The sequence below is a fragment of the Camelus bactrianus genome, chromosome 22 (genome assembly GCF_048773025.1).
Source record: "Camelus bactrianus isolate YW-2024 breed Bactrian camel chromosome 22, ASM4877302v1, whole genome shotgun sequence".
Classification (NCBI taxonomy): domain Eukaryota; kingdom Metazoa; phylum Chordata; class Mammalia; order Artiodactyla; family Camelidae; genus Camelus; species Camelus bactrianus.
In genome coordinates, this window is record NC_133560.1 from 5,834,921 (window position 1) to 5,938,400 (window position 103,480).

A 103,480-nucleotide genomic window follows, 5' to 3' on the forward strand; every position below is an offset into this window, starting at 1 on the left:
AAAGGCAAAGCCACTGCCCAAGGACACCCAGCTCACAGGGACATGCCTGCTTCTGAGGGTTCCAAGGAGCTAAGGGGCGGTCCAGCTGGCCTCTGGGTCTTCCCACAGCACGGACACGTGACACTCATCTTTCCTCCACCCTGGCCCTGTGAAGCCATCTGGTCCTGGACTTTTTTTTGCTGGGAGTTTGTTTATTACTGGTTCAATTTCAATACCAGTAATTGGTCTGGTCAGGCTAGCTATTTATTCCTGATTCAGTTTTGGAAGGTTTCATGTTTCCAGAACTTTTTCCATTTCTTCCAGCTTGCCCGATTTGTTGACAGACAACTCTTCATACCATTCTCTTATGATTGTGTCCCTGTGACGTCAGCTGTATGTCTCCTGTTTCATTTCTTATTTTGTTTATTTGGGTCTTCTCTCTTTTTCCCTTAATGAGCCAGGCTAAAGGCTTAACCATTTTATATTCTCAAAAAAAAAAAAAAAAAAAACGAGCTCTTGGTTTCTTTGATCTTTTTCTTTTCTTGGTCTCTTTTATTCATTTCTGCTCTGATCTTTATTATTTCCTTCCTGCTCTGCACCTCTGTGTACTATTCCCACACTGCCCCCTCACAGTCAATCCCCAGGTTCTGTCCAATCCACTTCCTTAACACTGTCTGTTCCTATCACTTCTCCTGCCAATCATCCATCATCCAGCCATCCACCTAGTCGTGTCTCCCTCCCTCCCTTCTTACCATCTTCCCCAGTTCCTTGCTGGTCTCCTTGTCCTCGGGACACCCCAGGAGGAGCATGAGAGTGCCCTTCTGTGATGCTATGGCCAGCACCACAGGCTTTTGCTCTCCAATTTTGCCAAATTTCCAACAAAACTGTATTGAAAAAAACACAGGTGGCCAGTTCACAGGCAGTGGCTTCCTGGTTTAATTTTTTTAAATACTGAATTAAAATATTTATCTTATTTACTAAATTTTTTGGTGCCCCCTTAAAATCTGTCCCTGGGTTGCAGCCCTGTTGAGTTATCCACCTGGAATTTCACAGAGGTCAAGGCTGGAGCTGGTGCTGCATGGAGGCACCAGGGATGTACCCTCCTTCTCGCACCCCTAACCCAGCTCAGGCATGAATCTGCAGAGCAGGCAGTTCCAGCCACCCCAACCCTAAAGCCACGCTGGGCCTCCTGCACAATGAGTGCGAGGTGTCAGATGCGTCACTGGATGGTAAAGTCCCTCTGCCACCTTCCCCCGACCAGTTGCTCATAGATCTGTGTCCCTTTCTCCTCCATGATGCCTGGGATCTATCCCTTCCTCTCCATAAAGCAGCCGGCCCTAGGGACTGGCCTCAGCCCCGCTCACCGGGGGTTCTGAAGGGCGTCAAGGAAACCGTGACCTCTCAGCTTAAGAGTTTCCCTATAATCAAAGTTGCCCAGATACCCACTGCTCAAAACAACCCCTTCCTGCAGCCAGACATGAGCTTCCTTCAGCCTGCTGCGTGGGCTGGGGGTGGAGCACCCACAATGCTTACACTCTGGAGGGGGACTAGGGCAAGGGCACACTCTACCCCCACACAAAATGTGAGATAGCGCCTCAAAATTCAGTCATCAAGATGAATAATATTTTAATGCAGTATTTTAAAAAAATCAAAACTAAGGCAAAAAATCCATAGTGAACAAAATATCAACATATGAAAGACAGGATTTGATGTTCCCTTTTGCCTCAGAGCAGCAGAAGATTCCATCTTTGATTTTTTTTAAATATTACATTAAAAATGTTGTTTATGCTGACAGCTGAGGTTTGGGATCTCCTTCTTCTATTTGGTAACTGAAGTAAGTACTTCACTCGCTTTACCCTAGCCCTGGCCCTGGCGGGTACAATCAATAAATAAGCACAGTAATAATTTCAGAAAGTGATCAGAGCTCCAAGTGATAAGAACAGAAAGTGATAAGAACTTTCATTTCCAAGAGAAACAAAAATAGACATCCACGCAAGAACACGTACGTGAACATTTACAGCAGTGTACTCATAACAGCCAAAGAGCAAAAACAACCCAAAAGTCCATCAACTGACGAATGGATGAACAAAATGCAGTCAGTTCATACAATGGAATATTATTCAGCCATTAAAAAAGATTGAGGTATTGCTAGATGCTACAACATGGATGAACCTAGAAAATAATTCTCTCAGTGAAAAAAGTCAAACACAAAGGGCCACTGATTGTATGATTCCATTTATATGAAATGTCCAGAACAGGCAAATCCACAGAGAAAGGAAGGAGATTAATGGTTGCAGGGCTGGGGAGGGGGGTGAGGAGAGAATATGAATGAGCTTGGGATTCCTTTTTGGAGTGGTGGGTGTTATGGGACTGAGCAGTGACGGTGGCTGCAGAATTTTGTGAATACTCAAAAGCACTAACTGTATACTTTTTACATGGTGAATTTTATGTGATATTTTATATTATATTAATTATATCTCAAGTTACAGAAAAATTAAAGAAAGCAGGATGATGAAAAGATTCTGAATGGTAGGGTATTAGGGCAACAGAGATGTCCTCTCTGAAGTGAGGACACTCGATGGGTCCTGAGTAACAAGGAGTCAACCTTGAGTGTTCCCGACAAAGGCACCAATTCAGACCAGGGTCCTGAGGCAGAAACAACTTGCAGTGGGGTCATTCATTCATTCATTCCACAAACAGTTGTTCAGCACCCACTCTGTGCTAGGCCCTGCTCCCTGGGGAAACAGCAGGGAGTAAAGCCCCCTATAAGGTGATGTCAGAATGTGAAAGCAGGGACAGTAGGGAAGCGGGGAGAGTTTGGGGTGGGAAGGGCTACATTGTATAGGGTGGTCAGAGGAAGTCTCACTGAGAAAGCGACATTTGAGCAGAGTGGCAGGTGGAATGATGGAGAGTGACAGCAGAGAGGTGGAGGGACCCAGACTGTGAGGGCCTGAGGCCATGAGAGGACTGGGGACTGGACTGTGAATGCACGGGAGCCGCTGGAGGGTGTTCGCAAAGGACATGGGTGGATTCGTCTCCAAAACATCAAGATTGCTCTGCCTGCCTCGGATTCCATGCTCCCAGCCCCCACATCAGCAAAGCTAGACAGCAAACTTTATTTAGCTGGTGGGTTTATTTTCTAAAGGAACCCTTCTGTCCCCAAGGTCCCAAATATGACACTGATTGGAGCTAAGCTGCTTTGGGTGTGGGGATGCCTCAAAACCCTGTGATGGACTGTGGCCAGGGTTCTCAAGCCCAGCAGCTTGGTTTTTTTAATAGAAGGATAGTCAGTTTACAATGTTGTGTCAGTTTCTGGCGTACAACGTAATAGTTCGGTCATACATATACATATATGTATTCCTTTTCGTATTCTTTTTCATTATGGGTTACTACAAAATATTGAATATAGTTCCCTGTGCTGTACAGTAGAAACTTGTTATTTATCTATTTTATAGATAGTAGTTAGTATCTGCAAATCTCGAACTCCCAATTTATTCCTTCCCACTCCCTCCCCACCACCTTTAACCATAAGTTTGTTTTCTATGTCTGTGAGTTTATTTGTGTTTTTTGAATAAGTTCATTTGTGTTATTTTTTTTAGATTCCACATATAAGTGATATCATACGGTATTTTTCTTCCTCTTTCTGGCTTACTTCACTTAGAATGACATTCTCCAGGTCCATCTATGTTGCTGCAAATGGCATTATTTTATTATTTTTTATGGCTAAGTAGTATTCCATCATAAAATATACCATACCTTCTTTATCCAGTCATCTGTTGATGGACATTTAGGTTGTTTCCATGTCTTAGCTATTGTAAGTAGTCCTGCTATGAACATTGGGGTGCAGGTGTCTTTTTGAATTAAGGTTCCCTCTGGATATATGTCCAGGAGTGGGATTGCTGGATCATATGGTAAGTCTATCAAATATTTATTTTTCACTCTACCACATCCTCCATTCTCAGTCCATGGGGTTGGGTCAAGGGGACTCCACGTCTGCCTCCATGGGTGAGCATGTGGAAGGTGTGGCCAGTCAGAGCATTTATCCACTTGGTCACAATGGTTGGCTCAGTGGTGAACTCAGACCAATGAGACTCAGAATATGGAATGGAAAGTCCATTGAGAAAGACAAGAATTTCCTCTCCTACTATGCCCTTCTGAATCGTGGGATTCTGAGAAGACAGAATGGACCCCCTGGACCTGCTGGAGGTCATCTTGCATCCATACAAGGAGAGCCCACCTAAGAATGAATGAAGGCAATCAGGAAGAGAAGGCTGAGAGGGGGCCAGAGGAAGCCCCGCTCTGATGATGTCAATTTACTACTGCAGTCACTTGTGCCTGAGCTTAGACCAACCCCCATACTTTCCATAAGTGACCAGATAAATTTTTCTCCACATTGAGCTGGATTTCTGATACCTGCCACTAACATGGCCCCAGTCAGTACATAGCACGCTATGCCTGCGGGGCTACCGGCCTGTTGAAGGGCCCTCCCCAAACGCCCTCTTCACTCATATCCCAAAGCTCAATTCCTTCTTCATTCTTAGAGTTGAGTCCTCTTAGTCAAGAGGCCTAATGTGGAAGTCTTTAAAAATGAGCAGGACAGGAGAGATGTCAGGATGCTGAGGCACCTAGAGGCTAGGCGCAGAGTGTTTCTGTCCCCACTTTCTCTATTTATGTCAGTTAGAGCTGCTGCCAAATGCAAATAATGGGACGTCTTCCAGCCGTGGTTTGAACAGAGAAGCATTAAAGAATTAAAGGACATGGGCGCTTTCACCCTTGTTTTTCCACCACCCTTCGTGTGTGGCTTCCATCCTCATGACCCCATGTGGGCGGGAGAAAGAGGAAGATGTGGCAGCAGCAGACCTTCCCTCCCAACACACTAGCCAGAAAAGCATCTTGGCTAGAATGTGCCCTGAGGAAGGGATCTTTGATTGTGTGCTTGTGTATTCCAAGTTCCTAGAATTGCTGCTCAGTAAACATGAACAGAATGAATGAGTGAATGGATGGATGGATGGATGGGTGGATGGATGCCCCTACAGGAAAACTGAGTTTTTATCTCCTATAGCCCCTAGAGTGGAGTCAGACAAGAGGGGAGGGGTTGGAATGGTCAGCGGGTGATACCTTACAGCATCTGCCACCCATTCCCCACACTGGAGTGGTCTCCTGGCATTCCCTATGAGCCTTTATCCTCCACAGGTAGAATCTCTTGGCAAATTCCTTTTTTTCTGAAAGCAGATCTGAGCAGATATGTGAGCAGATCTGGATACCCCAACCCCAAACTTTCTTAGGAGATTTTTACCCACCATGGGACATATGTCTCACTGAGAGATGCGTTCTCCACGTTAAGGCAACATCTCCTAGGGCAAAAATGATTGGCAGGAAAGAGATGTAACTATGACTCCAGCAGGGGGACCGGGCTGGCCTCTTCTGCCTTCAATAACGACATTAAAAACCAAGCTGGCACAATTTTTAAACAAGGACTTATAGGAGTATTGCCAGCGTGTCCAATGCTGCCGCAATATCCCATATGCTGCAATGATGTGAGATTTATCTTTAGCAAAGACGCACACAGTCAATAGACCAGATTTATGTCTATTTTTCTCCCGAGGGCTGGGGACAGAATCACTAAATGCATGGAGAGTACTAGGCCTATAAAGGAGAGTTTGACTGAGGGTCGCCTGGAGCAAGCACCCCCAGCTCTCCCAGTCTCCCTACACTTGGCTCCACCTGCCACAATCCCACTATTGCTAGTAAGTTCCTCAGTGGTTTCTTAATGGCTCATAAGAGATAGCTTTTTGATCGAGAACACATTTTGCAAATAGAAAAAAATGGAAAGTAAAACCAATCACCCATCATCCTCCCAAACAAACCAAACTATTTTCATTTTGCCTGTTCCCTTCCAGGCCTTGTTCACACACGTGGACTTATGTCACAGACGACCAGAGATTTATTTTGTATTCTGCATCTGCACTCAACAATACATCATAAGCATTCCTCACATTGCTGCAGCTTATTTGATAGATTAATAGCTGCAGAATCATCCTCAAATGTATTGTACCATCATTTGCTTGACAAATACATGAGTTTATTTCCAACTTTTTGCCCCTATAATTAACGCTGTAATAAACATCCTTGTGCACAGTAGTTCTGTTTTACTCTTCTTGCCTTGAATGCTGGTTTAAAAGCAGCATGCAGGCTGGGGTCAGCTCTGGGCGGGCGGCTTGCACTGCGCTGCTCCACCTGAATCCGCAGACTGCTGGTCGGAGAAAAGTCGCTCCAGTCTCTCGGGTGACCACAGATGCGCTGGAGGCAGCACGGCCTCCCGGCTGGATGACATGTCTGAGAAGAGAGACTTGGAACCCCACTTTCTCCTTCTGGGAGAAACCAGCGCTGTTTACCTGGCAGGAAGCGGGACCAAGCAGCCTGCGTGGTTTTCCTGCAGCAGACAGAGCCCCCCTTGTCTCCGGGGCCACTGGGCCGTGCCAGCTCTTGGGACCATTCCTCCTCCACAGATGCCCACTGGGCAGACTGACGGTCAAGGTATCCAGCATTTCTAGGGTCGAGGTGTAGCCTCCTGACTCAAACTAGACCAGTCAGATGCTTTCTCCCAGGGGGATGCAATGCGGACTTAGCCCCACAGCCATTCCCTGATGAAGCCACCCCTCTGTTCCTGCTGCCCAGACTCCCAGAGCCACCTGCGTGCTGTCCTTTCTGGGCAGGCCTGGCCCTGCTGCCTCGCCTTCACCAGACTGAGCTGCCCTGCAGCCTTCCAAGAGTCTCTATCTGTATACATCTCTCCTGCTTGTGAACAGAGGTTCACTCCGGATACAGTGATGCCCCCTGTCAGGAGGGCCCTGAGTATCCCAGAGACCACCACTCCAGGTCAGCCCAAGGACCAGGAGGCAGACAGGAGGGCCGGCCTGCCCAGGCCAGCTCAGCCCAGCTGCCATCTCCTCTCTCAGCTCCTTCTGGCTCAGTCATTCGTCACTCTGACCAAATAAATCTTGACAAAAGTTGAGGCAGTGCCTTCGATCCTGATAAAAGACTTCTACCCCAGCAGCCTCAGCCCACTCAGCATTGGCCCCAGGCCTCACCCAAATTCCTGGACAGAGCCTCTGGCTTCCTGGCCTGGGCCACGTACCAGGAAATCCAGGTATCATCTGAATCCTTAGCCTGGCATCAACGTGCAGGAGTGAAATGAGTGAGGGTCCTGGAGCCCCCGGGCCCGGACTTCCACTCTGGTGATGCCAATCACTCCTCATTAGTTGGGGCAACTTCACTGGGCAAAGAGCTCCCTTCTCTGAGTATCAGTTTCCTCATCTGCAAAGTGGGCCTACAATCCCTATGTTTGAAAGTCCTCAGGAGAATTAAATTCCCGTCCCTGGACCATGACAGATTCCAAACCTGAGCGGTAGTGTCTCTCATCACGCCTCTGTCCATAGGAGTTCTCACAGCATCACTTCACATGACCCCAAGCCCACTCCCACAGACGGAGGACGGCCAGTGCTGCAGGCCCCTTCTCCCCACGTCCCATTACTTCCCTAACACCGTGCCACCAGGAAAGGGGGGGGGAACAGCTGCTTCCATCCTATAGTGGACCTCTCAAGGTAAGAGGAGCTGGGGACACTTCCATTTTTTGAGGTTCCTGGCGCATTAAAAATGAGGAAAGTTTCAGTAATTGTGGTATAATTTAAGTATCTACACCAAAAAGTATGATACAATAGAATTCATGTTATTGATACAATAATTGTAGAAAATCCAACACATTTTCTGGTGAACTCCAAGTGGTACATTCTGTGGCAGGACACCAGCTCAAAGGTGCAGGACGAGCATCTACTTCTTAGATCTGCCGGAGCTGGGGCTGTAACCTCAAAGTCTGAATTTCTAGAAAAAGACATAACCAACTCCAATGCAGAAACATCATTGGATCCCATTCAGAGAAAACGGGGTAGGGCGGCATTTTTAGATATTAGAGAGCATTTGAATAGGGTGGGATATGGGCTGATTTTACAGAATTACTGTTCACTGTCTTGGTCATAGTAATATCACAGAACAGCTCAAAGAGATAAAAATGGTTCAGGAAAACCAATTAAAAATAAAAGGAATGGGTAAGCATTTATGACAAAGTGTGAACCATGGTTCAGCCCAAGTGGTGGGGTACAGGGGCTTCACTGTGTTGTCTTCTAACTTTTGTTTTACTTGAAGTTTTCAGTTAAGAAAGGCTAAAAGTTTTGGATTACCGACACAAATGTATTGTACATTTTTCTAAATAAAATGCTGTTAAGCTGTGCCCCTGCTTGCTGTAGGGTTCCTGGTGCCTGAGTGTGCAGGACACTGGCCAGCCTAAAGGTCTACCCCTTCGGGGACGACCTGTTCTGGGTGATGCCTGTGAGAGGGCAGCCACTGGAACTCTTCACAAGTCCCTGTGCCTCCAGCAAGAAGTCAGAGGGAAATGGGGGTGGCTGCAGTAGCTACAGCCTCCAGGTACCTATCATCCAGTTTGCATCTGTCAGAGCTAGAGAGGGAGAGGTCGTTAGGAACACTGCACACTGGGAAACTGACCCCAGAGGGGACAGGAGCTTGCTGAGGTCACACAGCTGACATGTAGTCAAGCAGGGATTTGAATCAGTGGCATTCTGGTAAACCACGCTCTGAAAAATAAGAAAAAGAAAGACAGAGGGAGGAAGGAAGACAGGGAAGGAGCCCTCATTTATAACGTCTACCAATTTCTGTGGTGTAAATATTACTCTACCATGGCTAATTTCAAGTTATTAATGGTTTGACAAATGGCTCTCAAAATTCCTGAACATTTCACAATCAATGCCATTGATTTCAGCCCAGTCCTGGGCATCTGTCTCTGAAGCCCCTATTCTTTTCTCTGTCAGCATTTCCTACACTTTGGTCCTTTGCACATCACTTTTAAAATTTTGCCACATCTGTGTTTCACATGACTACTATTTATTAAATATTTCTCTCTCCAATGCCTCAGTTTTTAAAGACAGGTGACATTACTAACATTGAAAGTGATAGCACTTGCTATCTAACGAAGAGTAATGTTAAAATGAACATTTAATTATTAAAATAAAAACATTCTTTGCACTTCCTAAAATAGTGCAAAGAATGTTGCATGTACTGGCCCAAATAACCCAAAGGCTGCACTCTGGGAACCTGGGGGCTGTCCTTCCCCCTGTCTTCTGTAAAGGCCATCATGTGAAAGGAGCATGGCATGTCACTGGCCCTTCAAAAGGAGGAGACAGCAAATCTGATGTGAATGTAAAAATGTGCGGCCAGTATTTGGAAATGTCTCTTGTACAGTCTTTTTTTTTTTTAAAGTATTTACAACAGCTTTATATGTAATAGCTGTAATAGGAAACCACTCAAACATCTATCAACAGATGAATGGATAAACAAGTTGTGGTACGCCCCTACAATGAAATGCAGTAAAAGGAAATGTGCTATTGACACAACAATATGGATTGGTTCTCAAGATCATTGTGCAGAATTTTAAAATTAAGCAAAAAAAAAAAACCTACTGTATGATTCCATTTTTTTTCCCTTTTCAGTTCTCTTAGGTAGAATTATCACAGTCCAACCGCACACACACATTACAGTGCATGTAAGTACATGCAGACTGTACACTGCAACTTTTTTAGTTTACATATGTGTACTGATCATTGTTTCTAAGAACAGATTTGAGCTTTTGCTTTTTATACTTACATAGTTATCAAAGGAATAATGATTTCATTTATATTAAATTCTAGAAAATGCAAACTAATCTATAGAGAATGACAAAAAGAGGATGAATGTCTGAGAATGGGGGTGCAGAGAAGTTTGGATTAACAAGAGATGAGGCACTTTTGGAGTGATGGAGATATATGTTATCTTTTTTACGATTTAGTTTCACTTTATTTTATTTTGGGGGGTAGGTAATTAGGTTTACTTATTTATTTGTTTGTTTACATATTTTTGAGGAGGTACTGGGGATTGAACCCCAGAACTCATGCATGCTAAGCATTTGAGCTATACCCTCCCCCAATCTTCTTTTAAACACCTTTACTGTGGTATGTTTCCTGTAAAGTAAACTACACATATAATCGTTTCTCATGCCAGGGGGCATGGGCACCCCACACTTTGACAGACCCTTGTAAGGACAGGGGAGCAGGGAGCATGAGCTTCTCTAGGAGGGTCAGGCCAGGGCGTGTTAAGTGAGAGGAGCAGAATAAGGAGACCCCCACCAGGGAAGAGCCCTGTGGGACCTAAGTAGCCCAGGGCTGTTTGGAACGGGAATTCCAGGGCCTCAAGTGCCTGAGCATGAGTACCTTGGTTTCAAGGACTCCCTGCCCTATGGGAGGGGTCCAGCTGTGAGAGGGCCAGAGCAGAGCCCGCGTTAAGTACAGGGCCTAGGGAGGTGGCCTGGTTGCTTCCTGGATCCAAGTAAATAAAATCCAGTCTCAGTGAGCCACGACATGGACTGGCAGACTAGGGTAGTGGGGATGGAAGGGAAGGAGCTGGAGGGAGAAATCGTGAAGACTGTCGCTAAGAAGGCGGCAGTGGACATCGGATGTGTTGGCCGCACTGCATCCATACCCCTTCCCTGGAAACAGCGCCTCGGCTTTCCTTTGGGAGACAGCCTCTCTCTGGGATCCTCGGTACATTTGGTTGGGCAAGGCTGACTCCACCCCCTTTCCACTTTGGGAAGCAGGAGATCCAGGCCTCGCTGGTCAGCAGATGCCGTCCTTCTCCCCACCTCGTGGCAACAATCAGTATACCGCCCAGTATCACGGAAGCTTCTGAATTCAGCCGCACCCAAAGCTGCAATCATCCTTCCCTTTCATTTGTGCTTTAGAAGGGCGCACAGCCTGCCACGCTGTGTGTGTGTGTGTGGTGGGGCGACGCGGAGTCTCGCCACTATCTCCACCTCGTCCAGGGCCTCTGTAGGTTCCATCTAGTCTACAGAGATCTTCCCTAATTACTCAGAGGCCCTTAAAGATTCGGGTCTAGGGAGCCCCTGATATTTTTATACGCACAGAATTCTACCCCGTCCCCCCGACTCCGTGATATCAATTACATGACTTGGACTTGATCAGCTGAAATGTGAACTCACACAGATATTTAATTTTAAAACTGATTTCCAAGTTTTAGCCTTTTTTCTTTTGCATTCTCGTCTAAAACTTCTCCACAGGCCCTTGGAAAGCCTCCAGGCTCCGGCCCCTTGCGCATCACGCCTGACGTACAAACATGGCCGGACGCGGCGCTGGAGAGTGACCGGGAGAGCCCTCGTGCAGGCGGGCGGGAGCGGGCACGGCCTCGCACGCATGCGCACGTGGGCGGGGCTGCGCCCAGGCCTGCGCGCAGCCACTCGGTGGCAGGGGGCGGGGCGGCGGCGAGCGCGCGCCTGAGGCGGCAGCCCGGCCAGCGGGACTTTTTGCGCCCAAGACCTTCTTGTGGGCGCATCTCCCACCCGCGTCGCGGCCCCGCGAAGTGTGCCCAGCTCGGTGGGACCGGCCCCGGGGTATGGAGAGGGCCCGCCCCCACAGCCGTGGAAGGACCTGGAGGAGACGAGCGCGCGAGGCCTGACCCGCCGTTCTCGCTGAGGGGCCCATGGGCGCGTCCCCGCGGCCGAGCCACCGACGTGAGAGCGCCGAGCGCCGCGGCCTCGGCGCCGAGAACGGCCGTGCTCGAGCCCGGCCCCGCGCCGGCCGCGCGCGCGCGCTCCCGCCGCAGCGCCGGCCGCGCCCGCCCCGCCTCTCGGCGCCGGCCCGGGAGCCCGGTCCGCGAGCGGCGGCGGCGGCTGCCGGAGGGACGATGCGCGGTTTGGCGCGGGCGGGCCCGGCGCGGGCGGGCCCGGCCCGGCTCGCCGCGCTCGCGCTGCTGACCTGCAGCCTGTGGCCGGCGCGGGCTGACAACGCGAGCCAGGAATACTACACGGCGCTCATCAACGTGACGGTGCAGGAGCCCGGCCGGGGCTCCCCGCTCACGTTCCGCATCGACCGCGGGCGCTACGGGCTCGACTCGCCCAAGGCCGAGGTCCGCGGTCAGGTGCTGGCGCCGCTGCCTATCCACGGAGGTGAGTGCCCGGCGGGGCGGGGAGGGCGAGGCCGCGGCGGCGGCGGCGGGGCGGAGGTCCCCGGGCCCGGGAGCCGCAGCCTGGGGTGCGGGGGCGGCGGTCTCCCGCTGGTCGGCCCGCTCCGCGCCGCTTGGCCGCGGCCCCAGCTGGGGTCCAGCGCCCCGCCAGGAGCTCCCCTACCGGCCCGCTCCCGGAACGAGGCCCCCGACGCGCTCCTGGGTCCTGCCTGTCTTTTCGGAAAGTCTCGGAACGCTCCTTTCGGTCTCGGCAGCTTGTTTACGGGAAGGCGCCGAGCTGCGAGTGTGCAGGGGCGGCTCAGACAAAGGAGGTGGCGGGGAGCGCAGAACCGGCCCACGACGGATGAGGTCTTAACCTGCGTTCGGAACCCGCAGGATAGTTGCCGAAATCCCAGACCTAACGCGGCGTTGACTCTCGGATGGGGAGGCCGTTTTCTAACGTGGAAACGCGCCGTTTTCCCTCAGTGGCTAGTGGACGGGGATGGGAGAGGAAAACGGGCATCTTCCCTGCTGCTTTTGGCTCCTGTTCTGCCCTAGTCGCTTTACCGTAATTTGACGCCTGAAAATCTCACGCTGTGAAGAATCAAATACCAATTGGAACCTGTAGCCAAGTCTTCAGGTCAGCGGAGTCTACCGAAGGGAAAATTGGTTAAATTTTGAAGAGTTGTTTTTGAAGCCGTTTGATTTATCCACATGTCTTCCTATAAAGGCAGACTCTGTTTAACTATTTAATGTTAGACATGTATTTGTATGGATTTCTGGTCATATTTTAAAGGAAACTTTTCCCACCCTGGAGGATGATTTTGTTTGTTAGCCCACTGCGAACTTTTTGGGAAATATCTACCGACTTCTTCACCCCCACTCACCCTAAGAATGCTGAGAGGGGATTTTTTTTTAAACTACTATTCGTATTGAGATGACCTAAACTAGGCAACCTAAATAAGGCAACGGTGTTTGTTTTTATGCTCTAAAATATTGAAACATCATGCCCCTTCTGAGATCTGCATTGGAATGCTCAAGTGCTCAGCTGTTTTCTTCTTTAGGGCATTCTAGCTGAGGAAGAAGAATCAGATAAGGCTTTCACGGCAGCCTGTCCCCAGTTTACACCTGCCTTTTAAAAGTTCATTTTTATACCAGTAATCAGGTGCTTAGAGTACATTTCTCACCTCTACTTCGTTAAAAACGGCAGTTTGGGTCTCAACTTCCCCACAGAAATAACTTTGGCCTCTGGTTCATTCAGTAAATATTTGCCTGTTCTGTGCCAGTCACTGTGGTTGGGACACATAATGTTGCCAAACTAAGGCACTGACAATGGTAGTCTATTTTCTGGTGCGGAGATCTGTGAGGGTCACATGAAAGAGGAGGAAGAGGAAGAGAGAGAGGCAAGCTGTTCTGGAGCAAGAGCTGGCCCTGTGCAGTATTTTGAAATCTGTGGTTTGTCTTTGGGGCTTGGTTTCCCCTAGGCACCCCAAGGCCACCACCCTCACTTTAGGTATTTCCCTCCCAAGTGGTCCATGTTGTGCAACTACTTGTTGCTTTGCCTGTCACTTCAGACAAAAGCCCCAACTGTCAGAGAGCTTGTTTTAGGTGTTTGGACAGAAGGGTGTTGGGAACTATGACGTGTGGGTGAAGGTTAGTTCTATTCCCCTGTCAGTGGTGAGGTAGCATTAAAGGATTGATTAAAGGTTCTGGTCATAAACTGACACTAGGAAAGTAATTCAGCCTCTTAGATTCATCTGCAGAATGGAGGGATGAAATGTTTACCCCATAAGGTTGCTGAGAGGCTTAAATGGTTCCTGCATTCTTAAAAGAGGAGACTTGTTAACCTGCGTGAATCTCTAAGTTGGTGGCGTTTTAGACATGGCATCAAGTGTGGACACACTGGGGCGGTGTGTGGGGACTGAGTCTGTGGTCCGTTCCCCGAGCGCCTGTCTTGTCTTCCTCTCCTCTGTTCTCTCGGAACTCATTTTGTATCGGCACAAACATGAGATTGCCCCAGATTTTCTCATGGTGTTGGTGATGAGATCCTACAGGTGGTTTGAGTCTGGCTTTGTGCTAAGGGGTCTGCACACATAGGTTCTTTTAGTCCAGCAAATACTAATTGAAAACCTGCGTACCAGCCACCATCCAAGGTACTGAGGAAGAGGGAGGGGCTCCAGCAGTGAACAAAACAGATAAAAATCTCTCCTCTTCCTGAAGCTCACATTCTAGTGGGGGGTTTTTTTTGAGTCAGTTTTACCTGTAAATTGTTTCTCAGCCTATGAATTAACATGAAATCCAAGACATTTTTTTTTTGCTTTTGTAGCAGGAACTTAGGAAAGTATTTTAAAAACAAGAATGGTGGTAGAAATCTGCTAAAATCTTTCATGTTTAAGAAAATGGCTATGTCAATTATACCTCAATAAAAAAAGAAAGTGGCTTAAAACTGGAATATTTAGGTATTTCACCCTATATATTCTTGATTTAGTCAGTCTTAAGTGTTTGTATTTTTAGAAAGAATAATGCATTCCTCATGACTTTTGTGCTCTTATAATTTTAAATAGAAGGGAATTCTTAACATGTTTATTGAAGATTTCCTGTGTGTTGAAACTAAACAAAGTGATGTTCAAATTAACCAAAAAAAAGTTATGAGACAGAATTCTTGGCAAAAAAACAGCTATGGTCAGTAGGTGGGAAATTAATGAAAATTCATTTTGAGGACAAGTGTTTGGTAGAAATGAATGTAAAGACAAAATTACAGTTTTCTGAGAGCTTAACATGATGACTCATTTTAAATCCATGACTTGGTTTGTGAGAGTGAAAACCTTTCTTGTTATTTTGCGTTGTTACTATCAATTAGGCATGTATGAATCACTGAGCAAGATTTATTTGTCCTATACCTTTAAAGGATAAATTGGCAATATTTTCCTTAGATGCTGTGGTATTTTAAAAGTATGTTTTAGAAAGTGTTAAACTTTATAAAATATTTCATGAACAGGTGTTATATTTTGAAAATATATTCTTTGTCATTAAATAGAATGCATGTGTAAATGGAGATTTGTTTGTTTGGTGGTAACAAATTTCATATTTTTACTGACAAAGAATTCATTTTTAGAATGGGCTTTTGAAGGAACATGTATTTATGCACAGATCAGGGTTGCTTTCTTATTACTAGCTTACTCAAAGCATGAGCTTAGATCTGGAAACAAAAGTAAGCTGGTTAGTATTTACTGTGGAGCAGACTTTGTAAATGTGCTCTATGTGTGTGCACACTGACTTTTTGTTTGAGCCTAGGGTGGGGGTTGGGAGAGGAGAAGGCCGCGTGTTGATGATGTCATTTTGTATGCAGATGTGCTGGTGGGAAGAATTTGGTAACAGCCATTTTTTTGCTTTGCGTAGAAATTTTCAGGATTGGATATTTACAGCCTTGGAGAACAACTTAACCAAATAATAAACTTTTTTTGACCATCTTGCTGACTGTAGAGATGCAATAACATTTTTTTTAAGTCTTAGGTTTTTATGTTTAAAGAAGTGATTCTATCAAATGAATCCAATTAAACCTGAACTTGGTTTTTTTAATTCTGATAAAGAGTGAAGGCAATTGATGTGGAAACAAGACCTTGGATGAAAGGGGCCATGTAATGTTAGATATCATGGTGGTGAAGACGGGGCTACTGGATATAATTAGAGGTTTCAGAATATTCAGAGAAAAAGTAGATGTGATCCTGGAAGCAGAGAGTCTGAAAGGAAAAAGAATTCAGAAGGAGTTGGAGGCTCTAAAAACCAAATTTTGACATAAATTAGATAACCAAGCAAGAAGGTAAAGGAGATATATACAATAAATTATGTTTGTATTAAATTTTGACCGTTTAGAATTTAACAATTTAGAAAACGTTTTTGCATACTGTATTTTCCTTTGCTTTTAGACGTCCATTAGCATATAAATACTTGAATGTATTTTTTTAAATGTTTGATCTCCCCACCAAATCCTCATCCTGCTGTCATCCTATTTCTCTGTTTCTCTTTATGGCGAAGTGTTGGCTATACTCGCTGCCTTCAGTTTTTCCTCCTGCTATTCTTCACATTGTGAGGGTCTTTGCTGTGCCAGTGATTTTGATAAAGGCACGGCATATTTAACTGAAATATTGGACTACAGGATCCTTAGGATCTCAATGTGAGGAATGGTGGGCAGCAACAACCTAAATAGTTAATAGGAATGAATATGTAGTATTGAATTTGGGTAAAAAAAATCAGCTGCCATGAAGGGGGTTGAGGAGGGATAAGGCTTAGAGCTGCATGTCACAGGACAGAGCCTGACCGGCTCAGTCTAATCTTGCGTGCGTTTGAGCGTCTGGATCCTTGACAGCACTTGTCCCACTTCACAGAAGTCACGCGCACACGTGCACCTTTCGTTCACGTTTAATTCTGAATATGAGTTTTAAGAGATGAGCAAATTGCAGTGCATTGTCTTGAATATTATAAAAGAGAAATCCTTCCTTTGAAGGAACATTAGATGGCTTCTAAGATCCCTGCATCTGAACAAGGTGTGACTGTAAAGTCCTAAGACACATCATTTTAAACAAACCTCTAGAATGTAACTATTAATGAGACTGACAAGGGTTTAACTTCCAGAATACAGAAACAGCTCGTGCAGCTCAATAACAAAAAAGGAACACTCAATCAAAAACTGGGCAGAAGACCTAAATAGACATTTTTTCCACGAAGACATACAGTTGGCCAACAGGCACATGTAAAGATGCTCGGTATTGCTAATTATCAGACAAATGCAAATCAGAATTACCCATTAAGAAGATTGTTCTTTTCACATCAGTCACATGGGTATGTGTGTGTGTACATAGGATATATACACACATATTGTGCAACAATGAAAACATAAATTTAAACACTTAAAATTTGTTTTGTGAGATTATCTTTTTGATTGAACAATTTAAAAATATGCAATGTAAACTGACTATAGCTCAATTTAAAAAATAATTTTTTAAATGTGCAATGTATCAAATCTTTGTCTTTTCTAAATAGATTTGAATTTTGACAATTGAAATTTTTTTTTTTTGAGGCAGTATTCTTTTTTTAAGTGCTTGTGAACTTCCTTTGTGGATAATGCTCAAAGAAGTCCAGTAGTGTTTTGGGCCACATCCACATCAGGGGGATGCGTGGGTAGTCCTCAGAGCTAGTTCTTTTAAGTATAGCAGTCTTGACTTATTTACAAAATGAAACTCTTTTTCAAGATCATCAACGTTTGTTTTACCATCCTTAGAGTAATTTTACGCACTAGACAGTCATTATTTCCCATAAATCGGACTAAGTATGGCTTTCTTTACTGTTGGAGGCAATTTTGAATAAAATAAAGGGGACCCTTCAAATGTCAAATGAAATAAGTTAAAAAGTCCTTAATAAGCACCTACTTTGTGCTTGTGTTATGCACTTTCTGTGGTGCGTGTGAAAGAGTTGGTATGTAATTCCTACCTGAGAGAACTTGGTCTTGTTGAAGAGCTCAGCCTTGTCTGGATGGCACAAATAAGACACACCGTTGTAGAAGATAGTTCAGGCTGTCTGCAGGCTCCAGCCAGGGGGCCAGCCACCCGTTACTGTAAACAGAGTTCATTGCAACACAGCCATGCCCATTCATTCCCATGTCTGTGGCTACTTTCAAGCTACGCCGGCAGAGTTGAGCGATTATTACAGAAGCCTTCTAAGCCTAAGCTCCTTTAAGAAAACTTTTGACAACCCCTGCTCTAAAGTTTCATTTATTACCTTAGTTTTTCCCATGAAAACTACATTATGGATTTATGGGTGAGAATTTAACTCCCAAGTTGTCCCAAACTCTGAGCTCCTGGAAATTAGGGACAATGTCTTCTTTGTTTCAGCTAAACACCTAGGACTGCCTGGCACTAGCAGGCCGCTGTAATATGTGATTTAATCCTGTGGTGCTTAGTCTGGTAGTGAAACTGATGGCAGGCGTCGTTGGAAGCTGTATGGTAGGATAGGGGATGGTGGGGTGTCGGTGGACAGAATGTACTATAGGGCCTCTGTTGTTATGCTCAATCGCAAGTGGTACAGAGACAGAGAAATGAAAAGTTACTTGGACTTGGAGTCTAGAGAGGTTCATTGAAAATGTGGAAGTTGAAGTCAAACTTGATTAGTTTTATTTCCAGCCATAATGGAGTAACAGACAGCAGCTTTACCTTCTTACCTCAAGTGCCTGGAAAACCTGACAGTTATGAAATGGCAACTTTAGAAATCGGCCAAAAAACAGCACAGGACAGTGTTCCCTGAGAGAAAGGGAGCAAACAGGAGCTCTGTGACTGCCTCGGCTTACCACCTGGAGAGCTGCTGCGGCAGCACAGGGAGGGGGAAATCCAGAAAGAGTCTGCTGGTCTCCCTGAAGCTGATGAGACAGAGTTCAGAGCTCAGGGAGGCCAGCGCAGCTGAATGGGCTTGAATGTGTGAGGAGGTAACATCGGAGAGGAGGGAACTGCACAGAGAGCTGTAAGGGGTCCCCTCAGGCCTTTGGTTCGAGTACTGATCTGCACATTTGGCGAAGAACTGTCAGAAATTAGCAGGTGGAAGAATTCTTGGAGTTCACACAAAGCTGAGAATGGTTCATATTCTCACTAATCAGAGTAGGAAGACCTAATGCACAGGACGTGAAGCGAGGCCAAGTTAGCCCTGGAGGAAAACCTGTTCTGGACCCATCTCCCAAAGCTTAGCAGCAAACCTGAAAAGGATTGGATTGATGCCAAGTAACTGGTCCTGAAAAAAACCCCAACAGTCTTTGAAGGAATACAACAAAATCTAGCTCCCAGAACATGAAACCCAAGACTAACATTCAATCAAAAATTACCAGGCAAGCTAAGAAACAAAAAAATATGACCCATAACCAGACAGAAGACATCGGTAGAAGCAGGCCTGGAGGTGGGGCAAATGATGGAATTGCAGGTAAGGATGTTAAAACATATTATAAGTATACTCAGTTTGTTCAAGGAAGTAAAGAACATAAACACGTTAAGGAGAGAAATGGATCTGAAGAAGACCCACATCAAACTTCTAGCAATAAACTCAAACCTGAAGGAGTGTAGGATTTGTATCGACAGAGGAAAGAGGAGAAAAGGACACTGAAAGGAAGTTTCCTGCTGTGGAGCTCTTTGTTCATCCCCGGCAGTGATGTAGTTAACACGTAATTGGGTACATACTGTGTACCAAGAGTGATGCCAAGTACGGGGCGTGGATTATCATGTAACCCTCGTAGCAGCTCCAGGTGGTACTCTATCCTTGTTCTGTGGGTGAGGTTTAAGGCACTCCAGTCTCTCACTTGGTGCTTCTTTTCTTTATAGCACCACACGTGATTGGAAGTTATGTATCTGATTCTGTTTGTTTCTGCAGGCAAAGATGCTTCTCTGTGTCCACTCTTGTATATTCAGTGCTTAGTGTGGAACCTGAAACATAGGAGGGTGGCACTGGGTAACTAGTGTAGGATGAATTGAAGAAAGTGAGGTGACCCACAAGCAGTGAGCCCGTGGGGATTCAGTCCCTCTGGGGCTTGATGTAGGTCTGTGGCTGCAGAGTCAGATTTCAACCACTTCTTTGTACTGCTTCCCGTGTGGGTTTAATGAATTCTGATCTATCCACCCAGTGGGATGTTACACAGCCGTTAAAAGGGGTCGTTGTGATTCTGTCCTACGGAAGTAAATACATAGTGATCGAACTGTGACTGTGTTAAATACGCTTACAGTGGGTAGGGACTCCAGGTAGTATGCAGGAGTAAAAACGATTGTGTTATGTTGATTGGATCGTGGGTGACGTTTCTCGTTTTCTTTTCTCTCTCTCTTTTTTTTTTTTTGAATTGTTCATTTTTAATATGAAACTTTCTTCATAGGGGAAAAGTCATACTCTCTAAAGGGTATGTTCTCTACCCTTATACTCTGAAGGGTAAAGTAAGTCTCTGCAGGTTGATTTTTTTTTTTTTAAGTTTATTTCCTAGTGTCAAGAAGAATGGAATGAATGCCAAGCAGTGGTTAGGATAAGTAGAAAACTGGAAGATACTAGGAATATATTGAAAAGGCATGTTTTCCCCCAGTACGAACAGAGGACTCTGAGACCAAGAATACTTGGTCCAAATGTGAAACGAGTGGAAACGTGGTGTGGTTTTGAGCAGCTAGTGGACGCTAGAGTGGGAAATGGAGTCCTGACTCGGCTTTTCTATAATATTTTTATGATGATGATACTGTTGCTTGTATTGGTTTTGCTGATTTTCACCGTTTGAAATCAATCCATAGTTAAAGCGTGAAAACTTAATCACGGGCAGCCCCGGCTTTTCCAAAGTTCCCTTTTGCCACTTTGCTTTTATAAAACACCTACATTACTACCTATTTTTGCTAGCCGGAGGAAGTCTGAAGAGGATTTTCGCTTTTATGAAGAAAGGCAGGAAGCAAAAATAGCGTTCAGTGTTTGTCTTGTAGCCAGACGAGCTGGCATAGAGGCAGCGGCACCCAGACCCGTGAGTGCGGCCCCACCAAGCTCCTTCCCCGGGAACGACACTCACAGCTCAGCATCGAACTGCCGTGGCTGTGAACCTTGTCTGTGAGCATCTGTGTGCTATCTCGATTTATTTTGTGCATCCTTCAGGAGGATGTGGCCTAAGGTAATGGCTTCTTTCCTTTTCACCGTTTTGGTTTACAGGAGGTTTCACAGGAACACTCTACTTTTGTGTAGCAGGGAAACCTGTATAGTTGCAGAACAGAAAGGAAATATTATCAACCTTAAGATTATATAATTAAAAATAGATGACAAAGCTGGAGAAATGGAAGAGAGAAAAGAGATGTTAGGGACAGGTGAGGGCTGGTATCTTTGTCTCATCTCACAGGTGAAGAGTCAAGAGATAGTCTAATTGCAGAAACTAGAAAAGTTTAACCACAGTGGAAAGTAAATCAGGAGAGAGGAAGGATGGAGATGTGTCAGTGAGCAGAATCCTAATTTGTGACATAAATTCACAGGGAATGGCTAAAGTTGAAAAGCCAGGAAATGATGGCTTTAAGCCTTTTCGGAACTGGTGGAAGGTGACCACTGGAAGAACTGTAAAACAGATCGTTGAAAGTGATTGCTTCTTCACAGCTACAGAAACAGTAAAAAGAGCGCGGTTGCCAGGGGTTTGGGGAGAGGGAGGGAAGGAGGGGTGAGTAGATGGAGCACAAGGGATTTTTAGAGCAAATGAAATTACTCTGTAGGACACTGTAGTGGCGGCTACATGTCATTGTGCATTTGTCAAAACCCATAGAATGTACAACATCAAGAGTGAGCCCTAATGTAAACTAATGATAATAATGTGCCCATGTTGGTTCATCGATTGTACCAAATACGCCACACTGATGAGGGATGTTGAGGGTAGGGGAGTATAATATAAATGTGCGGGTGGGGAGGGCTGTGTGGGAACTCTCTATATTTTCTGCTCAGTTCTGCCTGTGAACCTGAAACTTCTCTGAAAAAATAGTCTTATTAATTAAAGTAATTAATTAATTAATTTTTTAAAAAACCTAAGATGGTTGACATTCTTCCATTAACCAGCACTTTTTGGGGAGGGGGGTGGGCATTTCAGTTTTCTGATTTACTTAATTGACTGCATTTAGCACATAATTCTTTGTCTTATCATAAAAGATATAATCATTTCTTTGGTGGAAAAAAGCAAATATATTGTGTTTACTTTGTTCCTGATTTGGTAGGTTGAGAACCTTGGCAAGGAAGGAGAAGAAGCAAATCTTTATGGCTTGGCCATATTGTGTTAGTCTTCTGTTGACACTGTAGTCAGTTACCTCACACTAAGAGGCTTAAAGCAACACAAATTATCTTACAGTCCTGGAAGTGGGAAGTCCTAAATGGGTCTCACCCGGCTAGAATCAAGGTGTTGGCAAGACTGCGTTCCTTCTGGAGGGTGTAAGGGAGAATCCGTTGCCTTGCTTTTTCTAGTTTCTAGGAGCCACCTACATTCCTCGGCTCACAGCCCTTTACTCTGTCTTCAGAATGAGCAGTGAGGCATCTTCAGAGCTTTCTGTGACTCTGACCTTCTACCTCTCCCTTCCACAATTAGAAGACCCTGTGATTATATTGGGCCCAGTCGCATAGTCCGAGTTATTGTCTTTATTTTAAAGTCAACTGATTACCGACCTTAATTCCCTCTTGTCATGTAACCTAATATATTCACAGGTCCCAGGGATTAGGATGGGGACATCCTGGGCGGAGGGCATTCTTCCTCCTCCCATACACAGTGAGCCCGTGCAAGCATCCCACGATTACAGCGTTTTCTTCTGAGTGTCTACAAATTGTTCCTTTAATAATCATTCCTGAAATTTTGCTAAGGATTAATAGTACCCTAGCTAGTCCATAATTTGCACAGTCCATCTCTATCATTTTATAAATATTGGTGTGCTGTTTACACAGGTTAGTTTTCTAATCTCTGTTCTGTGATTCCTCAAAGATCATTATCAGTGATGCAGTTTCTCATTTGCATGTTGTCACCAGACTAATTCATCTGCATCAGAAATCCTAAACTCATGAGGGGCAACTGCTTCAGATGCCCATTCAGCAAATGATTATTAAACACCTGCTGTATGGCAGGCAGGACAGGAATGCATGCTGCGTGGTGCGGGAAGCAGGGTGAGTCAGCACCTATGTGTTGTCGCGTGGTGAAAACAGACCTTAAGCTGATAATGACAGCAGCAAATATTTAATTATTATTATTGGGGAGAGTATCAGGACGCTGAGTGCGTGAGAGCATTAGCCCGGTCCAGGGCGGTCGGGGAAGGCTTCTCCTGAGGGATGAAGTTTAACCTGAGACTGAAACCTGAGCAGATACTAGGTTAAGAGGGGCGCAGAAAGGAAGGCCATTCCAGGCCACAGGAACATACGTGAAGACCACAGGCACAGAAGACCCTTGGTGTGCGTGAGGAACTGAAAGGAGCTCAGAGAATAAGGGGGAGAGGTGAAAGGTGGGTCAGTACTTCCCAGGCTGTGATGGGACTTTGGACTTCACCTCAAGAGGAACAGAAAACTGTCGCAGGGTTGGTTGGCTTGTTTGTTTAATTTTTAATTATAGTAAAATATATTTAACACACAGTTTACCATCTTAACCACTTTTAAGTGTATGGTGCAGTGGTGCTGAGTGGATTCCCATGGTTGTACAGCCTCCAGAACACTTCTCACGCTGCAAACCGAAACCCCTTACACAACTCTGCGTTTCCTTCGCCCTCCAGCCCCTGGCAGCCACCCTGCTGTCTGTCTCTGTGAATCTGAGTACTCTAGAAACCTCATGTAAGTGGAATCATACAGTACTTGTCTTTTTACAACTGACTTACTTCATTTAGCGTAACGTCCTCAAGGTTCATCCATGTTGTAGCATGCTCCCCCAAACTGACTTACAGACTCAGTGTAACCCCAAGAAAATACCAGCTGGCTTTTTGCAGAAATTGACAGGCTGATCTGAAAATGTATATAGACCCAGAATATTCAAAACAGTCCTGAAAAAGAACAGAATTAGAGGGCTCATATTTCTTGATTTCAAAACTTACTACGAGACAGTGTGGTACTAGCTAAGATAGACATACGGATCAGTGGAACAGAACTGAGATCCAGAAATAAACCCTAATATTTATGGTCAGTTGGTTTTCAACAAAGGTACCAATACAGTTCAGTGGGGAAAAGAATTGCCTTTCAACAGAGGGTGCTGGGACAGCTGGATAGCCAAGAAGACTGAGGGAAAGGGAGGAGACAGAGAAGTGTATATTACCTGAGAAGTTAAGCGGTTCCCTGCCTCTACCAGTGCTGAGGAGGATGGGACGCTGAGGGCTGGAAAGTATTCTTTGCATTTGGTGATGTAAACCAAAGTCACTGGAAATTTGGAAGAAAGCAACTATGGCATTTTAAAATTTGCAAATCCCAGGGCAAAGAAAGCTGGGTAATTACAAATTATTTTAATGGGATGATAGAGTATTTGAAGAACCCAACATGAATACACTAAATGTAAACAGCAGTTTTGCTGAGATGAACTGAGAGTACGTAACAGGGAGACCTATCCTAAGGATATATTTGTTTTCTTATAATCTCTGCACCCATTTTCAGTGTCCTTTTAGCCTTGCTCTGATTGTCTTGAGTTCTCGGGTTATTCTCCTTTATAGGGAGAACAAAAGCAAAAAGGTTTTGAGAAATGTTTTCCTCCGTTGTCTTGTTAACCCCGAGTAGTGGACCTGTTTCTTTCCTATTCTTGCTCTGAAAAAACTTAAAAAAAAAAAATCTTTTGGACAGGGGATAAGAGAAGCCCCTTTTCTTGTTCTTGTCATTATTGGCAACCTTCAGCTCTTTCTGAGCTTTTTAAAAGATTTTGGGAAAAAAAATTGTGGAGGGGGAAATTTCTGTAAGTCTATACTGTCACCCTGCATTTGCCTTTACTTTGTATAAGTCTTCCTTAAAGTTGAATTTATCTTGTGCATTCTTGTTGGTTTCTTCTTTTCTTTCTCATCAAGATTATTTGTAATTACCCAGCTTTCTTTTGCCCCGGGTTTTGCAAACTCTAAAATGTTAGGTTGCTTTCTTCCCAGGTCACTTCACAATCTGGGTCTGTGTTAGGTTCTGGGTAGCTAGACTGTGTTAGTGTCCTCTGGTTATCCCTAGCAGTTATCCTATGGAAGATGAACAGTAAAGCAGATCAGGAACTTGCTAGACATTTGGCTTTTAGCTGAGTGAGATTTTTGCAGTTTTGGAACCCCTGTCAGGACTCTTATCTTGTCTGCCAGTTTTGTGATCTGTTAAGAACTTTCCTATTCACTCTGTTTGGCCAGTTGACCTTCATGTGTTGCCCCATCAAAGTCTCATTTCCTTCTCTCAGATATGTTCTTGAGTTCTTCTTTTCACTTGGATTTTCTTGAAGAACATACCTTATCTTGATGTAAAATAACTGCTTTAACACTTTCCCCTCCAAATAGTAGTTTCTTAGGTAAAGTATACTTTTCCATTATTACAGGCCAATCTTGAGACCCACTTCAACACATCTCATTGATTATTTTATATACTTAGGGTAAACTTTAAAGGTTTTTCTTATTTTTTATTGGTTTATGGACGTCTCGGATTATGAAAACTTTAAACTTCTGGTTCTCATTTGTTTTCTCATGTGAATAGACTCTCACTGTGTTATTTTTTTTCTAGTTGTCCTCCATAGGGACTGATTTCATGGCTTTTTTTTCATGTTCTCCTCTCTCCTTCAGTTTTGCTTGAAGTCCTTTGATCAGTGGTCAGTCAGCCTTTGGACAAATACTTCTGTTAGTGTGAGCTCCACTATTCCTAGCCCAATTTTTTTTTTCCCCATGAAAATGAGTCATCTCTTTTAACTTGCATCTCATTAACAACACTTAACTACCACCTGGGAAATGTAAGGGCTAGTGGGGAACTATGAAATAGAATTATGCATAAAACAAGGACCCTAAGATGAAAAAAAATGCTTTTGCTATTGAGTTGTATGAGTTCTTTATATATGTTGCATATGAACTCCTTAGCAGATGTATGAATTGCAAATATTTTCTCTCGTTCCATTGGTTGCTTTTTTATTTTGTTGACGGTATCATTTGCTGAATAGAAGCTTTTTAGTTTGATGTAGTCTCACTTGTGTGTTTTGGTTTTTGTTGCCTTTGTTTTTGATGTCAAATCAAAAAAATCATATCCAAGACGAATGTAATGGAGCTTCCTGCCTATGCTTTCTTCTAGGAGTTCTGTGGTTTCAGGTCTGGCATTCAAGTCTTTCATCCATTTTGAGTTGGTTTTTGTGCATGGTGTATGAGAGTGGTCCGGTTTTGTTCTTTTGCATGGGGTTGTCCAGTTTTCCCCCACCATTTATTGAAGAGGCTGTTTCCTTCCCCCATTGTATATTCTTGGCTCCTTTTTAGTAAATTAACTGACCATGTACGTGTGGATTATCTCTGGGGTCTCTGTTCTGTTCCATCAATCTGTGTGTGTGTTTTTATGCCGGTATCCTAATGTTCTGATTACATACTTTGTAATGTAGTTTGAAATCAGAAGCATGGATGCCTCTAGCCTTGTTCTTCTTTTTCAAGATTACTTTGGCTATTTGGGATCTTTTGTGGTTCCATACAAATTTTAATGTTATTGATTCTGTGAAAAATGTGGTTGGAATTTTTATAGGATTGCATTGAATCTGTAGATTGCTTTGGGTAGTGTGGACATTTTAACAATATTAACTCTTCCAATCCATGAACACAGAATACCTTTCCATTTATTTGTGTCTTTTTCAGTTTCTTTCATCAGTGTCTTAATAGTTTTAATTGTATAGGTGTTTCATCTCCTTGGTTAAGTTTATTCCTAGGTGTTTCATTCTTTTTGTTGCAATTGTAAATGGGATTGTTTCCTTAATTTCTCTCTCTGATAGTTTGTTATTAGTATATAGAAATGCAGCAGATTTTTTTTGTATGTTGAATTTTTATCCTGCAACTTTACTGAACTTGTTTATTCTAACAGCTTTTTGGTGGAGTCTTTGGGGTTTTCTATATATAATATCATGTTATCTACAAATAGAGACAGTTTTACTTCCTCCTTTCAGATTTGGATGCCTGTTTTTTTCCTTTTTCTTGACTAATTGCTACGACTATTACTTTCAGTACTATGTTGAATAAAAGTAGCAAGAGTGGGCATCCTTGTCTTGTTCCTGATCTTAAAGGAGAAGCTTTTAGTTTTTCACTGTTTATTATGTTAGCTGTGGGCTTGTCATTATGTTGAAATACATTACCTCTCTACCCACTTTACTTTGTGGAGGGTTTTTATCATAAGTAGATACTGGGTTTTATCATATGCTTTTTCTGCATCTGTGGAAATGATCATGTGATTTTGATCCTTCTTTTTGTTGATGTGGTGCATCGCATTGATTTGTGGATGATGGACCATCTCTGCATCCCTGATCACAGTGCACGTTCCTTTTAATATATTGTTGAATCCATCGTTCTTACATCTGAAATTACTTTCCAGGTAACCCGATCTTTGTCAACACTGTCTTTTTGTCAGAGTCATTAGTACTAAAAGTAGTAGTACCAGAAACAGGAAGTGATAAACAAATTAGAAGTGCTCCCACGCCTTTTACTTTTCTGCCCAAGAATTAATAATGCTTTCTGAAGTTGCAAACCCTCAGTTATAAAATGAAGAAGTTTTGGAGGTCTCGTGTATAGCATGGTGACTCATTAATAATGCTGTATCGTACACTTGAAATTGGGTATAATAGTAGATCGTAAGTGCTTGTGTGTCCACACACACACGGAAAGGTAACTGTATGGAGTGCTGGATGTGTTAATTGGCTTCAGTGTGTGTTCACTTCACAGTGTGTAGGTGTAACAGATGACTGTGCTGTACACCTTAGATGTGTACAGGTTTTGTTTGTTAATCATACCTCAGTAAAGCTAGAAGGGAAATAATGCCTTCAGGTGCTCCCCTGGGCCTTCGATGGGGCTCAGACATTTTTCTATACACCAACAGAGTGGAGTCACAGTCAGTGGCTTTGCTCTGTTTGGGTGGGCTCTTGGTGACAGCCAAGAAAATGAACACTACTGACTGAGCTGAGTCTCTTTCTATCACTTCCCTGTTTTCAGGAATTTCAGCCTAACGGATTTAGGTAGATGATGACGCTAGCAGTAAGGAATTCCACACAGATCACCTTTTGGGCGGGTGGGGGGAGGATAATGACTCCGAGATACTCAGTATTCATGGAGAAGTACCTAGCAGTTGAAAATTCAATACTGAAGCTCAAGAGAGGTTTAGATTTAGACGTCATCTACATATAGGTGATGGTTGAAGCCACGTGAGTGGGTGAGATTGCCCACTGAGAAAAGAAGGCCTGGGGCAGAGCCTCAGTGAGCGCCTCGAGCAGAGAGGCCAGCAGTGGGAAAACGAGAGTGATCAGAGCCGTGGGAGGAAAGCCTGATGGGTGGGAGCCAGCGGAAAAGAGAGCCTCAAAAAGAGGTGTGCTCGGTGCCGTGATGCTTCTATGGAACGGGGAGGGAAGTGGGTTAAATAATTAGCACCTGCAAATGTCATGCTCTGATACCATGACTGTATGAGGACCTAGCAGTGATTTTTTAAGTTACTTTGATTTTTAGCATCTCTCTTGAATGGAGTATTTGTTACATCCATTGTAATAGAAATTATTTCTGAACATGACTTTTCAAGTTAAGTGATTTGTATTAGCCATCATTTAAAATTACTCTTAAGATGCTTTTTATTATGTCTTGGAGAACATCCAACAGATAAATATATATAAATTCTAAGGATGTAAAAAATAATCAAAATCCATTTGAGATCTACAGTAACTGAGTATAGAAGACAAATGATAATGGAGAGCTATTGACAGTTAAACTTGCTGACAATTCAGCTTTGTGTGACTCTTCTTGCAATGTTGATTGATATATCCAGCATTTTAGGTATACAGAATATATTTTATTGTTCCCTTCTTCCTTAAAATTCTATATTAAAAGGTAATTTATTGTAAAAGTTTCTTTCTTTAGAATATACCTGAAGAAGTAAAAATTTCCAATTAATAGAAAATTTTAAAAAACACTTATTTTACTTTTTTTAAGTCAGAAGTAAAAAGTATACACAGTAACATTTGAGCCTACACAATTAAAATGTTTCATTGAGCTGCTTCTCAACATAAGAAGCAGAAGATAATGGAACAATATCTTCAGCGTGCTGTCAGAAAAATAACCATCTGGATTTTTTTTAACCTCATTAAGCTATCATTCAAGAATGAGAGCAAGTTAAAGAAGTTTTCAGATATGTAAAGACAAGCGTAACCTAAAAAGTAAGTTTACCCTGAAATCTTAAATGAAAGAACTTCTAAAGGATGTAGAATAAGTAAGAAGGAGGAAACACAGAGGGGAAAAGTGGAATGTGAAGTGTGCTGTGATGGTTAATTTTATGTGTCACCTTGGCTGGGCAGCAGAGGTCCCAGGTATTTGGTTAGACATCATTCTGGGTGTTTCTGTGAGGGTGCTTTTAGGCGAGATTGACATATAAATTGGTAGACCGAATAAAGCTGATTTCCCACTCCCACCCCCATTGTGGGTGGGCCTCAACCAATCAGTTGAAGGCCTGAATAGAACAAAAGGGCCGATTCTCCTCCAACCTGACTGCCTTCAAACTGGACATTGATGTTTTCCTGCCTTCAGCCTCAACTGAAACATCATCTCATCCTGAGTCTCACTCCTGCCAACCTTTGGGCTGGAACTCCACCATCGGCCCTCCAGTGTGCTGACTTCCGATCCTAGGACCCGTCAGCCTCCATAATCACATGAGCCCGTTCCTTAATAAATCTCTTTATACACACACTTATCTTACTGGTCTGTTTCTCTGGAGAACCTTGACTGAAATAAGGACTGAGAAGCATCTGTAGGCAAAGTTTAACAAGCACTGGCTATGTGAAACATTGAGTATTAGGGAGGGGATAATTAGATGTAAGGTGCAACTGCGTAGCGGGCAATTACACATCAGAGGGAAGGAGATGGTCAGAGCTGCATTCTGAAGAGGGGTGAATGGTGGCCTGCCAGAAGACAGGTCCATGTCCTAATGCCTGGAACCTGTAGTTACACCTTGCAGGTGTAATTAAATTAGAGATCTTGAGATGAGATCATCCTTGATTATGTGGGTGGGTCCTAAATCCAATGATAAGTGTCTTTATAAGTGATGGAAGTGAAGAGGCAGACACAGAGGAGGCCATGTGAAGGCAGAGGCAGGAGTGATGCAGCCACAAGCCAAGGTCACCTGAAACTGCCAGAAGCTGGAAGAGGGAAGGAAGGATTCTCCACTGGGACCTGCATAGGGAACATGATCCTGCCAGCACCTTGGTTTCAGACTTCTAGCCTTCAGAACTATGAGAGAATTAATTTCTGTTGTTCAAGACCCCAAGTTTCTAGTACTTTGTTTTGATAGCTGTTTTAAGAGCCTTGTGTTCGTCAGGAAGAGGACAAAGATAGTGATTAAATGTCAACTTTTTATCAGGTATGCATGTTAGTATTTAAAAGGTACCTTCAAAAAAATAGAACTTGAGTATATTGATGGAAGAAGAGAGGGAAATAAAGACAGTTTGATCCATACATGCGTTCAGAAGCAGAGAAGAGGAGAAGTATAAAGGAGCTTGAGAATAGTAAGAACAAACTAAAGTAGTGACAACTGATCTGAATGTGTACGTTAAACAAACTAAACCAGGCAGGTGAGACTCCCTTCTGCAGTCTAGTGAAAAAGAAACCTGTTGGCTGCTTCTCAGAATAGTGATGAGTACAAAAGTAAATGGGATTAAAGGAAACCAGGTATCCTGAAACACAAGTATCAGTGTATTCAAAATATTCGTAACATAGTAAAATGTGGGCTTTTTTTTTTTAACATATAAAGTAACAAGCTCTAGGGCTGGATTAAATAACTTTAATTACTAGTATTTTGTGATACATGCAAAAATCAATGCAATTGCTATTAATTACAAATTATAGATGTCTTTTTGTCTCCATTGATAGATGAAGAAAATGCTAGATTTCAGTTAGTGTTTAGTGAAAGTAAAGACGATTTCCCTGGCGTCCTGGATTCTAGCCGTGGATCCTTGTCACGAACCCTTGCTCTGGATGTTAGTCTTCAAGTGAAGCTGTCCTCTCCTGGAAAACTACCACTCTGCTCAGGTGTGGGAGGGAGGCAAAGCACTGGCGTCGCAGCTGCCTCCCTGTGTCAGGGGACTTTCCCAGGAAGCTTTCCCCTTAGGTCCGACCGTCCTGCTGGGCTTGAGTTGCCAGTTGTGGATCCTGGTGGGCTGAGTGCCCCTCAGCTGGGAGAAAGCCCCAGTTCGAGCATTGCCGCTTGACTCTCACGAGAGCATGGGTGCTCCAAGTAACAAATCCCTGCTTAGACTGATTGCAAGTAAGGAGGACGTTAATCCCATCTCAGAACTGGAAGCGCCAAGGCAGGGCCACCTCCAGGCTTCAAGGATTCAACAGTTGGCGTGTTACCAACGATCTTGTCCCTTCCATCAGAGTTTCAACTTTACCCAGAGATTGAGCCCCCGTTTATCATAAAATGGCTGCCAGCAGCAGCTGGAGTCACAGGTTTCCTGATTCACATCCTGTGGCTTCTCCTTCATATGTTACTTTTGTGTGGCTCATTTTGGTCTGTCTGCCTTCACCCTCCTAGGCTCAAGTAGGTGTCACTTGAGGCATATGACTGTGTAGAAGTGATGCCCGAATTAAATAAGGTCTTTGGTTTGGGGGTGGGGTTTTTTGGGGGGCAGCTAGTAGAATCTACCTCGAACCCCAAGTTGATCCCATGGCCTTGCCTGGAAATGGGGCAGAGCAGGCAGAAAACACATACATTGGAGAGTGACTGCCTTACCCTTGCCTGTGCCTCCCATGCCTCCTTCCACGTGAACCAGGAAAGACATTCCAGAATATCTGTGAGCTCACCAAGGCCAAGACCTGTCTCTGCGCAGAACGGGAGGGAGTGACTCTCCTCCCTGTGTGGAACTTTCCGTATTTCTCTCTTGAGTCTTAGCATTCTGATTTAGTTGTATGTTTTGGAAACTGTGGATTTATATAAGTAAAGTTTGAAGAATAGTTTCTCAGAAAAGGGCTGATTGGTATGAGAAGTTAGTAAGCATCGTTGTTCCAGTAAGTAAAAAAGTCTGCCCTCCACGTAGAGAGAATTCTAGCTCTGGAGAGTCTCAGGCCTGCGTCCAGATGGTTTGAGGGCTCAGGAGCATCAGCGGTGAAGAATCTGGTGGAGGGAGAGGAGTCAGTCAGGAAGACTAGGAAGGAGGGCCGTTGAGGAGGAGGAGGAGGAAAGCCAGGAGGATGAGGGCTCTGGGAGCCAAGAGAGGAGGGTGTTCAGCTGGGACAGAGGTTGCGGAGAGGTCAATTTGGAGGAGGGTTAAGATTTTTTAGCGTCCTGGGATGTAGCAACACTGAGGTTATTGGTGCCTCTTACAGCTCTTTCAGTGGAGAGGCTGAATGCAGAGATTAAAATGGGATGAGTATAAAAAAGACTAAAATAATGCCATTTGCAGCAGCATGGATGGACCTAGAGAGCGTCATTCTAAGTGAAAGAAACCAGAAAGAGAAAGAAAAATACCATGTGATATCACTCATGTGTGGTATCCAAAAAAAAAAAGGACACTGTAAACTCATCTACAAAACAGAAACAGACTTGCAGACTTAGTAAACAATCTTATTGTTAACAGGGAAAGGGGGTGGGAGGGTATAAATTTGGGAGTTTGAGATTTACAAATGTTAGCCACTGTATATAAAAATAGATTTTTTTAAAAAGTTTCTTTTGTATAGCACAGAGAACTATGTTCAATATCTTGTAATAACCTTTAATGAAAAAAATATGAAAATGATTATTTGTATATCCATGACTGGGATGTTGTGCTGTACACCAGAGATAGACACACTGTAATTGACTGTACTTCAATTAAAAAAAAATATGACGAGTAATGGGTGGACACCGAGGAGATGAGAATAATGAATACAGGCAACTTATGACAACAGCAGAGTAAAGGGGGTCTTCTGAGAGATCTTTTTCCTTGTGTATTTTTAAGATGGAGGAAACGACCATGTTAAAATGAGAGGGAAAGAAAAATAGGGAATGATCATGAAAACAGGTCCTGAGAAATCAGGACAGTCTAGATCATTTTTGCAGGTGATAATGATAATAAATCCTGCCATTAAAAAATGTAACAAATATCTGGGGTGGGGAGAGGGATTAAAAAATGGAACAAAGTTAAGAGGGAAATTGAAATTTACAAATAGGTTAACAGAAAATTAAGAGGAAGAGTAAACATTTTCAACAAGATGAAATAACTGATGATGGTAAAGTAATAAAAAGAAATCAGATGTTTAGATTTAAGTGAAAATGTAGAAATAGTAAGAGAATCAAGTTTATCCATGGAACTAGATGAAGGGATGAAAGCTGGACACTTAAGTCCAGTGGCTGAACATATAAAATTAAGAAGTTGGAAACAAAAATAAAGAATTGTATTTTTTTCTTTGAATCATTAAATTAAAATGTAATGAACAGAAAATAAAGACAAGGTGGAAGCAAGAAATCTAAAGATGAAAGAGATTACAATTTAATGTGAAAATAGGAAAGCAAGTATCAGAATGTACTTGACAATGGAAACATCTAAATTTAGGGTAACTAGTTAGGCCCATTTTTATTTTTACTTCTTTTGTAAGAAACAGCTGACAGAACATTACGTGTCAGAACATTACCACAGGAAACAGAGGTCCCTGGCACAAGCCTTTTCTGTATATCAATTCTTGCTTAATCTCCCACTATGTCACTCTCTTACTCCCTTCAGCAGGTAAATTAAGCACCTACTGTATGTCAGAGATGTTGGAGGACATGCTAGGTCTCACGCCCTAGCAGAGACTCAGAGCAAACAACCAGTTACAAATATAGTATGATAAATGCTAAAATAGATGTAATCTCAAGGTACCATGGAAACACAAGTAAAGCACCCAACTCAGCCTTAGGAGACCGGGAAGGCGTTCCAGAAAAGATAGTTTGGCATAACTCTGAGGCTTAGGAGGTAGTCAACAAAGGAGTGGTAGGATTGGCATTTCAAGTGGAGGAAGCGAGATACACAGCCTCTGGGAACAAGAGTCACACTAGGGCAACTACACTGTGTGCCTAGAGAAGCCACTGACCTTCTGTCAGTGCCCCAGCCCCATGTGGCTGAGGGCATGGAAGGAAACATTACCCACACCACAACATATGGGGATCACTGCTTACTAGATGGGGTGTTGGCATTTTTAAGAAATGGGGTCTTATTAAGTGAAATGAATCAGAGAGCTTCACACTGTTTACAATAGCCAAGTCATGGAAACAGCCTAATGTCCGTCAACTGACTGGATAAAGAAGTTATGGTGTGTTTATACAATGGAATACTACTCAGCCATTAAAAATGTTAAAATAATGCCATTTGCTGCAACATGGATGGGCCTGGAGATCATCATTCTAAGTGAAGTAAACCAGGAGAAAGAAAAATACCATATGATACCACTTGTATGTGGAATCTTAACCAAAAAAAGGACACAAATAAACCTGTTTACAAAATAGAGACTCAACAGACATAGAAAACAAACTTATGGTTACCAAGGTAGGGTGGGAAGGGATAAATTGGGAGTTCGAGATTTGCAGATACTTAGTATATATATGAAATAGGTAAATGACAAGTTTCTACTGTATAGCACAAGAAACTGTGTTGAATATCTTGTAGTCACCTATAATGGAAAAGAATATGAAAAGAAATATATGTATGACTGAAGCATTATGCCGTACACCAGAAATTAACATTGTAAACTGACTACTTCAATTAAAAAATTTTTTTTAATAAAAAATAACAAAATGGAGCGCTTCAGGCTGCTTTGGGGTGAGGAAGGGAGGTTTTATTTACTCATTTACTTACAGAACCCTTTAAACATTTGCCTTTCCTTTGTGCCAGAGTATTCTTCCTCTTTTCCCATTACAGATGGGATCTTCTTTTAAGAGCTTGGTTATTTTGAATTTGTATAGTGTTTTAGTTTCAATCATGTATCATTTTATTTGATTTTCACAAGAATTTGAGAGAAGTGCTTTATCTTTGTTCTGTTTTCTTATGCTAGTCACTTCTGCACCCCCTCCTTTCTGCCTGAGCAGTTTTCAAGGGCTTTAACTGCCAACTTCCACTAAATCTTTACCATTATGTTGCTCTTTTCCTTTCCTAAATTTCTCTTAAACTATAGTATCCTCTTTTTAATTTATATTTTTAAGTTTTTTTGGGGGGGAGGAGTGGTAATTAGGCTTATTTATTTACTTTTAGAGGAGGTAACTGGGGATTGAACCCAGGACCTTGTGCATACTAAGCATGTGCTTTTACCACTTGAGCTATATATATACCCTTCCCCTTCCTTTTGTAAATTCTAAGCACTCTTCATGTTGGCACTTGAAACTACCTTGTTGCTATTTAATTTCTGTGCTAGGCATGCCCCATTGATACATGTAGAGGTTCTTGAAGATTCAAGACCAAGGTTTTTGGTTCCATTGTATTTCTCTGGTATTCAGTATGTTGCTGGGCATGGAGGTTAATATTCATTCAGATGAGGATTCCATAATTGTTCCTGTACAGAATTATTTGGTTCTTGTCAAGGAGTAAATAAAAGTCCCATTACTATTTCTGGACTCATCAAGAAAGGCCATATAGAAAGAAATTGAAGTTAAGTTTTTCTGTAATATACAATGTTTTCAGAATTACTGAGGTATAATTGACAAATAAAATTGTAAAATACTTTAATATTTTATATCACCTATAATTTCACATTTTCATTGTGGTTTTTAATGAAAAAAATTTTAGTGGTTCATAATTACACAGATCTTTTATGCCATACTACTGTCTTCACTGAATAAATTGCTTCAAGTATAAGCAACTGGTATTAAATTTTGAAGTAGTACCACTTAATCACAGTTATCAGTCCTCTTGGAAAGTTGTTTTAGAGCTGTTAACATTATTTTCATTGTTCAAGTTTTTCTTAATTATGGGAAAGAATAGATAAATAAAATAGCATATCATGGTATTGGTTATGAAAACCCCTTATTTTCTTTTTCTGAAAAATGAAAACTACCTCCTTGAGCAGGAGCTTGAATTTCTTTTATTGCGTATAATGTTCTTACTGATACACATGTTTCAGAGACCTGTGAACGATGATTTGGGTCAGTTGAGGGGAACAGGAACATTCTTTTGCTCATGCAGTCTGTTGTTGGAATTTGCTTTGATGATGCAGTTGCTCTCAGAATCTGTTCTTAGTGGGTGGGGATTCCTTTAGGAGAATTTTAAAGTCAGCTTTCAGTGTGTTTGATTTTGCTTTGTGGTTGCACCCCGTGATGTGTCTTTTCAGTCTCAGACATTGTGTGTTAGCGAACTGTTGTTCGTCTAAGTGGACAGGGATACTGTCACAGCAGCAGAGGGAGAATGAACCTTGGGAGTGGTAGCTGTCAGGAGCCAGGGGTGTGGGGCGGGGGTGTGCTGCTGGGCTGCGGGTAGATGTCACACACATGCCTGCAGAAGTCCCCATGGCACCAAACTGGATCACTCGGACAAGGTGGGACGACACTGCAAAAACTAAGGGCAGGAGAGTTCATTTTTCATGCTCTCCAAGGGTAGAGGAATATTGTAGACTTTTTAACGTTTATAGCCCTGGTTAGGTAAGAACTGTATTTCAGTCTTTATAAATTAGTCAAAAAAATTGAAGATCAGAAAAATGACAGTTGCTCGGATGGTCTAGAATTTGAATTCCAGGTCTTGCTGATTCCGTTAACTGTGTTGTCTTCTCTTTACTATATACCATGAACGTGTAGGGAATCATGGGGGGACAGGATAAGTCACAGGAAAATGAGTGAGTGTTTCACAGAAGACAAGTGTACAGATCTCTTTATATATTCTTGAAAGTTTTCCCAAGGCAGTGAGGTTATCATATCACATTGCCTAAATGCTTATGTTTTCAAACAGCATAATTATCTGTGAAACAGATACTATTGAAAGTAAACAGTCTGTTTCAGGATTTCAAAGTTTCGTTATGCCGTGTCTGTCAATAGTTGACTACTAAAATCATGACATAGGCTTTTTTTCTCTGTTTAATTCGACTGAGAAAGGACTAAAGTTTCAGAGTGCAGAAACTGTTTAAGGAAAAGAATGAGTCAGAGTTGCCAACAATCATGACAAATTGTGAAATCGTTTATCCCCCACTTGCTATGTATTAGCAGACCTCTGGTAGCAAGTACACTTTCATTGCCATCCATCCGTCACCACGATAGTAAGAGAATTGGGGGAAAGGTATTATTGAAGTGGAAACGATAGATGTAACATTTCTCTGAAGTTAGGGGCACCTCTGTGTTTTATAGTTTAAGTAGTCTAAATGTTTCATTTCTTTTGCCAAGCAGTGTGCTTCCAGGGGTGTAAAAGGCAACCATTGCCCCACTGGTGTTATCTTTTCATATACTTTATTATTGATTAGTATTTATTTAATATTTTCGTTGTTTATTTACATCTAGTAACACCCTTTTGTGGAGTGTTCCTCTTCCTCCCTCCGGCTCAGCCCTGGAAGTACTGGCAGTGACGGGCTCCAGGAGGCTCGGGCCCACCGTCCTCTGGCACCACGTACTCACAGTCTTCAGACTAACATTTTGACTTTCGTCCCCCTTCTGAACCGCCCTTCCCTTTTCATTTTAACCTGTTACAATTGTGAGGATGGGGAGTGGAAAGAGCAGCCAGGGGCAGCTTCCTAAGACTTGCTGAGTGCCGGAGCTACGGTTACCAAATTTGCAGAATCAAAAATCGAGGCGCTTGCCCTGACAAATTTAAGTGTACTTGAAACAAACTGTCCCTCCAAATATAGGATGGTGACCATGGAATTTGTTGTCCCAAGGGATAGTTTTGGTGTCTTTGTGTGTCTGGTTAGACAAGTGGATATAGTTAAATATGTATCCTAAAGTAGAATTGTAGAGTAATATGTGTCAGTAAATATAAATTAGAGGAGTAATCTGTTGATTCTAGGTTCATGTTATTCTGGCTAATTTAAGCTTCCAGACAGCGATCTGAACTTCTCTAATTTCCTTAGACTCTTAGAAGTTTGTTCAATCATATCTGAATTTCAACAATACCGCTTGACAACTGAACCGAAGATGAGTTTGCCTTCCTTGTTTACCCCAAGCAGAATCAGTCTCCTTGTGGTAATGGTGGGAGGTGGGGATCAAGAGATGAGTAAGTGCAAATGAGTGAGCAGAAGTCAGGGAACGTCAGTCACTTGGGTTTCTGGGCAGTTCTCCATGCTTGCCTTCTCTTCCTCGTCTCCACCAGCCTACACTGGATTTTATCACTCTTTGATATTTTTGTAAATCTATAAAGTCAGACAGTTTTTCACTCTTCCAGTTTGCATTGCAGGTAACATTTTAATGGAGCATCTCTCTCCTTGTGCAGATATGGATTCAGAGTCACTGCACTGTCCTCTGTGGATGTATTTTATCGCTCTGCTGGCAGTGAGCAGCGGGAAGTGCTTGAGAGCTGTGTAGTATGCAGAGAGCAGTAGAGCGCTTTGATGAAGGCTTGATTGATTTTTTTATCTTTACTTGAGAAAAAACTAATGTCTGTGTTTTTTACCCCCCTTTTCATCTGTTTAGTTGCTGATCATCTGGGCTGTGATCCTCAAACACGGTTCTTTGTCCCTCCCAACATCAAACAGTGGATTGCCTTGCTGCAGAGGGGAAACTGCACGTTTAAAGAGAAAATATCGCGGGCTGCTTTCCACAATGCGGTGGCTGTAGTCATCTACAATAATAAATCCAAAGAGGAGCCAGTCACCATGACTCATCCAGGTAAACCGGAAAAGGAGATGCTACATTTTGTTTCTCCTCCTAGAAATCATTGCTTTATAGGTAGGCATTCTACCTCTGCTGAAACCGTATCATTTCCAACATTATTCTATGATTGTATTTGTTTTTGGTATTACTGTTTGTTGAGTCTCATATATTTTTCCCTTTCGTTGTGCTTTTTTATCTTTTTTTTTTTTTTTGAGTAATGACCATAAGAGCCTGTAAAACTTGAACTAATTAACTGGCTGTGATTGAATCCTTACTCATTTTACATTTCTGTATTTCACTTGATAACTTTGAAAAATAATATAGATTTAGAGTCACTCATCCAAGGTGTGTCGTGGGTTCTTAGGGACTGCCTGCTTGAGAGGGGTGCTTTTCATCTTGTCAGGGTAGATGTTGAAACTGACTTAGTAATTATTATTATAAGAGTAGTAATATTTCTTCATTTCTTTTGGAAGCATTTAGGATATTTCCAATATAACTTTTAATAACAATAGTTAGAGTTTATTGAGCACTTATTGTATATACGGCAGGCTCTGTGCTGTGAGCATTTTTGGTTTTTAATAGACTTTTTTTAAGACCAATTTTAGGTTCCCAGCAGAACCTGGGCCTTTTTCAGGCTGGCTTTTTTCACTTAGTATACATTTAGGTTTCCTCCCTGTCTTTTCCATGACTGATGGCTCATTTCTTTTGAGTGCTGTTTGTCTGGATGTACCAGTTTATTTATCCCATCGTCTACTTAAGGACACCTTGCTTGCTTCCAGGTTTTGGCAGTTATGAATAAAGCTGCTGTAAACATCCATGTGCAGGTTTTGTGTGGACATACATTTTTGACTCTTTTGGGTAAATACCAAGGAGCACGTTTGCCGAGTTGTATGGTAAGAGGATGTTTAATTTTGTAAGAAACTGTCAAACTGTCTTCCAGAGTGGCTGTACCATTCTGCACTCCCACCAGCAGTGAGCGAGAGTTCCTGTTGCTCCACATCCTCACCAGCATTTGGTGATGTCAGCTTTTGTATTGTGGCCATTGTAATAGGTTGTTTTAACTTGTGTTTCCCTGGTGACATGTGATGTGCAGGGGCCCCTTGTTTATGTATTTTCTTAGACAGTCCTCACCATGACTGTGTATGGGGTGGATGCTCTCCCACCTTGGCAGATTGGGAGACTGCAGCAGGTAGGGGCCAGGAGGAGAGAGGCTTAGATGCAGGGTTTTTGATACTCTTTCAGTTCAACAGTCTGTTTCTTAAGTTGAAACCTGGATAAAGTTTAATTCTGCATTCATAAAAATTTTAAGATTAATGAAATTTATCTTTAATGAATTAACTTTGTAATCATATAGTTAATATTTCAATAATCAATCTTAGACAGTTATCTTGCAAAGATCTGCTCACCCTAATTGAGGGTTATTGATACCCTTGTATTTTGATAGAATAATAGACAGATTTATATTTTATTGATCTGTGACTTTTTTTTTCTTCCCTTCAAATTAAGCCTTTTAGAACTCAAATATGTTTCCCAAATTGCAGAAGTAACACATGCTCATTGTAGACAGACCGAAACTAAAGAAAAGCACAAAGAATAAAATAGAAAGATTTTCAGTATCCAGAGATTACTTTTTATTTCTTCAGGGAAACCAGAAGGAAATCAAGGGGCAGTCTGATTTTGCAGAACCTCGATGTGAAACACTGGATTCTAGACAGTGGTTTGCTGCTTAGGTCTCAGAGCGGGTGCCAGTCTGCTCTCCTCAGTTGTGTTAGAGGGGAGAAAAAACTTTTTGAAATTTTGGACCTAATCATTCCTTACTGATTTCTTCCTACTGAAAACATGAGGGAAAATGAACTCAAGGCCCCTGCAGTCTTCACAGTGCCTTTTTGTACCTCTTTGACAGTGCTGTCCCTTTTGCTTTTATGTTGTCATTGTTTGCATGCTTAACTGGCAGCAGAGAGAAGACTGCACATTTCTGGAAGTTAAAATTTTTGCCTCATCTTTCTATCCTCTGCGGTAGTCATAGAGCAGAATACCTTGAACAAAATAAGTATGTGCTGCATGGAAATGATTTTGTGCAGACACTTAGCTTTGTTAAGCTTTCTTTGCATATAAGGATATATTTTATAACTAATTTTTAAATTCCACATTGTTAGTTGTAGGTATTTTATTTTCTTGCTTTGTCAACGAGGCTTCAGGAGCCTGCTCCTGTTTGTTCTAATGAATGCCCTTCATCTGGTGACTGAAGGACATGTTTTCCCGGCGCAATGTCCGTGACATCATTGACAGGAAAGACCGCTCAATTTGTGGTTTTATTTGTTACCTCTAGTTAGCAGAATACATTCTTTGTAATGTAGTCAGCGGATATGTGGTAGTATAAAGGGGAAGTTATGGGCTCTTGCATAGTTTAAAATAATGCACATTTGTCTGAAAGTTAAGGATTTATTTTTCTGGTTTTTAAAAATTGATAAAGACTTTACTGTTTAACAGTCATAAATTGTGTCAGATCATTGTCAAGTTGGAGATCTCTTCTATAGTTTTATTTGTATGTCTGTGGACATCCTTTTCATTCTTAATAGGACAATGAGGTAATTTAGATAAACATGTAACCAAATAATAATGTTGCTTTTCTATCTTTATGTCAGTTAGCAGTGTCAAATGTTTCTTACTATTCCTTTAGCTGGTTGAATAGAATTAGTTAAATAACTTCACCGTTTTTCCACTGTATTCTCTTTTTTAAAAAACATATAGCTCTGTATTTATTATCTAACAATCAAAAGAAAAATATCACACTTCTGTAAAATACAGAATATTCACTTTGTGAATATTAAAAAGTCCCACTATGAAAACAAAGATGCATCACATTGCAAAATATCTTTAAATGTCCGTACTTTGGGCCACTTAATGCAAATCTGTTATTTCATTCCAAAAGCCCATCAGGAAAATGAATAATATAATAGTCATACTATTGTTATAACTGTTTAAAGTTTTTAGGTTCTGATTAAATATGGATTTAATCACCTCGGCAAAGATTGAGCCTGCAGTTTAAATGTACTGCCGTGGCAGGAAATAGAGTTTTAATTGTATGTATCTTTTTGCCTGAGTTTGTAAATCTCTCTTCTGTATCTTCCATATGATCCATACACTTTTTCAGAAATTCATGATTATCAAGAAAAGGCTAAAACTGAAACAAGTAAGCAGTAGCTTTTCTTAAATAATAGCTTTTAAAAAAAAATGACTGCTGATGATTCTGATTTAAAACTTTTCCGTATGCTTAAATGTTTTCTTTCCTTCTCTGAACCCTAAGTGGAAGTGGGGAGCCCTCCCTGTGCCGGACACTTGGGGCAGGCCGCCTCCCAGCCTTGCTGTCTCACTCAGCCGTTGCAGGCTCAGTGCCCTGAGCAGGTTGCTTGGACTCAGCAATCGATTTGCCTTTCTGTCTTGCTTGTGCTTATCCCTTCTCTCCAGCAGCAGAAGAGGAGGACGCTAAAGTCATGTAAAGGGTCTGCATGGGTTTAGAATACTGGCTTAGAACTCAGTTCCGTCGGTTACAGGACGGAAGACATTCTTTACTTGATAGCTGTTCTTACTTTGATGACCTGGATTCACAGTTGCAAGCTCAGAGCTCGTCCCAGGAGCACAGCTGCTGAGGGAGATGATACAGCCTGGCTGTGCGTGTGAGAGGCCCGGGGAGGCTCCATGAGGCCTCCTGAGGTTCTTGAGTTGAGGGTTTTCAAGGGGGAGGGTGTGAGGGACATTGGGGCAGGGTCATTCTTTGCTCTGCAGGACTGTCTTCTGTGTTACGGAATACTTAGCCCCCAGGCCCATGCCTGCTAAATGCCAGGGGCTCCCTCCATGTTTGCAGCACTGTGAAATCCTTCCCCAGAGTTTGTAGGCAGACTGCCTAGGAGGGCTTTTCTGCCCCTATTAAGACCCACTGTCAGACTCGAAGTCCATGGATCCTTTATAAGAGGCATGAGAAGAGACCCTTTGTTGGCGAAGGTAATGGGAACAGCAAAACCGATGAAGGAAAAGGTGATAGGCTTTTGCATTTACCCACAGATCAGCATTTCTGGTGTTCTTTATTTCTTTCTATAGTTCCAAGTTCCATCTGGTGTCATTTCCCTTTCAATTCAGATCTTTTTTTTTTTTTTATCATTTCTTGCAGTGCAGATCTGCTGGTGATGAATTCTCTCATCATTCACTTATCTGAAAGTGTCTTTTTTTTGCCATCATTTTTCAAGGACATTGATATGGAATTCTGGGTTTCAGCACTTTAAAAGTGTTGTTTCTTTGTTATCTAGACTCTTTTTTTTTCTGATGAGTTATTTCCATTTGTGGAATGAGTTGTTCCCTTTTGTAGCGTGAGTCTTTTTTTAATGAACTTTTTTTAGACCAGATTTACATTTACAGAAAAATTTCAAAGATAGTACAAAAAGTTCCATAGACCCTACACTTAGTCTCCCCTGTTGTTAACATCCTGTATTAGTATGGTCGGTTTGTTAGAATTAATGAACCCACATTGATGCAGTATTATTAAGTCCATACTCTATTCAGATTTCCTTAGTCTTTATCTGACATCTTTCTTCAGTGCTAGGATCCCATCCAGGATAGTCCAGGACAGTGAGTCATTCCATCTCCTTAGGCTCCTCTTGACTATGACAGTTTTGAGGACTTCTGTTCAGGTATTTTGTAGTGTCCTTCAGTGGGATTTGTTTGATGTGGTGTTCCCGATCAGACTGAGGATGTGGGTTTTGGAGAGGAAGACCAGACAGGTAAAGTGTCATTCTCATTGCATCACATCAGAGATGTGTGCCGTCACCTCGAATGACCACTGTTGACGTTAACCTTGGCCACCTGGCGGCTTGTCAGGCTCCTGCACTGTGAAGTTCCTCCTCTCTCCTCCACACAGCTTTCTGCAGGAGGAGGTCTCTGTGCACAGCCCGCACTTCAGGAGTGAGGAGTCAGGCTTCCCCTTCTCAGGATGGAGTATTACACGTTGACTTGGAATTATTCTGCATGGATGATTTGTCTCTTCTCTGTTAATGTGTTCAGTCATTTATATGTAGCAATACGAACTCATGGATATTTATTTTATACTTTGTCTTGAAATATGATACAACTTTGCTTATTTTTTTTTGCTCAAATTATTCCAGCTTTGGCCTTTGGGAACTCTTTCAATGGACTTCTGTGTCCTTTGACATATTACCATGGGTGTTGGGCTTTTGGTTTCTTGTTTGTTTTGCTTTTTGAGCACTTCCTTCCTTTCTGGTGCTCTGAGGTGCTCCAGGCTCGTCTCTTACGTATTTCCTATCCTAGCTCTAGGATCAGCCATTTCTCCAAGGAGCCTGTTGGGAGAATGATACGAGAAACCAAGCTCTGGGTATTAGGTGTACTTGTTACTATTGAGGTTTTGTTGCTCTGGGCCTTCTTAGTTGGCAGAGCAAGGAAATATATGTGTGTATACAGATAGCTGTATATACACATGCCTGTAAATATTTCTATGTCTGTATTAAGCATGAGTTCACACTAGGTCTGTGACTCTAATCCGTTACCGCATGGATTATTCTAGTTTTCTCCCTTTGCTTATCTGTTAACTCCCATTCCAAAAGTGAGAAACCTGGCTGCCACCACCTACCATCCGTTTTCTTAATTGTTCCTAGTTCACTGAGCTCTCAGACTTAGAAGTTTCTCTTGAACGTAAATAACATATTGTAAGGCCTTTGGAGTGCTGGTGCTTGGTGTGAAAGCTCACGTAAGTTACTTTCATCTCAGCTTACATCTTCCCTGGCTAAGAAAAGAGAAAGAAGAATACCGTATGATATCACTCATATGTGGAATCTAAAAATAAAAAAAAGGGCACTGTGAACTCATCTACAAAATAGAAAGACACTCACAGACATAGTAAACAGTCTTATGTTTACTGGGGAAAGGGAGTGGAAAGGGATAAATATGGGAGTTTCCAGTTTACAAATGTTGGCCACTATATATAAAAACAGATTTTTTTAAGAAGTTTCCTCTCTATAGCACAGAGACCTATGTTCAGTATCTTGTAATAACCTTTAATGAAAAAATATGAAAACGAATATATGTATGTATATGCATGACTGGGACATTGTGCTGTACACCAGAAATTGACACATTGTAACTGATGGTGCTTTAATTACAAAAAAAAATCTTCCCTGCTAGAATGCCTAACTCTGTACTTAACTTTTCTTTTTCCACCATTAAAATGTTTTTATCAAAAACCTATAGGAAAACATAAATACAAGTTTCTTAACTTGAAAATAACACAAAACTAGGTAGATCTTGGAACTTATAACAACAGAAGAAAGGTATTCATTAAGTCATCCTGCACATGCGTTCAAAAAAATTAGTAACAAGGGTTTATGGAGACCTAGTTTAAGTAACAGTTCAAGTTGAGGACTCCTGGGGACCTTCAATCATGTAAGCCCAGCATGCGCTAACGTGTGCCATGGCTGCTAAAAGGTGTTGAGGGCTTAGCCTGTATCCCTGTGAACATAATGTTCAGATGAAGGAAGATGTTAGTCTCATGCGGCTCCTGATATTGGAAGCATTGTATTCACTCTTTATTGAAAGAATTGAACAAGACATTGAAAAATAATATCCAAAAAAAGAACAGGATGGAGAAAGTCTATAAGCAATGTTTTATCAAACACAATTTGGAATTTGAGCATCAAAATAAATAATGATAGTAAGTATTTCAGCCCATTAAATAAATGAGGAACCATGAGTTCATACTGATGGAATATTTATCTAGTCTCAGCGTACCTCTGCACAGAATACTTAATAATTACTAAGAGGGAAAAGAGTAACTTATCAGTGGAGATGCCTGGGGGCCATCACTTTTACCAGATGGTCAAAGTGAGCTTCACCAGCAATAGGATGTGTCAGAACTGTACCACCTGGTGGTAGCCACCAAGAAGAGCACAGCGTCACTTCTGTGATGTTGCTGCCCGAGGTGCACAACCTGAACCTAGCCACGAGGAAACACCAGATGAACCCAGAGGGAGGGGCATTCTGCAAGTAACTGGGCTGTAAACTTCACAAGTGTCAAGGCTGCGAGCATCAAGCCAAGTCTGAGAGACTGTTCCAGACTGATGGAGACTAGTGAGACGTGACTGTTAAATGCAACGCACGGTTCTGATCTGGACTGCTCTAAAGGACATTATTGGGAAATTGGGGAAACGTGAATGGCCTCTCAGATTAGACAGTAATCATATATCACTGTTAATTTCCTGATTTCGGTGGCTGTGCTCTGTTTATAAGTATTTGTTTGTTTGTAGAATACACACTTAATATTTGGGGTGATGTGGCATCATGCCAGTAACTTACTCTTGAGTGGTCTGGAGGAAAAGAGGTTTTATTTTATTTCCAACTTGTTAGTGTTACTTTTTAAAAAGTGGATTATTTGGGATTCTGGGAATAATTAGTATGGAGAAGAGACTGAAATGGAGTCCCAGGGAGGGTGTCTTTGACTGTCTGAAGGACTGTTGTGTGGAAGAGGAGTTTTCATCGATTCTGGAAGTGGTTCTTATATTTGGTGGCATTTTAGTTTATCGACGGGATTTTTTCCCTTCATGATACGTACAGTAATGATGGCATTTTACACAATCAGTGAAATACAGTTTATTTATTCAGTGGTGCTTCTCCAGAGAAGAGAACGGAGAGTCATGAATTGGCATTTAGGAATCAAGATTTTAGTTTTAAGAAAGACCGATTTAATGCTTAAAACTACCTGTGGATAGAACCAGCTACCTAAAAGAGTCAGTAATTTATAGAGAGGGTTCCTATAGTATGCTGAAGATGACCCCTGAGAACTCTTAACTAAAAGTTAGGTGACTCTCTGGTGTCTGGTGATGTCTTCCTAATATTTTGCCTCCCTACTTTTCTGCCTTCCTACATGGAGGAAGAAAGTGGCTTTCTTTTCCATGCTGGTCTTTGCTCCTACCGTCTTCTCTTTTTTATGATGTGGAAATCACAGAGATGATCTGATGAGGGCATATGGGCAGGAGATAGTGTAAGGAAAAAAAGAAGCTGATATTGGGGTGCTGGGCATTGAGCCTCTGCTCTGCTTGTGTGAGGCTGACCAGCTTCCTGCCCAAGGAGTGAAGGACAGGGGTTCAGTAGCCCTTGTTCTTCCTGAGGACAGTCTGCAGGTCAGCGTCGTCCGGGATTATCGAGTGGCTCTAGAATGGCCTGGTGGCTCATACACTGAGCTCCCAGGTGTCAGCCTCGTGGCAGGAGGGTTAGATTCAGGCATCAGCACAATTTCAAGTTAGTCAGTGTCATGAACCTAGTAGGCATCGACTGGATACTGTGGTGCTGGTGTGGTTGTGAGTACTGCTGCTTTCAAACCAGGGCACCTCCACAGTGACAGAACGTCACCTTCATTCTCGTGCTCCACGCCCTGTGTGCCTCCTTCACTCCCCTGCCTGCTGTCACTGTCAGGGGCCTGGACTCCTGGCTTGCCTACCCGCACACCGTCCTGAGCAACTTTGGAATCCATATGGGAAGTGAACACCCTGAACCTAAAATTCTTCACTCAGGGCCTTTGACCTTTCTGCCTCGTGAGGACCCTGGACTCCTCGCTCCCTCTGGGCCTCATTATCTCCTGTAATTTTTACATCTCTTGAGTCTCAACTCCAGTGTCCTGTTCTCTGACTGTTGCTTCTTTGCTTTCTCTCCCTCTCCTGTCATTTGGTTTTGTTGAGCCTTCAGTTCCTCAGGCCCTATGTTTTCTCCTGATACCTTCCTCCAGGCTTCACTCTATCATTCTGCTTGGATCCCATGAGCCAGGATTTCCGTCTCTTTGATCAACAGTTCCATTTGGTCAATAAGAAAGTGTCTATCATCATGTGACTATCAGGTACCTCTGTGTCCATCTGGCTCCCAAAATGCCCTGAATGTCAAGTTAAGGAGTTTGAACTTTTTTAGTTGACAGAAGGGACACATCAGAGGCTTTGAACAGAGAGATGACACGACAAATGTGTGTTTTAGAAAAAACCACTGACAAATCTCAGCAGGAAACCTGTAACAACCTGTCGTCTATGTCTGTCAGAACTGTTGCTGGATTCATTTCATAAAAGAACGCAGCGTATCTTTTTCCCCCCTTGAATTCTTTAAGGAGTCAGTGAGAGAAGAATGGGTACTAGGTGTGAAGTGAACGTATTGCAGAGAAGCATCTGAGAAGGACTTAAATTTAGTCAGTGGAAGCGAGAGTGAAGGCCTCCGACCACGAGTGAGCAGATTCACCCGCAGGCACGCGGGGCTCGGCCAGTCTGTGCAGCCTGCCCGAGAGGGAGGTACAGAAACTCTCTGACTTACACCTGCCTGTCCCCGCAGCAGCGGCCATTCTAGAACTTAAAGACGCCTTAATCCCTTTCACTTAAAGTATGTGCTCTGCTTTACATAGAAAGAGGTCATTGAACTTTTTAGGAATAACGGATGTGCAGGCAGCCAGTGTGGGAATGCTGCATCCCCCAAAATCTTTCTTATGGGAAATTTCCTCAAATGATCTGAGAGCTTTAACATTCCTTAAAACATTGGCAGCTGATTTGAGCTTAGCAAACGAGCTCATCTGTTAAGGCTCAAATCCTGTGCTAAGTGGGGTTTTGCACAGGGATGCTATTTTCTAAAAAAAAAAAAAAAAAAAAAACAGGTAAGCTTAGAGTACAAAAGTGAAAAAGCTCACCGTCAGTTCACTTTCCCCACTTGTGACCTGGTACCTCAGACAGTGCGTTTGTTCTTTTCCAGCATCTGCCTTTATAGTTAAGGTGCCAGCTGCCCGGCTGAGCTGGGCTTGTCTTGAGAGTCTTCATTTCCAGGATGGGGGCCTGGTTCCTGATACTTCCCAGCCAGGGGGGGCTCACTGAGCTGCAGCTCGAATCCTCGTGGAGGCCTAGACTGATCAGCAGGTGCCTGAGTGTTCCCTGAGGTGATGGGAGGAATGAGAGAGAGGAAGCAACAGTCCCCGAGTTCTGTGGTAGGGGCTTTCTGGCTTCCTCCAGAGAATGCTTTCCTCTACTTCCTATGAATAGTAATAACACAAGTAGGATTGGCTCGGGAAACTGTAGCACTTACTGAGCATCTGCCGTGAAGCCTGCAGGTAACACACCATTTTTTGAAAGAAAAAACAAGTTCAGAGAGGTCAAGTGTCTTGCTGGAATTTGCACCTAGACATTCTGACTTCAGAGCCCAAAGGAGGTTAATTCTGAGGTCAATTTTGTTGTCTCCTGAAAACTGATTTTATAGTCAGGGTTATAGCAGTATTATTATATTTTTCCATTTATTCTTTTTTCCCAATTAAAAAAATAGAATATAATGTGTATGTGCAGTCAAACTGTAATAATTCTACCTAATAAACTGAAAAAGGAGGGGAAAAAATAGAATTGCTAGGTGTGGGGTGGGGGGGCTGTTGGTTACAGAAAAATTGCCCACCCATCATTTCTATTTATTTAATGGGAAAAAAGATAAGTAGAAAAATATGTTAATCCTTCTGATTACAGAACCACTTCACAAAATGGTGAAGAAATTACAGCATTAGAAAAATCACCATTTTGCAGACACTGCTGTGGTAACCGGTTCAGATGGGCATTAGCATGTTCTGAGAGCACTGCATGAAGGCTTGTGGGGGACTGGATATTTTGAAAGCATCACCCCACAGATTGCGTATTAATTAAAAGGAGAGAAGCATCCGTTTATAGTGGAGGAAAATGGCAGGAGCCAGGTGAGCCAAGTGATAAAATGCGCCCCCTCCGATGAAGTGAAAGCCCGGCGCGTGCTTCCTGGCACAGCGCCGTGGGGGGCACCGCATCCCCCTGGTCCCGTTCCTGCCAGAAATGTTCCCTTTGGAGGCCTGGGCATAAGGAAGCGGTCAGACAAATCCAGATTGAGGGACATTTTTAAAACATGTGGCCCGAACTCCTCAGAAAGGTCAATGTCGTGAACTTACAGAAGTGACTGAGCGACCTGCTGTAGATCGGAGGGGACTAAAGACGAGACTGCCAAGCACAGGGCCCGCAAGGCCTGCCTGGGCGCTGGGCGCTGGGCGCTGGGCGCACCTGAGCAGCTCTGAAAGTCACTTCTCCGGGCAGAGGTGGTCGACTGTGGGCTGTACGTTGCAGAGCAGGGTTGTAGCAGAGTTCAGTTTCTTGAGCATTACAAATGAATCGTGTCCTTGTTCTTAGGAGATAATGCTGAAGTATTTAAGAAGGAAATGGCATGATGTTTGCAGTTTACTCTCAGTTGATTCAGAAATACACACGGAAAAGTTAACGTGTTACCAGTTGACAGATCTCAGTAAGAGGTGCATGAGTATTCATGTAGTATTGAAACTGTTCTGAAGGTTTGAAAATTCTCAAAAGAAGAAAGAACAGAGTTGTTTATTAGAGTGTCCAGGCTCAAGCAGGGGAAACGTAGATTCACATTAAAGAATAACAGTGGGGGAGGTTTTCAAGAAAATAAGTGAGAGCAGGGATCACAACTAGGTTTTTATGTAATTCTCGTCTCTGGTAAATTCATCCTGGCAGCTGGGCGTGTTGAAATGCATGGGATTCTGAGGCCACATTCATGATTTATTAGGGTTGCTTGTCAAGAGCTTAGGACGTGAGAGTGTTGATGGATATTCCAAATATTTGTCATCTTTCTTTGAATGTTTACATCATTACAGTCTAAATAGTTCTCAACTCTTTTATCAGTCGCTTATTGATCTAACCCTAATTTTATCCTGAGTTTATATTTTCTCTGACATTAATATCCCCCACCTCTGCCCCAGACGCAGGACCAAAGCTTCACAAATCTTTAAAAGTCAAGTGTCTGGGGCATCCTTAAGTCGGGGTCTTAGAACCCAGGTCTGCTTTATGGAGGGAAAATGAGGAAGTCCATGAACCTCTCCTGAAGTTGGGGTGGGGAGGGCGTTCTTCTAGGAGGGAGAGTCTGGTTAAGTGGTTACGACCTTAGTGCCTTTGCTAGTATGCTGATGACACGCTGTGATTAATGTCCATTTTGTTTGACCATCAGTGTCTCCATCTCCTTTCCTGTCGCTCTTCCCAGGCTCCTCCTTTGTACTAGTGTCACGAGACCCCCTGTGTTTGGCTTCTCCCTCTAGTCCCTTTAAGATTCTTCTTTGCCCCTTGAGGGTAGATGCAGTTTTCATGTAATCGAGATTGGGTGTAAGGGAACAGCCCTCCTGTGTGCATCTCCTTTAACTACTCACACAGAAACCTTCACCTCTGACACTTCTGGTCTCTAAATGTGTGTGGGGTCTTCCCTACACCACGCAGTTCTCAGCAACGCTAGAACACTAGCTGGGTGTCCTGTAATTCAATTTGATTCTGACACTGTCTTCATGGGGTTAACATCAGATCCCACAAGCGAAGGGCTCAGTCCCGCAAGACTCTCCCCCTCCCCCACCACTTCAGAAGCCGGTTGCAAGTCACAGGTTGTCACCTGTAGTTCTGACGCATGAGCTGTAAGTTGAGGTTCCCACAACCTCCTCCTCCGGTTCAAAAATTCGTTAGAATGGCTCACAGAACTGAGGGGGAAACTTAACATTTACTGGTTTATTATAAAGGATATAAAAGAATACAGATGAGGAGCTACATAGGGCAGAGTGTGTGAGAAGGGGCTCTCTGGCATGCTGCCCTCTCACCCCCCTACTTTTGGGATTTTTATGCAGGCTTCATGTAGGTACGATCGATCCTTAACTCAGTCTCCGCCATCTCCCCTCCCCAGGGGACTGGCAGATGGGGCTGACAGTTCCAAGCTTCTCATCATGGCTTAGTCATGCCAGACCCCATCCTGAAGCTACGTAGGAGCCCACCAAGATTCAGCTCACTGGAACAAAAGGCACTCTTGTCACCCAGGGAATCCCAGGAGACTTAGGAGCTCTGAGTTGGGAACCAGGGGCAAAGGCCTGATATTAGAACAAGATGTACTCCCAGTGCTGTCACTTAGGAAATTGCAAAGATTTTAGGAACTTTGTCCCAAGAACTAAGGACGGAAACCTATCTCTTTTCTAATTTCGCAGCAGGTAATTTTCTACTCTCTTTGAAAGGTGAATGTTAAGGAGCCTCTATGATAACATATGCTCAATAAATACTGAAGGGATGATTGAAATAATTAAATGCTTCTTTCCCACACAGCCTTCCCTTTGAGATTAGATGGCGCTCGTTTAGTGTTGTTTGAATGAATGAATTGCGTGGACTGGTTCCCGTGGCTACCTGTGCAGCTTTCCCAGCTCCTCTTCCAGCTTGAGTCTTCGAGAGGGAACCTCAGAGCTGATTTCTAAAACTGTCTGTACCTGGTGTGATTATAAAGCAACGAGACTGATTGTCATGTGTTGTTTGTGGGATCCGTCTCAGTTACTTTATAGCCATACCTCGTATCTTATACCGCAGATCACTGCCTGTTGAACAACATTTTAAAAGCATAAACTTGAGGTTTCTAAATGGAAATTTAAAATGGTTTAGCATTGTTTTATGGTTTTTTCCTAACTTACTGGTCAGAACACTTATATCTGAAAGATAAATAGATGTTAACTTTGTTGCTTCCTTTTAATTTTGCAGTTTTCTTTGTTTTTGGATTTTTAATCAGTATTCTGATAAATTGCCGATAAATGGCACAGTTTTGAATAAGATTATACAAAGGTATATGTTCCATTGGGTTAGATTTTTCATAAAACTTTTAATAATTAAATTTCTTTTCAATTGCATGTGGTCTTTTGATTGCACATTGTATGAGGACAGTCCTTTTAGTTAAATACAATAAATGAAACATATAAATCAAATATTTAGTAATACTTATTCATTGAAGAAGTCTTTGATAGGACAAGTTTTGGCAGTTTTGTTCTGTTTTGGTGTTTTACATTTATGTGTACAAACCTTATTCAAATGTAAATAAGTGATTATAATTTTTTCTTTCCCCAAATAAAATGTTTCTCCTCTTTCCTGACCCCCAGAGTCTTATGGGCTCTTTGAAGAAGGCGGTTGTCAAAAGTTGCATGTTGCCACAGGCAGCTGCACCTTCTGAAAGGGCAATCACTGACAGCTGGATGGGTCATAGAAAGGCTTCTCTTTTTGCTTAAAAGAAAATGGGAAATTATTCCCTTTGTACAAGGGGAAAGGGTTAGAAATTTCATGCTGTGCATAAGAGAGAGAGTCGCTTGCCTTTGCTGTATTACTGCTTCTGGAAATTATGTAAGTGGAAGAATCAGGGGGAGAACAATTTACAGACATTCTTACAATTCATTTAAGTGGTGAGTGGCTGTCGCAGAACCTCTGGACAGCTGTTAGACTCAGGCGTGACCAGTCCGGAACGTGAGGCTTGGGCATGTCTCAGGAGGGGTTTAATTTCCAGAAGCGTTCTGGGGTAAACTGGAAAGGAACCTTCCTCCAGTCTGGTCTACACATAGGACCAAAGTCAGTTTCAACTATTGGTGATTAAAGACGCCACAGCTTGGCACTTTGCTGTTACAGCTCTCTTACCAGATTTGTGTCCGAAGTCAACGATACTGTGAAACTGTATACTTTGTACCCCTTTCTATTCCTTGCACAAGCTCTGCACACAGTAGGTGCTCCATGAATGTTTGTAAGATTAATGCAAAAAGTACCAAATTTTGTACTACAAATAAGTTTTTCTCTTTTTCATAAGGAGTTGGGACCCACTAAAGAACATTTTAAGACGGAAAAGGCTTTACTGTGAAAACCTGCCATGATTTTATCATATTTCTGTTGCTGTATAATACAGTGTTGTGTGCTGTCTTTTATCACATTTGGCTGATTAATAATCTGTTTTTTTAAATATAGTTGTAAGACAAATTAACACGGCTCTTAACACGGCAGTCATTTCATGCTTTAAGTGTGTTTAAGTCTTAAGTAGTACACGGCAGATTTCTGTCCCCCTTGGTGCCAGCATACCCAGCTGCAGCTCCACTGCATTTGAAACGTTGAACCTGCAAACCCTTGTCGGTAGCAAACTGCAGAAGTTTTTCTAAGTAGCGCTTATGTATAGCTGATGTTCTGTTAAGTTGTAAATGTCACTTGAGTATGTATATTTATTTTACGTTACAGGCACTGGAGATATTATTGCTGTCATGATTACAGAATTGAGGGGTAAGGATATTTTGAGTTATCTGGAGAAAAACATCTCTGTACAAATGACAATAGCTGTTGGAACCCGAATGCCGCCAAAGAACTTCAGCCGTGGCTCTCTGGTCTTCGTGTCAATATCCTTTATTGTTTTGATGATTATTTCTTCAGCCTGGCTTATATTCTACTTCATTCAGAAGATCAGGTACACGAACGCTCGGGACAGGAACCAGGTGAGCTCCAAGTACTCTGCAGTGACTGCTGCTTAGAACAGGTGTCACACTCACGCTGCACAGACGTGCTTTCATTTAAGAAAAGCCGTGACCCGTATTTTACTGTATTGAAAACATACCTACTTAAGTATTTTAAGGATATTTTAAATGCCTAAGTGGGGAAATTGTTCAGTTCATGGTGATCACTTGGAATATTCTAGGTAAATGTTTAGCTTAATACCATAATGTGATCTACCTAATGGTAGTAACTTGAAGAAATGTGACAAAGTTGCATTTTTAAGCTGGTAACATTTGTAAGTGACGGGAGAGTTGGGAGGGTGGGGGAGGGAGATTTTTCACTGTATACCTTTTTGTTTCACGTGAAAAATTTTCCCCATGTGAATTTTAAACTGTGTAATATCAATTCAGAAAAAAAATTATTAAAAAATAAATTATCTGTCCTATTTTAGGCTTAGCCATGGGGTGATGAGGAGGTAGGAAAGAACCAATAGAAGACATGCATCTAGATGGTCATCCTAGAAATTCCATTGACCAGCACAGCCTGATACTAGGTGAATGTCACACAGGACACAGGAATAAAGGCACAGGAAAGACAGCGTGCTGCCCTGGGGTAGAGGCCTCGCGGCCAGTGTTTCGGTCGGTCTGTTACTTTGATGGGCTGCAGACCCAGTATCTACCCTAGAGCCAGGGGTGAGGTGTTGGGTCTGTCCCAGTCCTAGGCTTCTCTCCTAGGGCCCTAAGAAGTGAATTTCATAGTGGTTTGAAGCCAATTTTTATGTAACACCATCCTCTCCTCAAACAGTACATCCAGCTCCATGGGGATGGGAGATGGAGGGTAAATATTCATTATTCCTCCTTCTAGTGAAAGGAACACAGACTCTGGTATGGAACACCTCTGAATTCAGATCCTGACCTTAGCACCAATTTGCCGTAGTCCCTCTTGAACAGTTTTTTTAGTGTCTCAGCTTGTTTCTTCATCTGATAATAGATTTTAAAAAAAAATCTGAAGGCTATAATTTATTGAGCATTTATGTACCAGGCTCTGTGCAGCATCCTTTACTTCTTTAAAATTTTTTATTGTGATAATTTTTATTATTTATAATTTCAGACTTAACAGAAAGTTGCAAGAATAGTATGAAATACTCCCTTGCCCAGATTCTCCAGCTGTTACCATTTTACCATATTCCCTTTTCTGTGTGTATAGACTCTTTTGTAACCGTTTGAGAGTAAGTTTGAAATAAGATGATAATTCCCTTGAGATCCATCTAAATACTTCATTGTGTATTTTCTAAAAGCAAGACATGCTCTTACATAACCACAGTATGATTATCAAAATAATGAAATTAGCATTAACACCATTATCTGATCTCCAGACCTTTTCTAAATGTTTAAAATTGTCTTCATAATGTCCTTTATTGCAGAGAAAACCCTGGATTGATCCAGTCAGATCGTATGTTGCATTCAGTTGTCTGATGTCTTTTAATCTGTTCCATGACATTGTCATTTTTGGAGAGTGCAGGCTGGTTGTTTTGGATTTGAGTTTGTCTGATGTCTGATGTTCCTTCATGAATAAATTGAGGTTATATACATTTTTGTCAGGAACCACCAGTCCTTTATATATGCTTAATTATTACTTTGAGATAATTGTAAATTCACATGCGTTTGTAGGAAATAATACAGGGAAATCCCATAAACGTTTCACCCATTTTCCCCTCAGTGGTAAAATCTGGAATAACTATAGTAAATATCACAGCCAGGATATCAGCATTGATGCAGTCCATTGGTCTTATTCAGGTTTCCCCAGTTAAACTTGTGCTGGTGTGTTGAGAATAGTTGTGTGTGGTTGCAGGTGACCACCACCACTGTCAACACACAGAGCAGTTCTCACAAGGATCCCTTGTGCAGATCCCTTTATAGTCACAGCCGCCTTTCTCTTACATTCCTACTCCTCACTGCGCTGAGCTGTTCCCCACTTGATCATTTTATTGTTTAAAGAATTCTATATACATGGGATCCTGTGGTACTTAACCTCTAGAGTTTGGATTTCTTCACCTAACATGATTCCCTTGAGAACCTTCCAAGTCGTTAGGTCTGTCAATAGTTTATTCCTTTTTATTGCTGGCTAATACTCTGTGGCTTGGATGTACCATAATTTGGTTAACCAAATTATTTCCAGTTTTTGGCTATTATAAATAAAGTGACCATGAACATTCATGTACAGGTTTTTGTGTGTACATTAGTTTTCATTTTCCTGGTGTAAATATTCTAGAGTGCAGTTTCTGGATTATTATGATAAGCATGTATTTAATTTTGTAAAACACTGCCATACTCTTTTCCCAAGTGGCTGTGCTGTTCTCCATTCCCGGTGGAAACGTTTCCCTGATAGAGTTCCTCTGTGTCCTTGACAGCGTTTGGTGTTGTCACTTTTTCATTTTAGCCATTCTGATAGGCCTATAGTAATACCGTTTTTGTGATTTTTGATTTGCTGTTCTTTAATGGCTATGGGCGTTTACCGTCTTTGGTGTGCTAAATGCCGCCTCTTCAGTGAAATGTTCATTCGTGTCTTTTGCCCACTTTCTACTGGGTTCTTTGTTTTTTGCTGTTGAGTTAAAGAGCTCTTTATACATTCTAAATAGAAGTCTTTAGTCAGAATTGTGGTTTGCAAATATTTTCTCCTAGTTCATCCCAGGGACTCTGGAAGAGCAGAATTCTTTAGTTTTGATAAAGCTTCATTCATCAGCTTTTCCTTTTAGGTATTGTGTGCTTTTGCTTTTAAGCCTCTTTGCCTAGCCCTAGATCATAAAGATTTTCTAATTTTTTTCTAAAAGTCTTAACATTTTACAATTACGTCCATGATCCATTTTGAATTAGTATTTGCATGAAGTGTGAGGTTTAGTTTGTGACTCATTTTTCGGCTTATGTTTGTCCAGTATTGCACCTTTGTCAAAACTCAGGCATGTCTGTGTGGGCACGTGTCTGGGTTTTCTGTTCTATCCCGCTGATCCCTGTGTCTGCGCCTCTGTCCACACCACACTGCCTTTGATTATTGGCTATATGCTATGCCTTAGTATTGGGTAGAGTGATTCCTCCCATTTTATTCTTATTTTTTCAAGATTATTTTATCTATTCTAGGTCCTAGAGTCTTTTCATACAAACTTTAGAATAAGCTGTGTCTCTCCCCCACCCCCCCCAAAAGAAAAAAAAAACCCACTTTCTGGGATTTTGATGTGAATACATTAAATCTATTGATCAGTTTGGGGAGAATTGATATATTTACCATATTGAATCTTCCAGTTCATGAACTCTGAATGTTTTTCCATTTGTGTAGGTCTTTTTTAATTTCTTTCATCAGCATTTTATAGTTTTCAGCATACAGACTCTGTACATATTTTGTTAAGTTTATACCTAACAATTTTGTTTTGTTTGAAATGACTAAATAGTAATGTTATGGTAAATGGACTGTAAATGTGTTTTTAACTTCAGGTTTCACCTGTTCACTGTAAGAGTATCAAAATATGGTTGGATTTTGTATTCTGCCACCTTGGTAAACTCAGTTATTATTGTAAATTGCTTAGGATTTTCTGTATAGACAATCATGTTATCTGCAAATAGTGACCATTTTATTTCTTCCTTTCCAATCTGAATGCCTTATTTCTTTTTCTTGCCTTACTGAACTGGCTAGAACTTCCAGTACTATGTTGAATAGTAAGAGTGTGTGCATCCTTGGCCTGTGCGCAGTCTTAGAGGATAGGACTCAATCTTTCATTGTCAAATATGTTGTTAACTGTCACATTCTGTAGATGTTTATTACCAAGTTGAGGAACGTTTTATTTCTCGTTTGCTGAGAATTTTTCTCAGAAATGGGCGCTGGATTTTGTCAAATGCTTTTTATGCGTCAGTTGATGCGACTATATGATTTTTTGTTTTCTTCTTTAGCCTGTGGTGGATTGCATTCATTGATTTTTGAATGTTGAGCCAGACTTGCATACCTGGAATAAACTACACTTAGTCTAGTCTTGTATATCTGGAATAAATCCTACTTGGTCATGGAGTATAATTTTTTGCGCATTGCTGGATTCAGTTGGCTAGTACTTTGTTGAGGATTTTTATGTCTCAGTTCATGAGAGATACTACTCTGTAGTTTTGAGAGAGTTGCAAGAACTTAATTTCTTTCATGGTTAAAAGACTATTCATATTGTCTGTTTCATCTTTATTGAATTTTGGTTATTTGTGGGTTTTGAGGAATTGGCCTGGTTTTTAGATGTCGTCATATTTATGAACATAAATTTGTTCATAGGATTTCCTTGTTCTTTGAATGCCTGCAGTGTCTGTGGTGATATTGCCTGTTCATTCCTGATTTTAATCATGTGTATCTTTTTATCTTTGTAAGTCTTCCTAGAAATTTCTCAATTTTATTAATTTTTTAAAAATGCAAGCTCTTTAAAAATTTCATTTCTTAAAGATAGGAACTTAGATTACTTTTCTCTTTCTAATGTAAGAGTTTATTGCCATTTCTCTCTCAGCACTACTTTAACTGTGTCCCGTCTACTTGGATACCCTGTATTTTCATTTTCATTCAGCTTTATGTATTTTCTTCCTCTGAGATGCATGTGTTATTTCGAAGCGTGTTGTTTAGTTTCCACTTGTTTGGAGATTTTGCTGTTGTCTTAGTGTTACTGATTTCTAGTTCAATTCTGCTGTGATCAGAGAAATACTCTGTATGATTTCAGTTCTTTTAGATTTGTTGAGACTTATTTCATGACCTAGGATCTGGTCTGTCTTGGTGAATGTTTTATAGGTGCCTGGGGAAAATGTGTATTCTGCTGTTGGGTGGAGTGTTTTATAGATAGATGTCAGATCAGTGCACTCAGCTTGCTTCTGAGGTGGGGGAGTGAAGGTCACTTTCCCAGTGGGCCTTGCTGAAACCATCGTGGGAGGAGGGGTGCAGTTTTCCCATTGGCATTTGGCTAGAGTAGGAAGGGTGCAGCGCACTCTCCCTGGCCCTTCGGCTAGGGGAAGCAGGCTGTGTGTGTGTCGGCGTGGGGGAGATGGCGGGGTTCTGTTCCTGTTGGCTGTTGCAGATTGGAGGCTTCTGCAGCACCTTGTCTGGGATATGTGAGAGGCCGGGGAACTCACCTCTAGGCGTTCAAGTCTCAGAGTCCCTGGGCAGCCCACCTCGTCTTTCTACCTTTCGGAGATGCCCTGTGCTCGTCTGTTGTGTTATGTCCAGGGCTTTTCTGGATGTGAGCTAGAGGAAGTGGCAGGAGTGGGGCTACTCCATCATGGCCCAGCTGAGAGGCCCTGTAGCATCTCACGCAGTTTGTGACTCAGACACAGGGTTGAAGCGCTGAAGGGATATTAGATGAAAGTCTTAACTGACCTAAAAATAGGCCATTTCATAGAAAGGATTATTGGATATGCATGTACGAAATCAAATTTACAGCCTTCAAATAGGATGTACCAGTTTTATGAGATTTTTGACAAAATGTGTAGACGTGAAATCGAGTTCTGATGAAGTGAAGGAATAAAGGGTCAGATCAGCACTAACAGAAGAACAGCATTTGCGTATTTATCATCAGAGCACCTGACAGTAAATTCTGTCTGATGACGTTTGAGGAAAGCAGGTGTCAGCTGAAGCTCTTTGGCTTCTTGAAGGACAGCAGCTCAGCCCTGGAGTGCTCCGCCCTCTCTAACCAGTGACGTTACCTTCGTTTTTAAATTTAAAGTTTTAACCGATATAATACATGAACGTGATTTTTAAAAATAAATCGCACCGCGAAGTCTGGTTCCTTGCCCAGTCTGTTCCTCTTCCTAAGTCTCGTTTCCCAGCAACAGATCTCCTCTTTCAACACTTTTATCTGTTCCTTCTGTTACTAACGTCATATAATGAAGCAGCATGCTATACTCCTTTGTTTTAATAAATTAAAGATGTTTTTAAAATATATTGCCATTATGACAGACTAAAAGTAAAATGATCATCAGTAGCCCTGAAAGGGTGTTCTTGACATGAAAACCCGGTAATAGTGAGTTGAACATAGCACAACTCAAGGACCTTGGAAAAAGCGAATGATTTGTCCCAGGAGCCTGCTCTTTGACGGTGGCGCTTTAATTAGCGCCCAGTGTGGGGCCTGTGTTGATGAAGGACTCAGCGCAGTCACCATCTGGCACAGACCACCAGCGGGAACTGGCTTCCCAGCGTCTGTTTCGTGGCTAGCTGCGCACAGACTTCCAAAAGCATCCGTCTTCAGACTCCAGTGTAGCGGAACGTAGTCCTCTGACCTTTGTTCCTCCTTCCGTTTTTCCTAAGGTTGAGAAGTGCTTGATGAAATTTTTATGTGGCTTAAAAAGCTTAGCTTATTAAAGTTTAATAAGAAGGTGGCAGCAACTCAACTGGTTGAAACCTCTGGCTATTTTAAAAGAGAAGTCAGAAGTATTAGCAAAGAAAAAACAAAGTTTAAGGAGAGACATTTCCTCCCACAAACTGTCATCGTGAAGCAGTTCTTTCTACCGAATATGCTACCGAAGAAAGCCGTTCGTTGCAAATATCTTTCTAATAAGCACAGCGTAATGTACAAAATTGACACGATTTTACACATGAAATAAGAATCTAATGCTTTGGCTTTTTAGTTTATCTTCCTGAAAACCTGTTCGATTGTATCTTAAGTACAGTGTTCAGGTACAGATAGCTCAGATGTGGCTGATGATAAACCTAAACGTCACCTTACTAATGAGACAGTGATTGTTATTTCACACAAGAGGATAGATGTTTGGTGTGTTTAATTGAAAAGGTGCCTAAGGTTTTTCTGAGAAATGTAAAACTTTTTCACAATTACATAGTTAATAATGCACGCTTAATCTCAAAGTAGTCAAGTTTGATTCCCAAACCAGAACAGTAAAATTTATATTTTACTGTAGAGGAATAAGGCAGTATAAAAAAATTCCATAACCTAAGACTGCCGAGTTTAGAAGGTGGTCTTGTGAAAAATTCCCTGTGAAGATGTATATGGTTTCTAAGGTATTTAAAACTCATTAAAACTTCTTGCCAAAGTGTATGTACCATACTCTTATACTTTATAAATATCTCAAGGTTTCTGAAACGAAATATGCTTTTAAATATTTTGTTAATTTGTTTATTATGTTTACTAGGGATTAACAATTCCAGAAAAGGAAAACAGATCTTTGAGCCAAGAGTGTATTATTTTTACCACTTTTTAAAAATAGTGCAAGTTCTCTGTCTTCTTTTTCATGTCCTGCTATTATGATCAGTTTACATAAATAAATGCCACTTTCTGTATACGGTGACTATATGGCCTTCTAAACATTATGTCAGGAGCTTAAGGTTTTGTTCTTCTAACACAAACTGTGCTCTTGAGATCAGAGTTGTCTCTGAGACATTCAAGTCTGCATCCTTGGGGTTTAACTTAGGGCCTAGCATGTGTCACAGTGACTCAGTTAACACTTAAATGAACTAAAGAATGAGCTTACATTCTATTGGGAAGGCAGACAGATGTAATCAAAATACTGTGTGATTGTAAGAGCTACTCTTTTTGGACAGAGTGATAATACTAGAGTGATATCACAGAGGAGGTGGTGACATTTGAGCTGAATTCTAGAGGATGAATAAGACTTCATCAGACAGAGACTGGGAGGAAAGTCAGGCAAAGGGATCCTTTTCCACAGAGCTGTGGACGGATGAAAGGAGAGACGGAAGAGTCGAATGGCATCAGAAATAATAGGAAGGAGACCTGGGACTGAACTGGTCCTGGGTGAGTGTATTGACCCTGAAAGGTGAAGGGCTTGCCTCTCACACTGAACAGTTTAGACTGTACTTTCTAAGCAGTAAGGAATCATCAGAGGGTTTTTAGCAGCAGAGTGATACGAGATTTTTTTTTTCTGATAGAAGAGGCTTGAGGAAAGAAATTCTTAAAGAGGAAACTATTGAAGAGCAAAGGAAAATAATATTAATAAAGCAAGGTTATGTGGAGAGCCAGAGGGAGGGATTGGAGCACAGACAGACGGTTACCTTGGAAAAGTGTTGGGGATATGTCTTTTCAGACAAAAAGGAAAAAAAAGGTAGTAGTGATGAGAGAGTGAATGAAAGAGAGTGCAGACTACAAGACAGTTTCGATCAGGGGAAAACTGTATTTACAGCACCTGGATTTCACCAGTGTCTAAAAGAAGAAAACCGTGTTACCTGCTGATACAGACCTAATTCTGTTCCTGTGGGAGAGTTCTGATGACTGAGATGAGCTTCGTTAAAGTGACCTGCCCTCAGTAGCTGTGAACCACCTGGCTTTGAGCAGATTATTCCTGTTAGATTAAGCAGTGTGAGTTGTTTTAAATTGTTTTCTACCAATTTAAAACTTTTGGACACTCTGCATCCAAATATAGAATAGCGTTCACACTGATATGTCTTTAACCAAGTGAAAGAAAGTAATCTGGGCCCTGATGATCAGTGTCGCTTCACATTTTATAATACGCGAAGTCTTTTAAGCATTTATAATGGAAAAAGAACTGGACCAGAAGGTCAGGAGACCTGAGGTTCTGGTCCCACTTGTGCTAACTTCAGATGGATCACTGCAGCTCTCTCTGGCTTTGGGTTTCCTCCTTTGTAAAACAGTGCGTCCCTGTGATTTTGTCCCTGTAATGTTGTGTGCGTGGCGAGGTGGAAGCTTGAGTAGCTTTGTTACCTAACGTCAGAGGTACGGGGCATGTGAGGGGGTGGGTAGAGCGTTGTGGGAAGTGCTTTGGAAGGCAGGGTTGTGAGCCTCAGGCTTCACTGTGCAGAACAGTCATGTGGGGGCACTCCCCCCCTTCCTTCTCCTTCACTTTTGAAAACTGCAAATTCCCAAGACACCTCCCAGCTCCAGTCTTTTGAGGAAGTCTGCATAGGGCATACGTACCAGCTCTCAATCTGGGCAAGTACATAAAATGATTATGAAGATTTCATGAGTCAGTACATGTGCAGGGCTTACCACAGCACCCAGCACACGGTGTGGACTGGGTAAATCTTAGTTCCTATAAATATCAGTATTACTCATATTAGTAAGTACCCAAGGTAGATTTAAAGCCCCACAGACTACATCTTTACAGTGATTTAATAGCATGGTAGTCAGATAAGGGAATCTTAAAAAAATGATCTTCACAAAAGGAATCTGTGCTTCATCTTAGATATTTTAGAGTCAGCAGGACGTAAATTGTGTTAAAAACCAAGAGGGGAGGAAGGGTGACTTTTAGACTGATTCAAGTAAAAGAACAAAGTCATAGCTGAGGTGTACCTGTCACAAAATATGGGAAATGTTGAGGGAGGTATTTAAAGCTCCAGGGATGATTCAGAAGAAGGTAGTAACACAGAAGCCAAGTTCGAAGAAAAATATTACCATGAAGATATTTGACATTATTATCAAACACAAAGAAGAGTCTTTTTTACTTTGCCACAGGAGGCTTTGAAGTTCAGAAGTGGAAGGGATGATACATCCAAATATTTGTGGGAGCTCTCTGACTGCGCACCACCTCACCCTTCGTGCGCTCAGATCAGCTTGCTGAAGCTGAGCGGCTCCCAGCAGCACCTGCTGCCTGCCCGTCTCTGGTCTCACGCGATGCCTCTGTCACAGCTAGTCACCCAGCTAGGAAGCTGGGACAGCTTCTCTGTTCTCTTGCCCCCGTTATCAGTCAGTCATTGGGTTCTGTCAGTTTTACCTCCTAAATCTTTCTTACTTTGTTCCCTCCACTTGCCTGACTGTTAATTGCCTAATTCAAGCCCTACTTACCTTTCTGAAGCACTAGACTCCACTGGTCTCACTGGTTCCAGTCTCTCCTGTGTCACATACATTCTTCTCTGGAGGTCAGATCTAAATTCTCCAGAATTCAGATCTCATTCTGGAACTCTTCTCTTTAAAATTCTTACATAGAATCTGATCTCTGCAAGATGGAAGCAGTGGGTATTTTTTTTAATCTTCCCAAATCTCTTTTAAAAAAGAAAAGTACAAAGAGCAACTAGGAAAAACCCACAACAGCATCTCCAGTGATACCAAGCAGGGCATCTCCAAGAGCTCCTGGAACAGGAGTGGTCAGGCCAGACAGGCCAGCAGCAGCAAGAGCTGCACGGTAACTCCAGGAAAGGTAGCCGAGGGAAGGCAAGGAGAGTCCTAAGAGCCAGAAACCCAGAAATCCGAAGGAGAGGGCTTCCTTCACCCAGAGGGCAAACTTCAGCAAATAAATCTGAGAACTGGTGAAATAGAGGCACACCACAGACTCTACTTTGAAAACAAGTTGGGGGAAGACCCTGGAAACCCATTAAGGATTCTCAGGGGACACAGGACGATGGGGCAGACTCAGCCCTTGAGGCAGTCAGTAACACACATGAGCACACATGCGCATACATACACTCAGCCCAAAAGCCAGACTCTTAATAAATATGTAGACATTTCAGCTAAAGTCAGGACAAAACAGAACTGCCCGTATTCTGTTCTTCTGTTCAGTATCGTGCTGTAGGTTCTGTCCCAAGCAGTTAGATGACAAAAAGCAACAAGATGTATAAGACTTGGAAAAGTATCTCTATTTTCAGCTGATACAAATGTCAGTCTGAAAATTCCAAAGGAATCAATGGAACAGCTACTACGAACAGGGTATAAAATTAACATACAGAAGTAATCAAAAGGTATAATGGGAGGGAAGGCACCATTTACAACTGAATGAACAGATGGACGGGCCAATCTAGGTATGAACTTTCAAACTGTAAAACTTGTATGAGAAAAACTCCAAAACACTCCTGAGAGATGTAGGTATATACTTAAACAACTGGAAAAGACACACCTTCTTCCTATTGAATGTAAACATTCAATACATTAAAGACATCAGTTCTCCCTGAATTCTTTCACAAGTTTAACTTAATCCAATAAAATCACCTTCAGGTATTTTGGGGGGTTAGATAGAGTACTTACGAAATTCATTTAGAAGAGAGTTAAAAGTCCATGAATAAACAGAACAATAGAACAAGATGCAAAATCCAAAAATAGACAAAACTGCATATGGAAATTTAACACAAAACATCATCCCAAATTAGTGGGGAAAGGTGAACTTTTTAATAAATGATTGTGGGACAACTGGAAAAAAACAAAATCAGATCCTTTCCTCAGCTGTGCACCAGGGTAAATTTCAAATGAATCAGAGATCTAGTTATAAACAGTAAAACTACAAGTGTTAAAAGAAAACATGGGCTGAATTTTCCTTTTTGATGGAGAATTTGTAAACCTTTGAATTACAGCTCAAAATTCAGTAGAATAACAAAAATAAATGATAAATTTGACTATCTTTAAAGGAAAAAATAAAATTTTTAGAATAAGTGACAGGCTAGAAAAAGATATTTACAATTCATATTATAGACAGAGGGCTAATGACACTAATATATAAAGAAGACCTCACCTCCAAAAAAAGACTGAAAATCTGATAGGAAAAAAAAAATAGGCAAAAAGATAAGTAGTTCACTAAAAAGAAATGCAAATAGTTAACAGATGTTCAGCTGAACCATAAGTTAAATGTAACTTAAAACCATACTGAGACACCATTTCTAATTTATCTGTTTGGGAAAAAAGAATTTCTTAAGGTTTGACAACATACTTGCTTTGACAGGGTTGTTGGGAAAACAAGCATTCTCATATGCTGATGGGAGCACAAAATGGTACAGTTCCTGCGGTGAGGAAGCGGGGATTTGTAGTTATCCTGCAAAAGGCATGTGCTCTTGTCCTTTGTCTCATTAGTAACCTCACCCGTGAGAATGTAGCCTGATGGTAAACTTGAAAAAGTGAAAAATGATGTATTTGTTATACAGCTCGTTGTGATACTATTTATAATAACAAAAGACTTAAACTGTTCAAATGTCCCTCAAGTCCTGTTTGCTTAAATAAAGTAGTGCTCTACACATGAAATACTCTAAATGCAACGGAGCAGTGTATAGATGTAAAAGAGAATGGTGTTCTAAAGATCTCTGTATGTGCTGTGGGGTGACCTCTTGGTGCAGAACAGTTTTAGTATACCAGTTTATTGTAAGAAAGAAGGGGGACTGTGAAAACCCATAAATGTGGATATACATATTACATAGCTATATGTATACACATATATGTGCTTTTATTTTCAAAAGGAAACAATATAAGGATAAAGCAAAAACTAACAAAGAATTATTATTTGGAGGAAAGAGAACAGGGTGGAGGAGACGAGATGGGAGTGATACCTCCTTGTCCTGGTTTTATAATTTTAACTTTGGAATCATTGATGTGTTTTAGGTAATATTTTTTAAAAAGAAATGAAATCATCAAAATTGAAAATAAATGGAACCTAAATATATTTCAAGATGGTGGCATAAGCACATGGACAAAGCAGTTGTTTTAGGGGACCTTTTTTTGGACAGTGTGTATCTGCTGGGGTACATTCTGAGGTTAAAAAATGTCTAAGCTGCATTTAGTAGCCTTGTTGTTAGTATTGATTGTTATTTTGAAAGTATTATATGTAATTGTAGGATAAAGCAAGTAATTATGTTAATGGTATTAGAAACCAAAATTTTCAGAGTAAGAGAAAAACATATTAACATTAAAGAAATTAAATAATGACCATATAACCTTATTTTGAATTGGAAATATAAGTATGAACTCCCGGTTTGTTTTTCTTTTTCTAAAAAGTACAGAGCTCCTCTGTCCATAGCAATGACAGTCCAGTAACAATGAGTACCTCTGTTTATAGAAAAGTTCCAGCTAGTAAGTGAATGACAGAATTGGAAAATTATTTTATATCCTTAATAAGATAATGAATCTCAGCCCTCACCCCATTCCACCCTCAAACTGCTCGAAGGTTGTTTTTAAGTACCATTTCCCACTTTAAAAAAATAAATAAATAACAGGGATCCTTGGGGAAAAGGCTTTTTCCAGGTTTAAGGCAGCAGATGTGTAAGAGGGATATTGTACCAGAAAGCAAGGAAACTATTAAAGACTTCTGTCAAAGGACTTGAGTGCCCTCTTAAAGGAACTCCCTATATCCAACGATGAGACCAAGCAATCAGGGAGTGATTACTGCAGTTGATTGAAACTAGAGGTTGTTAGTGGACCAATTTGTTATTTTGAAAATCACTTAAAAATTGATTCATCTGTTTTTCTGTACAGATTATATTGCGTAGTGGCCAGCTAGTGGTTGAGGGAAACTTCTTTATAGAAGAATTCCAGCTAATAAGTGAATTACAGAACTAGGAAATCACCGCTTTGTGACCCTCCGGGAAGTGACGGGTTTATAGTGGTCAGCCGGGATGCTGAAATCAGGTGAAGGACTGATGGGCGCTTCGTAATGGATGGATCAAGCTCTGAGGACCATCAGGCCCTCCTCTCCCCCCGCGACTCGGCACCGCCGCTGATTCTGAATCTGCAGAGCAAGGCCGCAGCTGGAGGCTTAGCCCCGCCTACTTGTGGGCTGGGGCTTGTGAGACACTCTTTCACCTGGTTTTGTTGAAGGTGTTTGTGGACTTGACTTTTACCCTTAAAATTTCTCTGTGCATTTTTAGAAGGAAATTTGTTAAGATTTTGAAATTTACCCTGATAGCATCACCTTGTCCCTGTTGAAGCCCACTCCATCAGGCTTTTCTTCCTGTCCTTCCACTGAACAGCTCTTGCCAGGGCCACCATGACTTCCACTTCCATCTCCAGCAGTCAGGTCTTAGTTCTTTTTATACTTGGTCTCAAACTTCATGCATCTGTCGGTTCTCTCAGATCTACCTTCAGAATGTGTGCTATACACTAACACTGAACAATCCAGAAAGGAAATTAAGGAAACAGTTCCATTTACAATAACATCAAAAAGAATGAAGTACTTAAGAATAAACTTAACCAAGGAGTTAAAAGACTTATGCTGAAAACTACAGGATGTTGCTGAAACAAATTAAAGATGCAAATAAATGGAAAGTCATACTGTGTTCATGGATTGAAAGACTTAATAGTGTTAGGATGTCAATACCACCCAAAGTGATCTGCAAATTCAGTGCAGTCCCTATCAAAATCCTGATGACTTTTTTGCAGAGATTTAAAAAAAAAAATCTATCTTAAAAATTCATACAGAATCTCAAGGGACCCAAATAGCCAAAACAACCTTGAAAAAGAAGAACAAATTTGGAGAAAGACAACTTTCTTTGAGTTAAGAAAAACAAACTTCTTTATTTAATAACTTACAACAAAGCTACAATAATCAAAACAGTGTGGTTGTGGCATGAAGATAATGGAATGTCATTGAGAGCCCAGAAATAGACCTTCACATATATGTTCAAATGATTTTTGACAAGGGTGCCAAGATCATTCAATGAGGAAAAGGCCGTCTTTTCAACAGATGGTACTGGGAAAACTGGATATCCACGTGCAAAAGAATGCAGTTGGATTATTACCTTACACCATGTACAAAAATTAATTTGAAATGGGTCAGAGACCTTAAGAGCTTAAACTATAAAACTATAAAATCATTGGGGAAATGCTTCATAACAGTGGATTTGGCAGTGATTTCTTGGATATGACACTGAAAGTACAAGTAATAAAAAATACAGATAAATTGGACTATATCAAAATTTGAAACTTCTGTCCATCAAAGAACACAGAAAAGAATGAAAAAGCAACCTACAGAATGGGAGAAAATATTTCCAAATCATGTATCTGACAAGGGGTTAATATCCAGAATATATAAAGAACACCTACAACTCAACAACGACAACAAAAACCCTGATTGTTTTAAATGGGCAAAGGACTTAAAAACACATTTCTCAAAAAGAGATCTTACAAATTGCCAATAAGCGCATGAAAAGATGCTCAACGTCACTAATTATTAGGGAACTTCCAATCGAAACCACAGTGAGATACCGCTTCACAACCATTAGAGCTAATGTCAAAAAAAAAAAAAAACAAGCAAACGATAAATATTTGTGGATGAGGAGAAACTGGAGCCCTTATGCATTGCCTACAGGAATGTAAAGTGATGCAGCCACTATGGAAGATGGCATAGCAATCCTCAAAGTGTTAAACGCAGAAACACCGTGTGAGCCAGCAGTTTCTCTCTGGGTATATACCCAGAAGAACTGAAAGAAGAATCTCAGTGAGATTAGTTTATACCTTTGTTCAATAGCAACTGTGATCATAGTAGCCACAGGTGGAAGCAATTTGGGTGTCCATCAGTGGGTGAGTGTATAAAGAAAATGTTTTATATATATAAATATACAATGGAATATTATTCAGCTTAAAAAGGGAGACAATTCTGACACATGCTCCAATGTGGATGAAGCTGGAGGACGTTATGCCAAGTGAAACAAACTAGTCACGAAAAGGCCAATACTGTGTGATCCCTGACTTACGTAAGGCACCTCAAGCATCAGACTCAGAGAGGGAACGTAGAATGTTGGCTGCCAGGGCCTGACGGCTAGGAGGAGGGAGTGCTGTTCAGTGGATGTAGAGTTCCAGTTTGGAGATTTGATGCATAAATACGTGAATGTACTTAACACTGCTGAAGTGGACACTTAGAGGTGGTTAAGATGGTAGATTTTGTGTTATGTGTTTTTACCACGGTTAAAAACTTTTTAAATTTGTAAGATCTTTGTCTACATGAAGAAATATGATGACAGTGTATGGTGGGGTTATAAGTACGTATAAGTAAAATGGATGACAACAATAGCACAAAGGCTGAGAGGGAAGAAATGAACGAATGCTACTGGAAGGCTCTTACGCTGTATGTAAAGCGCTATATCACCTGAAATCAGACTGTGGTGAGTTAACGTATACTTAAACCCCAGGGTAACCACAAAATAACACGACAAAGAGTTGTAGCTAAAGCCAACAAAAGAGATAAATGGAATTTTTTTTTTAAATACTCAACCCTAAGGAAAACAGAAAAAGCAGGAAAGGGGAATAAAGAACAGGTGGGACAAACAGAGACAAATACCAAAATGATGAACATAAACGTAGTCATATCAATAACCACGGTGAAGTATATGGTCCAGACACCAATTAAAAGAGATTCACAGCATGGGTAAAAAGCAAGACCCAACCATACACTGCCTGCAAGAAACCTACTTTAAATATAAAAATACAGATGGATTAAAAGGATGAAGAAAGCTATAACATACCAACACAAATCAAAGCAAAGCTGGAGTGGCTGATTAACATCAGGAGATTTCAGGGGAAACTGATTGCCAGGGATGAAAGTTACTTAATAATAAATGGGCAGTTCAAGAGGACATTACACTTAAACCTTTATGAACCTAATAACAAAACTTCAAAATATATGAAGCGAAAACTGATAGACCTGCAGTGAGAAATAGACAAGCCTGCAATTATAGTCAGATTTCATTACTCCTCTCTCAATAACTGAAAGAGTTAAGTAGACAGAAAATCATTGAGTATGTAAAACACATAGTCAACTAAGTTGACTTCATTGATGTTTATAGAACACTCCATCCAACAAAAGCAGAATATACATCCTTTTGAGGTGCTCTCTGGGACATAAAACAAGTCTCAATAAATTTTAAAAAGATATCAAGTCATGGGGAGAGGGTAGAGCTCAGTTGGTAGAGTGCTTGCTTAGCATGTGCAAGATCCTGGGTTCGATCCCCAGTACCTCCCCTTTAAAAAAAAAAAAAAGATTTAGAATCATACAGAGTATGTTCTCTGATCTCATGGAATTAAGTTAGAAATCAATAACAGAAAAATCTCTGGAAAACCTCCAGATATTTAAAACTAACTTGTAAATAACCCATGAAATAAAGAAATCAAAAGGGAAATTAGAAGGTCATTTGAACTTAAAGAAAATGAAAACACAGTATATCAAAATTTTAAAGATGCCACTAAAGCAGTTTCTGTATTAGAGAAGAAGGTCTGAAATTAATACTCTCAACGTATACCTTAAGAAACTGAGGGGAGAAGACCAAATTAAACCAAAAGTAAGCAGAAGAAAGGTAATAAGAAATGTCAGAGCAGCAGTTGGTGAGCTAGAAAACAGGAAAACAGTAGAGAAAATCAGTCACACAAAGAAAATAAATTGATAAGCCTCTGGCCAAACTGATCAAGAGAAGAAGGGAAGGCACAAATTAGCAACATCCAAAATAAGAGATGACGTCACTATGGAACACAGGGGTAATGAGGAAACCTTGTGAACAACTTTATGCCCATAAATTGGACAACTTCTATGAAATGAATGAATTCCACGAAAGTCACTAGTGACCTCGTTCAAGATAAACATAAATTTAAGGAAGTTAAATTTGTAGTTTTAAACTTCCCCAAAAAGAAAACTTCACGTACAGGTGGTTTCTGATGAGAAAAATTTAAGGGAGAAATAATAATTCTGTACAAACTCCAGAAAATTTAAAAAAGCAGAAGTATTTCGCATTTCATTCTGTAAAGCCAGCATCATCCTGATACCAAAACCAGACAAAAACATTACAAAACAGAAAGCTACAGGCCAGAATAACTTCTGAAAATAGATTCAAAAATTCTAAACAAATTTTAACAAATCATATCCAACAATATACAATAAGAATAATTCATCATGACCAGGTGGCATTTATCCCAAGAATGCGGGTTGATTTAACATTCAGAAATTAATCAATGTAACTTACCATATTAACAAATAAAGAAAACCATATGATGTCAGCAGATACAGGAAAAAAACAGTTACCAAATCCAGCATCTATTCCTGATTAAAAACTCTTAGCAGGGTGTCCCAGACAGTGCAGGGTCTTGGAGGGGGAGTAGGGGGCAGCTGGCCAAGCATGGGCTGACCTGCAGCATCCCCAGTCTCTCCGGGACGGCCTGAGTGGACAGGCCCCCAGACGGCCGGCTCAGCACATGGGACTCACCTCTCTGAGGCCCTCTGTGGGCCCCAAGCCAGAGGAAGACCTGGCTGGGGGAATGATAGGCTTCTCCTGGCTGAGCCCCTCTACATCTAGAAGCCAAGGGCCCAGGATAGAGCCAGACCCTGTGAGCTGAACCAAGAGAAGTATTAGTCTGATGACAACGTGAAGATCGTCTGCCTAGGGAGAGCACCATGGGCAGGTCCAGATTCATGGTGAGATTTCTCATAGATGGATTTCAGCAACATCAGCTGTCCACGTACACCCTGACCCTGTGTAATAACACGGCCATGGTGGACGGTAAGACCATCCTTGTGGACTTTGAGGACACAGCAGGCCAGGAGTGGTTCCAGAGCACACACACCTCCTACCACAGGGCCCTCGCCTGCATCATGGTGTTTGATGTGCAGAGGAAAGTCACCTACGGGAATCTGAGCACCTTGAGAAATGGAGCTTTGGAAGTTCATGCTGGAGATCCCATGCATCAGGTGGCCAGTAAAATTGATGGTGACCCAAAAAAGCTTCAGTTTTGCCTGGAAGTTCTCCCTGCCCCTGTACTTGGCCTCAGCTACTGATAGTACCGTCACAAAGCTTTTCAACGATGCACTGCAGTTACCTGTGTCTTAAAAAAGAGCACCCTGTGCACTTCATGGACGAGGTTTTGCAGGAGTTTCAAAACTTTGGAAACAGGAGGAGGAGGATACACCCGACTGAGAAGCAGTGGGGCAGCAGTGAGAGCCCACTCCCTCCCCAGTCAGAGAGGGGATCTTCCTGCCGGCTTGTTGGGGGTGGGGGCTTTCCCTTCAGCAACTCAGTGGAGAAAGGACAGCCTTTTCAACAAATGGTGCTGGAACAGGTATATATCATATGGAAAAAAAAAAAAAAGAACTTGTGTGTCCATACCTTGCACCATATACAAAATTAACACAAAATGGCTCAGAGGCCTATATATAAAGCAATAAAACTTCTAGAAGAGAAATGGTGAGGGGGAAGTTTGTAACCTTGGGATAGGCAAAGATCGCTTAGATGTGACACCAGAGCACAGTCCACAAATGAAGAATTGATAAACTGACTTCGTTAAAGTTAAAAACTTCTGCCAGAGTGAGAAGACATGTGCAAAGGGAGCTGTGTCTAGAGTGTGTAAAGTACTCTCAAGCCAGTAACAGACAATTCAGTAGTGGGGCGGGCAGTGTGTAGCTCAAGCAGTAAGGCACATGCTTGGCACGCACGAGGTCCTGGGTTCAATCCCCAGGACCTCCTCTAAAAATAAATAAACAAGCCAACAGACCAACCTAATTCCCTCCCCTCCACCAAAAAGTAAAAAAAAAGAATTCAGTAGAGAAATGGGCCAGAGATTCTAACAGACACTTCGCCAGAGAAGATACACAGATGGCAAATGAGTACATGAAAAATGCTCAACACCATTGGTCCTTAGGGAAATGCAAAGTACAGCCCCAGTGAGGTACCACTGTGCACCTGTGGGAATGGTTACAATCAGATGATAAAGACTGGCCATACCATCTCTATCGAGTCACCTGTCTTTTTGAATTAGAGTTCCCTCTGGATATATGCCCAGGAGTGGGACTGCTGGATCATACAGTAACTCTATTTTTAGTTTTTTAAGGCACCTCAATATTGTCCTCCACAGTGGCTGCACAAGTTTACATTTCTCACCAGCAGAGTAGGAGGGTTCCCTATTCTCCACACCCTCTGAAGCATTTATTATTTGTAGACTTTTTAATGATGGCCATTCTGACTGGTGTGAGTTGATGCCTCATTGTAGTTTTGATTTGCATTTCTCTGATTAGCGATAAAGAATCTGAAAAAATAAATAGGTACGTATATGTATAACTGAATCGCATTGCTGTATAACTGAAACTAATGCTGTAAATCAACTACACTTCAATAAAAAATAATAATTAAAAACAACAACAAAAAGACTGGCTATACCAAGTGTTGGCGAAGGGGTAGGGTTTTCATACACTGCTGGTGGAAATGTAGAATGCTACACTCACTTCCAAAAACACTTTGGCAATCTCTTTAAAAAGTAACACACGCCTGTCATGTTAGCCAGCCTTCATAGCCGTTGGCCCCAGAAAAAAGAAAGTGTGTGTCCTTACAAAGACCTGTACACTGTTTGTAGAAGTAAAGAATGTTATTTTTAGCTTTATTCATTACAGCCAAAACTGGAACACAATACAGATGTCCCATCAACAGGAAAAAGGATAAGTAAATTGTGGCATATATGTATATATATATAGAGAGAATATGTACATCTAATATATACACATATATTAATATGTAATATGAGATATAATAGTGATATGTAATAGTGAGCTATTACATAGCATGAGAAAGAAATGAACTGTTGATGCATGCAGCAACATGGATTAATCTCAAGATAATTGTGCCGAGTGAGAGAAAGCAGACACAGCATAGCACACGCACCATCATTCCATTTATATAAAGCTCCACAAAACACAAACTGCAGTAGCAGAAGGCAGATCGTGGGGGATGAAGCAGAAGGAAGGCCAGAAGGGACTAGGAAAGGGGCACAAAGGAATTCGGTAATCATGGTGGTTTCATGGGTCAAGTTAAACATCACATTGTACCCGTTATGCAGTTTAAGTCTATTATATCTCTCTAAGGCTGTTTGAAAAAATATATGTGTGTATATGATAGAGGGGACTCGGATTAAAAGCATCTGGAGACCTAGAAACCAAATCCCATGTTTGGACTTCGTATCCTGATTCGAGCAAGCTGACTATCAAGTGAAGTTCTGGGGACAGCTGGGGAAATAGTCTGAGTATTAGATTATGTTGATGATTGTTAATTTTGTCTCGTTAGACAATGGCACCAAACAAAAACCCGTATCTGTAAGACATAGTTCACTTTGGGTGGCGATGGGTGAAATCATACAGTGCTTGTGATATGCTTTGAAATCCTCTAGCACAGTAAAGGGGGGGGTGGAAATTCATGAGGACTATAGGTAAAATACTGATCATTGAAGCTTGATGATGAATACAGCTAGAGGTTCATTATATTTTTTCCTTTTGTGTGCTTTAAAATTCCTCCTAAAATTTCACGTCGTTTTTGTTTTTGTGTTTTCCTCGGGATAGAGTGCAAGGTCTCCCTTTGTTTCAGCCTCCACCGTAGTCCTTCGCCCTCACCGTCTGCCTCCCGTCACGGTTTGAGGTCTGTTATGTGCAGGGTGGCCCTCTGTCCCAGGATGTCTGGGGCAGTCATGGTCAGCACCTGTTGCTCCAGTGTAATTATTGTAGGGCTCTCTGACTCTCAGAGCATCTAACTTGGACGATTAAATGTCACTCTACTTATGTCAAACTGTTAATTACCTTCACCTACCTGTGCTTCACACCCACTTGTCTTTACTGGATTATTCCTTTGTCCAGAATCCCCATTTCTACCTCAGTGAGTTCCTTGCCTAACTCCTTCCTACTCACTTTTCCTAGCTAGCTAAACTCAGGCTTCGTTTACTCAAAGCCTTCCCTGGCACTCCTCCTCCGCCCTGCCCCGCCCCACCTTACCAGGGTGCCTCCTTTGTGCTGCCACACCGCTCGGGCATGCTCTGCTGTACAGCACTCGATTAAAATATGTTTACTAGTCTGTGCTCTAATTCAGTTAGCGTTTCAACGTCTTTTCATCTTTGGGGTCCTTGGTGTCTTAACAGTGCTGGCGGTGTCTGCAAAATGCTAGATGAATTCAGCCTTAGCGATTTCCTGACCGAACCCTCTCAGATAAATGAGAAAAACCCAGGCCTGGGAAGGTAAATGCACCTTCCTGAGATCCCAAAGCAGTAGCAGGGTCAGAAGGAGAGCTCACAACTGCATCCCTTCTCCCACACATGGTGATGTGACAAGCAATTTTAAGGGCGCATTTGATGTTGTCCTTTCACAAAGACGGAGCTTATGTATCTAATGGTGGTCGTCCTTGGAGCAGAACAGAAAAGCTGTCGGGACCCTGGTAGCAGCTCTGACATGTACAAGAATTAGATGTTGACAGTGCTGTAATATTTCAAATGCTTATTAAATACAAAATGCAGTGGGGATTATGACACCTGGCTTTTTCACTGTGTACATTTACTCACCAGAATGCTAAACCTAGGGGGAAACTGCCAGTTTTTCTGATTTTTTAATTGTTTTTTAAGAATCTTCTCACGTGATATGACATGGAAAGTAACGTAGGGTAATAGGGACTTCGTGCATTTAATTTTCTTAAAATACAGGACATCATCTAAAGTACACAGACGTTAACTAGGCTTATTGTGGTCGTTTCAGAATATACACAAACGCTGAATCATTATGTTGTACACCTGAAACTAATGTAATGTGTATATCAATTAATTTAATTTTTTAAATGTAATAAAATAATTGTCAGCTGTAATATCAAGAAAAGAAGAAGAAGAACGCCGAGAGATCTTGCATTTTAATGTCTGTTTTTCTTTGCAATTTTCATAGCGTCGCCTTGGAGATGCAGCCAAGAAAGCCATCAGCAAATTGACAACCAGAACCGTAAAAAAGGGTGACAAGGTACAGTGGTGAAATCACTCTCGATGCTGTACAGACAGCGAAGCGTTTTGCCTTTGAATCGGGAGGGAGGGGATGTGCCCTGACCGTTTACTTGGGTCTTGTCTGTTGGATTATCCTTCTTCAAGCGTGCTAGCTGAGCTCTGTTCTAACCAGCTTCTCTTTGAAGTCTTGTTCTTGGCATGCCTGCCATGTGGAGGCCCTCTGTTCAGTTCCCTGATTTTCCTGGACTTAAGTGCTCTTGTCATTATAGCTTCACTGGACTACTTACAGGTTCCCTAGCTGTGGTGTCCAGCAGTTTTCTTTCGCTGAAGCCTGGCATCCTTCGGGGAAGAGCTCTCCGTAGCCAGGAACGAGCGTTCTCTGCCTGTGCTTCCCGCGAACTCGCCTCTGTCTGGTGTTTTGGTTCTTCACCGGTTCACTAGAGAACTGGCGGCCCACATTTCAAGGGAGTGGTGGTTAGCAAAGTGTTCTCCTTACGGTGGGCTAAGCAGGTTGAAAGAACACAGCATGGGGCCTGGTGGCTTTGGGGACCAAATCAGAGCAGCAGTGATAGCAAGAGGCTACCTGTGGCCGAGACCACCGGCTCGAATTCCCCAGTCGGATCTCAAGTTGCGGTAGAGCCCTGCTTCTGCTCTCTAAGGACAGCATAGCAGCGGGACGTCAGACCCTGTGCTCAAGGTTATCTAGAGTGAAAACACTGCACCTCTGAAGGGATAGAACCAAAATTGTCTTCTGCCCCAAAACCAACTCTGATTTTTTTTTAACAAGGAGCCCTGGAGGGATAATTACAAGTGATTCTCCATCCTCTTAAGTTTTACCACGGTTTTGACTTTTCTCATTTTCCTTCCCACTGCCGTGACACCCCACATCTGGTTTTCCATGACACAGAAGGTTGGAAGCATTTTCAGTGAACTTCATGGTACACTGGGGAAAGAAGAAAGTAAAAATCCTTACAGAAATATAGGCAGCGTTGGAACAGCTGCACTTTAACCTCGGAGGAGGGGTCACCCGTATAAACGCTTTCTTGACCTGGTGGCCTTCAGCTGCCACATGAATCTGAATGTCCACAGAGCTGGTCTGACCTAACCATCCTGCTTTGTCCCCTGTGCTAACACGGAACCCTCTTTCCTTATTAAAGCCAACGCTGCTAGTTTGTGCCTCCTAGACCCATCGAGAGTTGTCCCACTGCGTTTCAGTCCAAGGGCGGTGATGTGGCAGTCAGTCTTGCCTTTTCTGGCTCAGGCTCCTGGTGGTGCTCCATTTTATGACAGCTCTGGGGAAGCCTGCCTCAGCCCAGAGGAGGACGGAAGTCAGTGACCCTGGGTGACCAGACACCTGGCTGACTCCTCCTGACTCTTGATAAAGACCTGGTATAGAGTTGAGTCCATGATGGTTCCCCACCCCAAATCTGTGACCAGACACACAGCTCCCATCCTTGGAGGGGGGTGGTCTCTGGATAACGGTCTTTTGGGGGCTCTCCATCTTTTCTGTCAGCACTTAGCTATGTGGTCCAGTGAGCCTCCTGATGAGAATCCAGTGAAACCTGCCCAGACTGGAACAGTGATGCAGCAGAGTGAGAAGACAGGAGGGTCCGAGGAGACAGCTGATTTGAATCTTGAAAAAAAATTAGTGTTCTTGTTCTAAGACATTTTACAAACAGAATTAGTATTAATTGTTACACCATAGTAAAAGCAAAATAGGTATGATTTGGGCCAATACAGTTAAGCAAATAGAAACATACTACATTTTTGTTTACAACCTTCCCTTTATAATCACCTGTGTATCGTCGTTGCCACAGGAGGACTCTTGGCCGCTCAGGCACCTCTGGCTGCAGCGTGTGACTTCTGTTCTGTGCCTTTCATTTCAGGAGACAGACCCAGACTTCGATCACTGCGCAGTCTGCATAGAGAGCTATAAGCAGAACGATGTTGTCCGGATCCTCCCCTGCAAGTACGTCACCTTTTCTTTGTTTAAAAAAGAGCGATACTAATGTGACTCGTATGCCTCCCTCGTTTTTGAGAGCCACCTCACCCACGGCTTTTCTGGCAGCGGGGGGCCCGGCTGCGCAGGCGGCGAGCTGGGCCACCGCAGCAGGAACTGACTACGGAGCCTTCTCTAGTGGAGAAGCGGGCACAGCCGGCGGGCACATCAGGGGCTTGAAGGCATGGAGGTCGGGAATTTTTTTATTTCTGTGACTTGTGTGGGTTTCAGAACTAGCCACTGTTCCTCTTCTTTTATTTTATTTTTTTTATTGAGGTATAGTCAGTTTACAATGTGGTGACAATTTCTGATGTGCAGCACAATGCTTCAGTCATACATGAGTATATATATATTCATTTTCAGGTTCTTTTCCACTGTGAGCTACTGCTATACAGTATAAACCTGTTTATCTGTTTTATTTATACCACTCAGTAGCTGCAAATTTCGCACTCCCATTTTATCCCTTCCTACCCCTGCCCCACCCCCAGGCAACCACAAGTCTGTTTTCTATGTCTTTGAGTCTGTTTCTGTTTTATATATAAGTTCATTTGTCTTTTTTTTTTTTAGATTCCACATATGAGTGATATCATATGGTATATTTCTTTCTCTTTCTGGCTTACTTCACTTAGAATGACAATCTGCGGGTCCATCCATGTTGCTGCAAATGGCATTATTTTATCATTTTTATGGCTGAGTAGTATTCCATTGCATAAATACACCACGACAACTTTATCCAGTCATCTGTTGATGGACATTTAGGCTGTTTCCATGTCTTGGCTATTGTAAATAGTGCTGCTGTGAACATTGGGGTGCAGGTGTCTTTTTGAATTACGGTTCCCTCTGGATATATGCCCAGGAGTGGGATTACTGGGTCATATGGTTCTCTTCTTTTAAATCAGAGTACATCACTAGGCCCTCCAGTAAAGCCCCAGAGGTGTTCGCTTGGCACTGGGTACCAGAACTCTAGGGCTTGACTTAAATATTTCCATGAACCTGTGCTGTGTAAAGTGGGGGGCACTGGTGTGTGCTGTGTACCTGCCCAACGTCAGGTACTCTGCTCTGTTCGGTTTACATTTACTCTGTCCTGTAAGAGGGTCCGTGTTTCTCTCCCCGTTGTCCATCCAGTGAAGGATGGTGAAGTCCATAATGGATCTGCCGGGGTCACACAATTCAGAAATGGCTGGGCCAGTACAGAGGTCGGCCTTTGTATTATTTTTGCTTTTTACGTGGGGCCACGTCCCTCCCTCCAAACGGAGGTATTCGCCTCTAGTTTGGTGCCCTAAAAAGAGCAGATGTTCTTTATAAGCGCGTGGATGTCTGACACGGTGCTGTCCCAGGCTGGGGAGTATGAAACAATAAGATGCACAGTTATGAGCAGTGGCTGGAAAACCATGAAGTCACCTGCGGAGGAGCCTCAGACAAGAGACTTTTCCTCTTCCTTCTCCCCTCGCCTTTAAACACGTCCACACCACTCCCGCCTTCCAGTAACGCGAAACGTGTGAGTGAGCCAGACATCCGGTGGTCGTGGTCTCCGTGAGGCTGCTGGTATTATCTTACTTATTCACAAAGTCATGTATTTACAGCCTAGAGAGAGCTTTAAAAAAATCATTGAACTTAAGAATAATTTCATATACTAAAACAGAAAACCAAAATTCTAGAAGTCAGGTCATTCTAGTTTACATATAAAGGGAAATCTATAAAACTCAATGTACGCTGTTCTATAGAAAACTAAATTGTGTAATTACCAGTTTTTCCAGTCTTAAAGCATGAGGCTAAAGGAAATACAGTTGACCCTTGAACGACGTGGGTTTGACCTGCACCTGGAATTTTGTCAGTGGTAAATTCTGCAGTCCTGTGTGGTCAGCAGTTGGCTGGATCTGCAGATGCAGAACCGTGGATACGGAGCGCTGATTACAAAGTTGTATGTTCATTTTCAGCTGCATGGGCTGTCAGCACCCCTGACCCCCCACATTGTTCAAAGGTCAACCCTACAAATCAGGAGAAAGATCAAGAGGAAACATTATAAAGCATAATCAGCTTTCACTTGCTTTTACAAAGTGTTTTTACCTGCACAGATGTCTTCCGGCACTGGAATGACTAGGAATAAGCCAAGTCTTTCCAAAGTGCCTTCCTGTCTCAGTCCAGGGTCCCCTGGCACCACCTGGGCAGTGAAGGCCCCCACTGCCAGCGGTGGTTATTTGCAGGCGCCAGCGTCTCCCTCGGGGGGGCTCCTGCTGGAAACAGACTGTGCTGGGACGTTTGCTGCCTGTTCTCTCTGTCCCTCAAGCATTGGGTTTTGGAAAGTTTCATTCTTGGTTCTATTTTTTCCTTCCAAACCCGACTTTGCCTCAGAATCAGTGGGGAGCCCTGGGCGTGTTTATTTCTCATTAAGTGCCTGGGTGACTGATGCTGCAAGGCCCCACCGTCTGTTGAAATGCAGAGCTCTGCTTGGTCGTAGCCCTTTTGGTGGCTGCACCTCCCTGCAGAGGAGTGGCCTCAGCCTTCATGTTCATGGTCCGCTTTTGAGTATTAGGATTTGGCAAACTTGACAGTGTTTCTTTGCACTTGTAGTTAGGGCACTGCTCACCTGGCTGACTTGAGTTCCGAGATCCTGGTCTGGACTGTCCATGCCCACTGCCCTGACACCCCTCTGCTTCAGGGCAGGCGGCAGCTTTCTCCATGTTGCACACCCTGCCCTGCACACATTTCCCCTCCCTGAAATTGTGACAGCAATGGGATTCTCAGGTGTGGTGAAAACCAACTGGGCGCGTTGTGCAGCGTTTTGTGTGACCCAAGTTGACAGCTTCTGACCTAGAGCAGACTCTCCCCGTGGGCACAGTTGACATTTGGTACCAGATAATTCTTCGTTGGGCATGTTCGGGGGCTGCCTGTGCATTGCAGGTTATAGTATCCTTGGCCCCACTCACTAGATGCCAGTAGCGCCCCCCACACACAGCTGTGACCCCCACGGATGTCTCCTGACCTAGAGGAGGGCTCCACTTAAATACTCATCTTTACTCCAAATCTTCCCAAGCCTGTTTTCCAGGGGTGGCTGCCTCATGCTGCTACTTGCTCTGTTCCTCTGCCTGAGATACCCTGCCCTTCCTCTTTGATCTGCAGGTCTTTTTAGCCGTGCAAGGTGTGACTCTGCTACGTCTTCCTTCAGCTCTGGTTCCTCCCTGAGACGCGGAGCAGACCTCCAGCCAGGCCTGGAGTGCCACCCCGAGCCCCTCCGTCCCCCTGGCTGGCTCTCCCCATCCCCTAGCGGCGCTGCCAGCGGTGTCCCTTCTCCTTCCACACCTTCACGTGTCCTTTCTTCCTCACTCTCATCAGATAGCGTCACCACCCACTTCACAGAGAAAAGAATGGCTCTTGGACACCTGAGCTCCTCTCAGCCTGATGACCTCAGGCCCTCGTGTGTGCCTGCCCCACACCCGCGCCTGCAGCCTTCCCTCACGTCGCAGTGAAGGAGACAGTCTCCGTGGTTCTGGTGTGCTCCTTCCACCTGGGCCTCCGCGTGCCGACACCTTCCCTCATTGGGGACTGTGCTCTGCTGGATCTGTGTTCCCTCCAGCTTTTATTCTTTCAGCACTTCATCGTGCTCAAGCATTTTCTGTCCAGTTTTCATAACTGTCTTTCAAACCCACCTCCAGAGCTGTACCACCCACAGCCTCTCCCCTTCACAGCCAGAGCCCAGAGCGGGTCTGCACCCAGTGTCCGTTCTCCCCTGGCTCAGGAAAGAAGAAAAGCCCACGTGCCTCTGTGTGTCTGTCCCTGCTTCTGTTTAACGAGCCTGTCCGGAGGCTGGGCCGAGACTTCCCGCAGATAGCACACCCATCAGGGACTGCTGGCTTCTTGTTGCATGACCTTTGCTTTTCACCTTCTGTCACATTAATTTACTGTGGACAGATGGCAGCTGGCATCGCTTTGGGACCTCCTACTTGTGTCAGTTGATTACAGTTGATCATCCTTTGGACGTTAGGCAACACAGGTTAGAAACTAAAAAAACTATCACCTTATTTAGACCTCTTATATTTAAAGGTCAGCCACAAAATATTTTTAGTAGTCAAAAGTACTTTTCAGAAGTAGAGTGCTGGCTTGGATAAGGCTTTGTCTAAGATGCCACTTCGGGAGCTAAAAGGGTCAGTCATTTGTCTGCTGGCAGAGGCGTCACTGTGATGCCCCCGCCTCGGAGCAAGGGTCTGCTGCCAGTCCCAGCTCGGGCGGGGAGAGTTCTTGTCTCTGACCTTTGATAATCCTGGATCCTTTTACGTTTGCCAGCTCCTCGCACAGCACCAAGAGGCTGCAGAGCTGTGAAAAGCACTCACCTTCAGTGTAGGCTCCTCTCCCCGCTCCCCCCACCCCCCCACCAGTGTCCTGATCACTCTAGTTTACAGCATGTGTGGGAAGTAGGGAAGGGCGAGGGCAGCCTATTTCCATGTAACTGGTTTTGTTCCTTTTGTTTGTTTGGGTTTTTTTGTTTCTTGGTTTCTTTTTTGGCGGGGGGAGGTAATAGGGTTTTTAAAATTTTATTCATTTATTTATTTTAGAGGCGGTACCGGGGATTGAACCCAGGACCTCGTGCTTGCTAAGCACGCGCTGTACCTCTTGAGCTACACCCTCCTGCCCCCTCCTCCGGGTCTGTTCCTTTTATGTCCCATACGTTTCACATTCTGTATCCCGAAGTATTTCTCGTGGGAATAAAGGACTTTTGTTGAAGCTCTGATGAGCTTGTCCTTTTCATGCTTCACCATTCATCAGCACATCACCCCCTTTCCACCCCTGTACACCGCTTGGCCCAACATACGCCGTGCCCTTTTCTGCTTTTATGCGCGTTTTTATTGTTTTGAGCCTTTTATAACAGCGGGAAGGGACTTCTTTCCAAGGTCTCGCTGGCCCCAGGTGCCACCCTCTGAGGCGTCCGTGGATGCCTGAGGTACGTCTGCAAGCTGGGAAGAGGTCACTGGTGCTGGGCATGCTCGGGGACTCTGACCATTCATCAGGGCATCGTGTGGAACGTTGACGTTACTTTGCCTGAATTTGTGTTTAATGATACTTCCGTTTGCATGTCCCTGGTGCTTTTTCTTCTCTTTTTTTTTTCCTTTTTCAGTTTTATTAGGTAGAATTATTACAGTCCAACTGCACACACACATGGTATTGCATGTAAATACATGTAGACAGTACACTGCACCTTTTACGTATGTGTACTGATCATTGTTCCTAAGAACAGTTTCGAGCTTTAGCTTTTTAAACTTACATAGTTATCAAAGGAATAAAGCCAACTATAAAATAAGAATCAACAGAATGTGGTGATCCAGTCATAAAGGACAGTCAGATGTGCTGACACATATTCAAGGAATCAGTCATCTTAGTTGTACATGATAAGTAGTTCATTTGTGTGCTTTTTCAAAGGATCACACTTACGGTTTTTCGCTTGCTGCCCCAGACAGCCTCACGAGGGGGGTGGCACACCGCCTTCCCCACAACGCCTCGCCCCCCCCTCTGCCTGCAGCTTTCAGACGAGACAGCTGGGAGTGAGGGCAGCAAGTCAAGGCTCAGACAGCTGTAGGAGCAGGACTCCGCTTAGAAGGAGGGGAAGGCCATGTTGAGCCTGGTAAAACGGGAGAGCGGAGGAGACAGAAGCAGGAGTGGAGAGAGTGGGTGATGAAGAGAGGTGTCAGTGAGCGCAGGGAGCCGGTCAGCGCATCCTGTCACGACCGGAGGGAGGGGGATGTGATGGCCTTGGGTCAGAAGGGCCAGCGGGTGAAGACGACAGCCGCTGGGTTTTGTTTGCAGAAGAGAGAGATGTGCTGTGGGAATCAGACTGATGGTCTCTGGGCCAGGTGCCGGAGCTGGACTGTCGAGAGTCAAAGATGGCTCTGGCGGGGGGCGCGGGGGGAGCGAGGGCGGCTTACTGGCCGGGGGTAGGAAAGCCTTGGGGTGGACAGGGAGTCCAAAGAAAAGGGTTTTTTGGGTTTTTCTTTCGGATTTTGAGTTAGGTAAAGAAGGGAGACTTTCTCAGTTTGTCCCTGAAGAACAGTTAGTCTCCGTTTTCCTTCGTGTCGGCGCCCCCGCAGCAGGGCTCCAGACCCTTTCTTTTGGATCAGCACACCTGCAAGGGGACGGCTAAGAGCCCCAGCATAAGAGAGATGCATCCATGACGAAGTTGAAAGGAACAGGTGAACAGAGAACAGCAGCTTACGCGGCTTTGAATGTTAAATACGGGATTATACCGTTTTGCTCTCTGAATAACCAGTAACAGGAAACAAGGCACGACGGTAAGGAAAGGGGAGGCGGGAGCGCTGGTGAGGGCGGGCAGGCGAAGGCAGGCTCCACGCCAGGCCGCCGCCGCAGCTTAGCCGGGGGTCTCTGCAAGCGGCCGGTCCAGGCCAGCCGCCCCTCGCCAGAGTGGCCACATCAATGATCACACGACCTTCTCTCTCCTGCCACTGGTCAGCTGGCTGCACTCCGTCGTCCAGACTGCCTAAAACTGGCTTGGAGCACCTTCCCAGCCGCCCATCCCCATCCCACACTGATCAAACCCTCAGTGGTCCGTGGGCCTCCCAAAAACGTATGCCAGATACTAGAGGGGGCGCCCCTGTAACGGGGAGGGTCTGTCATTTATGTCAGACCTAAGGGAGTCTGCGTCTCCAGGAAGGACTGAAGGCCTCGTTCTAGTCTTGGTTAGACTACAGCCAACACTGGGCACAGTCCCCAGCCGGCTGGGGAGCTACGCCGTCTCTGAGAACACCCTCGGTGGAGGTCCTGGGGCAAGAAGCCTTCTGCCTTAGAGCACTCTCATTCACGGATGTGAGGAACGGGCAATGGACGTGACAATGCCTCATGTGTACTAAGTCAGTTTAGGTCTTGCCTATGATTTGGTGACTTTCACCCATTAAATAAAAACTTTCAGGTTTAAATAAAGGCCTTCAGGGATGATGAGGTCTGGTTCACTGCGTTATGTACGAGTTTCAGTACTAGACTGATACATTTAGTTGTCAGGGTCTTTCTTCTTACCCCAAAGAAATGGGCATAAGGCCACCAGGTGACATTGGGTGGGTACGTATGTGTTGTTGGGGTCGAAGCTATAAACCCAAATGTTTCTTCCAAATCCCAATTAAAACTGAGTTTTCTAGGTCTTTTGCTTTTTAAGATCAAAACTGCTCTTTAAAACAGGTATATATAACTACTTGTAAGCTATATACGAATTATAAATTAAGAGGCGTACCATGGTTCAATTTGATGTTTTTCTCAAATTTTCTTGTATCTTATGCCAAGACTCTGATGATAGCTCCTCCAAAGGTGCCCAGCTGTCCTGGCGCCTGCCTCGGTCCCTGCTGGGCCAGGACCCTGGGGCTTCCGTGCGGTTTCATTTCGGCTACTCAGAACTGCCATGGGGAGGTAGTGAGAGTGAGAAATGACTTCCACAGCTCCCTCAGAGTCTTTTCTCCATTCCAGAGGGCACCAGCCCCTTTTTTAAGAATGCAGAACCCTCCACGACTTACTTCCACCCACAAGGGTGTGACTTTCTTCTCCCCTGAGTAAGAGCGAAACCCCCCCATCCTCTCTCTCCCTTCATTTCAGCTGAAAACGGCTGGCTGAATGTTAGCTGATTCTTAAACACAGTTTATCCCTAAAAACAGCCCCTACCACCCTGGAACTTTACAAACATTTAACATCGGTTGCTTACAAGCCTTTTTAAACACTGTTTTAAATGACATTTAAACAGAGGTCCATGAAACTAGTAATTACATGGAGAACTCTTCCAACTCCTGGTTAGTATCTTTTTGAAACTCCATTTTTCTGCTTTTGCTGTTGTAGAAAACAACTGATGTATAAGGTATAATTCATTTTCTTCATCCTTAATAAATTTCTGCATTTCCTCAAATCTCTTTTGGAATTGGGCAGAAGAAAAATACTTCTTACCAGTTCTCATTTATACGATTCTTTCAGTGTATGACGTTGGGTTCAGGAGATTTTCTTCCAGGTACGTTGCAATACATCCCCAACATTTGTCTCTTAGGGCCTGTGAGTATGTCCTAATGGGGAAGGAAACAGAGTGACTAAAAATTCCATTTCTTTGCATTTTGGCCTAAGAGTTTTTCAGTATATAATTTGTCATACAGTTCTCCACTTTTTTTATAGGCATGTTTTCCACAAATCCTGCGTGGATCCCTGGCTTAGCGAACACTGTACCTGTCCTATGTGCAAACTTAATATTTTGAAGGCCCTGGGAATTGTGGTATGTTTCCTGTTTTGTGAATACTTTCGTGTAGTGTTATCTCTAAGCATGGCACTGACATGGACGAGTGGATGGTTCAGAGTCCCACAAGGACACACTGACTTCCTTTGCTGTATAGCCTTGTGAGCCTAGCACTGACTTTTTTCCCCACGTCACTTAAAGTCCAGCCCACTTTGGAGAACTCCTGGCAGAGAAGGTGAAACACTGTGCTGGTCCACTTCAAAGCGTGCGTCTATTGGGTGGTGAGGGTGTGGTGGAGAACTGAGACAGAGAGAAGGAGACCATTTTCCTTCATTCCAGTATCTTTTTTTTTTTTAAGGAATTTAGAATATAGACTTTTACACTGGCCAATAATAGTTTTTCTGAGGTCAGCATGATGTAAGATGAGGTCATCACTTATGTTCCTTCGTCTTGAATGTGGTTTTGCTCCCCTGGGCATGGGTCACTGCAGGCCGTGACCTGATCAGTGCCAGCCCCAGGCAGACCTCCAACAGCCTGGCGGGGGCCTTGGGCGGGGGCCGTGTGGAGCAGCACTGCAGCCCTGGCCGGGCGGGTCAGCCGCTGACCAGCCAAGGACCTTGGAGGCTCCCTACGGTTCCTTCCTTGAGAGGAGTATGTATCCAGGATTATTGCTTTTTAGAGGCAAAGGAAGTATTTTCTGGTCTCAAAAAAAGACTGAACAATCTTGTAGAGCAAAACATTTGTTTTGACCCAACAGATGAATTTCCTCACTGTAGCCTTGCAGATCAAAGTAGTCCTATCTGAAAAGTGCCCTCAGATGGCTGTTGAGGTGTGATCCAGTTGGGCAGTGACGCTGATCCTCCATCTCCAGAGATCAGGTCGGCGATGCTGTGTTTAGCACAGTGTGCCTCCGCCTCTTCACCACCGACACTTTGGACTAGACAGTCCCTTCTGGGGGGCCGTCCTGTAGACTGTCCAGCAGCGTCCCTGGCGTCTACTAGTAAATGCCAGTTTCACAACGCCCTGGCCACACAATCAGAAATGTCTCTGGGCCCGGCCAAGTGTCCCCTGTCCACCCCCACGCGAGGAGTGTATCGTAGAGCATCTGCCATAATGCCTGGTGCGTAGCAGACACTTGGGGAGATACTAACTTAACTGCTTCTGTTGCCTCCAGCCTTCTTGGCTGTTGTTTTGTTATTTAAGTCCTATTCTTTGAAGGACCAAGACATACTCTTTCCTTCTGTTTTTAATGAAAATTGTTCTGAAATGTATTATAAACTGCCATGGTTCCTTAAATATGAAAAACGTAGCAAGCCCTCTTCTAAATGAGTGTCATTATTAGCCTTGGTTATCACACCGTGCTGAGATTCTTTAAATTTGGGGTGACAAAGAACAGAACTGTTTTGCCCAGGAGGCCACTGCCCTGGGTTTGGCTGGCTGTCACCTCTCTGTAAGCATAAGCTTCTCTCAGCCACCCTTCCCAGCTCTGCTCCTAGTACGCTGTCTGCCGTTGGCTGAAAGCACCGACGGTTGCTAAGGAAACCAGGTATCCATGCTGTTAAATCAGAAGACTAGCATCCATTCACTTTTTCGCTGGTAAGCTTTGGCTCTACGGCAGCTCTGTACCCCTCCTTCAGAATTAGATGCTTGGGTTTTGCAACAGATAGTTTTCTCAGAGTTCAAGACTCTTTCGATGTTGATTGGCTCTTGGTTGTATGCATTACTTATATTCAAAAGTAGGAGATATTTAAAAACTTGACTACCAGATGGACGGGGCATTACAGAGAAGTTAGTAGGATGAAAGGGGGTATTTACTGTTACCTGCGTTAACATAAGAGCCAAAGTGATACACCGAACTGTTTGTCAGCTTTATAATAATGATAATGAATCACTTTGCCTGTGAGCCTTGTCCATAAGGGGTTGTCATTTCTTTATAAAGATGAAGTATCCAATTTTCTCAGTTCTGCAATGAATTTTGGTTTTCCTTTGTACCATTTTTGGGGAGAAATCATGTTTCTTTTAAAGAAAAACTCTTGGATGAGAGTGGAAAGTGTAGATGAAGAGAAATGAGAGGAAATCACATAGAAAAAACTCGGTAAAGTGTTTTCAACAGGGATGTTGAACTTTAAGAATTTTATAAAAGGAATTCTTAATCTTACAAGTACTTTTAATCTGGAAATGTTTTGCAGCCAAATTTGCCGTGTACTGATAACGTAGCATTTGACATGGAGAGGCTCACCAGAACCCAAGCAGTTAACCGGAGATCAGCCCTAGGTGACCTCGCCAGTGACAACTCCCTTGGCCTCGAGCCACTTCGAACTTCGGGGATCTCACCTCTTCCTCAGGATGGGGAGCTCACTCCTAGAACGGGAGAGATCAACATTGCAGTGACAAGTAAGTGGGCCCTGTGCCCAGGACACGGGACGGCTTTGCTGCTGGTGTTCAGTGTGTGGTGGAGAGCTGAGGCCGTCACCAGGGCCAGTGGTGGCGTCTGTAATGGAGAAGGGAATGGGGACTTGCTAAAGCAGATTATTTGGAACAAGGAAGCTTTCTTTATAATAAGAAGTGTGTGTATTTATGTGTCATGAATAGGAATAACTGCCATTTGATGAGTGGTTGATCAGAGGTCTGTCTTAGTAGCTGTTTATAAGCCTGATTTGAAATGCAGACAGGGACGTGATGTTGAGTATCAGCAGCAGCTCAGGTGTGTGGTGTCGCTGTGAGCTCAGCGCTCTCTAGTTCCCAGGTGGCAGGCAACTCAGTGAAAAACAAATCCAGAATTTGAACCTGAAAATTCACAACTTTAGAAACAGCTGAGATGGCCGGTTGCTGCTCACTGTATTTTACACTTTTTATGAAGTTTGGTATCTTGGCACTTACCTCTTTGGTATAATTGGACAAGAGGTAGGGGAGAAGCCAAAAGATAATCTGCCCTAAAAATGTTCTGGGCTGGTTATGAACGTCATGATTGTTGAACTGTTGACAAGAAGGAAAGTAATACGAGTGTTTTGATGGCCTTGCCTAAGTGTGAGTGGGCTGGCGGGCGTGCGAGTGGGCCTCGGGGACGCTCCCCCGGGACAAGCAGCTGGTTTCAGTTCCATTCTCTACATGTTGCTTCCATCTAACCACCTCTCACCCGTCTTCCTCGCCACCTCTCTGGTGCTGCCTCTCGGTGCTGTTGCCTGCCTGTAGCTTCGAGCCCTAACCCTGGTGGGACTCCTCTCAACTCTGCAAGTCAGGAAAACAGATAAAGCTGTTCCCGGAGTTTCCCGAACCTAGTAAGACTCATGTGGTCTGTTCAGTCTAACCAACCAAAAGGTGTTAGAAAATGAGTTCCCAGGTTTTAGTGTCTCGCTTGTCTAAACTCAAGGAGACCTCACTCAGTTGTAAAGCAAGTAAAAGTAGTCTTTGACACAGTTTGACTCATTTCTTACCATTTCCCAGAGATTTGTTTGTTTAACAGCATCTCATGTTTTCCTGTTTTGGCATTTAGGAATTACGGGTGAGATTTTTAAAACCTGATCTAGCAGTAACAAAGGAGGCAGAGGGTGTCTGTTCGCTCCTGCGTTTCGGGAGGCCCTTCGTTGGTTGACATTTATTGAGCACCTGCTACTACATTAAGTGCTGATCCTATTACATTTTATATATAAGTGTCCTTTCAAAACCTTATGCCTTGATGATTAAAATATTACTTCGTGCATCAAATTAATCACCATTAGCAGACTTTATGCACATTAATCAGTGAATTTCATGTGGTTGCACTAGACCAGTGCTCCCTCGACTTCAGTCTCCAGCCCTGTGGTGCCCTGGTAGCTACCGTGCTTCTAGCCAGCGTCCACTGTGTGCAAGGCACTGTGCTAAACACCCCCGGGAGGACGGGGGCCACCGAGACCCCGGCCGCCGTGGGTCGCTGCTGATGTACCCCTGGGCCGCTGGGTATTATTCTAACGGTGTTTAGTCTAACTTTTTGGTCACACTGATTTTTATAGCTGAAATGCCACGCAGGTATGGATGCTACATTCACAATCAGAAACAGACATAATTGAAGTCCTAAAAGTTAGTCTGCTCATCACGTATAAAAGTCTAAGAAGAGAAAAATAAAGACTGCTGTGTCAAGGGTCTTGATGTCAATGACTAGTCATCTCTTAATTTTTTCTTAAATGCCAGTGTACATTTTTTTCCTAACTTAAAATACATGTGGGTGAAAATGGTGGATTCTGCATGGGTTCTTGAGTGTTTATTTTGACTTAAATAAAAGCCTTATATGTTCACGCTGCTGATGAGGAATTTGCATTCCAAGAAGCAGCAGCTGCACTGTTACCTAAAAAGAAAGAGTTTGCTATGCATTTTCACGACATAAAGCAAAGTGGACAGACAAATGCTCACAGAACAACTCGGCATCCTGGAGTCCTGAAGACCAGTTCTTCCTCTTCTGAAGACCGCCACCTTTACAGTCCAGTAGAAGTGTGATGCCCTTTTTCTGGGAGGTCCCAGGCACACACAGTGTTGCACAGAGGCAGGATTCGTGGAACCAGCCTGAGGAGCACCCACGTTACGCACAGCTTTCACATACAGACATTTGGCATTCCAAGTAGGAATGTCTTCTCTCTGCGTTAGCGCAGGTGTGTGGGGCATTTCGCTGTGTGACGCTTTGTCAGACCAGCCCTAGCTCGTGTGTACTCTAGGAAATATTTTATAGTTAAGACTTTTTAGGCACTCAGATTGGCTCTTGGGTTATTTTTGAGGTTCTCAATAAATACTGTATCTGATCCATTACCTTGACAGTACAGACTCTGAAAAGTTAAGGGAAAACATGAACTGATTTCCTGGATCTAGAGAGAAACAAGACAAAAACCCTTAGAGTTCTGTGTACCAGGGGTTTTCAGCTCTTCGATGGGCCATGGACCTTGTGACTCACCTGCCCTTCCTACCCCTGCTTCACAAAGCCCGAGCAGCCAGCGCTGCTTCCCCGCCGTGGGCTGGTGAGGTAGTCCTCTTCTGGGCAGGAGACACCAATAAGAGGCCCTTTTTAAGGAAAGACTGCAAGTACCCACTCGTAACAGAAGAGAAAGTAGACGTGAACGCCACGGGAGGCCGGCCTGCGGACTGCTTGGAATATCACAAGATCTTTGGGAACCGCTGCTCCATATTCCTAAAGCCTTTCTCTAAGAATGAGTGACACAGCCATGCAGCAGTGACCAAATGAAGAAGGAAAGGATAACTATAAATATAGCTGGTCTATTTTGCTGTTATTTAAATTAACAGTTTAAAAAATCTCATGTCCATGAGCAATTTTATATATATTTTTTTACTGCACACTTTTGGTGGCCACGCTTCTCACAAACCTCAGGACGTCAGCGGGAAGAAATGTCTGGGCCGTGCTATCCTTTCTCCCTCACAGCTTTCACCTCTACTTCCACTAACCTTCTGCACTTAGTAGCTCTCTGGCAAACCTCCTCCTGCTTCACTTCCTTGGGCCAGTCTTGGCTTACACCTCCGTTGACGTCTGCTTCGTTGCATTTGAGGGAAATGTTGGCATCGATTTGACTTAAGCCTTCTCCCCAGAGTGACTTCCTCCCTTTCCTTTGTCAACAGAAGAATGGTTTATTATTGCCAGCTTTGGTCTCCTCAGTGCTCTCACGCTCTGCTACATGATCATCAGAGCCACAGCTAGCTTGAATGCTAATGAGTAAGTAACAAATTGTTTTTTTGGATTGCATGTGCCAGATGACCCCCCAGAAAGTATGTTAGAGTAATTTTCATAAAAATCATGAGAACTGACGTCCACCAGTTTCACACTGATCCAGATGCGATCATACCTAGCAAAATAATTTCTTTCACAAACGTATATTTTCAGTCCGTAACACTGGTTGGGAGTTGACCTTGCTCAGCAGCAACCGCTCGGTTGAGAAAGGGTCTTGGGGCTGTCCTTGGCCACAAGCTTAGAGTAAATCAACAATGGAACAAACGCCAGGGGACCCAGTACGGTCAGAGGAGGCAGAGAACGCCCCTTCCGGGCCGCTGGCAGGAGAAGCCCCACGGTCCTGGGTGCTCATCACACTTACCTGGAGGCTTGTGGCTTTTGGTGGATGCTAGCACCTGGGCCTATGCACAAAGGAACACGGATGTTTAACCTGTGAGAAAGAAGCAATCGGGAAGACCTGCTGTTTCCAAATATTAGAAAGAATGTCGGGGTGGGTGGAAATAAGCGTAAACTATATTTCCATAGGGCAAATTGAGGACCTAAGGGTAGGTTCCAGGAAGGCCGAGTTTCACTGCAGTGAAAGGAAGAATGCCTGTTAGCAAGGCTGCTTACCGTTGAGGTGGTTTGCTGTGGGGGCAGGGAGTGCCCGGGACTGGGAATGCAGGCGGGAGCTGGGTGTCGCTTGTCGGGGCTGCCGTAGGTGAGGCGTTTTTCAGAGGATGGAAAATTGGGCTGGATGACTGTTAAGGTCCATTTTGATTCAGTGGTTTTCCAAGAGTAGCTTTCTACAGGGTATGATATAGAAAAGGTTTTTGGTTTTGTTTGTTTTGTTTTAAATTTGGGGCATTTACTGTAGGATATTATTCAGTCCTTTCTTTCAACCATTATTCATGAAAACTGATTCAAGATGAAAGCATCCCTGGGACACGGCCCAAATCTGAACTTAAATCGGTGGAATCCATGTGCTCTCTCTGTTCACTTATGTCCTGGCATTTTAATTGATTAATGACAACCACCCACGCTCATGTAGTTGATTTAACTGAATGCTCATAGTCCAGGCAAGTAACCTCCACTCCATTGACGTGATTTTATTACCTCGAACCTGATCTGCTGGCTAGATGTTTATGTAAGAAGTACCCTTTGACATCCCTGACATATCACGTATTGAGGATGTCTTGGTCCGTGGACATTCCTCAGCCTTCAGATGAGTAGTCTCTGCCTCATCCAGCAGGTCGACAGCTAGTTGCTTCTGTTGGGCCCCCCGATGAGGTTTTACTTGGACATGACACAGCGTTAATTGCTCAGGTTCCAGAGTCAGACGTGCCTGGATGTGACTCCCCGCTCCTCTGTGTTTACTTGTGAGAACTGGGCGGCTGTATTTACCTGAAGCTTGTTTTAGTTGTCCATAAAACGGGAATAACGGCGGGAGTGCATCACAGGGTCGTTGTGAGAATTAGCACATAAAGTGCTTAGCACAGTGCCTCGTACATATTATGTGCTCAATAAATGTTAGGCAAAACAATTCCTCTGAGAGTCTTTCAGAGTTCTGTGAAGATGGCCATCTGCCTTTATCATTTGGCAAGTGAATTTCATTTTCTCCCATGAAATAGACTCATGGGAGCTTGTGACTACCTGTGATTCAAACCACAATTCAGAGGGAAATATTTGTTTCACCTGCAGTCACTTTGCTTACTCCCATGCTGATCCATCAGACTAGATGAGGGGCTTACAGCCAGCCCACTTCCTAAAAATTTCACAAATGACTGAAAACTAGTCACAGCAAGTAGCTGCTCACTGGGCACTTTTACAGAATTATTAAGTCATTTACTAGTCAACCTTGCTGCCTGCCAGTGGCAGCAGAATCTGCCAGGTGCTCAGTTCATGTATCAGACATTTTAGACAACGTTCAACAGGCTTGTTACCCATTATGAATTGGAGTTCGGTGCGTAAGTGCCTGCGTGACTCAGAATCTATGTCATAGGTCTCAGATCCATGTCTCAGTCCAACTCTTCTCTAATCAGCCTTTGTAAAGGTTTGAACTGCAGTTGTTTACTTGAATATTATTTCTGTGCATTCAGTCAAAACCACGCTGAAGGACAACTTCCATGATCCCATTTAGAGAGAGAAATTGAGAGAGAATGAGAGTGTGTGTCTGTGTGTACTCATGTGGATGCATGAAAACATGGTCACCAAAACATTAATGGTGGTTATCTTAACTTAGTACAGTTTTGCGTGATGTTTTCCTCTCCTGTTGTGCTTTTATGTGTTGGTTTTTCTTTTGTAACCTGAGTTACTTAATTTTTTAAAGGGCATTTTAATTGGGATAAAAGAAAGTTAATAGCCACTCTTACTCAATATCTCTTTCCCAAAAGTGATGAAAAATTCCTATGCGATTTTAATTCCAGCGAAAATTTTATTTCAGCAAATAAATTTATAATTATTCTTCATTAATGAATTCTTTTAAATCTATCTTATTTCCCTTTTTGCCTTTACTGAAAAATTAGAATGAGATTGCCTTTTCAGTTTCATTGCTCTGCTTCGGTTTTCTAAATAACCTCGTCCATTTGTAAGATAATCTTCTGTATAAATAGATTCCGTCTTTTCACAAGTCAATGATCTGTCTGGAAGTCAATAGTAAATTCCACCTCTGTGCATCCTACCTACCATTACAGTTTACTTTTCTGACAGTGTTACGCTGAGCCCGTGTGTTGCGATGTCAGCGAGACCTTATCCCAGGCTAGTCACTAACCCCGGGGCAAGAGAAGCAGCCTGGAGCCAGCAGGTCCAGGCTCCGCGGGCTGGTGGGCAGCTGCTCTGCTGGGGCTGGAAGCCCGCCCATCTCCCGCCCGCGCGCTGCACCGTGTCCCCAGGGCTTGATGCCATTGGCTTGATTCAGAAGCCAATCAGAAGTCCCCATATCTGGGGCCACGCCCCTTCTGTTGTGACGAAATGCTATTTAAGAACTCGACCATAACTAACTGACATTTTTAATACTGCAAACAAATCTCGTGACTTTTGAGACTTTGCCAATATAAAGGGGCTAGTAGTCAAAGAAGCAGATAGAAGCAAGGTAAATATATTTACATGTATTAGCTCCCCGTCTGTTTATTTCTTGGCTCCTAAGTAAGCAAGGTTATTGAACTCCAGTTCCTAACCGACGTTTTCTGCTCTACTTCATTCCTCAAATAAACCTTGTTAACCCCAACATTTACCAGCTTATATTTATATAAATCTACTTTCCCCTCAGCATAACAAAAGTAAATATTTTCATCATTGCTTTTATTTGAGGAACAAGTTGTCAGATTCGCGGATGACGAAGGAGAGGTTTTGAGTTGAATGGGAGGTTCAGCTAGGTGTCCTTCACAGCCCTTTCTCAGCTCCCAGATTCTGATGCATAGAAACCATGTTCTGAGATTTGCAGGAGTGTAGCCCAGGCGTTCAAGATGCAGAATAGTCCCCTAAGGGGAAAATGAGTCTGATGCGGTTAACCTGATGAAGTAGCTGGAACAAATGTGAGATCCTCTGGCATAGCCAGGGACCAGGAAGCCCCACCTCTGCAGCAGGACGCCGCACTTGCGTTGTCTGCACCGGTCTTCTTGTAGAGCTGTCCCCCTCTGAGATTTTGTGGTGGAAATGTAGGGGCCAGCCCAGAGGAATGGGTGTCTGTTATTCTCTGCTGAGTATTTCTGACTTGTTCTGCTCAGACTCTTTTGAAAGGAACATCGACATATTTCAGTATAAAAGGGTCTGAAAATGTAATCATTTGATACCTTAGGAATGCTTACCTTAGAAATGAGGGGAGTGGGGTGATATGAGAGGTGTTTCCAGGTATTTGAAGGATTTTCAGAGGTGAGAACAGCTACTATTTGCTGCAGGCCTACCAAGAGGGTACTCCTGTGTTGGGCTCTGTTACTGCCCACGTTGCCCCATTTAGTGCCCGTGGTCGTCCCACGGTGGCTGACCGGCGCATGCAGAGGGTGATGCCTGCTGTGAGGTTCTGGAGCTCGGGGGGTAGATTTCCTCCTAATGTAGGAAGGAACTTCCTCCAGTCGGAGCTGTTCACCAACGACATGGGCCATCTTGAAAGCTGACAAGCCTGCCAGGACCTGCCTGTTCACACAGAGGCCGCCAGGCTGCAGCTGTTCAGAGGCAGGCCCGGGGTCAGGTGGAAGGAAGTCTGACCCCTCCCAGTCCCACGAGTCCCTCCTGTCCTGAATGGTCCCAGAGCCCAAGGAGAGAGGCTGCCTCTTTTAGAACCTTCAGTGTCAAAAGCGTTTTTAAAACTTTTTTTGCAGCCACCTCCTGCTGTAAGAAAGACACTTTACGCTGTGGCCCAGCACTCCCGCATGTGTACCTGAAACAGAAGTTTCACAGGTTCCCTCACTACCTGCAGTATCTCTGACCTCTCTTCCCTGTGCTCTGTTGCTCACACTGATTTTATAATCCATTAGTAGGTTGCAGCCTGCACTTTGAGAAACACTGATCTAAAGAATTTTGAATTTTGAATTCTCAGCCGGGTACCTCTGCTCACACGGGCACCCATGCCTGGCTGTTCACTCTCCTGAGACAGCCTTTTTTGTAGCAACACCAGCAGAGATGTGCCCCCAGTTTGATCATGAATCCTCTTCTCCCTCTTAGCATCTTCCCCGTTTAGCCGCTCTGAGCCTGAGAGATACACACAGAGGAGCAGCCCTAGGCCAGAGGGGCCAAGGGACCCCCGAGAAATGCCACAGGAAGAAGGGCGTGGGGCTCACGCCCAGTGTCTCTAGTCCCAGCTCTTTCCTTCACAATGCTTGCTTCTGACTGCTCCAGGGGGCCGTTTAAGGGCTCCAAATAATGTGGCTGAAGAAGACAAATTTGCTTTTCTAAAAATGTGATGACAGAAGGAAGATTAAAGCAATGGGCCTTTTGATTGAACTTCTGTACTGGCTTTGACAGTAGTCATTACTTTTTCTGAAGTACCTTTAATGTTTGATTGCATTATAATTTCTTAGAAAGGCAGCAAAAAAAGCAAGATGTAAAAATCTTGATTTGCTCATTCAAAGTCCTTATATCTAAGATCCAGTTTTTCTGAGCAAATATTATAAAAAACCATGTATTTTCTTAAATATGAGCTACAATAAAGTGTAGAGCTTTACCTGAAGCTGCTGTGAGCAGCCTTCATGCCTGGCCGTTCATTCATTAGGCACCATCTCCCTGGTACTCCCAAGGCTCCAGGCCTCGCCCCGCAGGAGCCCTGGGGAGAAGGGGCTGTGCCCCTCGGTGCCCTGCACCGCAGCGCTGGCTGAAGTGACAGGAGATCCAGGGAGTGCCTGTGGGCCCAGCGGTGTGAGAGGAGCGCAGCCACTCAGCATCACACAGACACGAGGAACCGCCACTTCTGCAAAAGGCTTCCTGGAGGGAGTGACTTAGGGACAAGGCCAGGCGTAATTAAGGCACAAGGGGTGGGGAAAGCAGATCAGGTCCAGGGAGCTGTTTGGTTTGATGTGCCTACCGTAGGTGGTGGTGGGGGTGGTAGGTAGACTACAGAATTTGGATTTTATTTTTGGAAATAGCAGGAAGTGTCTAAGGCTTTTCAGCAAAAAGAAAATTCCTGGTGACCGAGAAGTTGCTTTGACAAGGTAGTGACAGGAGGCAGGAAGGTAGGTTAGGTGAAAATGTGGAGCTGAAGGAGGAGGTCAGGGGGATGAAGAGGAGATAAAACAGGAGATGCTGGAGAGTTGTGTGATGCCTAAGGATTGGCTTGAAATATGGACCTGGAACTGAGCATAGAGAAGAGAGAGCAGAACTGAAGTTACAACATGGGAACCACAGCAGTGAACCAGACCACATAGGGTCCAAGCCAGGGCGATCTCCCGGTGCCAGGCTGCAGCATTAGCCTGAGGGTAGCACAGGAAACAGAGAGGTTTCAGGTCCCTTCAGGCACCTGACTTAGGGACACACACACACACTTAAAATCTGGGGAATTCCTGTAAGAAAACCAGACATCTCTGGAAGTCTGTACTGTTCAAATCTTATTTTAAAATAAATAAATGACAAACTAGTTTGAGGTATGAAGGGGGAGCATACTATAAAGACAGCAGCTACAGATTTCAAGACGCTCAGCATTTAGAACATGTGTTCAAACCAGGAAAAGTTGTAATTATATATATGTCCCTGCATTTTCAAACAAGATGCCATTAGCCCATACTTTTCCCTGCATTCCTTTTGGGAGTAGGAACACACTTTTAAGTGACTGAGCCCCTTGACCTCAGATCGGAAGCTGCTGGGTTCAGGAAAATGCTAATGGCTTACTGGCTTTACCAGATACTGGGCTGGGAAGTAGCTGGGGACAGCCCCAGGCCACCCTTCAGTTAGGATCACTTTCTCTGTTATTTTGAAACATTGACAATGACACTCTGACTAACTCTTGACCTCTCTTTTTTCCTTTTATTCCATAGGGTAGAATGGTTTTGAAGAAGGAAAAAACTGCTTTCTGACTGATTGCCTTGAAGGAAAAAAGAACCTATTTTTGTGCATCATTTACCAATCATGCCACACAAGCATTTATTTTTAGTACATTTTATTTTTTCATAAAATTGCTAATGCCAAAGCTTTGTATTAAAATAAATAAATAATAAAATTAAAAGACTGTTATCGAGTGTCATTCACGGTCGTATGGTTGGAGGGCTGATTCTGAGATCACGTGCTCAGCTTCCATCTGTGTGCACTTCAGAGACAGAAAGTGCTCACCCTCCCCGTGGGAGGGACAGTGTTTCTGCTGTGTTTTCTGTTGGCTCCTGCTGTGCCCAGATAGGACCCAGGCTTTGGGGGCATCCTGTGTGGTGATGCCCCCTCGGGCTCTGAATTGAGTGGGTTACTCCATTTTATTTTCTTCAAGGTTCACTCTCTGATAATTTCTTCTTTCTTTCTTTGTGATTGATCTGCCTCTGCCAGAACAGACAGTCACAGGACATCGAGTTGTGTCACTTGCCTCTGTGTCACTGGTACCTAGTAGGGTTCTTTTGCACATAGTAAGTGCTCAATAAATATCTGGTGGGGTGAAAGGATGAGTGTAAGAAAGTGTTTCCAAAACACACACCGATTAGTAATAAATTATGTCTGTCTAAGATTTTTTTTTTACCTAGTTTGTACTGAATTCTTTTAAAAACAGCAAACTCTGTAAAGTTGGATGGAGCAATTTCACATGTGTAAATGAAATGTGTTTTGCATTATTTTTGAGGAAGATGTTGGAATATTTTGTTCTATTGAATCATACACTTGAAGGATTATCAGTATATGTAAATGTTCTGAGCAGTGAATTCTCAATCCCCAACCCCAGCATTCCTGAAAGATGAGAGTATTCCTGTCTGTAACAGGTTCATTACAGCAGTCCTACTCAAATCAGTAAGGGGTTGAAGACTTTGTTTATTGAGATATAATTCACACACCATAATATTTATTCTTTTAAAGGGTAAGCCATTTCAGTAATTCTTGGTATATTCACAAGGTTGTACAACCATTGCAACTATCTAATTCTAGAACATTTTTATCATCCCCAAAAGAGCCTTATTTATACCATGAACTGTAACCTCTCACCCCTGTCGCCCCCACTGCCAGCCCAGAGACCGCTAATCTACTCTCTGTCTTTGGATTTGCCTGTTCTGGGCATTTCATGGGGACAGAATCATACAATATGTGGCCTTTGTGTCTCACTTCTTTCACTTAGTATAATGTTTTCAAAGTTCATCCAGTTGTAGCATGTATCAGTGCCTCATGCTTTTTCAGGGCTGAATACTATTCCATTGTATGGATGTACACCACACTTCGTTGATCCATGCATACATTGGTGGACATTTGTGTTGTTTCCACGTTTTGGCTGTTATGAATAATGCTGCTATGAACGTTTGTATACACATTTTTGTGTCAACATACTCTTTACAGTTCTTTTGGATAGATCCCTAGGAATACAATTGCTGAGGTGTATGTTAACTCTAACTTACTAAAAAACTACCAAAGTGTTCTCTAAGCAGCTGTACAACTTCACATTTCTACCAGCAATGTGCAAGGGTTCCAATTTCTCTACATCCTCACCAGTGCATATTATTTACCTTTTTTTAAAAAAAATTACAGCCATGTCTAGTGGGTGTGAAGTGGCTCCTCATTATTGTTTTGATTGCATTTTCCTAATGAGTAAGGATGGTGAGCATCTTCCTGTGCTTTTTGACCACTTGTATATCTTTATAGAGAAATAGATCTAAGTCCTTTGCCCATTTTTTATTGTACTTTTTATTTTTTTAAGCTTTTTGTTGGGGGAGAGGTAATTAGGTTTATCTATATCTATATCTTTTTTTTTTTTTAATGGAGGTACTGGAGATGGAACCCAGGACCTCATGCATGCTAAGCATGCACTCTATCACAGAGCTATACCCTCCCCCTTGGACTTATTTTTTTATTACTGAGTTGTAAGGGTTCTTTATATATTCCAGATACTAGGCCCTTAGAAAAACAGTTTGCAAATATTTTCTCCTGTAAGTTCCATTCACTTTCTTGATGGTATCTTTTGAAATACAAGTCTGTTTTGGGGGTATTTTAATGGAGTCCAATTTGTCTTTTTTCTTTGGTTGTTTGTGTTTTAGGAGTCATATCTAAGAACCCATTACCTAATTCAAGGTTGCAGAAACTTCCAAGAGCTTTATAGTTTTAGCTTTTATACTTCAGTCTTTCATCCATTGTGAATTAATGTACGTATATGATAGGAGGGAGAGGTCCAAATTCATTCTTTTACCTGTCAATATCCATTTGTCCCAGTACCATTTGTTAAAGAGATTATTCTTTTTTCCCTGTTGAATGGTCTTGATAACTTTGTCAAAAATCAGTTGAGCATAATGCATAATATATTCTATTTTATTGATCTCTATGTCTGCCTTTTTGCCAGTATCACATGGTATTGATTACTGTTGCTTTGTAGTAAGTTTGAAATCGAGAAATGTGGATTTTCCAACTTTGTTTTTCCCTTTTCAATATGAAATTTATTAATTTTAAAGTAGCAGCAGAAGACTGATAGTGTCTTGACAGAAATGATAAAAACCAGAAAACAGTGTAATGAAATTTTAGGGGGGAAAAAACCTGCCAACCTAAAAACCTCAGGAAAAAAATTCATCAAAAATAAAGACGAAACAAGGCATTTTCCAATAAACAGAAACACCAAGAGTGAGTTCTTCAGACAGAAGAAAAATTATTCCAGATAAAAACATGGAGATGCAGGAAGATTCGAGAGCAACAGAAAGGGTAAATATGCAGACAGAATGATAATTGACGTACAGAACACTAATGTCTTATGAAAGCTAGTCAACATTAATTGCACAAAAGATGGGAGAGGATAAATAGAATAAAAGTACCTTAAGACACTTGCATTTCCAGGAATAATTAAAATTTTTAAATAAAAATAATAAACATAGAATGGGATAAATATAAAACAATAAAATGATAGGTTTAAATCCTAATATGTCATTAATGAATGTAAATGGATGCTTAAATACTCAAAAATTAGACTAGATATAAAATTTACATACAAACATCTATGTTTGTGTGATATTTCTTTAATATACAGATACAGGAATGTTGGAAGTAAAATGATAGGAAATATATATATCATGTAAGTATTAACCAAAAGAAAATTGTTATATAAATAAAGGGCAAAATATGTTTTAAGATAAAGAGGGACGTTTCATAATGATGAAAGAGTCCGTCGTGAAGAAACTAGTTCTCAATTTGTGTACCTAATATGTCTTCAAAATATATGAAGGAAAAATTGACAGAGCTAAAAAGCAAAATAGACAGTTTCACTATCATAATGGGACTTTTAAACACATCTCTCGTTAACAAGCAGAAAAATACTCATTACGGATCTAGATTTGAACAGCACAATAAGTAATATGTAATTGACTATAGGATATATATTATTTTCAAGAACACATAGATCATTTACTAAAATAGACCATATTCTGGGTGTTAAATCAAATTTCAACAAATACGTAAGAATTGAAATCATGCAGAGTATGTTTTCTGACCAGTGGCATTAAGTTAGAAATCAAAAACAAAAAGATAATTGAAATGATTCCTAAATTATTGGAATCAAATAATATATTTCTTAAAACACTCATGAGTCGAAGAAATTGCACTTGTTTTTAAAGTGTTTTAAAATTTAACTGAATGCCAATAAAATCACAATATATCAAAACTTGTGTGATGCAGCTAAAGCAATGTTGGAGTGAAATCTGTGGCCTTAAGTGCGTGTATTAGAACTGAAGAAGGGCTAGAAAATCAGTGTTGTAAGCATTCGTCTCAATTAAAGGACAACAAACTGAATCAAATCAAGGCGATAATAATGCTAATAAAATAATATAGTAGAAAACAAATATACAATAGAAAAAAATCAACCAAGCATGAAGTTGTTTCTCTGAAAAGAATAATAAAACTGACAACCTCTGCTGATCAAGAAAAAAGACTCAAATGACCCATAAAAGGAGCAGAAAGGGGGACATCCCTACAAAGCCTACACACATTAAAAATAATGATTATAAAGTTCATAAAAACAGAAAGTCGGATGGTGGCTACTGGGTTAGAAGGAGGGGGTGAAAGGGAAGTTGTTAAGGGGGTACAGATTTCAGATCTGCAGGATGAAAAAGTTCTGCAGATCTGTTTCACAACAATATGAATATATTTGACACTACTCAACTACACACTTAAAATGGTTAAGATGGCAAATTTTATGTATTTTTTACTGTAATAAAATAATGAAAGTATTATGACAACTTATGTTAGTAATCTCTGAAATGTAAATGAAATGGAAAAATTCCTTGAAAAATACAAAGCACCAACATTGAGAGAAGAAACAGGAGATCTGAATTCTACATCTAGGTAATAAATTAAATCCCTGGTTTAAAATACTCCTTCAAAGAAAAACTCTAGGGGTAGGGGATTAAGAGTTACAGATTACTACGTATAAAACAAATGTGATACAAGGATACAGTGGGCAGCATAGGGAATATAACCAATATTTTATAGCTTTAAATCAGGTATAATCTATAAAAATACTGAATCACTATGTTGTACACCTGAAACTAATATAATGTTATACATAATATTAATATTATAATATTGTATATACTTTAATAAAAGTAATAATTAATTAAAAATTTTAAAAACTCTAAGCCTAGATGGTTTCACTGGTGAATTGTTTATAACATTAAGGAAGAAATAACAACAGTCTTACACAGATTTGTCCAGAGAATAGAAAAAGGAGCACTTCCAAGCCTTTCAATGATACCAGCATGACTTTAACACCAAATCATGACAAAGACAAGAAAAGAAAAGTACAGGTTAATTCACTTTGATGCAA

General features: G+C 42.5%; 1 protein-coding gene and 1 pseudogene across 2 annotated transcripts; both read left to right on the forward strand.

Moving 5' to 3' along the window:
• Positions 1-11,348: 11,348 nt before the first annotated feature.
• RNF130 (ring finger protein 130) lies at positions 11,349-98,728 on the forward strand. 2 transcript variants are annotated; one of them, XM_074350115.1, is made up of 9 exons: positions 11,350-12,043; positions 38,284-38,478; positions 53,556-53,806; positions 76,139-76,210; positions 78,078-78,160; positions 86,336-86,432; positions 88,583-88,787; positions 91,989-92,082; positions 98,538-98,728. In XM_074350115.1, exons 1-9 carry the CDS (start codon positions 11,578-11,580, stop codon positions 98,551-98,553), a joined length of 1,479 nt encoding a protein of 492 aa, XP_074206216.1. In that variant the 5' UTR covers positions 11,350-11,577; the 3' UTR covers positions 98,554-98,728. The 2 variants fall into 2 exon arrangements, with proteins under 2 accessions (XP_074206217.1, XP_074206216.1); XM_074350116.1 differs by lacking the exon at positions 91,989-92,082 and having other exon boundaries at positions 11,349-12,043.
• LOC141574696 (rab-like protein 2A pseudogene) lies at positions 67,136-76,129 on the forward strand (annotated as a pseudogene).
• Positions 98,729-103,480: the final 4,752 nt, after the last annotated feature.

Bases quoted from the DNA above. Each gene is read 5' to 3' on its own strand.
- RNF130 (XM_074350115.1), top strand. From the start codon at position 11,578: ATGGGCGCGTCCCCGCGGCCGAGCCACCGACGTGAGAGCGCCGAGCGC. The intron at 38,479-53,555 runs GTAAACCGGAAA...TTTACGTTACAG, and splicing joins AGTCACCATGACTCATCCAG to GCACTGGAGATATTATTGCT. The intron at 76,211-78,077 runs GTACAGTGGTGA...CTTTCATTTCAG, and splicing joins CCGTAAAAAAGGGTGACAAG to GAGACAGACCCAGACTTCGA.